Genomic DNA, 143,875 nt, shown 5'->3' with positions numbered 1-143,875 from the left:
TAGAAGGTTTAAATTACACCTGACTCTCTTGGTGCTCGTAGCTGAGATTATGTTGCACCTTGCACACGCAAGATTTATGATGAGGAAGAAGAGGGAATGTTATTTCCCATCCTGGGGAACAAAGAAAAAAACATATAAATCTTTCTGCACTTAGTTGACTCCAAGAACAACAAGATCCATGTAGCTGTAAGGAAGGAAACCCGATCAACTTAATAAGTTCTCATGGTGAAATTTCAGTGTAAAATAAAACCTGTAAAATACATATTTGCACCATTCTGCGGTTTCATGCGAGGCATACCGTATACTAGAGATTGAAACGCTTGAAGTTAATGATTACCGCTTAACAGTCACCACATCAAAAGCCAACAATACAGCTCAGAAATCAAAGACTCTTTCCGAGATGTTTGGATCTGGCTTGTGAAATGAAAACGTTGCGTCGGTCACGTTTAACCAGAATTAGAAAATATATTAAAACTTCACCCTTCTGTCTGTGTCTGTTGTTCACCTCTTTATTTGAGTTGTTTCCTCTGTCTGGTCTGTTGTACGATTTTTTGTTGCAAGGGGTTGATTAGGCAGTAGACTCTGATCCTTGGCCACCAGTCTAATTTTACACTGCGTGTCTGGAGGAAAGAGACAACACTGCACTACCTTCCCTGCAAACGTCATATTATTTCTACAGATTAAAGCCAATGCACATGTCAGATTTGTGCATATCAGAAAAGTCACAAAAGCTGTGAAAGCATCCCTGCAAGGATTGGATCACATTTATATATGCATCAAAATATCCATTTGAAAACCTGCACAGACGCAGTACGTGCACCAGATAATGTATTACTAAATGTAGTTCTGAGTCATAAAGCACATTGAAATTATAGTATTTAATGTAGGCTAGCATGTTATGAGGACACAATAAAAAGAAGGGATTGTATTTTTAAAATGCAATGTGAGCTTATGATATCCTCTAACCAGCAAACTTACTTAATTTACTTTGCAAAGTGTCAATGAAAAAACTAATCTACCATAATTAAGTGCTAGAAGTGTGTCTTTTAACAACAGTCCTGAGAATTGATTAAAGCAGCTCAACATGGATAATCGTCGTGGCATACTTTTTGACTCATTATATAATCCCGTTCTGTTTCTCATATGACGTGTCAGTTGAAATACCGGCCATTGTTTTCTCAAGAATGTCAGATAGAGATGCTTAGATAAACTGCTGTGAGTAAACTACCTGTAAATACAAGGTTAGCATTTTGTTTCTCTGACATGTGAATAGAATTTAAAGGTGGTTTCTGCTAGCGTTTGTTGTCAGTTACTCCAAACCCAGAAGATTAAAAACATCCCGTCGGAGCTACTCCCAAGTGTGACAGTAACACTAAACATTCTTGAGTTTCTGGGTAAACTCCGAGCCTTGAGACTCATCCTCGTAACATTTTACTGGTCATGGTTCGAAGAGCGTGAAACTGGGATGGTCTTCAATTATCAGTGCTGATAAACTGTGATGATGTCCTGTAAATTACCTCTGCAAAGCTGCAGTAATGCTGGCATCAAAACTGCAATAGGAAGACAGGCCTGTAGCTGATCGTTGTTGTGATCAGTTAAGTTGTTTCAAATACTTATGTTTATATAATTGAATGAAGTCAATAAGTAATAGTGCCCCCAACTGCTGCCTAAGCAAAAACCTGTAGTGTTCCCGTACGTGTCAGGAGTATTGGAACAGCTGAGACGCATTTTTTCTGATGACCACGTCTCGGTGGCTTTTAAACGCTCGGCCAAAAATTAGTCCACCACGAGGATAGGGTCCTCCGACACAAACAGAGTAATATAGTGTATGTTGTTAAGTTCCAGGAGGATTGCCTGATTGATGATGTATACCAAACAACCTCTGGCTAAGCGGACAACACACAAGAGCTACTTCGTCAGGCCAGTCTATTTACACCTACAGGCCAGTGGACCCTCCTTCAGTGATGAGGATGTACACATCCTGGATGGGGAGGAGCGGGGTGTGAGCGCGGAGTCAAGGAGGCCATTTACGTGAAAAGAGAAAGACCATCTCTGAATCGAGGAGGGGGCCTAAGGGTACATCTTTAGCCATGTTACAATGCTGTGATTGCAGCCGTTCCCCAACTCTCTGTGAATGGGACTCATGGCCATTGATCAGTGGTTGTTGATCAATGGTCATAGAATTTGCATATTAATCATCAAGAACTGACCTCACAGCCCATTTTTCATTCAGGGGGCTTGTTTCAGTTATTGTGCAAATGCACTGTTTATGAGGTTGGAGAAACCTGCAGTCAGCTGAGACTGAAGAAGTCACTTGGATGAGTGATGAAACGTTTCTCTCACTGAAAATGTCCAGATGAACAGAATCAACTGTTGGGATTTATTTACCTGGATGATTGAACGTGCATCAAGACAGCAAGTCATAGTGGTCCACATTCATTTATTCTTTTTTTTCTTGATGTACAGCAGTGCCTGCTGCCTCAGCTTCATTACCCAGACAAGCACTGTGTTTGTGTAGGTGTGTGTGTGTTAGAGAGAGAGAGAGAGAAAGCGAGAGATCCTAGAAGTTTTATTTGTAATGAGTACAGATCAAGTTTTACAGGTGTAACAGGTCCGACAGGTGACTACTAAGTTGAGGTTTTCCATCTGTAACGCCCCCATAAGAGCTTTCTTTATACTATCTGTCAACATTGCCATTAAATCTGAAGTGATCACATTGCCAGACGGTGTGAGGCTTTGTCTTCTACGCTGAAACTTGATTATGTTGGACGTGCTGCAGTATATTCTCAGGTTACAGGGTAATGATCAGGAAATGGAGCTCTGTAGCTGGGAAAATGCTGTTGTTTGTTATTTGTCAATCACACATAATATTCACACCCATTGTCTCACTGCCAAAGCTGATGGGATGCTTTGTGCATTTGTAAAGTTGGTGCATTGTTGTCAAGTACCAGTCTTTGGTTGCTGGCAGCATATCCTTGTGGGAAATAATAATTTGGATACATTTACTACTTTGAATCACAATAAAAAGACACTAAATGAGACTTTGATTTTATAGGAGTCTGCAGGGTTTTACTGTGTTTCTCACAACAAAGCACAAACTGAAAATGAGCATGAATATAAATGAAGATTTATGATTTTGAAAGCACAAATAAAACCCGGAGAATTTACGTTTACCGAAAAGTTGTATAATATTTAATTGAAAAACATGAGTATGTTTTCAATAAATGTAATGCAATACACTTCAAATTTCTCTACCGATTTGTTTTCTATCTCATATTTCTGCAAATTATGGAAAGATTGCTTTACGTGCAAAAAGATCCCCCAGTTTAAGACCAGGAGGACAGCACAAACGGAACCTGTGAAGGTAAAATCTGTATCAAAATGCTGATCCGTCTGCTGTGGTGACCCACTGGGAACGGTGGAAAGTACCAAGCATTTCAAAATGTGGAAATTCTTTTTTTTTTTTGCATCACCTTTATCAACACTGTAAGCATTTGGAAAGTGCTCAGAGCATTTACTGGAGCCTTAAAAAGTGAAATATTTTTCATTCATTTTTAATGTAGGTATAGATTTGAGAAGCTCACCAGCTTAAGGCTTCTTATCATTTGTTTCAGTTGCTTGATAATTCTGGACTGCAATTGGGCCAGTTAAGCCAGTTTAGACTTCAGTTAAGCCAGTTTAGACTGACTACAGATCTGTGCTGGTGCATGCTCAGAATGTGGCTGGATCTCTTTTGTTGCCTTCCTAGAAAATGAAATCATCTGCATGGCAGCACATGTTGCCCCGTGTGCCACACATCATCACAGATGCTGGTTTTTGAGCCGTGCCCTGCTTGTCGCTCACATACAGAATTCATTCTTTTGTCCAACTATCGAAGCTTTTCATTTGAGTATTACCTGTTAGCAGGAAAACCAAATTACCTGGGAGATCGATACTTTTATCAAATGTGTGGGGGAAATAATTTGCACAACATCACAGCTGAAACATGCCCCGGGTCACTGCTCAAATAAACACGTGAATCCAGTGCCAGCAGCATTCACGTGTTAAGTTGCATTCGCCAAAGAGGAAGGTTATTCAGTTACAAATCGAACACATTGCTCTGGGGTTTCCAAGCTTTCATAAATGATACGCTGTTCTTAAGCAAATGCACCCACATCCCAAAAATGCATCACGTTCACAAGTGGTCACGTAGACTTGTTGTGCAAACTGAACAGTGCAAAATAAATCCTCAAGGGTTACAATTATTATTTCTTGAGACTTCCTTTTACTGCGGCTTCGTGATATTTGCCCCATAAAACGAACGCCATAAAAACACAGCGTCGATGCTGTTTTTCATGTAGTGCACTCAAAAGGAAATAGAGCCTCCTGCTGTGTTTACCTTAGAGTCACTTATCAACCAAGGATTAAATGTTTACTGACATGGGCAAGGAAACCTGGGGTGAATAATTAGCCAGAAGTGGGCTGCTGATGGGAAGATGTGCCACGTGGTTGACACACTTTTCAGTTTGCTTCTGTCATTGAGGCAGCTTCATGACCAAAATGGCAGTGTGTGTGTGTGTGTGTGTGTGTGTGTGTGTGTGTGTGTGTGTGTGTGTGTGTGTGTGTGTGTGTGTGTGTTTGTTTTGTCTTTACAGGAACCTTAAGGAAGTAACAGCAGTTTTTGTTGAGTTTTCTTCTTATGATTGCTCACTTATGTTGAAAATGGTGCAATAGATACCCTATTACACAAAAATCAGATTCCCATTGTGGTAATTATCTTTAGCCTATGGGAGTGTCTGTCTTAGCTGGGGTAAGACTCCCAACACGTATGTGGTTCACATTTGAGTATACTTCCTAGTTCTTGAAATGACTGATAAGTAAAACTTTATCTGTGGCTACAAACCTGAAGGAACTGAAAAAAGAAAAAAAAGTCAACAAAAGGAGTCAAAAGAGTGAGTCATAAACGAATTCTTCCTTAAGGGAAACCTGTTCACATTTATTAACTTCCTGTTAATAATAGGTATAACTATACTTCCAAGAATCAAAGGTGGAAAAGCTGCAGTCTGGGAATGCAACTGATATTGGGGAGAGGTGCAGCTTCACTTTTGTTCTTAAATAAAGAGTCATGTGAGAAGAACTATTTCACTAAGTTAATAAAAAAGAGTGAATAAAAGTAAACAATATTAATTAGATTACGATTAGATAAATACAGTACTTTGCAAAAATCTTGAGCTATTCCTCCTTTCTTTATATTTTCCTAATAAAACATCAAATAGGAGAAGCAATTTTTGTAAATACAGATTTTAAGGGGAAAACGGAGTTATGTAATTGTAAGAGCTCTTCTTTGGATGTTGGTTGTTCCTTTTGGTTCCTGTTAAAATGATCCCACATTGCTTTAATAATGCTGAGGCTTCAGCCTTTTCTTATCGTTGTCCTTCCTTAAGAATGGCTTCCTGACAGCCAGCCTTCCACTGAGACATTCCCGATGAGTCTTTAGTGAACAGTGGATGGATCAACTGAAGGGCCAGATCTCAAGTCTCGTGTCAGGTCTTTTCTTCTGTCTGCTGTAGATCATTTTTTGTTTATTAGTTTGTTTGTTTTTACAGCTGCCATTTCTGTTGTGCCAGGTCTTTGGCTAATACCTCTTTGGGAATCAACTTGTTGGCACCAAAATATATTTTTATGTCTGTTGAATGGTTTTACATTTAGTATTTTTCACAGATTCAGCTTAAGAAATAGGGCCAAATTGTATGTTTTGATCAAAGGCTGCTTAAAATTGGCCATCAGCTAAATTAGCCACTGAACACAACCCTGGTTCATCTCTTGAGTTAAGACCCTTTTTATGCTTGAATGATTCAAATGTCAGTGTTAAGTGGTTCAATAGGCAAAAAAACACACCTCTGAAAATGGTTGGTTATGAGGACTGGATTGAAAACAAGCGTACCTTCAGAAACCCCGGAGAACATCTACTCAAGAGCACTTGTAAAAAAATATAGAATAATTTTTTTGACTTTTTTGAAGCAAAATATAAAGGCATGAGGGTTTGTTTGTTTTTTTTAACTTTTGCACACGTCTGACTTTAAATTGGATTTTAATCGTTGACTTGCAAGTTTATAGATGGCCTAGATCTTTTTTTTATTTAGTTTCCCTTTAACCTCTTCTGTACCTGTTTTCTGCAGAAAATCTTGCAGTCAGGGAATCATGATTCCTTACATTATTACACAGACAAAATAGCTAGATGACAAAAGAAAAAGAAAACAATGTGTTCCTCATAAATCAAACAAGCAGATGCACTGAGTAATTATCCAAAGTTAATCTTATGAAAAAAGAGACAATACTAGATAAAATGCTGTGATTCAATCCACGTGAGAAAGGTGAAGCTTGGCTCTAATAATGCCCACATCGTCTCAGACCTATCAGAAGAGCCACAGACCATAAAATGTTAGTTTGTCATGTCTGGGACATTGCATCATCTCTCTCAACCACTTGCATCCACTCCATTCATTTGCTGTCTGAAACGAGGCATTTTAGCTCCGGCTGCCCCTCACACATTTTGGTTTGAACAGCACGTGGTACATAGTCAGAGCTGTGTGCCAGAGACGACTATATGAGGGACTTCTGCTCTTACTGTAATCATACATGGAGTTCCACAGGGCTCAAAGCAATTCTGTTTACATTATACATGCTTCCCTTACGCAGTATCATTAGAAGGCCTGGGATACAATTTCACTGCTATGCAGATGATACCAAGCTTTATTTGTGAATGAAGCCACATAACATACGCCGATCTAGGTGACCTGTAGGAATGTCTTTAAGAGATAAAGACCTGGATGACCTCTAATTTCCTAATTCTAAATTTGGATCAAACTGAGGTTATTGTACGTTGTCCTAAAAATCTTAGAAACATGGTATCCAACCCAATGCTTACTCTAGATGGTATTACCATTGCCTCCTGTGAGGAGTCTTTGAGTCATTTTTGACAAGGATATGTCCTTCACTCCATATAAAACAAATATGCAGGACTGTTTTTTTTTTCATTTGCACAATATTTCTAAAACTAGGAATGATGCTGAAATACTACTTGTGAAATGATCAGGACCCGCACAGCGTTTGAGTCTCAGTCGTAGCACCTTTATTTTAAAACAGTGTTTTCCACTGCTTTGACACCTTATGCTCAAACGGGAAGCCAGCTTTCCAGCTCCTTCCACACTAAAAAGGGTGAGAGTTCATTAGTTGCAGTCCCTCTCATCTGTCCTCCGACCTCCCGGCACCACCCTGTGAGCTTACTGTACCACCCTTCCACTGCAGCAGAGCTAGGGACCGCATCCCCGTCACACAACTTTATAAATGTAAATGGCCTGCATTTGTACTTTATAAATGTTTATAAATGTATTATTTCTAGGCTGGACCATTGCAGTGCATTATTATCAGGCTGTCCTAAAACTCCCTGAAAAGCTTTCAGCTGATCCAAAATGTTGCAGCGTGACTGGTGACAGAGAATAAAATGAGAGAGCAAATTTCTCTTGAGTTTCCTTCATTGAATCCCTGTTAAATCCAGAATTGAATTTGAAATCCTTCTCCTCACATACAAGGTCTTGAATAATAAAGCCCCAGCTTATCTTAAAGACCTCATAGTACTATATTACCCCAATAGAGAACTTTACTCAGACTGCTGGTATTTAAAAGTAGAATGTGAGATCCCTCTTCAGGGGAACCAGCTCCCAGTTTGGACACCCCTCTCTACTTATAACCCATAAGAGCCCAGAGACATTTTTATTGTCAGGGAAACTAAGTCAATGTTGAAACTTTAACAGGAACTTTCTTCAATATGTAAAGGGGCACCTATTTCACCGTGGGTTCTTAGAAGTTAATATTAAGCTTCAAACTTTAGTTAGGACTGGGTCAGGCAACCCTGAATCCTCCCTTAGATATGCTGCAATAGGTCAAGGCAGCTGGGGGCTTCCCATGATGCACTGTATATTTAATCAGTCATTAAAAGAGACTGTGATCTGAGAAGTACAAGCCCATATGGTTGCCCTTTTTGTTTTTTTGCACTCAGAATCTTTTGACACCCAAATTTGTCAAACACACGAGAAACGAACAAACATCGGTGCACATTCAATTTTATTGACCTATTTCATGCAGGATATAAGGTACATAGTGAAGCAGCAGCACATTCATACAAGAGGCTACTTCAAAAACAAACAAAAATGAAAAAAAAAAACCTACAAAAACAACACATCATGGCAGGAGACCCACAAGCCACCCCTCCCTGTTTCCCCGACAGCTTGTTTACCACGCCCATGACGTTTCAGTGCAGTCATTCAAAAGGCCTTTGCGTCAGCATTCAGTCTGTTCACTGATGCGTGCCTTGCTGCTCCTTTTTTTTTTTGCAAAAGCTGCTTCACATGTATTAGTTTTTCAAATCTGTCAAGCACAAGCACTGCAGTGAATAAAGAGGAAATAATCATTTAACCATATTCACAATCTATTACAATATTTTTGAACCCACAGCTGATTTGATTGATTTCTACATGTTAAAACAGCCATAAAGCCCCTGTACATTTACAACCGCTTCAAGGCCACCGAAATTTCCCCAAAACACTCTTCAAAGCTAGAAAACAAACAAAGGTCACATACGTAGACTTACTTACTGCTCCTCATAATGCTTCACTGAAGCTACATTAGTCTTATACTTACACTGAAATATTCAATGAACAAGTTACATTTGCTTCTTATAAACACATAATGAGTCTAAAAGGTTTGCAGAAACAAGTGAGTATCATTAAGAATACAACTTATTGTAGGATTTGTAATGTATAGCACTGGTGCCGTGGTTTCCTTAACGGCTGTGAATGGACTTGGGCTGAATCTGGAGCCGAGCCTTGGTGGCCAGGGCTGCCTTGCGCGTCATGGTGGTGCAGCGGGTCAGGATCTCCTCTGTTTTGGGTCGGGGAGGTACCCTGGGGACGACTGAGGCGTTGCTGCTGCCTTTGGACTTGACAGACCCAGAACTCTCTGAGCCGCTGTTGAAGCTGACGCCGTCTAAGAGGCTGGGATCGGGGCTGCTGCGCGAGCTGTCGGGCTGTTGCGTGGCTGCAGGGTGGTCTGCGTGGCTCTGCGCCTCCTCCCTCAGACTGGAGGACGAGTCACTGCTTGAGGAGAACTCAGAGAGAATGGAATCAGAGCTGATTTGGCTCATGATGCTCGGGTGACTGTTTGAGGCTGGGGCTTCCCTCTCCTCCTCCCCCTGAGGCCAGGGATCGGAGAGGACATCAAGAGATCGAGCCTTGTGGAGACGTGCTGGCTCAAACATTTGTCTGGAGGGGCCAGCAGAATTCTGGTGTAGGTCATCTTCTTCGTGGATACTGGGAGGGTAGGGAGCCTGGCGATCCCTGCTGGCTGTTGCCAGATTCAGAGAGGAGCTATGCAGCCTGTTGTGCAGCCCATAAAGGCCGGCCCTAGGGTTGTTGTATGGCTTCAGGTACATGGTTGGGATGTAGCCTACTCTGCCATTGAATCTGTAGAGAACAAAACATGATGTAATTCAAACCTGTTAAAAATAATTAAATTGTCTACAAACTGCTATACTATTAAATGTGGACTTTCTAGTTTTCTAAGTAGAAGATGATAAGTTTATCATTTGCAAACAGACAAGACCGACATACCTAATGAGCCACCAGCCGTTGTCAGACTTCCTCAGCACCTCAACCACAGAGCCAATGGGCACGGAGATCTCATCAACCTTCTTAGACGTGTAACTTCTCACAGCACAGTACAGAGCACCTAAAAGTCACAGGCAAGAGAAAAAAAGCTTGAGCAACAAAGCAGAGCTGAAAAGTGGTCAAATAAGTCGCCTAAAATGCAAAAACAGCATCTAGATTTTTATTAAAAGGAAACATGCACTGATGAAAATGGCTGAAGACAGCTCTCTAGTGTTGGCTATTTGTAACAACAAGGCAAAGCTTCATCAGCACATATGTGGAACCTGCTCACAGGCATGCTCATTTATGTTGTAAATGTGTATCCAGTGCACTCTTTGAAGTCAAACTTTCCAGCGCAACACAAGTACACACCTCTCAGTTGAAGCTCATCTTCATCGTCATCGTCGTCGCCTTCCGACAGCTCCAGATACGGAGCGGGAAACCAAGCCAGGCGCTTATCTTCATTCTCCACAAGCCACCAGCCTGGAGATGAATTAAAAAAATTAGCATGAGACTCTCTTGTTTAGTAGAAAGATAAGAGTCTCTTCAATAAAAATGCATAAATTTGAAAGCACTGACCTGCAGGGTCTTTGATCAGGACGTCCAGCTTCTCGTCCTTGGCCACCTTGAACGGGCGGTTCTTGGTGTCCTTTGTCTCATAGGCAGCCACGCAGTGGTATGTCTGGGTCACAAAAGGGTTAGTGATGCTGCCTCCATGGTGAAAGTGGTGGGCAGATCTGCCTCCTCCTCCACCTGACTCGTCATTCTGATCATCAGAAAGCAGCATCATGACACTGTATAGAAGAAAATTTATGTTACCAAAAATGGTCAAAGCTCTTATCTGCCCCTCACAGTTTCCCACTGGGCTGGGAGCATACCTGTTCTTGGTGTAGTCTGGCTGCAGGTCATGGTCTTTGGGGGTGAAGAAGCGGGTGACCTCGATGCTCCGGGTCACGCTTTGGTCGCACTTCAGCAGTTTTTCGAGGTAGCTTTCCAAGAACTTCATCCGTCGGACTGACTTCTTGGAGCCTTTCCTTTGCACGCTGCTCTTCCTGGCCTTCCCTGGAAAGAAGATGAGACAAAAACAAAAAAAACCTATCAAGACATGATTCGCAGAAGAGCAAAGTTAAAAAAAAAAAAAAAAGAGCTAAATGACAGCTCCACTAGTGTTTTACTCAAATTCTGAGAGACTGAGCTGCTAAATTAACCCAGGTTTGGAGACATGCTTAACTAACTTTACTCAAACCTTCCTCTAGTTGGAAGAGGGCTTCTGAATTTCATCCGATTAACTCAACACACATCAACAACAGCAGGTGAATCAGTCTCACCTGTGAACTTTGGGATCATTCTGTCGTCTTTCCGGAAAGGGTTCAGATTAGGAAATCTCCTTTTTAGTTGTTTCTGTTGAAAATTTAAAAAAAAATTAATTAAATACACATTTAGCCTCAATTATTTTAAAAGATCCGATACAAAGCAGCCAAGATCAGTCCCAATAGTAATAAATATAATAATAATAAGAAGAAGAAGAACAGATGAGCTTATATATTTTTTTTTGTTCCTTACATGAAATTCCTTGAAATCCAGGAATGATCTGTAGATAATAATTTCATTCTGGTCAGACCAGAGCACAGACAGCATGAACATCTGTGAAGGGGGATTAAAAAATCAAAATCAGCCCAAACTGTCAATTTTTACCCGTTTATTCATTTTATTGTATTTTTAAAGCTAATGTCTGGTCTTAGCTCACCTTGAGTTTCGGTGCGTCCCTGTGAACACCTCCAATGATGCGGGCGCTGAAAACAAAGCGATGTTCGTCAGCCATCGTTTGGCACTTCACGTCTCAGCTCAAAGGATGAGTAGCTGCTTCTTTTCTGACCTCAGGTATGCCGGTAAACCTCCCTCCGCTATTCTGTCTGCAAGGAGAGCCAACTGCTGCTTAATATACAGTCAAGGGGCGGGGGCGGGGGCGGGGCGGGGGCGTGGTCTGAGAGGAAGGATGCCAGCATCCCAGCGCGTGAACAGAAACAGCTGTAAGAATCACAAACGGTGTAGGAGAATGCAGTGGAACCGGAAGCCCAAATGGAGTACGTGGTGCATGAAATGGGAATGAAAAGAAAGTCAAAACAGCCACTAAAAAAAGCCACTATTATGTGTTTATTTTTATTTTATTAAAAAAAAAACGAGATAAGTGAAGAGTGGGTGCATATACCGTAAAGGCATGATACAAATAGCTCACATATTTGACCCTTGAAGCAGGTTTATTGACAATATTATGATTATTATTACATTTCCAGCTGCTCCGCTCCCGTCTTCCTTAGTCTTCCTGGAATCCTTTACATCCTCAGCTCTCATAATTACAACATTTTTGCACGTGCAGCCGCTTCACGTTTATCACCTGGCAGTAATATCCCCTTATCAGTAACAAGTGCAGAGAGCTGCAGGGCTAGGTGTGTGTGTGTGTCTGTTGAGGCTGACTGAACAGGTAAAGGTGTGTGTGTGTGTGTGTGTGTGTGTGTGTGTGTGTGTGTGTGTGTGTGTGTGTGTGTGTGTGTGTTGTGGGGAACAGGTGTTTCTTCAAAGTGAAGATAGCATGAAAGGGCCAGAGTCAGAGGGGGTTACCCCGACCAGTCTTGAGACAGTGCAGTACTGGTATGAAGCAATGCCAATCCTTTGTCTCAAACACACACACACACACACACACACACACACACACACACACACACACACGCACTGCTTTATGATCTGAAAGGTCAGGACTGTCCAGCTTTGTGAGTGACCTGTGAGGATGTCAGCACCTGAGGGTAAAGCCACATTGGGATTTTCAACAATAAGTGTAAACAACCGTGACTCGGATTTTTTCTTGTCTTTCTTTTTTTTTCTTTCATTTTTTTTGGACTACTCAACCAAGTGCAGGCAATCGGATCCAGGAATTGAGACACGTGTGCAAATGTGTACAAATGAAGGATGTTTGCACAGGAAATCAAGCACACATGCTCGCACCCAAAAACACACATTAATGCACACTATCACCTAACTGCACCCACAAATCACGTGCACATTGGTTCTTCTCACCTGTCAGTCGAATAGGCAGCACTTTTTTTTATCTATTTATATTAAAGGCCTGTTTGCTTTCTTAAAGGTTTCTCAGGTATTTCACTTGATTTGAATGCCAAAAAAAGCACCAGTGAAGCCATGTGTGTGTGAGCTGTGCGCTTTAATACGGTTTTTGTAGTGTTTGCATAGCTGTGCTAATGCAGTGGAGCAGGTTAGTGTGTTGCCCTGTGTGACAGCTTTAAAACATGAATGTAATAATCAAAACAGAAAGAAAGAAAAAGGAATGCACATTTGAGCTCCGTTCAGCTTTTGAGCATCACGCCCTGCTACTGGGCGCTGTGACCATTTGCTATGTTCTATTTTTCTTTATGCACTCTCTGTTTTTATGTTGGCCTTTCTAAAGCTATATAATCTGTTAAACAATATGCTAAACAGTAGACAGAAGAAAGCTAAGAGAGAGAAGAAAGCTAAAGGCAATGACCTCCAAAGGCTGGTCGCAGAATTGCAAAAACAAGAGACTGCATGAAAAAGAGAAAGCTAGGCTCATGTTTGCTTTCTTATTCACATAAATGAGGCATTATGAGCAACAGCAGGACTTCCCTAAAGTGGAATGCAGCACCATTATTGCGGTGAACAAGGAAAAATGTTTGTGTAAGAAAACGGCCTATGATTGAACAATAGCTCTTTGACTGAGGATGACATAAAGCGATCACCTATTTTCTTTGGAAGCTCCCACTTATCTGGAGGCTTCTAGAAAAACTTCCCACTTTTAATGCATTCCTCAGGACAGAGGCAGAGGTTAGTCATCACCTAATAATACCCATCGGCTTACAGGTGAGGAGTATTTTTGCAAGAGTCAGTTCATAGTTCAGCAGTGCCATCATCGTCATTATCAGCAATTATCGGTGTGCCGGGATTTTGAAAATGAGACGAACAGCCCATTCTCAGGAAAAGTGCTTTTTTTTTAGCCAGAATTTTCCACACAGTGTCACACATCAGCATTTCCTATGAATTCGATTGGCGTCACAATCCTCTTTTTGTTTGGTTTTACTCTAAAACAGAGAATTGAAAGGAGAGAGCAAATAACCAGGTGCACGGCGCATACCTTTTGCTTTCCCCTAAGTTACTGGAAGACGTTTATCACCATGGTTTTTATGTGTGTGTGTTTTTAACCTGAGACATTCTTTCAATTTCAAACCTGTCAAATGTATCTTCACTTTAGTTTCAGATAGTTTCCAGAGCGAAACATCTTATTTCAGTTTAGTTTTTATTGTTTGAAAATTATTTGTTTTGGTTTAGCTTTTATTAGTTTTTTAGGTTTGATATGTCAGATGCAAGATTTAAGAAAATTGATACAGGTATTACAGTATAAAAACAAAGAACTTTTCTGTAGAAGTTTCATAAAATCTCAAGAAACATGTCCATCAAGGCGAGTTAAAATGAAAATTCCCCCCAAAACTAACAAACACTGAATTAAGCACATTACCTCTTTATTTTTATTTCCTTTTAGTTCACAAAATCATTTCAGTTGGTTTAAATTTTCCTCAAAAGTCCATTTTTTTATTTTTATTTTTATGTTGTTTTTGTTCACCTCTCGTTTCAGCTTAGTTTCCATTAACTACAGTACTGTAATAAAATGCAGCACAAACTGAAATGCATGAAGAAATGCATCACCTGTCACACAGACAGGAAACAAAGTGTGGACGTGCCAGTTGTCATGCTTTTATGACTTGCAGCACAACCGCTAACAAACACTGCCAAATTCTTCAAGCAGAATAAACATGTCAGCAGAGCGAGGCATAAGAATGCAAACGCAACCTCAGGAAACAGCTCGACCTAGACATGCAACTTAATGTGAAAGCTGCTTAATGAAGAGCCTGAAACATGTTCGTGATGTGCAGCAGATGCTTTGTCGCTTACATTCAACATAAGAAGGCAGAGTTGGTTCATAAAAGCTTTTGGAAGTTCCTTACAATTGTTAATAGAGGAAGCTGCGCTGGAAGGAAACCCGTTACTGTAATTATATAGCCACTGCCGAGAAGTCACAGGTACGCCCACATAAGGCATTGTACGTAACATATGCTCTTAGGATAATGACTCCTCAAATGTAAGGCAATGCTGGCACTACCCTTGTAACTCACAGCTCCCGTATTATATCTGTCTGCATCTGTCTCCAGGCTGAGTCATTTGTGAACGCAAATTCCTCTGTTACAGCAACACATTAATCAACAGCCCCACCTTGTTTTTGTTTGACAGGCCGAAGGCTAAAACCTTCTTGTCTCAGGAGGAGTTATTTTAAACCACTTTTATCTCCATCGTTGTAGGCGTTTGGTTTAAGCTGAGAGTGCAGATGCTCTATTTATGGTGCATTTATGTCCCTCTGCTAAAAGGAGATCATGCTTACTTGCAAAGCTGCTGCTCTGAATGCAAAAGAGTAACACAGAAATCCATGATATATTAATACATCATGCAGTTTGCCTACAGACATTTCATTTGAACATTTCATTTGTAAACTTTTAACCATTGTGAGCTCATAAAGGTGACAGGCAATAAAAAAAAAGTCCTTCTTTAGTTATTGTTAAAGACACCTCCGCTAATCTGGATTGTCAGTGCAAGTAGAGACATTATAACATAATCGGGCTTGTGTCACTTGTGGTTGTGCAAAGCAAAAATCATCACTTGTCGTTTTATGAGGATGGCAACATTGCCTCGTATTGTTGACCCAGATGCTGATAATCACAGATGATTGAGCGCTTGGGTGTGGCTGTTGGTTTGAATGAAAAAAGAAGAAAAAGTCCAGTTACTTAGACAAAGTTTGGGTTCAAAGCCACAGATTGGAACTTTTGTGGATTAGTATGAAACTGTCCAGACGATGCTCACATTCCTGCCCTAAGACAGTTTTTTAAAATGCCAGGTAGGTCCAATCAGAGATGTCCTGGACTCTTAACTATACAGAGGAGTGACACTTTTCATAATCATCGTTATCTTCTCTTGCTGCCAACTTTAAGGCAGACTTTATGTCTGAGTGAGTGGGAAAAATCTAAGAATAATAAGCCAGTGTCACTGGCTCACATCCACCTACAGCATTTTTTGTTCCTGTCTTTGTAGGCGCTTCTTTTCCTAGAGTCACAACCACAATTGCGCAATACCAAGTCATTCAATATTTAGTTTAACAATACGCACAATCCTAAAGCCACTTCTTATCTCTGCATACATCACCTTTAACTTTTTACCCATTCAGTGTTTGCTTTTTCCTCACATTTTTAATGGTCTTTTTTAAAGATTTTCTGAGAAAAGAGACTTAACCCTACTGCTTTAAACCAGTGAGGCCTTCCAGAAACAATAAAATCTGAACCTGTTGCTCCCCATGACAATGTCAGCTGCTAATAAACAACCAGCCACACTTTAAATCATGTCACTATGTACAAAAGGTGGCAAAAATGTGTAATGTGCAACCCGATTTGCAGAATTTTATTACTGAAAAACTTATGAACATATGGATATGGGATGTTTGGCTTCTTTGCCCCCCCCCCCCCCCGGAAGTCACTGCATTGGATGAAACATATGGGAACATGAACCTGAAACACTAAATCACCAACCCTGAGTCCTCCTGACTATCTGCGATACTGTGGGGGAGCATACACGTTTTGGAGCAGCATTTCAAATCAAATCAAATCACTTTTATTGTCACATCACATGTGCGAGCTTCACAAGCAACAGAGGTGTGCAAAAAATACAATAACATAAAACAAGCAAAATATAAGAATGGCTAAATCTGAGAGTAATAAATATATGTACAATATAAGAGTGTATGCATTACTGGATGTGTATACTAAAAATGTTTTTCTATGTGTGTGTGTGTGTGTGTGTGTGTGTGTGTGTGTGTGTGTGTATACATGTTTTACAAATTAAATAGAGTAAACAATAAATAAAATATATAAAATATACAGCTACCTTTCAAATGCTGCTTTCTTATCAGAGAAGGCCTTGATTCATTTATCCAGCAAAGACAATACCAGGCTATAATTTTGCATTTAGTGCAGCATAATAGAAAACTGTGGGCGTTAAAAAGAATGCCTTGGATGATGACCAACTGCGAAACATTCAGCCAATTACGAAATAGTTAATATAACACAGGAGGCTTGTTGTAACATGTCTCAAAAACAAAACCGCATTGTTAATTGATTTAAATTAGAGAGAATATGCTGCAAAATAGAACGACTATGGAAGAAAACCAAACTTGACGCACACAGGCTCCATCTTCGAGATCTCATGCTCTCCTTAAATGACACAGTGAAAACTGTTAGTTCAGAATATTTTTCTAGAGTCATAACAAAAAACAAGAGAAATCCCAAGTTTCTTTTTGACAAAATTAGTGCTATTGTCTCCCCAGATGTGGTACCTTTAGATGTACACTCTAAAGTAGATAGTAACAAACTCCTCCGATTTTTTGTTGATAAAATTAAAAACATCAGTGCTAAAATCTCCCCAAAGCTTTCTTGTTCTCCGAGTCAGGCACTAACTTTGTACTCCTGGTCGACTTTTACAACTGTAACATATGATGAAATATCAGCCCCGGTGGACAAAATGAAGCCATCCTCAAGCCCCTCAGACATTATCCCCACTAAGCTTTTTATTAATGCCTTTGACACCAATGGTCCTTGGGTTGTGAACCTTTTTAATGTTTCTCTTCAGACTGGGGTGTTCCCCAGCTTTTTTAAACATGCCACTGTGGAACCAAGGCTCAAAAAACCCAACCTGGACCCAACACGACTTCAAAATTTAAGACCTATGTCCAAACTCCCATTTATGTCAAAAATCCTTGAGAAGGCAGTAGCTGTCCACCTTACGGCATACTTGGAGAAATATAACATCCATGACCGTTTTCAATCTGGGTTCCGTAAATTGCACTCCACTGAGACAGCACTACTGAAAGTTACTAATGATATTATGATGTCAGCAGACTCCGGAGAATACAGTCCTAGTCTTGTTAGCTTTACCTCAGCCTTTGATACAGTCAACCATACCATCCTGATAAACAGACAGAGACCTGGTTGGGATGTCTGGCTCTGTTCTAGACTGGTTTTCATCTTATATATCTGAAAGGAGTTTTAGTGTGTCTGCAAACCAGATCATGTCGGAATCTACAGAGTTGTTGTGTGGAGCTCCTCAGGGCTCTGTGCTGGGACCTATTCTGTTTTTAATATACATTCTTCCTTTAAGCCAGATAATACAGCAGTTTCCTGAAGTATCGTATCATCTTTTTGCTGACGATATTCAGCTATATTATTCTTTTAAGCCTGCTGAAGCTCATAAGCTCTCCAATCTGATTGACTGTTTAACCAACATTAAACAATGGTTGAACAGTAATTGCTTACAGCTAAACCCAGCCAAAACAGAAACTTTGATTATTGCACCAGGCAGTGCAATACCTGATATTAAACAGCAACTGGGTGACTTAGGTTCCTCACAGAAACATAACCTTAGAAACCTGGGAGTTATTTTTGATGAAGCTTTTTCTTTGGAGGGACATTTAAATCAGACAGTAAGAACCTGCTTTTTTCACTTGAGGAACATTTCTAAACATAGATCCATCGTGTCAACAAGTGAACTCGAGATGATAATACACGCTTTTATCTCTACAAGACTCGACTACTGTAACAGCCTGTTTACTTGTCTAAACATGAAAGGGCTAGCCTGCCTACAGGTTGTTCAAAACTCTGCAGCGAGGCTACTGACCCGCTCGAACAAGGGTGCTCATATGACCCATCCATCCATCCATCTTCATCCGCTTTATCCGGGGCCGGGTCGCGGGGGCAGCAGCCTAAGCAAAGAGGCCCAGACCTCCCTCTCCCCAGCCACCTCCTCCAGCTTATCCGGGGGAATACCAAGGCGTTCCCAGGCCAGCCGAGAGATATAATCTCTCCAGCGTGTCCTGGGTCTGCCCCGGGGCCTCCTCCCGGTGGGACATGCCTGGAACACCTCACCCAGGAGGCGCCCAGGGGGCATCCTTATCAGATGCCCGAACCACCTCAGCTGGCTCCTTTCGATGTGGAGCAGCAGCTGCTCTACTCAGAGCCCCTCCCGGATGGCCGAACTTCTCACCCTATCTCTAAGGGAGAGGCCAGCCACCCTTCGGAGGGAGCTCATTTCTGCCGCTTGTATCCGCGATCTCGTTCTTTCGGTCACTACCCACAGCTCGTGGCCATAGGTGAGGGTAGGGACGTAGATCGACCGGTAAATTGAGAGCTTCGCTTTTACACTCAGCTCCCTCTTCACCACGACGGACCGGTGCAGCGTCCGCATTACTGCAGCTGCAGCCCCAATCCGTCTGTCGATCTCCGGCTCCCTTCTCCCATCACTCGCGAACAAGACCCCGAGATACTTGAACTCCTCCACTTGGGGCAGGAACTCATCCCCGACCCGGAGTGGGCACTCCACCCTTTTCCGGCTGAGAACCATGGCCTCAGATTTGGAGGTGCTGATCCTCATTCCCGCTGCTTCACACTCGGCTGCGAACCGTTCCAGTGCGAGCTGAAGGCCCTCACCCGATGAAGCCAACAGAACCACATCATCTGCAAAAATCAGAGATGAGATTCTGAGGCCACCAAAGCGAAAGCCCTCCGCCACTTGGCTGTGCCTAGAAATCCTGTCCATAAAAATTATGAACAGAACCGGAGACAAAGGGCAGCCCTGGCGGAGCCCATCACCCACCGGGAACGAGTCCGACTTATTGCTGGCAATGCGAACCAAGCTCTTGCAACGGTTGTATAGGGATCGAATGGCCCGTAGCAATGGGCCAGACACCCCATATTCCCGCAACACCTCCCACAGGACACCCCGAGGGACACGGTCGAATGCCTTCTCCAAGTCCACAAAACACATGTAGACTGGTTGGGCAAACTCCCATGCACCCTCAAGTATCCTACTGCGGTAAAGTGAGCCGTCATTTGTGAGCCGCGGTCAAGCCAGCCGCCTCCTATCCGCCGCATAAATTTCCTTGCGCTTTTACACCAGTCTTTACGGTAGCGCCTTTTCGCTTTATGTGCCGATTGAAAGACTAGACTCGCGCACACACGCACGCGCGTGAACAGTCACACGCACGCGCGCACACAAATTACAATGGAACAGCTCAATACAGCCATCGTGACAGTCTGGTTGCATATTCAAAAATTCATTAAAAATCATTCTTAAAAGTTGATGCCAAGCTTTCAACACAATCCTCTTCTCGGACACCTACTTTACCTCTGGGCCAGTTTTTACCCAGATTTACTGTAATATTACTCAGAAATCACAGTAAACTCATATTCAGTGCAATACAGTCAATGCACTACAATTATGTTTATTTCAAAAATTCATTAAAAATCATCCTGAATAGTTGATGTCCAACTTTCAACAAATCCCCCCTCTGGGACACCTACTGTACCTGTGTGCCAAGTTTCAGCCAGATTTACTGTAGAATTCCTCAGAAATTAATGGAAACATTTATTCAATCTAATACAGCCAATGCACTACAATTGTGTCAATTTTCAAAAATTCATTAAAAATCATCCTGAGTAGTTGATGTCCAACTTTCAACACATCCCCCCTCAGGGACACCTACTGTACCTGTGTGCCAAGTTTCATCCAGATTTACTGTAGAATTCCTCAGAAATTAATGGAAACATTTATTCAATCTAATACAGTCAGTACAATAGAATTATGTCAATTTTCAAAAATTCATTAAAAACCATCCTGATTAGTTGATGTCCAACTTTCAACACATCCCTTCTCTAGGACACCTACTGTACCTGTGTGCCAATTTTCATCCAGATTTACTGTAGAATTCCTCAGAAATTAAAGGAAACTTATATTCAATTCAATACAGTCAATACAATAGAATTATGTCAATTTTCAAAAATTCATTAAAAATCATCCTGAGTAGTTGATGTACAACTTTCAACAAATCCCCCCTCTGGGACACCTACTGTACCTGTGTGCCAAGTTTCAGCCAGATTTACTGTAGAATTCCTCAGAAATTAATGGAAACATTTATTCAATCTAATACAGCCAATACACTACAATTGTGTCAATTTTCAAAAATTCATTAAAAATCATCCTGAGTAGTTGATGTCCAACTTTCAACACATTCCTCCTCAGGGACACCTACTGTACCTGTGTGCCAAGTTTCATCCAGATTCACTGTAAAATTCCTCAGAAATTAAAGGACATTTATATGCAATTCAATACAGCCAATACACTACAATTATGGAAATTTCAAAAATTCATTAAAAATCATCCATAATAGTTGAGGTCCAACTTTCAACACTTTCTTACTCTGGGCGTCCTACCGTACCTCTGGGCCAAGTTACATCTCAATTCACTGTAATCTTTATCAAAAATTGAAAGAACAATTATATGTCAATGCTGGATGTGTGTCCTTTCAAAGTGACACTAAAGAACAGAACTCAGGCACATCAGGGAATAATCCAAATTTATTAAACAAAAACAACATACAAAATATCTCTAACCCATACTACATAACCTAAAAAGAAACAAAGGGACACTTAGAAGCACAAGGAAACAATACTGAAAGGGCAAGAGACACAGTCCAAACATAATCCACAACTAAAATGCCAAAAGAACAAGTCATCCCACATAGCAGACGGGTCTTGCCTGGATCTGGTGTCAAGCCGGCACTGCTGGCTGACTTCTGGCATGGTAAGATGGCACTGTTTATGTGATGGCATGCCACATTTGGCCTGATTGGGTGAATGTGACATGTTGTATAGAGCACTTTGAGTAATATGGGTGAGTAAAAAAGTGCTGTATAAGAATCAGTCCATTCACTGTCTGAACAGAGTTTCGTCATGTTACTTTTGCACTATTATGTTCCAGCACATGTTGTTATTACATGGCTTACATGGCTAAGGTACACATTAGGCTGACATCTGGGGCCAGAGCTGAAACTGTTCTGGGCCAGCACAGGGCCAGCAGTGTGTCTGCAACTGGCCTTGTGCTGGCTCATGTGTGGGCCACCTCTGGTAAACCAGATCTGGGCCACCATAGGGCCGTCATTCTTTGCGGTACGCAGGCCATGTGTAAGCACATTGTGTGGGACAGATCCAGGCCATACCAATTTTGCTATGTGGGAGGAATTATGTAAAAATAGAAACATCATAAAAATGAAAATGAACATAAAGTAAAATGTACTGAAAAGAACATCAGTATGGCCATCATTATTTGCTTGGAAAGTCTAAAGTTCCATGGCTTTGAACAGCCAGAGAACGCAATGCCCAGCTTACAATGACTAAAAGTAACTTCTTTTAACATTCTGTCATTCTGCTTCTATATCAAAAATCCACTAAAAAATAGTCATTTGAAAAAAAATATTCGCCACTTTTCATCAGTTTGGGTTCCTCTGTTTATAGCAATTTTTAGAAAAGAACCCAATACCTTTGTCACTATACAGTTGTACAGTGAGATACAGAGCATCTCCTACTCATTGCAAACATGCTGGGAGGGTGGCTCTATCCGCCTTAGTGCAGCTGCTGTACCATACTGTGATGCAGTAAGTTAGTAGGCTCTCAATGGGCGAGTGGTGGAAGGGTGAGCTGTAGTCCACAAAGAGCATTCTGGCGTAGCTCTGCCGCTGTTCTAGGTGACTCAGCACCGAGTGGAGGGTGATGGCATCTTCTGTGAATCTGTTTGCACGGTATGCAAACTGGTGGGGGTCGAATTCTGGGGGGAGGTAATCCTTGGTGTGCTGAAGGACTAGTCTCTCAAAGCATTTCATGATTACCGGTGTGAGGGCCACAGGGCAATAATAGTTCAGGCTGGTGATGGGAGACTTCTTTGGTACTGGGATGATTGTGGCTGATTTTAGACAGGATGGGATCGCTGCTTCATCCAGTGAGAGGTTGAAGATTCTGGTGGAGATGAGGGTGAGCTGGTGGGCACATGGTCTTAGCACTTTACCACTTATTCCGTCTGGACGCCTTCCTGGGGTTCACTGCTAGGAACACTCATCTGACATCGTGCTCCGTTACAGTGAATGGAGCGGTGCAGGAACCAGGTGAGGATGAGGATGGGAGCAGGGCTGAGGCAGATGAATGCTGCTGTTGTGGTGTTTCAAAGCGGGCAAAGAAGCTGTTTATGTCCTCTGCTAGCTGCACACTCAGGTTTTCTGTTTTCACAGTTCTGCCTCTGTGGTTTATGATGTCTATTATTCCATGCCATGTGTTGTTGCTGGACAGGTGGGACCCCTTTTCAGGTCAGCTCGAGCAGACCTGTACAGAGCTCTGTCAACAGACCTACAGGGAGTGCAGAATTATTAGGCAAGTGTAGCACTTGGTAAAGTGTAAAGCTAAAATATGTCCAAAACATTGCATAAATCTGTTGGTATTTGTGTTATTCAACTATATGTTTGGATTTTTGGCTGCTACATGTTTTTCCACCAGTAGGGGGCAGTCACGAAAAAAGAAAAACTATGTTCGAAAAAGGAAAAGAAGAAGAGTGTATTTTTGGGCTCTGTATGTGAAAGCCACGGTTCTGAAGTACCCAAATAAACTCGGTTCTGCTGTTTACACCAAGTTGTCCTGGAGTGGTGTAACATTTTGGAGGTCCCACCGAGATAGTTTTTGGGACTACTTCACACAGAGGAACACAGTAAAGGAGCGTGACAGAGCAAAGGAGCTAATGCTAACGGATTGCGACAGTCTAGCTAATGCCACGGAAACTGTGTTTTCTCCGGTCGGATACACTGAGAGAGTTTTACTCGTCTTAGTTATCTTTCAAGCATGTCTGTGAACCGTGAAGATTTTTTGTTGGAATTGGAGCAGAAGTTATGTGGACTTTCTTTGGAAGAACTGCTCAGAGTATGTGTATGTGAACTATGTAATATTACAGAAAAGGGCAGCAAAGAAATACAAAGCAGAGCTCTCGTTAAGCTTATTAGCCAGTTTTGTGAACGAGAAGAGCTTTTACAGCGAGAGGATGAAGGCATGCCGGTGCTTCTGGAGCTAAATGATGTGCTGGTTTTGCTGGTGGAGGCGCGGTCAGCGGCTGTCGGCGCAGGAGCGGTGGTCCGGTCTTCATCTTCAGACAGAGCGGAGATGACGGTGGAGGCTGTGCACGAGGAGCAACTGGCAGCGGCGCGGGCACCTCCGGAGCAGCGGACAGGGCCGATGACATCGCTAGAGCATCAGGCGGCTCAAGGGACATCAGCGGAGCAGCAGGTGGCCATGAGGACGTCGCTGGACGGCGAAACACAGCGCAAGGGGAGAGACTGTATTGGCAACAGCTGCTGTAATGTTTCATCAGGTGGATTCAGAAAAGACTTCAGGATAAGTGGACATGTGGGTGAGTCTACAGCTAAAGACACGCTGAGTTTCAGTAGCTTAGAGCACCAGATGGAAAGCGGCTTAAAAACGGGCTACTCTGAAGCTGAGATTGTGGAGGCTGTCATACGTGCCATCAGTCCTGGGTTAAAACTAAGGAGCTATTTGGAAGGGAAAGAAGATCTCACATTGACCAGCCTGAGACAAGTTCTAAAAGCCCATTATGCAGAAACGGATGCAACAGTACTGTACCAGCAATTAACCAAAGCTACACAGGGGGCAAATGAAACACCACTTGAGTTCCTGATTAGAGTGCTGGATTTGCGTCAAAAAATCCTTTTCGCATCTGAGCGCACCCAGTCTAGCCTAAAGTATAACAAAGAACTTGTTCAAAGTCAATGTTTTCAGTCCATTAGAACGGGTCTTCTAAATGACAATGTCAGAGCAGAAATGAGAGCATATTTGCAGGATGAAAACTGTAGCGATGAACTCTTATTAATGAAAATGCAAACAGCCCAGTACAATGAAAGCGAGAGAGCGTTAAAGGCAAAAGCCCACAGGTCATTTAGAACAGGACTAAATGTAGTTGAGCAGAATGTAGCGCTTACTGATCCCCGCACAAGCCAGCCTGACACAAAACCGGCTAAAACCCTCAAAGATAACTCCTTATTTGCAAAAATTGAGGAAAGTAACTCAGCAATTAGGGAACTCACAGGACAGGTAGCTTCACTAGTGCAAACTGTCCAACGAGATAGAAGTGGTGATGGTGGTAGACAAGTCAGGGCGTACAGAAAGGCAGCTCAGAGACCAAAAAGGCGATGCTCTGCATGTCAACAAGAAAACAGGGACTGTGACCATTGTTTCAAATGTGGCAGTGACTCTCACTGGGCAAAGGGATGTAAAGTAAGGGGAGCTCAGAAGCAGGAAAACTGGGCGGGGCTGTGACTGCGGGACAAGCCACAGCTTTACCACCAATGTCCCAATGTGATAACATTCCCAAGGCCCAAAGCTTATCCCTAGCATCACCAACTGACTCAGGAAATCCTAAAATTAGGAACCAACCCCCAAACGTGTTAAATTTAAGTACCAAAAAAAGAAAAGTAGCACAGCTCGTGGGCAGAAAGTGTCTAGTATGGTGTAGAATGAATAACTGCAAAACACAGGCACTGTGGGACACGGGAGCCCAAGTTTCAATAATGAGTTCATGCTGGAAATCAGACAATTTACCTCACTTAGAAGTTCACCCCATCAGCGATTTACTAAGTAAGGATGAACTTTTAGACTTGAGAGCTGTAAATGGATCTGAAGTCCCTTTCCAGGGTTGGGTAGAAGTTAGCCTTAGCCTTTGTGATTCGAGAGGAAAAGCTGTAGCTCAGAATGAGGTTCGGGTTCCAATCCTAGTAAGTCAGGATGTGATGCAAAAACCAATAATAGGGTTTAATGCTATTGAGGAACTGATAAAAAAAGACACTACTCAGTCCAGTGAAAGCTTGTCTTTACTCAGAAACTCTCTAAGAGTAGGATCAAGCAAAGCAGAAGCACTGTTGAACCTTATCCACACCACCAGTAGCGAGATAGTTACTTATCCTATCAGATCAGGACGCAAAGCTATCCGGTTGTTCAGTGATGACGCGACGAATCGTACTTCTGGGTCTAAAGTAGTCTGCGTTTAATATGGCATTTGTGTTGTTAACATGTTTAATGTTATGTATTTTCTTCTATTTGATCTCAAAAAGCTCCTAAAACAGTCAGTGATCACTGTTGACCTCCCTCGGCTTTTATTACCGCTAATCATTTATTTAAGCTCAGTTTTTACCTTAGGCTGTAACTACAGCCCAGCCCATACAGCAGTATATGAATGACTAACCTCGTATTGTGGATGGATTATCTCAGTTGTTCTCCTGGCTGAAGTTTGGTCCTTTTACAGCATCCTGCTGTGCGATTACATTTGTTCCTGACCACCGAGAACACTCACGGTAACTTTTATCGAGTGGGAAAAAAGTTAGCTTGTTTATATTATGCTAACATAGCTGTGTCGCTAGCGATCACGTAGCACATCATTATATACCAGCTAGCCCAACTTCAGTAACCCTACAAACGTCACTGCTGTTTAGTTTTCTGTCTTCATTTATGCTGGAAGTGATAGCAGAGCTGTACGTTTTAATTTGTTTCCAAAACCCCGCAGTCAGGACATGCTATATTGTATTTAGATAGAAGCTAGCGAGCTAACTCCCTGCTAACTTCTAATTCTGTTAAATGTCATAAATTCTGTTTTCATGGATGCCTGGATGTTAAACACAATTGTTACACCTGGTAGAGCAGAACGCTGATCATTTTAATAAAGATGAAAGACTTTAGACAGTTTTTCAACTCTCAGTAATGCCATAGTGATCGTTTGATATATGGACCTGCAGCGGAGTTTAGACCCAGACACGGCTAGTGACGTCAGACTGAACAACCGGATTGTCGTACCGAGTGGACAAATGTACGGCGTTAGTTGTTCCATCAAAACAGACCTAAAGGTAAAAAGTGAAATGCTTTTTGAGCCAGATGAAAACTTGTCTTTAGATGAGGGTCTGAAATCTAACTGCCAGTTGCTGTCTATATCAGGCAGTACCCGCAAAGTCAATATCTATGTTACTAATGCTACCAAACATGACATTGTGCTGCCACCTAAAACCCTTCTAGGTAACATAGAGAGGGTAACACATAGTTATCCTGTAAATCTCAAGGAAGCTCAGATAGGCTCGATTGTAGAAAAAGACAATCAGAACCCACCTAGCTCAGCAGAAGAGCCTTGGGAACCACCTGTCAATTTGGGCCACCTTAACACAGAACAACAGGCAGTTGTCTTGGAAATGTTAAGGGAGGAGTCAGGCGCATTTGCTAAACACAAAGAGGAAGTTGGTTACATAAAAAATTTAAAAATGGATATCAAACTCACTGATCAGATTCCTGTAGCCAAATCCTATAATGCGGTCCCACGTGCTCTCTATGATGAAGTAAAAAGTCACATTCAGGACTTGTTAAAAAAAGACTTTATTCACAAATCAACCTCACCATATGCCTCTCCAATAGTGTGTGTGAGGAGGCGGGATGGAGGCCTGAGACTGTGTGTTGATTATAGGGGCCTCAATAAAAAGACCATTCCAGACAGACACCCTATTCCACGAATACAGGAAATCCTTGATGGACTTGGCGGCAATAGGTGGTTTAGTGTGCTTGACCAAGGCAAAGCGTACTATCAAGGTGAAATCAGCGAAGACTCAAAAAAAATATACCGCCTTCACAACACCCTGGGGGCTGTATGAATGGAATAGAATCCCATTTGGACTCACCAATGCACCTGCAGCTTTCCAGCGGAGCATGGAGGAAAGTTTGGAAGGCTTGAGGGACAAAATATGCACTCCATATTTAGATGATGTTTTGGTGTACAGTCAAACATTTGAACAGCATATTGAAGATTTGAGATCAGTTCTCAAACGTCAGCGGGCTTGGGGAGTAAAACTAAGACCTGATAAATGTGACTTGTTTAAAAATGAGGTCCGCTATGTGGGCAAAATCATTTCAGCAGACGGCTACAAAATGGATGACAAAGAGGTACAAGCAGTACGAGCTTTGAAGGACAACCCACCAACAAACATTAAAGAGCTGAGAAAGCTTTTAGGATTTTTAGGATACTACCGAAGCTATGTACAAGATTTTTCAAGACATGCAAAGTGCCTATATGATTTACTCTCAGTTGACCACACCCAAACACCAGCGCGGTCAGCCAAGGCGGGGCATGCTGCACCCACCCAAAAAATCATATGGAGTGACAGCCACCAAAAAGCACTAGACTATTTGGTGGATGTTTTGACTAATCCACCTGTGATGGCTTATCCTAAGTTTGAGGAACCCTTCATTCTGCACATCGATGCTTCAGAAGAAGGCCTTGGTGCAGTTTTGTATCAGAGGCAGGACAGTAAATTAAGAGTCATTGGATATGGGTCAAGAACATTAACACAAGCTGAGAGGAACTACAGGTGGCACTCAGGGAAACTTGAGTTTTTGGCACTAAAATGGGCTGTGACTGAGCGCTTTAGAGACTATTTGTTCTATGCTCCCTCAGTGACAGTGTACAGTGATAACAACCCTTTAACCTATGTTTTAGGCACAGCTAAACTGAATGCAACAGGGCACAGATGGGTTTCCGAGCTGGCTGATTTTAACATAACACTGAAATACCGACCCGGAAAAAGTAACGTTGATGCAGACTTTTTGTCCAGAACACCTTCTAGTATGGATTCATACATGTCAGAATGTACTGAGCTGTGTTCGCCTGAAGTGTTAAGCGCAGTACTGAATGCCATTGAAACACAGGAAGACAAACAACTGGATTGGATATCAGCCATAACATGCAATCCAGAAGTAAACAAAATACTTACAGAAAATCTGCCAGATGTGAGGATCACAACGCAGGAGCTATTGCAAGCTCAAAAGCAGGACCCTGCCATAGCTTATGTTCTTAACTTAAAGAGTACTGGTGCGAGTCTTGACAAGACATCAGCGCTCAAAACCCCTACAGGAAAACAGCTACTACACGAGTGGAAAAAGCTGTTTATCTCAGATGACGGGTTGCTGATACGAAAGACTGTGACTTACACTCAGATTGTGATTCCGGAATCGCACAAAGAACTGGTGTACAAACACCTTCACTGCGAAATGGGTCACTTGGGGGTGGACCGTGTGATGAATTTGGCAAGGAGTAGGTTTTATTGGCCGAATATGTACAAAGATATTGAGTTTTTCATCACACAGGTGTGCAAATGTAATATTCAGAAAAAACCTACAGTTCAGTGTAGGGCCCCCATGTGTCACGTGCCGGCTACTGCACCCTTTGAAATGGTTTCAATAGACTATGTCCATCTCGAAAAGAGCAGGGGAGGGTATGAGTATATTTTAGTGTTACAGGACAACTTCACCAAGTTTGCTCAAGCCTACCCTACACGCAACAAATCTGGCAAAACAGCAGCAGACAAAATTTTTAATGACTTTTCCTTGAAATTTGGTTTTCCTGGTAAATTACATCACGATCAAGGCAGAGAATTTGAAAACCATTTATTCAAACAGCTGCAGAAGTACACAGGAATAGCCAATTCAAAGACCACACCCTACCATCCACAGGGGAACCCAGTGGAAAGGTTTAATCGCACCTTGCTGTCAATGCTCCGGACCCTGGATGAGGAAAAGAAAGGAAACTGGAGTGACTATGTAAACAAAGTTGTGCATGCCTATAATTGCACAACTAGTGACTCGACAGGGTACTCGCCCTTTTATTTACTCTTTGGTAGACATCCACGTCTCCCTATTGATGTAATTTTTGGACTGAGTGAGACGAACAAATGCAAATCATATGAGGATTATGCTCACAAATGGCAACAACAAATGAAAGAAGCATATGACATTGCATCCAGAAACATTAAAAAGACTCTGGCAAGAGGGAAATCACATTATGACCTGAAGAGACAAAGTGCTGTACTCTCACCTGGGGACAGGGTACTTGTCAGGAACATGTCAGAGAGGGGAGGCCCGGGAAAGTTACGCTCCTATTGGGAGGATCAAGTTCACATAGTGATCTCTCAAAAGGGGGAAAACAGCCCTGTTTATGAGGTTAAGCCGGAGCGTGGTGCTGGGCGAGGCCGTATCCTCCACCGCAACATGTTAATGCCCTGTAATGCATTACCGCTTCCCACAATAACAAGAACTGAACGAAGCCACACTACACAGACACAAAAACAAAGAGACCTACAAGACGCATCGAACCATATAGAGAGCTCAGATGATGAAGAACAGTATTGGTCTCAGAGAGTGAGGCACCACCACTGTCAGCCTCAAGGGGATTTAATGGTGTCTGCACCTGCTACTGAACTGGACCAGGACCTTCAGCGAAAGAGCACGGAGCTTAGAGTGGATGCTGAAGAGTTTCAAGTAGAAATGGTGAATGGACAAGGTAACGCTGAACATGACACCTCAGCATCATCAGACACTGTTGCTTCGCCAGGTCAGCCCAGTGAAATGAACCCAGAACTGTCGGAACCGCAGCCGAGAAGATCTCAGAGGGAGAGATGTCCACGGAAAATATTGACTTATGATGCGTTTGGCCAACCAGTTCAAAGAGCAATTGGTCACAGTGTTAACCCATTGTATGCCAGTGCAGCAGCACCGCCATTCTATGACCAGTTTGGAGTACCTTGGGCAGCTCTACAGATGCCTTACTATGCAGCTTATGTGCCAGTTAGTTATTATTGAACTGTGAAAGAGTTTTTTTGAATTTAAATGATGTTACTTTTCAAAAATGTATGGGGACTTACAAGGCCTTACCAATATGGTGACACAAGTATTTGATACTTTTGGGATGGTAGCGTAAGACATTGGATCGTTATGTTTGATGAGGTTAATTGTGATTAAATGGTTACTATCTAAGTTGATAAGCTCCGGAGCACGTGATAAAGTGATAGTAATGTCTTAGAGGGTAATAATTGTATGTGGACTGCTGGAAACAACTCAGCATTGTTATAAGCCGATGCTTATCTGGTAAGAGAGTAACATGTGATTCTGTCACCTGAGGTCCAATAGTGCATCATGAAAGTGATCTTAAAGCACTGCTAAATCCTATTCCGACTTACGCCATCTCTACGTTGTCACAAGGAAAAGAGAAGTATAGTTGTTTATTTTTGTTTCTTATTGTCATGTTTCCTCAATGTTGGGACAACATTTATTTAGCAGGGGAGGAATGTAGCACTTGGTAAAGTGTAAAGCTAAAATATGTCCAAAACATTGCATAAATCTGTTGGTATTTGTGTTATTCAACTATATGTTTGGATTTTTGGCTGCTACATGTTTTTCCACCAGTAGGGGGCAGTCACGAAAAAAGAAAAACTATGTTCGAAAAAGGAAAAGAAGAAGAGTGTATTTTTGGGCTCTGTATGTGAAAGCCACGGTTCTGAAGTACCCAAATAAACTCGGTTCTGCTGTTTACACCAAGTTGTCCTGGAGTGGTGTAACACAAGTTGTATTTTTGAGGAATAATTTTATTATTGAACAACAACCATGTTCTCAATGAACCCAAAAAACTCATTAATATCAAAGCTGAATGTTTTTGGAAGTAGTTTTTAGTTTGTTTTTAGTTTTAGTTATTTTAGAGGGATATCTGTGTGTGCAGGTGACTATTACTGTGCATAATTATTAGGCAACTTAACAAAAAACAAATATATACCCATTTCAATTATTTATTTTTACCAGTGAAACCAATATAACATCTCCACATTCACAAATATACATCTCAGAATCAGAATCGTGTTTATTGGCCAAGTATATGTGCAGACACATACAGGGAATTTGGTTCTGGTAGATGGTGGCTCTCAAGCACAGCAATGTAAATCTCTCTCTCTCACTCACACACACACACACACACACACACACACACACACGTGTCTATATATACACATTACACATACATACACAAAGCTATGTAAACCAACTATAAATAACGAATCTAAACTTATATACATAAAATACAGAAATGAATGAGGTGGAATGAATACTACAAAATGTACATAAGGTGCAGTTGCAGTCTGGCAGTGGGAGCAGTGTGACAGGTCAACTGTTAAGAAGGGAGATGGCGAGGGGAAAGAAACTGTTCCTGTGTCGGGTGGTCCTGGTCTGCAGGCTTCTGTACCGTCTGCCAGAGGGCAGCAGATCAAAAAGTCTGTGTGCAGGGTGTGAGGGGTCTGCGATGATTTTTCCCTGCCCGTTTCCTGGTTCTTGAGAGGTACAGATCCTGGATGGAGGGCAGGGGGGGGCGCTGATGATCCTTTCTGCTGCCCGTACAGTCCGCTGCAGTCTGCTCCTGTCCTGTTTAGTGGCTGCTCCATACCAGACTGTGATGGAGGAGCACAGGACAGACTCAATGACCGCAGTGTAGAACTGGATCAGCAGCTCCTGTGGAAGACTGTACTTCCCCAGTTGTCTCAGGAAGTACATCCTCTGCTGGGTCTTTTTGAGGATGGAGTTGATGTTGGTCTCCCACTTCAGGTCCTGGGAGATGGTTGTACCCAGGAACTTGAAGATCTTCACAGTCGACACAGGGCTGTCTGATATGGTGAGGGGGAGCAGAGTTGAGGGATGTCTCCTGAAGTCCACTGTCATCTCTACAGTCTTAAGAGTGTTCAGCTCCAGATTGTGCTGACTGCACCAGAGTACCAGCCGCTCAACTTCCTGCCGGTATGCAGACTCATCACCATCTTGAATGAGGCCAATGACAGTGGTGTCATCTGCAAACTTTAGGAGTTTGACAGCAGAGTTATTGGAGGTGCAGTCGTTAGTGTAGAGGGAGAACAGTAGTGGTGAGAGGACACATCCTTGAGGGGCACCAATACTGAGGGACCGGGTTTCAGAGGTGATCTCCCCCAGCCTCACTTGTTGCTTTCTGTCTGTCAGGAAGCTGGTGATCCACTGACAGGTAGCTGGTGACACGCTGAGCTGGGAGAGTTTGGAGGAAAGAAGTTCAGGCACAATGGTGTTAAAAGCTGAACTAAAGTCCACAAACAGGACCCTGGCATAAGTTCCCGGGCGGTCAAGGTGTTGCAGGATGTAATGCAGCCCCATGTTCACTGCATCATCCACTGACCTGTTTGCCCGGTAGGCAAACTGCAGAGGGTCCAGCTGGTGGCCTGTAATGTCTTTCAGATGGGCTAACACCAGTCGTTCGAAGGATTTCATGACCACAGACGTCAAGGCGACAGGTCTGTAGTCATCCAGTCCTGTGATGGTGGGTTTCTTGGGAACAGGGATGATGGTGGAGCGTTTGAAGCAGGAGGGAACTTCACACAGCTCCAGGGATCTGTTGAAGATGCGAGTAAAGATGGGAGCCAGCTGTTCAGCACAGGTTTTGAGGCAGGAGGGTGAGACGCCATCTGGTCCGGGGGCTTTCCTGGGCTTCTGTTTCTGGAATAGTCGGCTCACATCCTGAGTGTGTATTCTTAGTTTCAGGGAGGAGGAAAGGGGGGTGAGAGGTGTGGTGGAGGTCGTTGAGTCTGGGATGGAGAGGGTGGTGGTGGTCGTTGAGTCTGGATTGGGGAGGGTGGGGGTGGTCGTTGAGTCTTGATTGGGGAGGGGCAGGGTGAAGGGGGGAGAGGTGGAAGGTGTGTTGGGGGTCAATGTCTGAAGCAATGTCCCTGGGGAGGGGAGGGTGGGGCGTGGGAGTCTGTCCGTCTCAAACCTGCAATAGAAAGTGTTTAACTCGTTGGCCAGGTCTTTGTTTGCTTCAATAGTGGGTGGGGGGCGTCTGTAGCTGGTGATTTCCTGCAGGCCCCTCCACACTGATGCAGGGTCGTTGGCTGAGAGCCGTTCTTCCAGCTTCTGGGAGTAGATCCTTTTAGCTGCTTTGATCTCCTTGGTCAGTGTGTTCCTGGCTTGCTTGTACAGGACCCTGTCACCACTTCTGTAGGCGTCCTCCTTGGCCTTGCGAAGATGTTGGAGTTTAGGAGTGAACCATGGTTTATTGTTGTTGTATGTGCAAAAGGTCTTTGTTGGCACACACACGTCTTCACAGAAACTGATGTATGATGTCACAGTGTCCGTGAGCTCATCTAGGTTCTCAGATGCAGCTTCAAAAACAGTCCAATCAGTGCAGTCGAAACAGTCCTGCAGTTCCTGCTTTGCTGTGTTAGTCCACTTCTTCACAGTTTTGACTACAGGCTTGGCACGTTTGAGTTTTTGCCTATAAACTGGAATAAGATGGACCATGCAGTGATCAGAATGTCCCAAAGCTGCCCGGGGCACAGAGCGATAGGCATCTTTTAGAGTGGTGTAGCAGTGATCCAGTATGATGTTGTCCCTGGTGGGGCAGACTATATGCTGTCTGTATTTAGGGAGTTCGTGGTTTAGGTTTGCTCTGTTAAAATCCCCAAGAATAATTGTAAAGGAATCCGGGAATTTCCTCTCCAGGGTAGTAATCTGGTCAGCCAGCTTGCACAGTGCGTTGTTCGCGTTGGCCTGTGGAGGGATGTAAACTCCGACCAGCATGAAGGAAGAAAACTCCCGCGGTGAATAAAAAGGTTTACAGTTGATGAGAAAACTTTCCAAGTGTGGGCTGCAGTGTTTCTGTAACACTGTGACATCAGTACACCAACCTTCATTAATGTAGAAGCAGACTCCACCACCCTTTGTTTTCCCTGAGAGCTCTGTTTCGCGGTCCGCCCGGTGAAGTTGGAAGCCCGGCAGATTTAAGACAGCGTCTGGGACTCGCTCACTGAGCCAGGTTTCAGTGAAGCAGAGGGCAGCAGAGCGTGCAAAGTCCTTGTTAGTCCGGTTTAAGAGCAGTAATTCGTCGACTTTGTTTGGAAGAGAGCGGAGATTCGCGAGGTGAATGGAGGGGAGTGCCGTGCGGAATTCCTCGCCGACATTCAAAAAAACAACAACAACAAATCAGTGACCAATATAGCCACCTTTCTTTGCAAGGACATTCAAAAGCCTGCCATCCATGGATTCTGTCAGTGTTTTGATCTGTTCACCATCAACATTGCGTGCAGCAGCAACCACAGCCTCCCAGACACTGTTCAGAGAGGTGTACTGTTTTACCTCCTTGTAAATCTCACATTTGATGATGGACCACAGGTTCTCAATGGGGTTCAGATCAGGTGAACAAGGTGGCCATGTCATTAGTTTTTCTTCTTTTATACCCTTTCTTGCCAGCCACGCTGTGGAGTACTTGGACGCGTGTGATGGAGCATTGTCCTGCATGAAAATCATGTTTTTCTTGAAGGATGCAGACTTCTTCCTGTACCACTGCTTGAAGAAGGTGTCTTCGAGAAACTGGCAGTAGGACTGGGAGTTGAGCTTGACTCCATCCTCAACCCGAAAAGGCCCCACAAGCTCATCTTTAATGATACCAGCCCAAACCAGTACTCCACCTCCACCTTGCTGGCGTCTGAGTCAGACTGGAGCTCTCTGCCCTTTACCAATCCAGCCACGGGCCCATCCATCTGGCCCATCAAGACTCACTCTCATTTCATCAGTCCATAAAACCTTAGAAAAACCAGTCTTGAGATATTTCTTGGCCCAGTCTTGACGTTTCAGCTTGTGTGTCTTGTTCAGTGGTGGTCGTCTTTCAGCCTTTCTTGCACTGAACATAAGTTCCCTGCAATTTCTGAAGAATATTACAGTAAATCTGGCTGAAACTTGGCCCAGACGTACAGCAGGTTTCCCGGAGGAGGGATGTGTTGAAAGTTGGACCTCAACTACTCAGGATGATTTTTAATGAATTTCTGAAATTTCCATAATTGTAGTGTATTGGCTGTATTGAATTGCATATAAATGTCCATTAATTTCTGAGTAATTTTACAGTGAATCTGGCTGAAACTTGGCACACAGGTACAGTAGGTGTCCTAGAGAAGGAATCTGTTGAAAGTTGTACATCAACTACTCAGGATGATTTTTAATGAATTTTTGAAAAATGACATAATTCTATTGTACTGACTGTATTAGATTGAATAAATGTTTCCATTAATTTCTGAGGAAATCTACAGTAAATCTGGATGAAACTTGGCACACAGGTACAGTAGGTGTCCTAGAGGAGGGATGTGTTGAAAGTTGGACATCAACTACTCAGGATGATTTTTAATGAATTTTTGAAAAATGACATAATTCTATTGTACTGACTGTATTAGATTGAATAAATGTCTCCATTAATTTCTGAGGAATTCTACAGTAAATCTGGCTGAAACTTGGCACACAGGTACAGTAGGTGTCCCAGAGAAGGAATCTGTTGAAAGTTGGACATCAACTACTCAGGATGATTTTTAATGAATTTTTGAAAATTGACACAATTGTAGTGCATTGGCTGTATTAGATTGAATAAATGTTTCCATTAATTTCTGAGGAATTCTACAGTAAATCTGGATGAAACTTGGCACACAGGTACAGTAGGTGTCCCAGAGGGGGGATGTGTTGAAAGTTGGACATCAACTACTCAGGATGATTTTTAATGAATTTTTGAAAATTGACACAATTGTAGTGCATTGGCTGTATTGCATTGAATACAAGTACCCTTTAATTTCTGAGGAATTCTACAGTAAATCTGGGTGAAACCTGGCACACAGGTACAGTAGGTGTCCCAGAGGGGGGATGTGTTGAAAGTTGGACCTCAACTACTCAGGATGATTTTTAATGAATTTCTGACATTTCCATAATTGTATTGACTGTATCGGGCTGCTACATTGTAATTTGTGCGCGCGCGGGTATAGTCTTTCAATCGGCACATAAAGCGAAAAGGCGCTACCGTAAAGACTGGTGTAAAAGCGCAAGGAAATTTATGCGGCGGATAGGAGGCGGCTGGCTTGACCGCGGCTCACAAATGACGGCTCACTTTACCGCGGTAGTATCCTGGAGAGGATAAAGAGCTGGTCCAGTGTTCCGCGACCAGGACGAAAACCGCATTGTTCCTCCTGTATCCGAGGTTCGACTAACGCACGAACTCTCCTTTCCAGCACCCTGGCATAGACTTTCCCAGGGAGGCTGAGGAGTGTGATCCCCCTGTAGTTGGAACACACCCTCCGGTCCCCCTTCTTAAAGATGGGGACCACCACCCCGGTCTGCCAGTCCACAGGTACTGCCCCTGATCTCCACGCAACATTGCAGAGGCGTGTCAACCAGGACAGCCCTACAACGTCCAGAGCCTTCAGGAACTCGGGGCGGACCTCATCAACACCAGGGGCTCTGCCACCAAGGAGTTGTTTAACTGCCTCATATGACCCCTGGTTTAAAGTTGCTCCACTGCCTACCAATCAGATTCAGGTGCGATTTTAAAATTTTAATTAGACCAGGGTTTTTATGATGTATTTTATGATTGTATTATGTGTTTACCTTGTAAAGCACTTTGTGACATATGTCTGTGAAAGGTGCTATATAAATAAACTTTACTTACTTAAATATATTCTGCATATTCTGATAAGTTGCATTAAAAAAAAGCTTCTGGGAAGCCAGAAATGTAGCTTTCACAATGCTAAGTGGCCTGTTGGACAAACCAAAATACTCTGCTCGATGAAATGAGTAGAGAAAGTGTGAAAGGAATAAAAAATGTGAAAGTGACCCAGCTCCACTCCTTCAGGGAAAGAATTCTGCACAACACATGCCATAAAACAAATACTTTGATCGCATATTGCAAAACTAGAATGGGAATGTTATTTGGTAACAAATCCCTGCCACTATTCTCGGAATTCTCAGGCACGCAAACCGCCCACATAGGTCAGGGTTCCCAGCCCTGTCCACCCTCAGATGGTATGCAGTCTTGGTACCAGACAAAGGATCTACAGAGCAGACCAAGATCGTAAGTCACAATTATTCCAGCTAGCAACAGGGATAAAGAAGTTTTTTGGGTTTTTTTTGCTTCCAAACAACCAGGCATTCATATACATTTTTTAAAAATGCACTTAAGTGGCAATTCTTGAGGCTTGTTTCCTCATTTTGGATCCAGTTCTTGTACCTAACCTCTTTTTTTTTCATTTAAAATCAATCAAGCATAGAAAAGTCACCTACCTAACTCAGGGGATGAGCCAGTTTTAAATTGTACATTAAGGCACTTTGTTAAAGCAGGCTGTCACAAAAACACATCCATCCATCCATCCATGCATCCATCCACCCTATCAAAAAATCTGAGAATGCACATTTTGTCCTTTAGTTGATTCTGTGCAAAAAAATTGGAAAAAAATTTGGCAAAGATAATATAGAGTGACAGCTATAACCTCGTATTTTATAGTATTTTTGCACCATCAAATAAAATAATTCCTTGTTGTCTATCTTGGCACAGTTCTGCTTAAAAAAACTGGGATGTAGCATGACTAAAAAGCTATCTAAACTATCTACAGCAGAAAACAGTGTCCGAATGTCCTTAAAAGGGGGGGGGGGGAATCCACTAAAGACCTGGAACTTTTTATTAATGAATCTAAAGAAGAATTAGCAGGTATCGCGTCTTACAGTGACTGCAATAAATGCGAAAACAGCAAAATCAAGCTACCAAACTTCAAATAGGTCCTTTTATTTGGCACTGGTTATGGAAATTTTAATAATCTGTTTTTTTGACCTTGTTACGTAATTAACAGTGGTTTCCATTGTAGTGACTAACTGCAAAACGGTGTCATTGGTATTAGGAAATGTTTTCTTACAACAAGATATTCATTGGCTGATTTGGCTGATCTACAGCTTTGTCCATTGCTGGTGATGCTTAAGGCGAAGGAGCAGCAATATCTGTACCGGCTGCATAATAAATCACAGATGGGAGGTAACGAATGTCATGCCGTGGAAGAAGAAGCAAAAAAACTGGATCACCTGAGGTTATGAAAACAAAAAAGGTCCTAGCTTCCGGATGACAAGAATTGGAACATTGCCAAAAAATGTAACATTGTCTACATTATTCTGAAAAACTGAAAGTTCAAAGCAGTGTGTTGTTTGGCAGTAGTCTGTAAGTATCCAAGGGCAATAATTAAAAGGTAATAATACATTTTTTTTATTGCTTTTTGCCTATTGACATGTAACAGTGATCGTATTCAGCATTTCTTTTGCATGGCTTTTAGCACCATCCAGTGGTAGCTGTAATTAACAGGATGGGAGAGGAGTCGAGCTGGTGGTAAGGCGGTGAATACAGGGAAGGGTCTCTGAGGAAGCTTTGTTTGTGCTCGTGTGTTGATAGAGGAAGCATCACAGTACAACAATCCTTTGAATCTGTGCTCAAAACACCACAAAAATGGCTTCATCTGTATTGTCAGTTGCATTAACATGTTAGTTTATCCATTTTTGGGGCTTGAGTGCCTCTGATGGTGGTGGTCATTTGTATTATAAATATTTGACTGTTGTAATAACACTTATCTTTTTTCATATTTTTGCTTCTGTTGACAGTTTGACAAGTGTTCGTATTTTTCTCATCTATTCTTTGAAGGATGCAATGCTGAAGAATATGTTTAAATCAGGTGCACTACATTACCTGTAACAACAACTGTAGCGAAAGCAAATCTTTTAGATTGATGATACTACTCATTATTTTATTTACTCTTAGGGGAACCTAAAACATGGTGTTGGGGGATAACACTACAAAGTGCTGATAGGTTAGCTATCTTTCACCATTTCTAGTTTATTCCAATGAACACCTGCTTCTCACTGCAGTCACGTAGTGAAAATGATTTTGTTTATTCTGGGATGCTGCGGCCTCTAAACTAAAGAGAGGATAAACTGGAAAATGCAGTCCAGCCTGAGCTTAACACAACTACTCAGTTTCCCCATTTCTTAACCATCCGTAAGGCTTTCCTCTGTGTACTAACTGGATTGCTACATTGCAAGAATTCAGGCCAGCAGACAAGAAAAACAAACAATAATAATAATGAAAGGTGGGTAAATGTTAGCTAACAAATATATGTAATTAAAGCAGCTGCTTGATTCTCCTTAGGCGAGTAGAGCGTCTCTTTCTTACTTTTCAAACAATACTTTCTTTTTCAATAAAGGATGTGTGTTTGTGTCTCAGTCGGCTGAAAGCTGGTTTCTTTGCTGGGAAAATAAGAAATGAATACAGAAATGCATTCAAACATTTGCAAACATACAAGGAACAACATGGTGTGAACTCACTGAGACAGGTTTTCTGGTACTTTCTTTACTAATCTTGAGGAACAGTTCTCCAGGCTTTGTGTTCTTCATCCAGATGATCTCACACCGTTTCACAAATGTTGAAGTACAGACTCTGAGGAGGCCCATCCACAACCCACAGTGTTTGTTCTATTGTGTGTTTTTCTATCCAAGCATGATTATACTGTGGAAAAGTTTGGGATCATTGTCACGCAAAAATCTATCATTCCTCCGTTTTTCCTACCTGCTTTCCTTTCATTGAGGCTTCTTCCACTGAGACCATTTCTGATGAGGTTTCGGTAGATGAAACAAAGGATCAAATGGATCTCTCAGATCCTGCGTCAGGTCTTTGCTGGATTGTTTTTTCCTGTTACTTACAGACATGACATTCAGATACTTTTCATCATCTGCAGATCTTTTTTAGTCCTGCAACTTCTTATTTTGTCCTCTACTTGCCCAGCTTAGTCAGATTTCTCACAGACACAATTTACACCATGCTGAGAAGTTTGTAGCTTTTTGTGAATCCTTTTGTTGGTGCAAAAATACGGTTTCCTCTCTGCCAAACTGTGTTTTAAATTCACATATTTATATCGATTCAACTAAAGAAATGTGACCAAAATGTGTTTTTTTAACAGACTGCCAGTAACAAAGTGTTTAAAGATTTAAAGTTGTCAACTGTTAAATTAACTGTGTTCGACACAACACTGGTTGATCCCTTGACTTAAGTGCCTTCTTTGTGCTTATGATTCATAGGCCAGTGGCTAAACGAACAAAAACAACCTTCTCTTAAAAATGGTTGTTTTTGCAGCCAAGCAGCAAACGTCCCAAAAAAACCCTTTAAAAGACCTTTGCAAGTGCGTCAAGACCTTTGCACAATGCTTCAAAACAAAGTCAGGGTCGATAAATCCTCAGGAAGGCTGCAACAAGTGTTTAGCGACACTAGAGGGCACCAGAGGGCAAGATGATCTTCCAGTTTATCACACCTTTCATCAGAGTTTGAAATGAACACGTACCACAACTTATTGTAAAGAGGTCAAACACATAAGACAGAACAAAGGGTGTTTTGAAATTGTTTTTTTTAAATCCATATTCCACTCTTTATAGTCACACCACCAATCAAATCCAATGTTAGTCTCAAACAAACACGTTTTGTTATAATACAACTCTAATAAGCTTTAAAAAGATGGCACCATCAAATAGAAGGGGAACATGATTAGGCAGGAGAGTGTTGTCACATATATTTATAACAAAAATATTTCCTTTTAATTAAGATAGTTCTTTTTCATATACTCTAAGGATAGAATCAAATTTTCCCTCTCACATATCAGGGCCTTACTTTTGGGGAGTGCTATCTTGAAAGTGTTGCATAGTTGAGGAGACAAATGTAGGGTGGTGGGGGGGGGTCTTAATTTAAAACGACACATGGGGAGTAAAAAGCTTTTCGTTTGATGCAGAGTGCAGGATAAAAAAATACTCTTCTGAATACTGTTATGGGATTGTACTGGCTCTAAAGCCTTCATGTAATAAAGAAAATGAAAAGTGTGAAACCTGCGGCCTTGAAGCTTGTGTACTGGGATGTAAGTGTAGAACGCTAACTGCAAGCATTTTAGTAACAAAAACAAAACCTGTGCAAACATAACTCAAAAGAATAAGATCCACAGCAATCCTATGTGATGATCTCCCAAGCGGTTTTATAAACACAGGGGAAAAGCTTGTGTCTCTCAGATTGTATCCATTTTTAAAAAAGAAAGAAAGAAAAAGTGCCGCTCAGTGACCATCATTCAGAGTAAAACAACATATACTCTTGGCAGGCAAACAAAGAACCAGCTTAGCTTAAAAATACTGACTTTCTAGCTTATGAGCTTATTAAAGCTCCAATTGTAAAACCTGATAAACCTAACCTTCTGTGTTGGCTTTCCTCCACCGACATGGTGATTTACTTCTTTAGAGATTGTGTTTATAAGAACAGAGTCCTGCAAGGAATCCTTGTCCGACGGTCGCCGAACCCGTTTATTCTGCTCATTCCAAGTGAATGAAAGCTGGATACGTTTCGATTTGCAAAATAAGAAGGGGAATTCCCAACTCAGCTTAAAGTGTCTCGAGATATTGTGCCAAGCATTTTTAAAGCCAGACATTAAAAGAAATGAAGAAAGGGGCACACTATATGAACCGCACCCAGTCTTTGCTGCTGGTTCTGACTTTACAAGCTCCAACCAGGGAGCACACCTGCACTTTCTTCCTTTCCAGCATTTCCATGCGTACATTCATTTGTCCCTTATATCCTGTATACTCATCTTCGTCTGTCCACCCACTGGTTGAGAACATGTAAAAGTTTGTACTGCTCCAAGTCCAAATCCCTAGTAGCGTCTGCAGACCTCTGCTTTGCTTTTAAGTCTTAGTCCAACAAAAGAAAGATCCACAACGCCGACCAGGGTCACCGGAACTCGTAGATTGCTGCACTGTGCTCGGGAACATGGGTGAGGTTCAAAGACTGGTACCTGGTAGGAGATTGTATATGTCAGCATGTATATACATCAGCACTATGTGAGAAATACAGACATAAGAGTGAGAAGGCACATTTTTGTAGGTACAGGCTACAGAGCAGTGCTGCACTTCTGCGAATGCAATATTACAGCCAGACCTATATCAATCACCTATCTGATACTGGCTGGTCGCAAATATATTGGTATTGGCTTCAATTCTGTATAATATGAGGCAATATGAACATTTTTGCATAGGTACAACATACAGAAAGACTAAGGCAATGGTGCCAACAACCACACCTCAAAGACTTGGATGTTAGTTTAATTGGTGGCTGTAAATTGACTGTAGGTGTGAATTTCGTGAGATAAAAATGGCTTGGAGACTATTTTGAACAGCAACAGTTAAACTGCTACCACAGAATGCACAAAAACACTAGAGATGGAGTAAAAGTGGGGCTAAGTTTGCTTATAACCAGGCAGCATAACCACATAAATTAAACAGACCAAACTGCGGGTTGGACTGTTCTGCTTTGTTGTCAGAGATTTACAGTTAACAAACAGTCAGGTGAGTAAACAACACTGAGACACTTAAGATTGACAACGTGCGGCACGGGTGAAAAGCTGTCTGTGTGTGTAAGCTGTGTGTGTGTGTCACAAAGTATGTGTGTTGCAAGTCAATTTCTAAGAATAATATAATGCAAGTCAACTTCTGCGGATATGTATTTCTGTACTGGTCTCTTGTCAGTGTCACAGCTTCCTGTTTCAACAGAAAACTGAACAGAAAACAGAAATATGTGTAACATAACTTTTGAAGCATAAGCAAGTAAAACAATTAAAAACTCCCTAACATTTGTGTATATAAAATTACACATTTTAAACTAGAGCTGTCTGCTAATTATCTGAGGAGCCACAATTAAGAAAACTTGAGAGAAGCTGACTGAATGAGTTTTCCCCAACCAGATTTTCAGCCAGTCTAGGATAAAGCAACTTTTCAGAGGTGAGCCAGCTGGTTAAAGCTCCTAATACAAGTCAACCTTGAATCACAATAACTTTTAGTGTGCTGCATCACCATTCGGAGCTCCTGTGGTAGTAGTAGCCCTCAATTGTTGCTGTGGATTTCTGGAAGCAGATGTAGTAGAATCCCGCAAAGGAAGCGCCGCTGATGTCCTTAATTGTGTGGTCAGGGACTAAAAACTGTTCCTAAGGCAGGCAGGTGAGAAAAACCAACAGAAATATAAGAGGCAACCTACTGCAGAATATAGTTAAGTTCACTGTTCGGTAATCGTACCTTCCACCTCATGAAAATATAGTCAGAGTTCTTCAGATCCTCGTAGTCAAAATCGTCAGAGTTGAATGTCTTTGCATACTGGTAGAAGGCCTGGAACTTGCCCTGGACACAAAAAATGTTTACAGGATAGGTCAGAATAAATCAGTCTGATGGAGAATAATTTTTGTAATTTACAAATAAAAGCGGTTTCACCATACCCAGTGCTTACGATCCACATCCTCATCTGCATCCCATTTCCGAGTTAGAAATGGCCGTTTCCTACTGATGATCTCTCCAGCAAAGAAAGTGGTCAGTGTTGGATATTCCTAAAACAACAACGAGAAGCAACTGAAGACACGTCTGGTCACTTCTACTCTTTGTAATTAAAAAGAAAGTAACATTAAATGATAACAAACACATCGGTCTACTTAATGTTCAATTATATAAAAGACACTTCAATTCTAAAACACTACAGAAAGTGATCATTTAGAGACTGTCAAATAAGAGGTATGTGTAATAAGCCAACACAATGTCACAGCTAGTTCACCACTGCATTCATACAGTGGGAATGTTCTGGATGCTCTGTACAGCAGGAACACAAAGACGTGAGCTGTTACCTAGTAATTACTTCTGTAATTCACTCGACCCGCTCCAGTTCGCATACAGAGCTAACAGATCAACTGAAGATGCCATTGCTACAACGCTCCACACCACCATCTCTCACCTGGAAGTGCAGGGCCGTTACGCCAGGCTGCTCTTTGTTGACTTTAGCTCTGCTTTCAATACGATACTCCCGGACAGACCAATAGTTAAACTGCTGGAAATTGGACTTCCTTCCACCACCTGCCGCTGGATCAGAGCCTTCCTCTCAGACCGTGTACAGAGAGTTAGAGTGGGGCCTCATCTTTCCTCAGCCCTCAGCCTCAACACCGGCTCTCCATAAGGCTGTGTACTGAGTCCCCTACTGTACACTCTGTACACACATTACTGTGTTAGTTCCCACCCAGACAACACAGTCATCAAGTTTGCAGATGATACCACCGTGGTGGGGCTCATCTCAGGGGGAGATGAGACGGCGTACAGAGCTGAAGTTCAGAGGCTGTCAGATTGGTGTGTAGATAACAACCTGGACCTCAATACCACCAAGACAAAAGAACTGGTAGTTGACTTCAGAAGGAGGAAGTCCGAGCTGCAGCCTGTCAGCATCAACGGGGAGTGCGTGGAAAGGGTCTCCAGTTTCAAGTTTCTGGGTGTGCACATAGACACAGACCTCCAATGGAGCTCTAACACCTCTGCGGTCTTAAAGAAGGCCCAACAGCGTCTCCACTTTCTGAGAATCCTCAGAAAAATGGAGCTGAAGAAGGAGCTGCTGACCGTCTTCTACCGCTGCTCCACTGAAAGTGTGCTGACATATTGCATCAGTGTGTGGTTCTCCAGCTGCACCACAGCACACAGAAAGGGACTCCAGAGGATCATCAATATGGCCCAAAAAATCATTGGACATTCTCTTCCCTCCCTGAAGGACCTGTACAGCACTCGCTGTCTCAGGAGGGCACGCAGCATCCTACGGGACTGCACACACCCAGGACACCGGGTGTTTAAGATGCTGCCGTCTGGCAGGAGGTTCAGGCTGCTGAGGTCCCGAACAAATAGACTCATGGACAGCTTTTACAACAGGGCAATAGCCCTGATCAATGTAAATGGCTGACCTGACTGGCTACCTCCCTGGACTTTTTTAGGGGGGAGGTAACAATGTTTAAAACAATAACAATAATAATATTTATATTTATAACAAGGTGCAATAATAATTAATGTGCAATAATAACAGTGTGCAATACACATACACTTATTCTTCTTTTTTATACTAAGTTAATATACTGTGTTGTGTTGTTTGTTGCGTTGTGATGTGTCATATCGTGTCGTGTTGTGTTATATGTAGTGCCGAGTCCTAGGGCTGCCACAAACGATTATTTTGATAGTCGACTAGTCACCGATTATTTTTGCGATTAGTCGACTAATCAGATCATCCATTGGACATACAGCTTATTGCACCAGCAGCATCTGCTCTTATATAACTATCATTAGCTTACAGCTTTAAGTGTTTAAAGTATGTGCTAACTAAAAATAAAGACAAGATGATAGTTTATTAAATTTTAATGAAATCTGCAGATTGTTGTGGTTTAATAAACTCCTTGCTATCTAAAATATAACAGGACACCGGAGTAAATTCTTGAGCATCTCACACTTCTGATAATCAGCTGTCTGCTTGATGTTTATTCAGCTGTGTAAAAACTTTAATCTCAGCCAAACCGATTTACTCAGGAACAAATAAAATACTAAAAAAAAGCCAAACAATAACATTTTGAAGTTATCTAAGTGACTTATATATATATTTAACCTGAGTAGCGAAAGACGGCGGTGGGTTTGAAAACGATTTGCCGGGAGTCCGGTGTTCTCACGGCTCTAGTTAGCCTAGCCTAGCCTCCGGCTAGCTATCGAGCTAGTGGGTAACAGACATCTCTGAAAACGTCGGAGCACTTTTGAAAATATGTGGTGTCTTGATAAACTGAGCAGATATTTGAGGTTTACACAGCTACATTCTTGCCTGAAAATATGTTAAACATTTATTTTGTGACCCAGAAAGAATAATAAGAGTAAAACCAACTAGCTGCCACCATTGTTGGAAACTGAGCTGGGCCGCGCTATGAATTCTGGGACACAGCTTCTTCTTCTTCGGGGTTTAACGGCAGTTGGCATCCTTGTACATGCAGTGCTGCCATCTTCTGTTTCAGTCTGTTATTACACTCTTAAATCCTGCTACTTATTCCTGCGTCTTTCAGGATCTTACAAAGCTTCAAACGACACGTCGACTATTAAATCAGTCGTCGACGATTTTGATAGTCGACGTAATCGTGACTAGTCGACTAATCGTGGCAGCCCTAGTGCCGGCGTAGGACAGTTTTCCAATTTCATTGTACTACTGTACTATGTATGACTGTGCAATGACAATAAAGAGTTATCTTATCTTAATAACCGAGGACACTAATTATAGCATGTATTGCGTTAGCTGTAATTTACTCTGTGAAATAGATTTTAACACACCTCCTGCAGAGATAGTGTTATGGCCATTTTGCCAGTGTGCTGATAACATCTTATTCACACCATCTTTAAACGTTGCTATTAAGGCATGATTAGTAGTATAACATCCACCAATCAGAAGAAAGTTGAATTAAAATGACAAGGAAGAAGCAGAGGATGAACTAAAAGCCTAAATATAAGTTTTCAGGAAGTCATTTAACTTAACTACAGTCTTGTTTTGACTGTTTGTTTTCTTCTGGTTACGTGTGGCCATTCGAGTTCAACCTGTGATAAACGTTGCCTTTCCCGACACCTAGTGCACACAGCCTCAACACAAACTCAAACTGCCTGTTTGTGAGCTCAAAATGTAGCCTACTGAATAACACATGTTGGGTGTCTTATATCTTCTCTACCATTGCCATGAATCTGTCTGTGGCCGATCCCGACTACCCGCTCATTTCTGTAGGTATTAAGGTGTTCTGACTTTAAGCCGTTAACAAATTAAAACCTACAGGATTTCAAGAACCTGTGTGACAATCTCAAAACTACTTTTAAGTATTAAGCTAACAACATTTTTTTATTGATGAGACATGCATATTAGAACAATGTGTTCTCGACAGGCCAATCAAAAAGGAGTTGCACGGCCACAATAACTGGTGCGATCTGCCTCAGGGGAGGGTGCAGTCACTGATTCAACTATTTCAAAGAGCACTCAAAGAAAAGGTTCAATAGTTGAAATTAAACTAGAAATGTATATTTTATAGTGACCAGCAAATGAATTAGTAGATGTTTAATGGAAAGTGTGGACAGTATGTGCAAGAAAAACCTTTAAAAAAATGCAAAAAGCCTTCAAGAAGTTAGCCCTTCTACTCCTTTTGCTAAACAGCTGTACTTACGTTTCCCACTGTTTTAACATCAATTGATACTTTGGTTGAAAAGCCCAATACTCTTTGTGTTGTCTTATGTTATTGCCTTTTTCTCTTGGCACTGTTAGACATGTTTGCTACTACAAAAATAGTCACAACAATTTCCATGACAGCTGTGGCCAGACATGGTATAAATTATTTATGCTCATGCTTTAATGAAGGGAATCACCTCTCTCACCTCTGTTAGTCCTTTTATCTTCAGGTAGCCACATAAGTAGGAATCCTCCATGGTCACATGCTTTAAAAAGAAAGCAAGACATACAATAAACTACATCACATTGACATCAGTTCAGATCAAGTTATGGTTTTACAAAGCCAATGCTAAATATTTAATTTCTAACAGCAACCTCAAATACAAATAATTTTCTACTGAGGTAAATGTTTGTGTAGGCCTTTACACCAATTCTGAATGTCCTTATTAGTATTTATAGTAATAAATTACTTCAGCTGCATTAAAACATTGACAACAAATTTAAAATGTTTGTTTGTATTCAGTCGTGGGCACTGCTACGGGACAGGACAGGCTGATTTTAACACCTGTCAATCATCATGCCGCCCGTTTGACAGATGACCAAATGCCTCTGACATCTCGACTGAATAACGAAATAGCCGCTTCACTGCCCCACCTGTAAAACAACCTCCACGTCATAAGAGTTTCCTTTGCTTTTCTGGTGGCCTCTGAATTTGGAACCGCTGTACAGGAGCGAAGTGACAACACCGGGCTGCTGCGTGTTTATCGGGGGCGGCGGGATAAGTGAGGCCGAGGATGTGAAGGCCGCGGCGGTGGAGTCGCTGAGGTATCCAGCGGGGACAGGCATGGCTCCCGCTTCGCTGACCGGGCACCGACCACGGGCAATTGCCGTCGAGGAGAGGTACTCTGTCGGCGTCTACGAGGAGGTGGCAGAGAGCCGAAGAGGTCCAACAACATTCAAATTCCACTTAATTCCGCTACAGTTCAGTTTACCAGCAACCAAGCTCCCAAAGAAGTGGACTTCGACGCGGTGTTTTAGCGAGAAGTATCCGCCGCTCTCATTGGTCAACTGAGTCTGGCTTTCGAACATCTTCGAAGCTCATTGGTTCGACATGCGGAAGGTTTCGTGGAAATATTTGGGTGTAGTTTTCCAACTGTTGTGTAAGGATGTGTAGCGCACGTATAGAAGCGCTTTTTAAACTACATTTCCCAAAGAAACTAGAAGCCTCTACGCTGCTGTCAAGCGCCGAAGGTCACACGCGTGTTTTTGAACACAAGAGATGCTTAAGAATTGAGCAGCTGATAAATGGATTAAAAATAAGACTTGATGCTAATAGGAAACTATGCGTGCAGTGCTAACTCTTGTTAAATGAGGACGTTTCGGACACAGACATCTCGCAGGTGTGTTTTCTTCTCAGTCAGCCTTACTTAAAAGCATCACATCTTCACATACTTTCCGCTATGCTTAGGTGTATAGTTAGACTTCAGAGTCAGGTTGGGAATGCTTTTTCTCTCAGTAAAGTGTGCCCGAGAAATCAGTACTACGAATGTGTTGCGAGATACTCCGCAGCCACAGCAGGTAAGAGCAATAACCACATTGAATGAAAGCTCCCGTCATCTACAGAAGATTTGTGTCATTTCACCCTGATGTGGCGTTTTTCTGTTCACCAGAAAGGAAGAGATTTTATCAAGATGTCAGCATATCTCAAAGTGAAGGTATCTGTAGTTTTGTCATTAGTAATCCAGTCAAGTGTAGTATTGTAGTAGCAGGTTTTCCTGCCCCATCTTTATGATTGTGTCATTCTGGATATCTTTTGAAAAATATCTCTATATAGGTGGTTTATATGAGATAAACCTGGACCAAAGGAAGCTGAAAACTCCAGGAGGGAAGCTGTTCACGGTGCCAAATGAAGCCTTGGCCATCGCTGTTGCAACTGAGTGGGATGCTCAAAGGGACACACTCAAGTTCTACACTATGCACTTGGTAAAGCATTTGACATGGAGTTGTAGCAAAGTACTGGTGGCACCTACGTTACATAAAATAATGTTCAGAGAAAAGGAAAATTTGAGAGGAGTTTTATGATTTGATAGGTCATATTTATAAAAGGAATGTTACCCAGATCTTCCAACAACTTGCAGGACGTGTACCTTTAAAATAACTTTGCCATGATATTTATACAAAAATTTCACTGTAATATTAAGTTTGGGAAACTCTTTCCTCAGACTACCCTGTGCAACACGGCTCTCGACAATCCCACCCAACGCAGCAAAGAACAAATGATCACCGCTGCTCTCAAGTTTCTGGAGACTGACACCATCTGGTATGGCACTTGTTTATTTCTATTTATTTTAGGTTTAATTTTCTGAAACTTCAAACATAAACTCATATGCGAATGCATGTATATACATCTACATAGTCCGTATATCCTGTGAACGCCCATGTGCATTCAGAGATCCACGTATGCATCTGAGAATTATTTAAATTTGAATTTATACAAAATAAGACAGGAAATGAACTATTGTATGGTATTAATATCCAGTAACACTTATATTCGCCTTTTTCACCTTGGGAAAAAAATGTCCCTTTGCAGAGTGCTATGATACTTTAAGAACAGTTTGATTTGCACTACAGTTAATTGTTGTTTCTTTATAGCTTTAAATATGTATGCTTTCCTGATCATAATTATGATGGTATTCAGGTATTTTCCTTAAACAGCGTCACTTAAATCACAATTAAAGCCAACATTGTGTTGAAAGACAAATATGAAACATTCTACAATTTGACTTAAAAAGAAAATTATTTTGTTACAGTAGCAGAATAAATGGATAGCTAACTCCTGTACCTGCTTATAAAATCTACTTGTGTTACACTGTTAAATATCACATTTTTAAAGCATTTTCCTCATAGGAGCCACTCATTTGTTCATTTTATTAATAAAAAATCAGTGTTTTAACACCTATAAAGAGACATTGACACACTGTAGACAAACTTAGCTGGTTATTTTCTGAGTTGATGTTTTTTATGTTGCTTAGTTGCCACCAATTGATTGGAGTTATTGTGACTTTAATGTTGTAGGATTTATGTTTTGTGTAGTTACAGAGTAGATGAGCCCCATGGTTTAGTCGAGCTGCAGAGGAATGAATGGGACCCTGTGCTGCAGTGGATTGAAAAAAGGTAAGAACAGCTTTAGCTCTTGTTGTACATGCTGCAGTTTTGAAGGTAAAATATTCGTGTTCTTTTCGGGGTATCCTTTCTTTTCCTAATAACAATAATTAGGTGTAAAAGGCCTCATCTGTGGTGTTCACATTGCTGTACTTAATACTTAATTCAAAATAGTTAAAGAAAATCTTGTGTATGTTCTCCTTATTTTAATAGTGATTTTTGTAGAAATACAGGCATATAAAGAATTTGTGTAATATTATTAACAGAATGTTACACAGATGATGTTGTGCAATAACATAAGCCTTATAATGAGCAGCGTATCTGATACACATCAGTTCAGTTGTATTTATATAGCTCAATTTGTAACAGTTACCATAAGACACTGTTGTAAGATAAAGACCTTGCAATATTAGAAAGAAACCCCAATAATCATGCCCATTGACCAAGCCCTTGGCGACCGTGGGAAGGAAAAACTCAGTTTAACAGGAAAAAACCTCCTGCAGAACCAGGCTCAGGGTGGAGCAGCCATCTGTCATGTCACTACTCTGGCTGTGATATTCAGCAACTGAATGACTTTTCAAGGAACTTTTAAGGCAACCTTATGATAATAATGAGTACAGTATCAATAATAAATAATAATAAATTTGTTGGGATGTTTCTAATTTTAGGAATATTGCACAAATAAATGAAGTCATTCCTACATTTTTGTTTAATGTGCTCACTGAAGCACATGCTGTGATCAACAATGACTTCAAGATTCTTCATAGTGTTACCGAAGGCCAAGTTAAAACCATCTCAAGTAAATATCTGGTTACATGTAATGCTTCTAGGACAAAGTAAAAAAAACAAAAAAAAAAACCACTTCAGTTTTGTCTGAATTTAGGAGGAAATTAGAGTTTGTAATGTAGTAGTTACTTCTTGTCTGTAGTTTAACTACTTGACCTGTATCACTAGGGATGGGTATCGTTTAGGTTTTATCCGATACCAGTACCAAACCGGTACTTTTGAAACGGTGCCGGTGCTTAAACGGTGCTCGAACCGGTGCTTAAAGAATGGGGAACACAAAATTGGTCCAAAAACCTCTCATGTTCAGCTGGGTTTTTTTGTAAAAAGGTAACAATGTTAGCCTTTTCTGCAGCTATAGGGCATATATGGCATCACTCTTGGCTGGAAGCAGTGCTTAATCAATGGAAAGGGTGAAGGGAGTATCTGCCATCAAACAAGAAGACAGCTGCATGTAACTACAATGGTATTTGCTAGTTCACCTTACGTGCATTAATGTAATAACGTGGTTAGCATACTCAACGTAAATTACACACAAACAACATTAAGCTACTCACGCAGAGAAGAACGGCTGCTGCGGCCATCATCATCCATCACCATTTCTGCTACACTGGCAGGGCTAGGGGCCAGGACTCTCCTCTTCGGGTTTTTGGGGGATGTTGCTAACTCCGGGTCCGATAACAGACACCACACCCGCAGTAGATGTGCTCGGTGTGAGGTCTCGCAGCAAGCTATCAAATACGGCACATTTCTTGGCTTTTAACGTTGCCAGGTGTTTCATCAAATTCGAGGTGTTGCCTCCTTTGCACAGTATCACTGTATCACCTTAAAGCACTTGTTGCAGGCTGCTGAGTTTGCATCTTTTGCTGTGAAGTACAGCCAGACTTTTGACCGCTTCGCCTTGGTCATTTTTAATCTGTAGCTCTGCTCTAAAAGAACGTACGTACCTGGGCCCGCCTACTACGCTTGCAAAGGTAAAATGATTGGCTAGAATCTAAAGTGTATGACATCTCAGGGGAAAAAAGCACCGAAATAAAGCACCGAAATGCTTTTCGGTCTGGTTACTACCGTTTATGTCAGAACCGGTGCCATTATACCGGTACCCATCCCTATGTATCACCTGCATAGATAAATGAATTACTTGCTGTGGGGAGTAAATAAGTAAAGTAATGCAAAAAAGTCAACAGCAATTTCTAGTAATTATTTATTTATTTGAATACCAACCTGAACAATGGCCAGATTTGTTTCATGTTTCTTGACAGGTCTGGACTGTAGCCTGGCCAGTTTAACCAGTTTACAATCTTGCTACGGAGCCAGGCTGTTAGGGATTTCTGTGTTTCATTCATAACAAGCTGAATGAGCTTCTATTATCCATTTGGTCAGATTACAGAGTGTTTAGTGCTGTGATTTCTGGGAACTTTAAGCCATTTCATGTTGTTCTTTAGCCTTGTGCCATATATGCGGGTATTCCTTCTCTTCTAAGCAGAAAGTTATGCGTGAGAATGTGATATCTTTAGATACTGTAAATCTTTTAAATATGCTATATAACTGAGAAGAAATCCTGAGGTAGGTTGGCATGTTCGTCTGCTCTCTTATCTCCCAATGGCGCACCACACCAGATGTTAATTTGACACAGATCTTAAATGGATGCTGTGATGACACAATACTCCCATTTGTCTGGTGTTGGGAGTGACACTAGGAGTATGTTAAGTGTCTCCTTCTGGTCTTGAAGCGGCATGTAAGGCAAATGTGTTAACCACTAGAAAAATTACAACATGTTAAAAGTAGAAATTTGAAAATGAGTGCTGTTTTTATTTTTTTTTATTTTTTAAAGAACAATATTTTTTTACTCATGTTCAACACTTGATACTTTGTATTTGTTGTATATTTCAGTTAAATCTAAGGAGAAGTGATTCATATTTTACATTCTTTCCAACTTTTTAGCTTTTTCACCAAAGTGCTGATGAGCTTATGCTATGATGACGTCTCCATCTGTTCGTCTCTACAGTCATCTGCTCACAGTTCACAAGAATCACTATTCCTCCCAGAGTGCTTGTTAGCATTTAATTGCTTGTAATGTTCATAAAATGAGTTTTGTCATCTGCAAATGCCCTTCTTCTTCTTCTATTTCTTCTTCTTCTTCTTTTTTCAAAAATGTAGTCTTCTGAGCATGCTCAGGCCACAAAATCATTGCAGTTATGTTTTAAAATGATAAATTATAAAAAACAAGCCTGATGATTGAAAACAAGAACTAATAGGATGCCATTTGGCAAATTTCAGATGCTCAATTTGGGATTTCTCCAGTGTAACCTTCATGCACAGTGCTTACAGTTTCGCTAAAATCTCACTCCTGATGTGCTGAACAATATCCAGTTCGAACCATTTAGCGAAGCTGTTAACTTAATATTAAAGAAAGGACTACATGAAACACCACATGATGTAATAGCTTGAAATATTGCTTAGTTGTGCACCACTTGTATCTTTTTAGGTGGTGCTGATCATGATCTTGTTGGTCATGATCAGAGAGGGAGTTGGTCCTGTTGGCTGACTCCACTCGAAGGTGTGGCTGGAACCTTTATAACACCATAAAGTCAGCATTATGATTAAATCTATGACATGCTGATATTTAATCATGTTTTTTTGTGGCCATAGTTACTACTGACCATGTAGTCATGGTACTCTTGAGCTCAAACACACACATTTGGTGCAGAATGAGACAAATTTTCCCTGGATATGACTTTTAAAATCTCATTAGTTTGTGCAATAAAACCAACCAGTGATACAGAAACAGCATCACTTTCTCACACATTACACTGACCTATGACATGCGATGGCGCGTGAGCTTGATGAGCTCCTACATCATCGACGTTCTCGTTTTGAAAGTGCTTTACTAATTTTTATTTTCCCCACAACTTCGCTGCAGATATAACGTCACTATTGGCTCCTCAGCCAGTATTTTGGGCCCTGAGATTCCAGAGGCAACCAAAGACACCTTACGGCAACATCTCAAGTCTCACAACTTCTGGTCTCTGACAGGTAACACAGACCTATATGCTTTTTTTGTTTTGTTTTGTTTTTTCACTCTTTTGACCTTGTTTTAGATGGGATTTGCCTGTATCTAACATGTTTTGCTTGTTTGGTAACTGTAATGGCACAGCTGATGATGAGGAAGGGAAATGCTGTTTGAAGTGGAGATGGTGTGATGTTTAAATCACATGGTTTGGTTGATATGTGATTTGACTAAATTTTACATGCGTGTTGTTGTTCCTGTGCAGGACTTGAATATGTGATCACCCAGCTCAAGTCTATTGTATTGTCACTGGGCATGATTGACAGGCACCTGAGCGTGGAGCAGGCGGTGTTGCTCTCCAGACTGGAGGAGGAATACCAGGTAGGGAATTGCTGAGTCATATGCTTTTTTTTTAATATTACTTGCATGAGGATTTTTGCCTTTTTCAGTCAGTTTATGTATTGGCTTAACTGAGGAGTTGGACAAAACTGGTTTTGTACCGGATTTGTCATTACGAGAAGCTTCTAAGATTTGTTGTTTTAGCTTTACTGACGCTCTTACATGACACCTACCCTGGCAGTATATAATGTATAAAACGTGAAAGTTTTGCTTGTTTTTTTGCAAATGTCTTGATTTATGATGCTCTTCTGGCCAACACTCTTAACATATTCTCTATTTAATCCTATTAACGTATTTCTTTCTTTCTTTTTCTCCCCCCCCCCCCCCTTCACAGATTCGACGCTGGGGAAACGTGGAGTGGGCCCATGACTACGACATGTATGAGCTGAGGGCACGGACTGCTGCTGGTGCCCTTTTTGTTCACCTCACATCCGAGAGTTCGACTGTCAAACATAAACTTCTGCAGGACTGAAAAGGATTAGGATCAACTACTGAGAACATCCCCAGCACCTATGTTGTATAAATGTCTCTGCATTCACAAAAAGGCTGCATATTCTGTCTGTTCTGTTTAGCAGTGACAGCTGCTCTGTTGTGATCTGTTATGCAGTCATCTCACTCCAGTAAAACATGCTGGCTCTCCTTTTTGCAGTGTTTACATGTAGCAGCTGCCAAGTGTGACACCCTTCACAGAGTTTCCAGTGGGTTCTCAATCACCCGTGACATTTTGGACAGTGACACATTGCCTCAGAAGAATAGTGAAGGTTTTTGTTGTCTCTGTGGCAGTGGAGCAATAATTCTGCATTTGATTTTGTTTTGTTTTTTTTGCTTTCTTTGAGCCACAATGTCATTACTGGAAAGCAGATATGCTCATCTTAACTGCACACTATTCAGTCTGTACTGACTGCACTGTGTGCTGTCTGGCTCTGGCAATTACATGTGAAAAATATAAACTTCATTAAATTCTGAATTCTAATTATTTTTTGCTAATGAATTAACTATGTTCTGTATGTCACGGTGTTTTTCTTTGCTGGTGAAGTGTAAAACTGAAAATGTAGAGAGAACGCCTTTATTAGTAAAGCTTCTCTGCAAAGAGCAGTCTTCACAGGAATTGTTGTTATTACAGTTGATATAAATCAAGGAATGACATCATGCTTGTGGATATGATTCATATTCTTTTTTTCACAAAACATTTTCCCTTATGTCATATTTATCTGATAATGCACTTTATATAACACTTTTATAGTGATAAAGATAACTAAAGACAAATATTTTCTATAGTTAACTAATAAGCATCATCATAATAAATTAAAATAAATATATAGATATATTTTTTTAAAAATACCAGGAATGGGTAAAAACGTAAAATAACTATTCAAAGTTCGCATTAACCAACAGAAGAGCTAATGCTACTTCCATAAGATATCAGTTTGGTTTATAAAGGGAATTAAAGGTTCCCTTTATTTACAATCGCCCAACTCTCATAATGGTTGTTCTTGCTGTCCAATCACACTGGAGCATAGGATTTTTTCACCCAATTACGTTGATGCGTAGGCGGGACTTGCTGGACGTTTCCTCAAGTATCATCGTTATCAACCCATGGACTGACTTGTTTGTTGTCGAGCAAGATGGAGTTCATTTTGGGAAATCCTTACACTACGCCAGTGGGACATTGCATTGGTACGCAAATAATTATTTAGGGGAGGACATTGTGGAGAGATGTATGTGTATATCTTAGAGAGGTGTCTATTTTATGTAATAGTCATTTACGGGTTTGCTACCTTTAGCATGCTAATGTCCCTGAATGAGTTCTCTACAGCTGGAAAGCCACCGTTAGCCGCCTAGCTAACTATTACAACATTTGCTGTCACTGTGTAAGCTCTCTCGTTAACAAATTTAATGTGTGCTTTGTGCCATTACGCCATTACCTGTGTCGCACAAGCCGTTTACGTGTGCATCTGTAATAATGACAAGCAGCTAAGTTAGCTAACAGCTAGCCAACAGCCATCGTCATATATTCGGGGCGCAGTTTTTAAGACGTTATTAAGATGATTTCCTTATGTAAGTACGTGTGTGTGTGTTTTAGAGAGAGCCACTGATGGATCCCTACAAAGTGAAGACTGGACTCTCAACATGGAAATATGTGACATCATCAATGAAACAGAGGATGGGTGAGTACCTTGTGAAAATCAATGAATAACCACATAGGTGTTGATTAAATTCTGTTTAAACTGTGCACTGGTTTGGTTTTACCGTTTTACCGGCCTGTGATTTTTACATTGTGGAGTGCTGCAAACACGATCAAGTACTTCATCTTTTCCCCTTTTCTCTACCATCGAATCATAAGTGAGCCAGTCTAGCCCTGGCTGCATGAGGAAGATTTATGCGAGGCCTCACTTCTTATCTCTGTGCTTCATTAACCTTGTACAGAACGTGTGCAACTGGTGTGTGAAGTCCACGTTTGATCAGTGGATTGCACTTAAGATTAGGTGGCTCTAACCTACAGAAGTGTACTGTAATAAGAAGTCTGTTTGTCTTTTGTCTATGAGGAATGCAATGGGTGTAACACATCCACTTATGCAAGGCGTGTTTGCTCTGTTGGAAGTAGAGACAAAGTTAATAATTTACTTCTTTGATGCTGTAGCTGTTCTGCTCTAAGAATTATTGGCTCATGCTTCTGATATTCAACTTTCTAATGTTTGTCACAGTATCTGACATCTTGTCAGTGCCACTGAAAATGGCAGCTAAAGCTTTAATTTATCAGCTTATTAGAAATCATGTGTCCTTCCCTGTGGGACATGTTTTCGTAGTCCATTTAAAAGCACACCAGGCAGGCATGCTATAATGTGGTATTTTTGTGTGTTTAATGTGGGTTTTGACTTGTGTCTGTATGTGTGTATGCAGGCCAAAGGATGCCATTAGAGCAATGAAGAAAAGACTAAATGGCAATCGGAACTATAGGGAAGTAATGCTGGCTTTAACAGTAAGTTCACATGAGCAGGAGGAGAGCAGCTAATGTATGCTTTTTATATAATATATTAGCATATAACGTTAATATCAGTTTTCCTTATATAACAGTCAGATGAATTGGTCAAAGGTGCTTTGTTTTGGCATTTATCGGTAACATAAATAAAAGTATTATGATTGCATTTATCAGTACTAAGTTGATTGCATAACATAATTTGCATTTGCAGTTTTTAGTCCAACACATTATGTCCATTTTGTATCTTGGCTCCAAAACTTCTGAACCTCTCTGTAAGAGGAGCTATTTCAATGATGGCGTCTGTGCATCTGTCAGGTTCTGGAGACGTGTGTGAAGAACTGTGGCCATCGTTTCCACGCTTTAGTGACTAGCAGAGACTTCGTTGATGGCGTGCTTGTTAAAATTATCTCTCCCAAGAACAACCCACCTACCATTGTTCAAGATAAAGTACTCGCCCTGATTCAGGTAAGAACGGCAGAACTGAATGCACAAAGTTTGCATTCTCGTGTATTTGTTTTTTCCCCCTGTTTTTATGACAATATATAACTTCCAGAGAGAGTGCACAGTGTATGTGGAGCTCTGCACAAAGGGAAAGTAGCATGTGTATATATGGGGGAGGACCAAATTATGTTTAACCTTGTTTAAATATTGCATTTTAATAAGATGACCTAGTAAATTCCCAACAAATATTGAGATTCACCTCAGCTGTGTTATATATGTAGACACTATGTGGTAGAAACCCTTAAAGAAAACTAAATGAGCATCAAATTATTATTTAAAACATCTGTATCATAAGGGCCCAAAATTTCACAAACCACGCATCCTTAATATATTTGCTTCTGCAACGATGTACGTCACTGTGAGAGACCTAATCATTTGTGACTCAGTCGGTTTGTGGATTTTGTTGCGACTGTGGTGGCTGCCCAGGTGGTCTTTCATCCCCAGGCACAGTCTCAGGTAAGGCACACTGTCTCCAGGGCTTCAGCCAGTAGCAGCTCTAGTTACCTGTCAGAGCTCAGATAACCCAGCAAGGTTTGTGTGTGTTGCTGTTATTTCTATCAGGGATGCTGTATGACCACAGCTTAAAGCATGGAGGAGGAGCACGAGCATACAGTAGTTGTGAGAGAGAAGCTTGATGATTTCCTTTTTTTTTATTTTGTTTATTTAGTAGTCAGAGAAACCAGTTTATGACTTGAAGGTCAACTGGGAAAAATGCATGGGAAACATTTATAGCGTAACACTCCCTTCATGCAGCAGCTGGAGTGTTGTTGACATTTTCATTAGTAAGAGAGGTAAAACCCAGCTGGGCAGCAGACTGGTTATGCTGGTGCATCTCACTAACCACCTGTTTCATCTCTTAGGGATGAATGTGTGCACTTTGGAGTTGATAAAAGTTGACAAGTGTGGACATTTCATAGCTTTTACAAGTTTAAAGTCAAAAGCTCTATGATCATTTTGGTAACCTGCATTTCTTTCGGGCTGTTGTGTTGTCTTGTATTTAAGCTGTTGTAATGGCTCGAGCCCAATTTACCCTCTGGTAAGAGCGAAGCCAAACGCTTTGTAGTTTGTTCGCCGAATGTATTCAGGGAAGACAAACAAATATCATCAGAGAACAGACTCCTTTTACTGTCTGTGCATCATTTGCTTTGTTTGCCTTTTCAGCCTTCCCTTTTATCCATTGTTTAAATTTCTTTTTTTTTCAGTCGGTCACGCTCATTTCTCTTTTCTTTTAACTCTTTTTACTCTCTGTTATCTTTATCCAGGCGTGGGCCGATGCATTCAGGAGCAGTCCTGACCTCACGGGTGTGGTTCAAATCTACGAGGAGCTAAAGAGAAAAGGCATCGAGTTCCCAACATCAGAGCTGGAGACGCTGTCACCTATACATACACCTCAGCGTGTAGGAGAGCTCATGCTTGGCAGCCTAGTTTGCTAAAGTTTCTTTGCCAGAACTATTTGGTGTGGTTATGTTCCCAGGTAACATGTTGCCTAATGATATGTTTGTTATCACCTTCTCTGTTGTTTCTAGTCAGCCACTGCTCCGGAGGGTGACTCTACCTTACACAAGCACAGCAGCACTACTCAGCCCACACAACACTCTGTGCCACCAGTCTACACCACCCCTCAAGTCCCCAACATTCATGCCTCCGGAGCCATTAATCCCACACCTGAACAGGTACAGTGGTAATCCTATGACCACATTTTCTACAACCGTCCTACAAAACAACGATATTCTACGGTTTTCCTTTTAATATCCGCTCTCAAGTGTACACCATGAAGATTCCAAGAATCTGCCCAACTAACGATCTTTCTGTAATTTTGAATTGCCTCACCTCCAGTTTTCAAGGTCATCTTCTTATGCACCTCTGGACTGGTTTCAGTGCAGGTGATAAATATAGAGTACTTCCTAGAAGTCCTTTTGTGTCCCTTTGACTTTAAGCCTCTGCTGTGTCGCAGTGGTCATCCTTAAACTTGATTGTCAATCACATGGAGGTATATCTGGTGAGTGATGAGTCATGAGTATGTGTGTATCCAAAGGTCCCCCCACCCAACTTGAAAGCACGTTCACCATCATTGCTGTTCAGCCTGTTTCAGCTGAAGGTTACTATGCAAGGAATTCCCAGTTTACAATCTAATGAATGTCAGAAAAACAAGCACGTGTGCTGCCCTTCAAATGAAAACCACTCACTCTTGAAACAGAGGTTGGTGTTTGCTTTCAAAGCCCAAGAGTGAACAGTGGAAGCAGAGTGCAGAAAGCAGTCCAAATGTGCACAAAGAGATGATCTTGAAGGGGACACACCTTTATACTTTCGCAATTATCATTCTCTGGTGGTTTTCCTCGCTACCACAGTAATACTTGTTTTAAATTAAAATGTATGGAAATAATATAAAATTGACTTTTACTTAAGGTAATTTATGCTTTACTTTTTTAGTTTTTTGTTTTGTTTTTTTAAATCACCCAGTTTCCAAGTGCTAGCATTTAGGCTAACTTGCACTATTATCATGTAGATTTCCCGGCTACGCAGTGAGTTGGACATTGTTCGTGGAAACACTAAAGTGATGTCAGAGATGCTGACAGAAATGGTGCCAGGACAGGAGGATGCTTCAGACTACGAGTTGCTACAGGCAAGACACCACTTACATTTTTATTTGTGTGTTATGTGAGTATCTGTAAATTAACAAATGTAAAAACTTTATTTATTTAATTTTTTTTTTTTTTAGGCCGGCATGTACAAATGCGACTCAAAAGCAGACTGGGATCCGTTTGCATACGTGTGTTTTTGTAAGCATTTGTATTGTGTACATTTGTTTTGTGTAGGAGCTCAACAGGACTTGTAGAGCTATGCAGCAGAGAATAGTGGAGCTCATCTCCTGTGTTTCTAATGAGGCAGTAACGGAGGAGCTGCTGCATGTCAATGACGACCTCAACAACATTTTCCTCCGCTATGAAAGGTTAGAAAACGCAGGCAAACATGTTGCGCAAATGCAGGTGTAAACTTGTCTTTGGGTGCAAGAACGTGCACGTAGCCAAACTTGTTTTTGCCCTCTCAGCACAAATTGAGTTTGGTAAACTACAGGTGTTTTGTTCCTTCCTTTCATGCTATCTCTTTGTTGCTTTTAGGTATGAGAGGTTCAGGTCTGGAAGGTCCTCAGCTCAGGGTGTAAACAATGGGGTGAGTCAGCTCATAGTGTGATCACATCATACTTAAAATTCCTGGAGTTCCTCTCCGAATGTTTTGAGCTAATTTGCACTGTTTATTTTGGACATCCACACCTTTCAGTGTCTGCAGTGTGGATGTGCATGTTAACATTATCAGTCAGGCTTTCCTGTGCCGTCTTTATATGTCAAAACGTGTCAGCTGTTTACCAGATGTACATGCCTAATTAAATGGAAACCCAACAAAGACCCATGCAGTTGGTTTCACAATAAAATATAGAGACATCTTTGAAGACGTTTATATTTAGTTTAGATTTTCTGTTCTCATTCGAGTGTCAGATTGCATTTCTACACTATAGTTCAAGCAGACCTGCTGTATTTAAGTTCTGCGGAGTAAGTGAAACAAAGACCATGATTATACAGCAGAGAATGCAAATTTAATTGCTGTTGCGCTGGAGCTGGGCTGCTTGTATTTTATTCATTGCACATTACAATAAAACAAGCAGCCCAGTCATTGCTTTGCAAGACGCAAAGCAGTATGTTCCAGAACAATTTCTAACAGCAGTGTGTTGTTTATTTAAAGCTTGCATGTGTCTATAAATTACTGCCTTGCTGTGTTTCAAACCTATCAGTAAAAAAAAAACCAAAAAAAACCAAAACCTGTTTAAATAGCAAATTTATTTTCTGCTGCTTCCTTAACTTAATATGCCATCGATCACATGACTGGACCTGCTTATAGTAGAATGTAGGGTTGGGCAAGTATTGACACGATTGCACATTACGTTTAGAAACATCATCGATTTGTTCAGTTAAAACATTAAAAATATATCAAAGTGAATTAATAGACGTTATAAATGAACTGAATTAAACATAGAGCGAGTTTAGGCTTTTAAGGAGGGACACAAACAGTTGTAAAGGTGCATTTTTGGGGCACAGTGAGTTAGAACACTATTGTGAAACAGAATAATAGTTTATTTTTCATTAATTATAATCAATGGGATTCAAAATGAGAGCAGTGTGAGGCTGTAAACCGCTGCCAAAGCTGGAAATTTCCTGCATAGAAGAAATAATTGAATTTGGATTTGTTTATGTTTTCTGGAGAATTTCACATGATGTGACTTGAAATATCAAGTTGTTAAAAAGTCCTTTTGAATTTCCTGGATCCTGATTTATCCCAAACCTTTATTACACCCTCTAACTTCCACGCAAATCCTACTACAGTAACTAACTGACAGATCTGATAACGTAATATTTTGTGCTTAAAAAAAGGGAATCTTCTGTTGGAGAAGTATCACCACCTTAGTGGGTTTCAGATCGTTTAGGCATGATATATCTGCCACAGCTATCATGCCTTTACAGTCTGTCCATACACGGGCATGTTAATGGTATTCACTGTGTCTTCCTTTTCTGTTCTTTTCTGTTCTTCTGTTACTTTGGCTAGCTGAAACAGGCAAGTATGAAAATATTGTCACCCCCCCCTTTAAATGATCAGTCACCCAACTGTGACATTCAATACATGACTAAAGAACATGGGGCCAGCATTCAGTGGTACCTTTTTAACCATATGGTATGTTTTCAGTCTGCAGCCAATGATATGTGAAACCTGGAGGCAGGCTGACAGCGACATGAGCTTAAGATGGCACCTAAATGAATGTATGCCCTAGAATCACTGTCATGTTGGCTTTCCGTCATCTCAGACCGTCAGGGTTTGAGATCTGCAAATTGGTCTTAACAGAGAAAGTTTCACAGAGCCCAAAGATTCAGTCTACCCTCCTCCCTGCCCGCTGTATTTCTGCCTTCTTAAGGGGGTTGTTTTCATCACTCTACGTTAATGATAAATGGCCTGATTGGCATTTTTCCTATATGAAGTGGAATTGAAGCATAACTATTTCTCTAGAATAAAACTGTATTGTTTTACCCCCTTAAGAAACTGTTTTGCAGAAATTGAGTTGATTTGCTGCTGCCCCAAGTCAGACATTTTTCATGCTCTCCTGAAGCTAAACACTTTCGTTTTTTTTTCTCCACATTTGTTCTGTTAAACTAAAAAGCTAAGTACTGAATAACCCTGCCTTTAATAGCCTCCCCCCCCCAAAAAATTATTTTGCTCCTCATATACGAAAAATCATAAATCCTTTGATTTTTACCTGAAACTGTTTCATCATTTCTCCTTCATCCAGGTCCTCAGTGAGGCTACAGAAGACAACCTGATAGATCTCGGCCCAGGCTCCCCTGCTGTGGTGAGCAATATGCCAAATGCAGCCCCAACCAGCTTGCCTCCCACTGTCACAGCCCCTGCAGGAAGGCCCTCCTCCCCAGCTACTCTGGCCTCCCGATTGGCTGGTCTCGGTATGCACTAAATCCCTCGAAACAGTCAATAGTTACATTTTTAGCTACAGCATTACACTGTATATTCAAATACAAATCTGTTCAGAACATATTGCTAAATTCATGTCAGGTAGTCATATGGGCTTGGATTGGAGCAGAACTCAGAAACTTAATTTCCAAGTTAGCGATTGGTAGGTAGGTGGTTCAGCATCTAAAGCTTGAAGTATTGGGGGGGGTGTCTGGATCTGTTAGAGTTAATGTTGTTCTTCAGATAAGTGCTGTTGATTAACAAACTCCCAGTTCTCTTGTAATAATTTACACAACCAAATACAGGCCAGCCTCCGAACAAAGAACAGGTAAAGGCATCAGTCTAAGGGCGATCGTGGCTCAAGGGCTGGCAGTTCGTCTTGTAATCGGAAGGTTGCCGGTTCGAGCCCCGGCTCGGACAGTCTCGGTCGTTGTGTCCTTGGGCAAGACACTTAACCCGTTGCCTACTGGTGGTGGTCAGAGGGCCCAGCAGCCTCGCCTCTGTCAGTGCGCCCCAGGGCAGCTGTGGCTACAATGTAGCTTTGTGTGAATGACTGAATGTAGTGTAAAGCGCTTTGGGGTCCTTAGGGACTAAGTAAAGCGCTATACAAATACAGGCCATTTACCATATAGTTATTTTTCTCATGTTGTGACACTGTGGGTGCAGTGGGTACCATACCCAGGGTTCCTTCAGGTAGGTGTGCAGAGAACTTCAAGCTGTCTCAGTAATCTCTCTCTGGAAAGACTTGCAGCTCACCACAATGTTAACAGTGTAATTCAAGGAAAAGCCCATTGTGTAAACCACTATAATATGGAGCCATTAGCAGTGAAATTCAGTAACTCACAAAATTCGAGTTATCACTAATGTACCATATAACTCTTGTTCACCGTCAGTTGTTTTCCTGTACCTGCTGCTGTCAGCGCCACCACTCAGTCATGTGGGTGTCACTGAAGGCATCACTGCTGAGTCCACACACTCTGCTCTCCTATCTGCCTCAAAACAGGGGCAACTTTCTCCTTTTATATCTTCTGCAGCTTTTACTGTGTATACAAGCTAAAGCTTAATTTCTCCCATAGCACAAAGGGATCTGTGTGGTCTGATGCGATGGTACATGCACACACAGAACAGACAGTTTGATGTAAGACTGTCAAAAATAAATCAACAGATAACTTTAGTTCTCGATTGTTTGGATCCAAACTGTTCTTAAAATTAATCTCAGTAGAAACAACCTTTTTCTCTTTACTTTTATTTTTGTAAAGTCTGATTCTCTTCTGTGCAGTTTGTTAGCTTGATGTTAAGGTGGTTTGTTTGTTTGTTTTGCCTCTTCCAGACATGGGAGCAGACAGTGTGAGCAGTACTCTGAGCTCCCTGTCCAGCTGTAAGCCTCCACCTGCCCAGGATGACTTTGATGTGTTTGCTCAAACCAGAACCGGAACCATGTCAGAGCCACAGAAGGTGTAAGAATCCAATGAGGAGTGGCAAATTTAGTTTGGCATTTAACCTACTTCCTTTTTATTTCTGTTAAAAGTGGGCAAATAACATTTGCTTGTATGTGTTTTGTCTCAGTACTGCATCAGAAAACACCCAGGCCGCTGAAGGCCTTCCTCCCACTCTGGATGTTCTACAGACAGCTGCTGGAGGGGTGAGTCTCAGTGACAATTTGGGTCTTAATTCAAAGTCGGTGTTGTCATAGTCTGTCGGAGAATTTTGATACTGAATATTTGTGTTTGTGCGCTTTCTGACCCTGACATGCTTTTCCATCCTTGCACTGTTGCTGCTAGATGCGACTAATCCCTTGATTAAAAAAAATAAATAAATTGAGAAATACAGTTTCTTTGTTTATTTACATCTTACAGCTTAACAGAGAGGGTTTGAACACTGGAGCTGTGCATCGTCTTCTTAATTTCTTTGATAAAATCAATAATTTTTTAAGCGGTGCGTAGGGAGATGGATCTTGTCTTTCATGCAGTACTAACTAGAGTTGTAAGTTGTTTTCAGCTTTGTCATCTTCTGAGAAAAAGGAAGGAAATGCTATGCTAGCTGTATTAATAGCTATGCTATAGAGCTTCCAGTTTGATTTTATTATTATTATTTTGTTATTTATTTTATGATGGGGTTTTTTTGGCCATGGCGTCTCTGCACCGCGGCTTGCTTTATTCATTTTCACCAGCATGGCTCTGTCTTCCCAGCTTAACCTGCACTTAGATTTGTTTTTGTATGACTTGCGCACTCATAGCTTTATCACAAACACTGATTTTGGTTTATTCATTTGTTTTTCTCACAACTGTATTAAGCTGCATTTGAGTTACCACTGACGTTTACTTAAGTCATTTTCTGTTGTGTTTGGGGCGGGATTTCATTTCTGTTTTTGTTCTGGCCACCTGTGGCGGTCTCGATGCTGCCCCCATAGGTTGTCGGAGGCCAGTCCTCTGTCATGGATGACATAGAGGAGTGGCTGAGTACTGACGTGGTGAGCCCATCATGATTTTTTTTTTTTTTTTTTTTTTTGGTTCATTTATGCTTGCTTCTTTACTTTTTTCACTCTGTCGTATCCCTTTTTAAAAATTTCATACTGGCTTTTGAAGCCTGAAATTAACACATTTACTCGATGGTGTTTTCCTGACTGATCAATCACATTTTAATTTAGTTCACTGAAATTTTACTAACAGTGTTGTGTGAGGGGCGACTGATATAATTATGGGAGACTGTGGCAAAATGGCATGAGGTCTTGAATGCAAATAATGTATGCAACATTTTGTTTATTTTGAGCTAAAGTGGACCTATTATGCATTTTCTTTTCTTCAGCATTGTTACTACACTTAAGTAGCTTTGCATTAGTTACAGTCACAAAATCCTTATTTAGCTTGGACTGGCTTACAGATATCTCCTTAGTTCATCTACTGTCCCTGAGAGCCCATCACCTGGCAGTGTGGCAGTTCAGAAAAAAAAACCTGATATAAAAACAGTTTCTCATCTTTAAAGCAAAAGTCATGCTGTAATAAACATACTGCAGTCAACCCAGAGCCTTTTCCACCTTACTGAAGGTCCATTAGTGACATAAAAGGCTGCTTAGATATAAGCTCAAACTGTTTTGAAAGCTAAAATAGCCACACTAACAATACTGTTTAACTGCCTGAACAGTGATTTAAGCTACGTTGTATATGCCCAATTCAAATATTATTTAAAGTTTGGGCAACGATGAGGAAACAAAACCACAAACTTTGAGTCTAGCCGGTTGAAAACGTTTGTCAGGCCCATCAGGTGTTTGGAGGGTGCTGAGCTCAAAGCTTTTTCTTTGCTTCAGATGACTATATGAGGAAAACTGAATTTGTTATAGTGCAATCTGAAGCGTGAGCATTTGGCTCCAAGGATGACCTGTTTGTATGTTAACCTCATGATTTAAAAAACTTTTGCTATGCTATATATGACAATCCATCAGAATAGGTCTGCTTTAGCCAAAACATCTTAACTGCCAGAGCTGTTATAGAGTGATATTATTTATTTATCTAATCTGGGCGAGTGTTTGTGACCCAGAATGAGTAATAATGCATTCCAAGACTTTAGTGCTTATTTTGTGCAAATTTGTGCTTATGTTGCACAAATTTATCAGATTGTGTGCCGAGTGTTTTGGTTGGGGAGCAATGAGAGTGTATTAGAACTTCTAATATTACCGTCACAACCTTTGGTCCGTGCTAATGATGGGTAAGTGGCTCTTGTTATGAGTGAAATTTGACGGGTAAGTCAGTTTTGGGGTTTTGTGTTTTGTTTGTTTCTTAATGTGGTTTGAATCAGATTATTGGTCAAGGGGTCATAATTTGGCTTTTGGTTTGCAGTGGGTAATGTTTGTCACAGCGTGACATGGTGGGTTTTTCTTTTTCAACAGAAGGGAGATGAAGGTGAGGAAGGCGTCACAAGTGAAGGTACGACACTGTGATTCTTCTCTTCTAACACTTCCAGCTCCCCCAGCTGTATTTTGAACACATTTTATTTAATAAAAAAAAAAAAAATTTGTCTCTGCCCCCAGAATTTGACAAGTTCCTTGAGGAGAGAGCCAAAGCTGTTGAGAGGGTCCCCAGCCTACCGTCGCCCCCGAGTGGTAACCCAGGAGCAGTGCAAGGAACCCCTAGCCGCAAAAAGCCAGAAAGACCTGAGGACACTTTGTTTGCCGCGTAGACCTCCCAGCTTTGACCTCCGATTTCCCCTCCAGCCTTAGACCCGACCAGCTATGCAGCTTCACCTTAGGAGAGACCGACCTGACACTGAATCACACCCACCTCTGCTAACGATTGATCGCAGCGCTACTCGACCCACACTACAGGAAATTGCACATGAAATCAGTAGAATTATGTTAAGGCTCTCCGTTAATTTCTCACGCAAAGGGAAAAGAAAAAATCCTATTTTCATACGCCAAAATGAGATGGATCCCACTCGATGAGCAGTGTTAGAGACGGTGAGGCAGCAGGTCCCCCCCCCCACCCCTCTTTGGTGTAAATCATCTCCTTCAGCCTGGTGTGGACTGCAGATGTAGATTTGTATAAAAAAAAAAAAAGGGGGCAAAAAAAGAATCCTTGTCATAAGTAGGAATTCGTTTCCTATCCAGTCCCTCAACTCAAGACAAAGTTTGTACTGTTAAAGAAACCGCTGCAGAAACATTATGGATGTTGTTGCAGACTTATCCCCCTTAATTGCAGAAGCACTGATCATACCTACGAGGCTCTGGTTTTGGTGTTTGTATCGGTCCCTTTGCAAGTCTGTCTTAAGTTGAATTGTATATCTGTAAATGACAAATGTCGGGTTTATTAGTTGTGTGTATATTTTAGCTTACACAAGTATGTAAGAGATGGTAATTTAATGTAGTTTTTTGTTTGTTTTTTGAAAAAGGATATATGTTGCCCTTGCTTTGACAGTAGGGATGTACCTCACTGGGCTGAGCTTTTTCAAGAGAAGGGACAAAAATTGTACACATGTGATTATTTACAAAAGCTAAAAGAGACGAGGGTTAAGAAGGGATGTCGTTTTTTGCGGATTGGCGTCGTGGCGCACCGTACCCAGATACGTGTAGTCTTACCTTGCCTTCTCATTCCCCGTGACAGACGTATGTGCAGTTTTTCGGTGATTTGCTGGTCACAACAGATTTATTGAGATTATTTTGCTGAGATTCATTAGCCTGAAAGCTGCTATAGTTTTGTAAACTAAAGTTTAATTTTGATGGATTCTTATGGTAGTGTCATGGAGTTGTGGATGGGAGTGGTTTTCTGATGAGTGCTGTTTAAGGTGCACGCTCGGAGCTGAAGAGACGTTTGCTGTCGTTCAGGAGTTTTTACTCGCTGTAGGTTTTAACTGCGTTTTGAGGGAAGATTGTGCTGTATGCGTTTTAATTTTAATAAGTTGGAGCTTAGAGGACCAAGTTTGTGATCTCATTTGGGATGTGGACGGAAGAATGTCCTAATAATTGTGTTCTTGTGTTTCATTAATTTTTAAAATCGAGGGTTTTTTCTTTTTTCTAAATTCACAGATGTCCTAAAGAATAAAAACAGAAGCAGTTTGCACATGATTTTTGTGCATTTCTCCTTTTTATTTCTTAACGCTGCCATCTTTAAAGGCCTGACCTTTCAAGCGTGATTTGTTTTTTCAGAAATGAGCTCGCTGCAGACGTCAGGCTACAAATTAGACTTTTTGCTCTCGACAATAACAAATGCAACATTAATCACAATCGTAACAAGTGTGCACTTTGATGGCCGCGTTTCAACTCGTACTGTAAATCAGCTGAATCTTAGCCTAATTTAATTAATGAGCATATGAATAATTTATTCAGCACTACTTCTTTTCCTTTGTTTTGTTTTTTTTTGTTTTTTTTTCTTAAAGATCAGTATTTTAAATCACTTTATTGTGAAAATTTTAAACGGGAAATGAGCTGTGTTAAGGGATGAGATGGGAAATTGTGCATGTTTTAGTGTTTCTGGCTTCTGTTTATGTAGTTAAGTTTGTTTTTTTTTCTTGGATTGTTTTATACGTTGTTGCTGGCTTGTGTATTTAATTTGTCATGATTGGGTTTATTGGGTATGTGGATATCCTCGGCGGCTGGAAGTGGAGGATGGTAAACACATGGAGGTGTTTTATCACTGGTCTGTAGCCGTTAAAGAATTACACTACTTGTCTCATTTTGTTTCATGAAGGATACATATTGAATAGATTTTATGTATTGACCAGCACATGGGGGGGGGGAGAAACTGACACAAAGTAACTTAGTTTGGACACTTTGAACAAAGCATCATCATTGCACATTTTGAAAGGGAAGCTTCCTTTCTTCCTCCTTTATGTCTCCTTGTTTTAGTGTTATGTGTCTGTTGTGTGACGCTGAAACATTTTAATCACAGTTAATTTTTTTTTTTTTTTTTTTTTTTTTTTTTTAAACTAAGAAAGCTCCAAATGTGAGCTCAATGAATACATGTTATTCTCCTGTTTGGTTTTTTTCAGTGTGAGCTCTGTCAGTGATTTGTAACTGAACCCCAGCGTACTGATAACGTTGCCAGAGAGTCATCTCAGACCTGCTTTGCAGAAGAACAACGTGTTTCTTAGTCACTGGAATATACGAAAAGCAATGCCGATAATGGAGGCTGCGCTGTACGACTGCTAATTTTCCTCAGTTGCCTCATTTCTCTTTGTGTTGTTTGACTTATGCATGATCTCTAATAAAAGATTAGCAGTGTGATCTGCTGTGTGGTTTTTGTGTCTGCTGAAAATCCAGCACCTCAATCTCTTCCTAGAGTGCAATGGGCCCCACACTAATGGGGCTTTACCGCTGTTCATAGGGAATCCCCTCATCCCAAAACATGGCCCCTCATATTCTGCTTCAGTCACTGGAGCATTTCCTGGTCAAGAAACAAGGGTGTGTCTGTCACACAGTACACTGAAATATACAGGACGTCTTTGTAGCATTTTTACAGTGAGTGGCTAACTTAACAGTGGATTTCTCTCAGAGGCAAATGGATGTTTTTGTGTTGGAGACCTCTGGCTACACTTCACGACAAATTCACTGAAAAAATGTGGAAGACAGATATTCTAATATGGTGTAAATCGGTTATTTTTGCCAGTAGCACATACATGTGTTGGTCTCAGATGGTCATTTGTTTTGTGTGGAGGCATGTCACTACTTTGATTATGTATTTGACTGCCTTTCGAATACAAACTTAGAGTTAATTATACCACATTCACTTACATTTTTTTCCCCACATGCGTTGCCGAGGCTCTGTGTGCACAGCCACTGGGTCGGAAAGCTGAACTGAGGATCCAGTTTTCTTGGACTTAGCTGGCATTCAAATCTCCACAGACGGTTAGCTAGCACACCCTGGTGGCTGCACCGTGGAACCTCATGGCACACATGCTTGAGGTCAGGGCACAGGCAAAACCACTAAACGTCCACTTACCAAGAAAACAAACGCAAACGGTGGTCTGTTTAGCCGTATAAATTGCAGGAAGTGCTGACACAGTGCTGTGGCACGTTGTAGTTCCACTGCACGTTACAACAGTCTATCACAAACATGGTTATATGATAGCTCAGTCATTTTGCCAGCTTTATTTTAGTCCTCTTGGACCGTCAGCTCAGCAGCACTTTTGCTTTATGCCTAACTCTGGTCCCTGCAGTGATGTTGTGTAAAGTTTATCTTGAGGACAAATTCAAAATAATGAACAACCTGTGTACTCTAGGTTCAGAATATATTGTATTCCAGTAAGCTGGTATTAATCCATTTTCTCTGTACGGTTTTGTGTTTTGTTTCATAGACACTACATTAACAGTAGTGTCTATGATATATGATGTCATTTTCCACATTCTCAAATCCCATTAAAACAAATGGTAAATGGCCTGTATTTATATAGCGCTTTACTAGTCCCTAAGGACCCCAAAGCGCTTTACATATCCAGTCATCCACCCATTCACACACACTGGTGATGGCAAGCTACATTGTAGCCACAGCCACCCTGGGGCACACTGACAGAGGCGAGGCTGCCGGACACTGGCGCCACCGGGCCCTCTGACCACCACCAGTAGGCAACGGGTGAAGTGTCTCGCCCAAGGACACAACGACCGAGACTGTCCAAGCCGGGGCTCGAACCGACAACCTTCCGATTACAAGGCGAACTCCCAACTCTTGAGCCACGATCGCCCACGAAAGTTAATACTTGTCTACAGCTATTAAAAAACATTACAAACTACATTGTTGCTCCTTCATTATCTGAAAAAGTCTGTCCCAGATGCTGCTGCCTTAACAGTCATTAGAGACTACTGCTGCTGAATATGGGCTCCGTAAATGCACAATTTACTCCCACTACAGTAACATTTCCTTAAAACTACAATGCCTAGCTTCTTTCTTAATTATCTTGCCTTTGCTAAAAATGACAAACATCATCTATTTTTAAATGTCTTTAAATGCTTTCATTTAATGTTTATATGTATATATATGTATGTATGTATATATATATATATATATGAAAAAAAAAGATTTAAGTCTAATTTAGCATGTTAAGGGCTGATGTTTGGGACAGCAAATTTAAAATAAAAAAGAGAGAAACATGCGTATTTGGAAAGGTTACCAGGAGAAATTAATCTTTTGAGCATTTTACCAAAAGACTTTGGAAACCAAAGTGGAAATGTTTGGCCATAATGCACAACACCACATTGGATTAAATTGCCTGATATTGACTGTCCAGCATGGTGATAGAATGGCCACATGACCCGGACACCTTGCCACATAGAGTTGACCATGAACTCCTCTGTATGCTATAGTATTGTAGAATCAGATGTGAGGCCATCTGTCCAACAGCTAAAGCTCGGCTGAAACTGGATCATGCAATAGCATGGTCAAAATTCAGACCCCAACCTGTATGAAATTTTGCATTGGGGCATTTACAGAGCTGTGCATGAATAAATACCTGCAGACCTCAATGAACTGAAGCAATGTTGTAAAGAAGAGTGGGCCAAAAATCCTCCATAGAGATGTGAGAGACTGCTAAAAGTCAAATCATGCAATCATCATGCATTCTGCATTTTAGCTCAGTTCTTGTGAAATAGATAATGATCCAGTGTAATATGCCATGTGTTGTTGTTCATGTGAGTTTCTGTTTAAATGTAAAACCTCATAAGAACCAGATGAAGTTTTTTGTTATGTCCTCATACATAAAACCTACCTAGCATACTTGGGTGCAATGCAATGCACCTACTTATTAGTGCTACAAAACAAGCGTATAAATCGGAAGAATTTAACTCATCAAAAAGCTTCCAAAGGGACCAGCAGCACTGTGGCTCAGCAACTGGAATAAGCAGAGGTGAGGCCTTGCAGACAGCAATCGGCAAAGAGCTCCCCGTGTAGGGGAGAGCGGGGTAAGTTGTCACACGGGTAAGTTGTCACACTGTTCATAACTCCAACACTAGAGGCTCTATCTCAAAAATGAAATAGCCACTTTGTGTGACTTCTTCTTCTATAGTCAACCTCCTGTTCACATGTAGTCAAGACTGCTCTAATCTGAGGTGAGCACATCTTTTTTATTTTTTTGACCTAAAAGGAAAAATAAATCACTTTAAATTTTCTTCAGTACAACTTTGTTAGGTATAGATGTTACAGATTATTATTTTACACAAAATAGAGGAGACATTAACGTGTCTTTTGATACTTCAGCTGATGTGCTATGTTGAGCTAACCCTGACATTTAGCCAAAATTAGCATAAATGTCAGTTTGGGGCAAGTTGTCTCATTAACTTTGGGGCAAGTCGTCACATGTGACAACTTGCCCCAGTACAAATAAATGCTCCAAAAAATTGTGATATTGTAATTCATTTGTATTTGTAATAAGGTTTTTGAAGAAAGGAAGGAGAGGCAGGAATTAAGGAAGGAAGGAAGAAAGTAAGATGGTTCGAAATTATCAACGAAAGACAGAGCGTGGCAGAACACCACCTGACATTATGTTAAAGGCAGTCAGGCAGGTAAAGATGCAGAACAAATCAATCACAAGTACAGCAAAGGATTTTGACATAAATTACCGCACTGCAATTACTGACAGCGGACTACCAACTCCAGAGGACATCCAGCCATATCCAAAAGCTGGCCGCCGAAAACCATCCAGCAAAGGAAGAAAACGATGCAAATCAGCAATTCTAACCGACACGCCAGTGAAGCAGCAACTAGAAAAAGAAAAGAATAAGGCTGAATCTAGCAAAAAGCTGTTTCAAAAGAGGGACGCGAGGGGGGAAAACATCTGGACCTATGAAGAACAACGCAGCTAAAAGAAGAAAAATAATTCAAGAGTCATCATCAGATGATGAAGAGTGCTTCTGCCTTGTCTGTGTGGAGCCATTTTCAAACAGTCGTCCAAAAGAGACCTGGGTAAAATGCGTGAAATGCAACAAATGGGCCCATGATGCTTGCACCTCAGGCCAGGCAATTTATGTGTGCCAGAATTGTGACTATGAAGTTGAGTCTGATTAATCAGAAATAGGGCATCTGTTTTGTTCAGAGGATAAACATGTTAAGTAAAGCAAGTTATTTGCAGCATTCCATTCAGTTATGATGGATTTATGTGCAAGCCAGAGAACATTTGAGTTTAAAGTTCAAACTAAAGTTTTCTTTCTACTTAATGTTTTGATTAAAATGTGTATTGGATTGAAATAATTGTTTTTTTCCAAATTCTCTTGGCATAATTGTTCAAATTTCCAGTTTTGGTTTGAATTTAACAATTAAAATCAATAATCATAATTAAGTATTTGTGTTCATATTTTAAGATAATCTAGTGTGACAACTTACCTGCCGATGGGGCAAATTGTCACAAGTGCACATTCTCCATTCAACAGTCTACAACTCCGTAATGAGATAAGATATGAAAATGTAATGAATACATCATATGTGCCCGAGACTTCCGTCTTTCATTTGGTGAAACATTTATTACGTTGTGATGTATGGTGCTCAGTAAAAGTTAGTCAGTGTGAAGAGTGTGACAACTTACCCCGCTCTCCCCTACTGGCACACTTACAGCAGACACACCCCTAACTTGAAACCCTGACAAAAATCTGAGAAAGCGATTAAAGACACCCGGTGGTTATTTAACAGGGGCGGGGTGGATTAGGTATAGAAACCAAAGATATTTTTATGCAGCCTGAAATCAGACGTTTAAGCCTGTGGGGATTGACTTACTTTTGGAGCCAGCCACAAGTGACACTTAAAGTAACTGCAGCTTTGGCCACTTTATCATTGCTTCTCTTTTTTTTTTAATTTTAGCACAAGAGATCGGTGTTTGGAGTGCTAAAAATAACAGCTTTAAATAGTACCTTAGTTAGGTTTAAAGTGTTGCTAAACCGCTGTATCTGAACACATTGTTCTCGGCTATGTCAAAATGCGCCCTGTTCTTTTTTATTTGTGCAATTTGTGCATATTTGTGCCTCCAACCAAACCTTTAACCCCCGCTGTCCCCAAAACTTCACTTAACTTGGCATGCATGCCACATGAGAACTGACATATTTAAACAGATATCTGGAAGATTCATGGCTTGCATTTTCATTAAAATGTCAAGCCCTTTACTACATTAAATTGCCTATTTTCCATTTTCTTTCCAAAAACCCTCCCGGTCACTTCCAGTCCTCCCACTTCTGCTGTATTCCTAGAAGGGGCATGCAGCCGAAATATAAACACGTCTCCCAACTGCAGCTGATTGACACGATATGTTGATTTTCTCATTGCTGACACTCACTTGAAGACATTTGAAAATAATAGCATATTCCAGTCTTAAAGCAGCTCTGCACACGTCACGAAACGACAAAAGGCAGAGGTGTGTGTATGTGCAGGTCCTCGGGCTATTTCACTGCTTTTCATTAGTTAGTATACCCTAATATGTCTTGGAAGTGTTTGCCCCACAATTCATTTGCACTTCTGCAACCATAGCTCAAGGAGAGTTTAGACAGTATGGTGCAAAATGCATTTAGATCAAAACACCTAAATTCATCTCCAATCCCATAATTCCCACCACAGCCTCAGTGAAATCCAGTCGCTGCGAACACTCAAGATTAAATGACCTATTTGTGTTTATAATTCACTTGTTACTGATGTTGCAGACCAGTGGTTTCCCAATTTCCTCTACCTGCAGTTCCACTGTTTCTCGCCCTCAGCTGCTCATTTCACCTGGCAGTACGGGCATAATGAAGTTTCAAACAAAATCGTACTTTGTAAATGGAAAATATTGTGGAATTAATTATAAATGACTGGTGCAAAATATTAAAAAGACTGAATGAGGCAAAGAGACGGATTCAGATATTATTATTTAATAGAGGCCATTCATTGGGACACCGCGCCAGTAGCTACACTTTCATATATTCACTGACAACATAATATGTGCATTGACTTTTCGGGCCTCACTGGTGCCTTTCTCTTTCCTCAGACTCCCTTAGCCTTGAAGCACTTTATGCTAAGTTAATTTACCCAAATATATCCGCGGCATCACGGCAGCCGCCTCAACATCAACAACTTTGTTAATGGAAACTTGCTGATCCATAAACGTTTGTGCCGCCACAGACTTTTTGCTGGGGGGCAGCTCACGTATGAATGTTAAAAACCATACAGATCGATGAGGGGCATTTGCAAAAGAGGCATAAGGTGTGTTTAATTATAACTGCGTCAGGGGTTTGTGGGTGTGCGCATGCTGCTGGGGGTGGTGTTGCCGTTTAAGCTTCAGAAGCAAGGGGGGTCTGGTATTTAAATAGGGTCACTCTTGGGCCTCACCTTGCAAGTGTTATGCTATATTAAATGCCACTCATGTTAAGTGTGTTGAAACCCTCCTTTGATGTAGTCAAGACATAATATAAAGGTTAAATTGAAAAATGTCCCCTTCCACAGCGCAGGAACATGCCATGATTGATCTCTCTTGTATAGGAAAGAAATGTTAGGCAGACCTGTTTAGTTAGGCCTCCTTTAAGTGTATGAATACAATATGCTGTAATAAGTGAGTGGATTAGAATTTAAGTGTCAGTCAATCAGGATTTCAAAAGGTCAGTGAAAACAGAATTTGCAAAATGCAGGCTGAAATTAGGTTTAAAATAACTGAATTCCAGCAGAACAGGCTTACTTGACAGCAGACACTTATCATAGTTGGGAAACCTTAGCTATTACTAATTACATTAGCAATGGTGCTAATCTAGTGCTTGTTTTTAACCCTTAAAAAAACATTTAAAAAATGCATATTAAATGTAAGCAGGTTTTGAGTGTACATACAGATAAACTGACCAATTAAAATGGACAGAAATCGGTGTCACGGATGCCAACAATCTACACAATGACTATCCAATGATCATCCTGTCTCCTGATAGGGTGTAGCATGTTAGCACGCTAACATTTAGCCTACTTAGCAACATAAAACTACGGAATACAATTATTATTTAGTGGGTATCAAAGCAATAAATGGAATATAAAATCAAGTTAAGTTTTTTTTAAATAGTATATGAATCAAATTTAAGTGTATGAAATTGGGTATTTGTAATCTGGATTTGTTTAGAACACAAAGGATCCTGAAGCTAAAGCTAATTTGAGTCTAGCACTTACTTATTTACACCTATATGTCTTTCCGTGGTTATACTAAGGCCTGTCTGTAACTAAAAGAAAGACATTTTTTAGAGAGTTCACACGAGATTTTTTGAAAAAAAAGAGAAAAAAAAGAAAAGAAAAGATGCTCAAAAATAAATGTTTTTTTAATCAATATAAAATTAATTTGAAAAATGTTAACATTTCAACCAGAAATGTAATATACTTATTATTATGTTTTTACATGGATGTTAGAGCTTCTCTGATCAGATCAGTTTTTATGTAGAAAATAATAAGATAATTTATTAATTGAAGGTATTAAAAAATACCTATATTAATAAACAAAATATTTCAAAATATTTTGGGGATTAGTATTATTATCATTATTGTTATTTTCTTTTTGGGTAGGGATTTCAGATTGAGCTGGGGTGTAAATAGAGAAAAACAAATTGTGTAAGCCACATTAAAGGGTGTAAAAAAAAAGGGAAACGCTTCAAAGAACAAACCATACAATTTTGGGTTTTTTTCCCCCTTTATATCAACTTTTGATCTGAACATAATCCAATAATTTCCTTTGTCTGATCCACTTTAAAGCAGTTTTACACACATCATAATTGTGCTCACAATTTCTGTGTATATACAGACAGACAAAAATCTATAAATGGTAAATGGCCTGTATTTGTATAATGCTTTACTAGTCCCTAAGGACCCCAAAGTGCTTTACACATCCAGTCATCCACCCATTCACACACACATTCACACACTATAAACCTAGTCTATGTCAGCACTAGACACCACAGACAGTATAATGATAATATCCTTTGCTGAAAGTTCAAAGTTAATCTCTTGGATGAATTCCCACATGTATTCTTAGACTTTTCGTTTAGATTCCACCACACAATACTGTACCTCCTTATTTTGTTTCTGCATTTACATTTTCAAGTAAAATTCCTCTTGGAATTCCTGTCCTCAGATGTCCTTGTACTTCCCAGTTTTAGACACAGACCGTGATGAAATAAGTTTAATGTCTGCTTCCCTCTCCTCTTACAGAGTCCAGAAGTGCAGGTTCAGGTGCTGTGGCTCCAGAACGTGTATTGGCGGCCCTGGGGGCCCTATATGCACGGGGCCATGGGAGGATCTAAGCCCAGACAGGGGCGGATCTGGAGTGGATAGGATGTAGTCAATGCTGAACTTGATCTCTGACTCTGGTTTCCCTTGCTGGGTGGGGTTAGGGATAAGGTGGTTATGTTGGGGACCGGGTCTTGGTCTCTCGGGGTTTAATGGGCAGAGGGTGGATTCGGGCTCAGGACGTCGAGCTGAGGGCGTGTGCTGGTTGCTGTGGCTCTCCAAAGAGTGGAAAGGGCTTTCTCTGGAATCACGGAGGCCAATTTTCATGTTTCTCCGGCGTCTGCGACGGCGAAAGTTGCCGTTTTCAAACAAATCGAGCATGGATTCACAGCCAGTGGCAAAAGTCCAGAAGTTTCCCTTTCCCTTCTCATTGCCCTCAGTCCGAGGAACCTGTGGAAAATAAGACAAAATATGTCCTTATTTACTATAATAATAATAATAATTATTATAATGATAATTGCAAAAGTAATTCTGCTGCTGTAATAGAAGGAACACATCTTCTGTCCTTTATCAGGAAAGTAAAAAATATGTATACGGAAGCTTCTTAATCATGACAACAGAATTGAATAGAACTAAAACCAATGATGCAAATAACTGATGATTTCTTTCTTGAAAAAGCCTGATGGAAACTAAAAATCTGTGTGTGAGATGCACCATTTTTAGTTCTCCCTGCACGCTGTGCTGTAGGTCCTTACCTTGATGAAACAGCTGTTGAGAGACAGGTTGTGTCTGATGGAGTTCTGCCAGGCTCTCTGGTTGGATCGGTAGTAGGGGAATCTCCTCATGATGAACTCATAGATGCCGGACAGAGTGACCCGTTGGTCGGGGCTCTGCTGGATAGCCATGGCTATCAGAGCGATGTAGCTGACACACAAACACACACGCAAACTTTCATTAGGTGAAACATAGTAAGACGAAAAGAGGCAATCAAATGGGGAGAAGAAAAAATATTGACAATATTTTGTCAATATGTAAAAAAAAAAATTCAATATATTCAATATTTTATCTTTGATATTTTATCTTTCATATTTTATCTTTGATTTTGATTTCATTTATTTTACAAAGATCAGAAAGTACATAGATCTTCTACTTGACCCTTTTTAGCAATGATTCTGTTAAAACAACAGTAATTTATATTGGAGAATAATAGTACTGTAAGCACCAATCATAGAAGGCTGTGAGCTCAACAAGACAAAATATAGTTTGTTTTTTCAGCGGTGCTGAAAAATAAATTTAAAAAATCCCCAAAAAAGAAGTCTGGTTTATTTTTCTGAGAAACATTTTGAGTATTATAATGAACTTCACTTTAAAGTTGCAGTTCTAGTTAAATTAAACCAGGTTATCATCAGTTTTGTGTCAGATTCGTAGCACTGGGGAAATAAAAACAACAACAAAAAAACACAAGGCATTTTTCTAAGTAGCATTTTGTCTAACGACCTATTATTAAACTGCTTTTCTATGACTTTACATTGTAAAGAGAGACAAAAAGTCCCACTGGAAAACTGAACTGGACCTAAATGTAAAATATGTCTTTTTGTGTGTATGATTGTGTGTATAATGACTAATACACAAAAAATGGGGGAAAAGAAAAAGATTTATTAATAACCCTCCATACCTGTATGCCGGTCTGCACATTTTCTTCTCTTCGTCCGTGCTGGAAGAAGGGTATCCGTCACCATCGTAGTTGAAACAGTTGAAGGGGTAGTGAGAGTTGTCAAACATATCTACACTTTGACAAGTTTGACGTGTAATCCGAGGTGTTTGGCTCCTCTGAGTGTCCTGGCCAAGGCCCAGCAGCAACACCCTGTCCTGCTGCTCTGCTCTGCCACCATGCTCTGCTCAGCCGGCTGACACTCACTCCGAGCCCTGCTGATGATGGCTGCCTCCAGCCCCCCCCCCCTCCCTCTTTCCCTCCCCTCCTGGTCCCAGCTGCTCTCCAGGAACTGCTGCTGATCTCGAAACTCGCAGCCTCCTCTTACGAGGTCTTTGAACCCTTGCGACCCTCCGTTGTAACACCAGTATTTTCGGCAACCTCTTGAAAAGAACGCTTTTCCCCACCTTTCTTGTTTTTATTTTTGGGTCAGGGCCTGTTTCTAAGCCAGTCCCCTACCTCTGATCGCCGTTTGTTTACACACTCTGCTTTAAGTGGTGGGTGTAGCACTCAAAATCTATGCAAACTCAGATGTAAATCATGCACCTGACTACACTGCAACAGTGTTGCTACAACACAGAGTAGTAGTTGACTTTTCAGAATAATGACTGGAGACTTGAAAGCACATGAAAGAGAATTATAGCTAAGGAGTTATAATATATACTATCTAAACTATATATTATACAGCAGAATGTTTCTCTGTATCAAAACTTGCACTCTACCTTTACCCCTAACCTCCACTCAGTTGTCCTGCATCTGGACACAGCCAGAGATGATGGATGCCCTGCAGGGTATTAAAATCTTTCAAATTTACACTCCCAGATTTTTCCTTGTAATCTCCAGCCCCATCTGACACAGACAAGCGGCATCTTGCGGCTCATTTTGGAGCAATGATACATATTCTCCATCACTTATTAGCAGACCAGTGTGTAAAATAAAGTTTAAATGTAACTCACTTCCAATCATGTAGGACAAATCGACAGCTCCTGGTTGGGGAACTAGTAAAGTGCAACTTTAGGTTTTCAGGTGAGCTTGGCTGTGTTTACTCACTCCTGCGCGCTCACGCAGAGCCGCCACGTTACAGTGAGAATAACGTTGCTGTGAGCGAGACTCAGAAGAGACCGTCAGCTGTCACTGCAGCTTGACAAGTCTTGCGACTCGTGCACAATCATATAAAATCAGTGCAACCTTCTGCTAAGCTCTTGCTGTGCTGATGCAGTCCACCCAGCCTCTCGCTGTACCCGGAGAGAACATACACAGGACAGACTGCTCCTCTCCCCCCTCCCCACCTTCAGCAGGATTCTGGGTGGTCTGCAGGGCTCGAAGGCCGCCTTCATGTTTTATTTTGCTTCTTTTTATAGCTTAATCTCTCCAAATGTACTTAAAAAAGCAAAGCCCAAATCAACAAACAAAATCCTTTGCATCTTTGTTTTCTTTTTCTCTCCGTTAACTCTTTAGGGTGCATGTGTGTGTCCACTCTGGCAGACTTTTTAGCCAACAACGGGAAGTATTGTAGATGCTATCTATAATGTTCTTTAATGGCCATAAATTGTTTCCGTGTCTTTAAAACAGGGAGATGTGTATTCTGAAGGGCTCTTAACGGGGCAATTGGAGCTCTCCTGTGGGGCGACAGAGGCCGGGAAAACAGCCCCAAGGTCCGCCAAGCCTCTGTGTGTGGCCTTTCTGCTGTTGGAGTCACATATAGGTACGCTGGTGCGTACGCACAGACGTTAAAGCAGTGCTTGTGTTTATTTCTGCCGGCTGATCGAGCAGCTGAAAGGTCAAAACCGTGCTTAATTTTCTTGGAAAAAAACGTTGTTCTTTAGTCTTCATCCACAAAAGGATTCACAGTTTTGAAGTGAAGGTAAAAGCAAGATTAACCCTTGACGGTCAGTGTAAGGTGCTGAGCAGCAGATGCCAAGGCGGCACCTTTGTCTCATTAACAAATGTCCTTAAGCAAGTAAAGATATTGCTCTAAAACCTTTTTAATGTCCCCTCGTGTTTTTTTTTTAATTGTATGACTGATTTGAGCTCATTCAGGAGTAGAGCCAAGAAGAAAACGCAGAGCAGTTCAAACATGGCTGTAAACAGGACCGACGGAAGAAAAGGGGCGCAGAGGAGGAGAAGGAGAGGTCACAGTATCAGGCTGGTTTGAACTGAGATCTGATAAGCACCTCGTGGCTCGCTCCCATGACTAGGCTTCCTCTGGCGTCCTGTCTGCGGCCGGCCGCGGTGATTACGGCCCTCAGTAGTTCTCCTCTGGTCACTCTCTGTCCCTCTGATGGTTGTCTCAGATGCAGCTTCCTCCATTCATCACTCTGTCTGCCTCGTTCTGCGTATCTGCGTGTGCGTGCATGCATTTATGTAAACCAACCGAAGAGCCTTTCCGGGGGCTGTTCTGTGAGGAAAGGTTATCAAAACACAACCGTGCACTGGGAACTGTAAACATGGTTATGCACAGATCTGAGGCTGAGGGCCATTTTCTTTTGCACTGCACTGTGCAGCCATCCTCACTGCCACCACCTGACAAATTACACTGGATGATGTGGAGCTCTTCAGTATCACAGGGGTGCCGATTTTCCCCTTTTTAATCTGGCTTTTAACTGTATTTTCAGAAGTATTAGAGCTTGTCTTACTGATGAATACCTGCAAAGCAACAGTTAAACCCCTGTTTTTTCTACAATAGGAAATTCAGTTTTTTACATTGAGTTTACAGTAAAATAAATCTTACACATGTATTTATGTTTTTTACAATTTAAGCTCAAAGAGTCATGTTGATAGATTTCATTCATTAAATAGAGCAGCATTTCTTTTGTGTAGTAAAACTGAGATGCGCTGCTGAAATTGCACCTCTTATTTATATTGAGACGTTTCAGGGATGAAATATACAACTACACTTGTTTACACTCACAGAACTGTGTTTTTATTGGTCTGACCCACTTAAGTGTTTGTGGCACTTGATGTAAAATGAGTTTTACATCTCTGATCAAGAGGAACTGCAATTTACCCACTTCTGCCTTGGCTTCAAATAAATTTACTAACTTTCACAGGTCTCGCAAGTTTGGGGAAATGTTTGGGGCATTTTCAGGTAAAGTACCAACCAAGGAACATTTGCACATTTGTAACGAGTTCTGAAGATTTTTAAATGTTGTTGAAGCACATTATGTGTTTCGTGTAACATGAAAAGGAACAGAAATTACTCCCACAAAACCAAAGGATCCACATTAAAGTTGAACGGGCCAAATCTAATCCAATATCCTATCCTAACTATCCTGAGGACTGAAGGTCAGAAGAAAAAGAGAGAGCTCAGAAAGCTGCGAGGCACTGAGACGGATGAGGAGGTTCACTCTTCTTCTCGAGCTGAGTCAAAATGATCTGGCTCACTAAAAAGAGACGGAAGAGTGCTTTCATATGATTTGTTTAATGACATTTCACATTACGTTGCTTGCTTTGCTTTAGAGAATGAAAAAGACACATTGTTACTGTCAGGAAGAAGTGTGTACGGAGGAAAAAAAGACTCAAATTATGCTGATTTTGTTTTATTGCACTTTTACCATGATGCAAAGAAATTCAAGATAAAATCCACAGAAACGATGAGCGGAATAAAAACAAAAAGAAAGGAAAAAAAAAGAAGCATTTTCACTTCAAGGACACCATCTAAGGTTCTCCGTTGATCCACCCATACATCCATACACACTGTACCGCCCTGACACAGGACTATGGAAACTTAATAAAAACCCCTTATGGAACAGATGGAGTCAGCACACATATGTAGACCTCTGTGTCTTATCTATAGCTCGTACCCAGGAGGAGCTTAACCCTTTCTGCTATGAATCCAGACATTCAAGTATTTCTATCATTGCACAGGCACTAGATTTTTCCTAATGTAATATATTAAACTTTCAGCCAGTGACTGAATCATCGACATCAACAGTTAAGCTATGTGCTGCTGGTAATGAATGAAATATACATCCTGAAAAATAATCTCTCCACAACAGCAACATCTGGACATCAAATATATATTACAAAGAAACATTAGTGTCACATTTGGCTTTTGGTACCATAACTCTAACCGCATTTCTGTTGCGCTGAAGGCAATAAAGTTGGGGGAACAAAAAAAAATTGTAAATGCTGTAAACACAGGTGGCGATGTGTGGTGCCTGTAAAATGGGACTGCCAGTACCCGGCAGCTGGCCACCCTTTTCCCACGTGCTCAGGTTGCCCTCTTGTGGACAAATTAAGGAAATTCAGCTTTAGGACAAAGAAAAAAGGAAAAATATGTTACTGATTAGTATTCATTTTGAACAATAAATAATAAATACTCTCTTAAGGACATGTAACATTTATGGGCAATAATTCATGGGCTAATCCAGGAGTAAACCTGTACTCCACTCCAGTCGAATATTTTTCATCGTCCAACTATGAGATGCTGAAACGGCTCAGCAGGAATAAAGTTAAAAAATAAAAATCGCAGCAAATCAATATCATTTTCATAATGACGATAACAGGAAGTCCCCTTCTACCTCTTCCAGCCACCCTGATTGATTAACCATAATGCTTGCAATATTCAACAGCAGGTAGAAACACATAATTCAGCATGTGAAGAGGAGGGGGCCGGATTCTTTTACGAGTCCCTCGGAATTCACTGAATTCAAAAAAACAGGTCCTGAACCAGAAAGGCGAGAGAAGGCGTCCTTTGCAAGACTTTAGCGGTTTGGTTGGTCGGCGGGGTCGGCTGTGGTGGTACACTAAACTCAGGGTTGGATTTTTCAAAGGAGTCTAGGTGGTGGGTTCGGTTCTGCTAAGCCCCGGATCGGTCCAGAAATCTTCAGCATGTCTCGGGCATCAGTACAGTTACAAGTTATTGCACTGTTCTTTTTTTCAGTGCTATCCAGCAGGCGTCCTCTTCTGCGCAGCCTATTACCTCGGGCAGGTGGGCTTTCCTGTAAGTTCAGCAGAATTTAAGCCCTCGGAGAAATTAAGCACAGATGGAGTTCATCTGCGTTACAGGATTCCAGTTCAGTTTAAAGGTAGACTGGGTTTGGTCCGTCCAGCCTCAAATCTCCAGGTAGTCAGTCCAAGTCCTGCCGCCAAGCGCCCCCCGCGGCAGCTACCTCCTTCTCGGGCCGTTGTGGGCGTGGTCTGTCCCTTGGTATCCCTGGAGGTCGTCCTCCACCACGTAGCTGTATCCCTCCTTTTCGATGCAATCTGACAGCACATTTAGCACCTGGTGACGAGAAAACGCCAAGCTTTTAGTACACGGTGAGCTTTTTTGTAACCACTACGTACTGACTAGCTTTTCCAAGAACAAGAGCACAGTGACACCACTCTCAGACCTCTGTGGTACTGCTGATGACTCGTCAAAGAGCCGAGACTTCCAGTTCGTGATCTCTTATTGTTTATGAATGAAAAGAAACGAGGGAAAATCTGGGATTAAGAATTTGAGACTGCATTTAAGCAAATGTGTTCCTCTTTTGTCCTCCAAACACACTTTCTACTGGTCAATGACTCCCGGAAATCAAAGTCTTCAGTCACTTCTAGCTGCTGAAAAACATTAAGTAATTATCAAATGAATGTGTTTACTGACTGTTTATAGTTTCAATTTATTACATTCAATAGACAATCCCAAGCAAACTGCTTTATGAGTGTGAAGCACTGACCTGGCGCAGTCGTCGGTCCATGGCGTCCAGATGTGGCTGGATGAGGATGGGAGAGAGGCGGTCCCTCACCAGGGACTCTGCCATGAGCACAGACAGCTTGTATTCTTCCTTAGCCAGCAGCTGCAGTCGCAAGTGGGTAGACTTCCTTACCCTGCAGAAAGAGAACAGCCGGGGGAAAAAAGAGTCAGCGCTGCCACACGCTTTACATCTCTGCCTCTGCTCAGCAACACTCACACCAAAATACAACAACACCCCACGTGCACCTTTACTAGCCTCATGCAGATTATAATTTTTAAATAGGTTTTTTTTCCTTCTATATTACACTATCCTTCCAGAACTATCAAAAATGAAGACCTCACCTGCAGCACTGGTTCAGTGGCACCAGGATGGACAGCTCATCATGCGAGTGTTTTCCAAAGCTGGGATGGAAAAGCATAAATAAGTGTGCAAAATGGGATGTGGTTCCAGATTTCTGTGCATCATGTCCACAACACCTGAGCATTCTTTTTTTGTTTCACTTATTTGGTTTAATTTGAATGGCCAGAAAAAATTAAACATAGCCTGTTACGATTTTCCTTAATTTATGTGTATACTGTTGCAATGGTGGATGCTCACATTTCATATACGAGCAAGTTTTAAATATGAAATCAAGTCTTATGAGCCAAAAGACGAAACTTCAAAGCGATATAAATTTTTTCAGCTTACGACAGTTTTTTTAAATTACATTTTTTGTTTTTTATGATGTCATTGAGAGCTGATATCCCTTATTCCTTATCTCAGATATACAGCGCTGTTTGTGGAGCTCCAGAGATGCTAACAGTTAATTATGCAAAGCTGCTCTAGTAGAGTCCAGAACTGAAATCATGGTGTCATAAATTAGTATAAGGACTTTAAACATCCATCCATTTTCTTCTCCTTATTCAGGGCCAGATCGCAGGGGGCCACAGCTTAAGCAACGAAGCTCAGGGCGTCCTCCCGATAGGACATGCCCGATACACCTCACTCTAGAGGCAGTCAGGAGACATCATTGTTAGATAGCCAAACCACCTCGACCGGCCTACTGTGAGACCCTCTCAAATGACTGCACAACCTCAAACTAAGCGAGAGTTCAGCTGCCCTTTGGAGCACGCTCATTTATGACGCTTGTATCTGTGATCTCATTATTTCGGTCACTACCCAAAGCTCGTGATCATAGGTGAGGGTAGGAATGTAGATTAACCAATAAACTGACAGCTTTGCTTTTACGCTCTGCTCTCTCTTCACCACGATGCACCAGCGCAGCGTCTGCATCACTGCAGCCAAGCCCTCCTTCATGAACAAGACCCCACGATACTTAAACTCCTCTATTTAGAGCAACAACTCATCCCTGACCCGCAGCGGGCACTCACCCATTCTAAACTAAAGCTGCACTGACTCACCCTCTGCCATTGTCTAGATGGATGATGAAGGTCTCATTTCCAAACTTTTCAAATGTCTCATAATGGTGGCGATCCATGTTTCCTGTTAAGAAAGAGGAAAACAAAAAACAAATCAGCTAGTGGATGTTATGATATATGAGTAATATACCTGCTTATAAGGCTACATACTGTATAAAAGTACAAAAAAATAAAAACCACTGATGGCAGTAGAGTCGTGGATGATAACGTTCGCTCGACTGAACACTAAACAATCCGACTTTTCGGTGTTGGTAGAAAACTGATTCTCGTCTTATGTCAGACACTCACCCATGAGGAAGTCAAAGATGGTCATGTCCATAATGTCCAGCAGTCGTGTGCCGCTGTCATAAGGTGGAGTCTGTTTGACCTCCTCACAGTAGTCTGGGTCCACCTCCCATCTGAAGAAACGTTTAATACTTTTAATTTTTTTGCATCTGATTTGGAAAAATTTCCCTTTTATGCTATGTACTTTTAGATCTAAGCGTTTTTTTCCTGCGTCGTAATAAGATTGAAATTAATGCTGTATAGCCAGCATTGACCTCTTGCACAGCTCTTACGAATTCATGCTGCTGGTAACTGTCAGTGACTTCAATAAACACCTCCTGATGCAGTGAATCGCTCAGTATTTTCTTCTACTGAACGCGTGCGAATGCAAGAGTGTCTGAACACGGGATCGACGTCTTACTCTGCCTTCTTCCGTTTGTGGTACGAGCGTCTCCATGGGTTCCTCCAGGTCTTGCGTTTGGCAAGGGCCAGATCCGGGAGGAAGGCGGCCAGAGATCCTTCTATCTGGTCAGGTTTACCACACAGAGCGTGCTCAGTGGAGCAGTAGTAGGAACACTCTCCATAGAAGCACACATTGTTGGCTAAAAGTCAGAAAAATAAAAGCAAACACATTCATACACTAATACTCTGATCAGCCACTCAGTGCTAAATACTTAAAGAGTCACTGCACTCTTCTTCTCTTTTTGTCAGTCGGTCCACATATATTTAAAGACCATTTTCCACCCGATCGAAATTACCTGGGGATGCTCGCTGACCTGTATTAATTGCTGAGATTGTCAGTAATTTTAATCCAGTGACAATTTTGCTCGTGTATAATATGTAAAGCTGCATTGCTAATTAACTGTCGTGCTTTGGCACAAGGTAAAGTCCCCTGATAATACTAATCCCATGCAAATGAATATCACAGCAATTCAGGCCAAAAGACTTGCTCTACATTATGATCAAGGAGGTGCTTGATTTTTGCTGTGCTTTTGCATTTTTTGAGGGGGGATGTTAAAAAATCTTTCAAGGTGTTCTTCTGACATCAACAATTCAGATCATCAGCAGCAGACGTTTGGGAAACTGCACATGGACACGAGCGGTTTTTGGAAGAGAAGCTAAAAATAATCTAGATGTGTACCTGGTGAAATGAAGAAGGTCCTCCAGAGCTTTTTATCTCGTGTAACATCGCGGATCTCTTTTGTCATGTTAGCTAGTCGGCCGGCTACAGGAGGGACACGACGGAAGTCCAAGATCCTACAGGATGGAGACAAATACTCAGGGTCATTTGACTTCAGTGGCAGCCCACCAAAAAAGTATGAAAGCGATGAGTGCACGCGTCCAAACAAAAGATGCATTAACCGTGGTTATTTGGATCTGGACCGTTCGTCAACAGTGTTGGTAGTTGCAGTAATTGCAACAAGACACAGGTCATTATTTTAACCTAATGTTTCACTCTATGCATGGACTATAATAATATAAGCAACAACTGAGTCATAATTGAGTAAAATCTAAAAGCACAAATGTGATTTAGTTAGTTCAACTTTTACTGTCAAACATCAACCTAGAGGCCAGAATAGGGCTGCCAAAGGATACCAGATGACCCCTCCCTTCATTGTCCTTTGAAAATCTGCAGTGTATTGAACTTCTATGTGTGAACAGCAGCAACAGGGACCAGCTGTTTGTAATGCAGAAAAGCTTTTTCACACCAAATGGGAGGTGAACTTACAATCCCTCACTTAGAGGAATCACTACTTCATCCGTTATGCCACTGGAGCGAAATACCTGTACTGTCATAGAGAAACCTTATGTGATTGAACCTCACTACCAGAAGGGGGCACTGTGACACAAGTACCAGACAGTTAAGTCACATGCTGGTAAACCTCCCTGTGGTTTTCATGTGGCTGTGGTCCTACATTAAGCTATTTTTTAACTTCAGTGCAGCTTTTTATTGCCTTAATATGCTGAGAGATATAAGTTTCCAGTGCATTCTAATCTATTTCTGGGTTTGTGTTTTTGCATCATTTGACTGGAAACCAGCCCAGATGCGCATTTGAGAAAGGTTTAATATGGCGTGAATGTCTTCCTGCATGTATGCAGCCACCCAACTACAGCACCAGCATGGGCTCTTTAAAAATTGATACCTCTGACAACACCTAATGGCCAAAGCCCGAGGGCAGGGAGACACGAGGAGACAGACTGATTAAATGAAATGAAGGCGCGGGAATGAGAGAAGAGAGATGCAGCGATATGGGAGAACAAGCCCATCATACAAATGATGCCATCAAGTGTGTTGGCGGGTGCAGTGACACAGACACGTGCAGTCTCTTTCCTGCTCTCTGTCAAAGAGACAGAAGGACACAGGATGCGGTGTTGTACGGTGCTGTTTGGCCTGCTGGGCCTGGGCTTGCTGCCATGCTAAAGGGAACAGCTAGTGCTGGCTTCTGCCTCTTTTATCGCTCACACACATTTTCTTCCATCTTCGTCCCCTCTGATAAGCCCAATTCCCACAGTGCCCATTTCAAACTTGCGTTATATTTAGTTTGGGTTTAAGAGAACCTGCTAGAGCCATGAAATGAACAACAGTGGGAATCGCTGCTTCCCATATTCCCAGCTGAGAAAATGTATAAGACCCAAGTGGGTCTCGTGAGATTGGGGCTTATATGGTTTAATATTTTAAGGTCACATTTGGCCTTGTATGACTTTAAATCTGCTGACTACCTAATGCAGCACTTCCCAGTTAAATCCAATCACATTATTAATGATGCCTAAAGCAGTTTAGCCCATATAGGAAAAGTCATTGTCAATGTTGGTGTGTGTATGCGTGTGCGCGGCTGTGCTAGTGATGCTTTAAAAGTGCCTGTGCGTGTGTGTGTGTGTCTGTGGGCCCCCCTGGGAGGCAGTGTAGCCTCAGCCTCTGCACCAGCAGCAGCAGCTGCAGCTCTCTGGACAGGCTCTAATTTAGAACAGACAAAATAAGGAAAAAAATTAAGCGCTGCTTTTGGCAAACCCTGCCTGGCTTATATTTAGAATGGCACAGGGCCTTTCGTGCCTTTGGTTTCCTCTTCTTCCCCTTAACCCACACATATGCTGGAGCATATTTTCATGTGTGTATGTGGAGAGGAGGACCAGATGTGAAGCAGACTGGTGAAGAACGCCACTTCTAATGCAATTCCAGATGAACTGTGTCATTGTGCCTAAAGGAAAAGCAGATTCACCATCACGGCCTTCTATGGCCCTATTGTGTGTAGACGTGTGTGTGTTTGTGTGTAGGTGCGCAAGACCTCGGTATCATCTCGTGTCAGCACAGAGGAGCACCAGGATTCAGACTACAACACAAGCCCTCTGCTCGTAATAGCAAACAGCCACAGTGACGTCAGCACGACTTTAACAGCAACGCACTAAAACTCATTGCTCTCGCTCGTCGATCAGAGGCCCTCGCGAGGATTTCTCTTTTCATTAAAGTCTCTCCAGCAGCCGGGTGGGCCGTAAAGTACTAGCCTGGTAAAGGCAGTGAAGTCAGAGAGCTTGGTTGTTAGTTAAGCAAGGAGGCTGTAGTCATTGTTCAGTCAGATGCTAGCTGCAGGAGTTCAGCATTCATCCGTTATGACTCATGGCCTCTCGGAGCTCACAGCTTCTGCTGGATGGGTCAAACTCGCACAATTCACTGTGTTTGGGTGAAAAAAAAAAGAGTTTCTGAGGGACAGGAAGCAAATGTGAAAATAAGTGCAGAAGAATATGGAAGGTTTTCATCCACACGGCGTAAAGACTATGTGTTGCTATACTTGGGGTGACTTCAATCGGCTATATTCTTTTTCCTCATTCAAACCTTTAAAAACAGGTAGAATGGCAACATTTTGATCTTTCTATCCTGTGATATTGTAATAACCAGATTATGCTAATCGAGCAATTATGTAAGAGAATTCACGCATTAATTAGCAAGGCTTCGTACGAAATATGGAGAATATTCACACGAGCACACGTGTCTTAAAGCGTTACTGTAAGACACCGGTACACGGATCTGGTGTTCCTCCCAGGCGGTTAATGAGCTGACACGAGGACAGGCAAAAAAGAAATAGCAATCAGGGAGGAACAAAGCCCTGCAGGATGTTGGCCCTCGCGGGTGGAAAAAATACTTGGGAGGTTAGTGTAAATTTAAGAACATGAGCTTTTTTTCTCCCCTCCTTATTAAGTCTGAAGTGTTTGTAGCAACAGGGCTGTTTCTGGGTGTTATGGTGCTCAAGGCCAGACACCCACTGCTGCCCCTGAAGGAAGAGGCCTTTTCACAGCTAATTCTTTAACGTTGTTTCAGTTAAATTGAGCTTTTGCCTTCTGGTTTGTGCCAAGCTGCATCTTTCCTTGTTTTAGCCACGTTCCAAACATGTTGGACCCAGGAAGCTGAATAAAAGTGTATTTTTATTGTGTTTCCTTTTGCTTTTTATAATGTGTTTTAATGAAGACGTTTATACATTTTACAAATAAAAATCTGCAACTCTGAATCCCTCTGCACTTTAATAAAGTTAAAGGCCTTACATTTGCTTTGCATGTCAGAATTTTTAAGCTAGCCACAGTACCGTTGCTCACAAACAAGACTGTATGTTACCCAATAAATTGCCCTTGCAAAAACAAAACAGTCTGCTTTTGAGTTCACACCAACTCTAATGTCAAAAACCAACAAATTACAAATCAAAAATGTTGTGATGTTGTCGATGAGGTGACTGCCTCATCGACACATGTTTAGGTTCAATCTGAATTCATCAGCTGGGTTATGGAAAAAGAAAAAGATGCCATTGTTTTACATTTTAAAAGTAAATAGGTAAGTTGGAATTTCACTGTTTGAATTGCTTTATGGTTTTATTCACTTTAAAAAAAAAACAGATATCTTGCCTGTTTTTTTAAGGTTTTAACTGAAATGACTGGTTGGGCATGTCAATCTAGTGACAGTGATCTGTGCCTGTACAGGCACATAAAATTCAGAATAAAACATTTACATTGAAAAGGTCTATCTTCTCCTTTATGGTGATGTGTAGCTCGCCTGCGGCTGATAATCTTGTCCTTTGCAGCAAGGTACGGAAAAGCTAAAATCTTTTGATCTTCTGCTTTATATGAGGGACTGGTGGTTTTCAAAAAGTCTCAGAGTATTGTGCCAAGCTAGTGTTCACCTACTTGTCCAGATGAAAGGCTGCAATTTCAGCATTGTGTCTTTCAAAGTCAGAAAAATAGAAGAAATCTGGCGGCGTTTCCTGCTCCCGGGTCTGCCTGCAGGAACACAAGAAAGAAAAAAAGCACAGTTAGCTGAGGGGTTACACACACACACACACACACACACACACACACACACACACACACACACACACACACACACACACACACACACACACACACACACACACACACATATCTTATGCATAACCAGCAACCTGCAGCGATTTGACACTACGCATCAAGCTATGCATGCATTTCACTGTTCTCAATGATTAATTAGCATGGATACAGAAAGAATCGAGCTGCAGGCAATCAAAATGACCAGAATTCAGTGTCACAGTCTTTGACGGGTGCACTGAACATTAACCCATAACGCATTTCCACAGATGTCTCACTCCACAGCAGCCCAGTCAGTGATAATCCGCCCAGGCTTTACACCTGTACAGCTAATACTACAAACACCATTTGTGAGTAATAACATAGGCACAATAAACCAGTGTCCTTGCCTCACAAAAAGACCCTCGTCAGAGTTACCCAGGGTGTTTTGTGGGGCAGCGAGAAGGCGGGGACAACTCAAGGTCAAAGACTTTCTACTGAAGCATCCGCTCCTGTTCTCACCCTGTACCTATTTCTGTCCAGCTCTGATCCTTCCCTCTCTTAAAAAAACTGCATTCCATACACATTCTGCCTTAAAGCTCTTACTGGAGGGAAAAGAGGCTCTTAAAGGCTTAAATCCAAGAGCTGATGGAACATGGGCCAGGATGGAGAAGGACAGGCTGGATGGCTGCGGTAAAAATAAGAGGGGGAACGGGGGTCAAAGGAAGCAGAGGTGAAAAGAATTCCTGAGAAGATGCTGCTTATAGAAAATATGTAAATATATATAAAGAATGCAAAGAGAGCCATGAAACTTTCTTCTTTTATACACTCTGCCTTCTCTTTGGTATTTTTTTTGTTATTGACAACAGTAAATACTTTCCAGGAAGGCAGCTGAGTGTAATGATTTGGACTGCAGCCTCTGCCATTTCTACTTCAGCTAGTTGAGGGAGGATAAGAATGGAAACTATCTTGGCAACTTCTCTTTCTCTCCTTCGCTCTCTATTCCCTCTGGATGGCTCTCTCTGTTTATTTCACTCAAAATCCTCTATCTCACCTCCTCTGCTTCACTGCTCTCCCTCAGAACTGTTTTCTCTAGTTTCGTGTGTGTGTGTGTGTGTGTGTGTGTGCGCGCATTCACGGCTTAATACTTTCTATCTGTCTGCATCTCTCTTTTTCTCTCTCCAGTCCATCCGTCACTCCCTTCCTCAGCTGGCTGGCTGATTGTAGCTCCACAGCTGCGTGGCTGACATATGCACCAGTCATTAACTAACCCAACATGGAGCCCAGAAACACTCTCATCCACTAAACCCTCCCCACACCAATTTCCTCTCCTTCTTTATCTTTCTTGTTCTGTCTTTCTAAAATCTATCCCCATCCTCAATCTCCCCTGCGAACATTTGACAGGCAGCCTCGTGCAGATGGGTGGCCAAGTTTGACTGCAGCAAGCAGAAAAGTTTGAGAGTGAATCCTGCGTCAAAACTGCCCAAAATACAAGAATATTGCTTTTTAAAAAGACGTTCGGCTTGTGTTTTCGCATTAGACGACTACGTTCAGCATCTAAAGTTAACATAAGCAGTCAGTTATTCCTCCTTTAACATTCTTCAGTCTTTGCTTCCTCACTCTCTGCCTCTCTTTTACTCTCGGCCTCACTCCCGAGCGGTCATTGAGACTCTGCCAGTAAAGGCCAACCGCTGTCTCTTGATTGTATCGCTCTCTCCTTCTGGATAGCCTCGCTTCAGGGACACAGCTCTCGCTCCACACGAAGGAAAAAAATGAAATGATGAAGGCGGAAAGCAGCGTCTATTTACCCCCAACGCTGCTCAGCAGCTCTGCGACACAAAAAAATATCATTCACGCCGACACATTAAGCAGCTACTTTATCAACAGCGGCGTAAAGTCAGGTGCTGAATCTATTGTTTGCCAAAACGACAGGGGGACCGGCCTCCAATGAATAAATGAATTTTGGAGACTAAAATGTGAAGAGGTAATGTTTACATGCACGCAGTTGGTCAGCAAAGCTTGGCATACAGAAGCAAAGGAAACAGGAAGGAACAACAACCAGTGCAATGCATCCACCTACCAAAAGTAAAGCTCACTAACAAAAACTATCTTTTTATTTACAACTGAACAACATAAAAGCTTTTTAAATGTACTTCAAGCGCTGCCTTGTTGTCCAAGTTCATTAACCAAAGAAAACCTATAACACTGGCACACTTGTAACTCAGTTAAACTGATGGCAAAACCCAAGCATGCATTTTCTATAAGAGGGATTCCAAACACATTGCTCTTTTACAATTTTATATTTCTTTTTGAATTTAAGGGTTTGTTTTGAGAGTTTTATATTATCTGAGGTGAAGCTGATAAATCCTTATTAGCTGTACTGGGCCAACCTGTATTCAAGTGGGTGGAAAACTGACCATTCAAGGCTGGCTGACGTGATAATCACCTGTTTAAAATGTATCAAAGTTTACAGTTATCAGTTAGTTGCATGTTTGCTTTAGGTGACAGGCGGATGCACCTCCACTATATTGAGTCAGTACCAGACCATTCTCACCATGTTTGCGGTGCTGTTTAGTCTTTTTAATGGAATTACACGACAAATGTATCTATCTGTGCATGCAGTTGCCCTAGCAACCTCGTCAAGAAGCCTGTGCTCCAATTTTGGCAAGTAGATATTTATTCATATAATACTAAATGCTGATTAGAAGACGGGTATAGACGCACCTTGCAAACCATATTCTCTTGTCTTGGCCGATATTATCAGCTGATATTACAGAACTGTCGATATATTGGTATCACCAAATATAATTATTTGAAAATGAATATAATTTCATATTTCAGTTTTTAGCAGATAAAGGCAAATGGCTTAATTAAGAATTGAGGTGCGGTATGGGGAAGGCTAAGCAGACTGAAAAAAAGTAACCTGCAACACTTTTATTCTTAGCTGCACTGCCACATTATCTTAGTAAGGACTTGTAAATAACCACAAATAACAAGTGTAAGGGAAAAGAAAAAATATATCGGCTGATATATCAGATTTTTCAAATCCCCAAATACCTAGGCTCTAGTTTGGATGTAATCCTCTTTGGCTCCAAAGTTAACAAGATGGCGATGCCCAAAATCATAAACATTTTGAATGTTATGGGCACATTGTGATAAGATGAGAAAGCAGTAGATAAAATACCCCTTTAGAAGGAACGAAAGCTGATCCCCAGCCCTGTTTGGGAGACTGTTGTGTAGTTTAAAACAAAGATAATGTAAAAGAAAAAATACTACAAGGAAACGTGTGTTACTGTAGCCCTAACTTGCCAGTGTTTCATGACTGTGCTGACCATACAGGAGCGTAGTCATGGAGATTTCTTGGAGGATAAGAATGAACAAACATTCTAGTGCGATGATTCATGGCCACTCAGCCTTAAAGAAACTCACTAAAATACTTCACGTAGTCGTGCTACACTCCTCTCTCTGTATAGGGGAAGAAACCACAATAAGGTGCTTTATTCGTGAGTGCTCCACAGACCCAACAATAAAGCTTGTCCAAGGTGCATATGCTTGAATCACTGCTGTTCTCTATGATGGTGCGAATAAGAATATAAGAGCCCAGCAGTATATGTTTATACTTGAGACAAATATCTCTGCCTGTGGCCTGGCTTGATATGTGGCTTCACTGATGCTCTCCTCTCACTGAATGCCAGCCAGGAAGCAGGAAGGCTGGATAATTACCACAGTCCACAACCAATTCAAATGTCAATAAAGTTATTTAGAGCATGTCATTTTGCCCCCCCTCTGCCCCGCCGCCGAGTGAGAGCGGGAGGAAAAAGGGTAAAGAGAGGAAGAAGTGAAGGAAGGACGCGAAATAAATTGCGACGAAAGGTTAAACAGGCAGATTAGCAGTGATGACACGGAGGACGAGCTACGGTACGTCTCTCAGGTACCTTTGAACTCACAAATACGCAGTTTTGTATTATGTAACATTGTGTTTGAGTCGTGGAACACAAGCACCTGTGTTCTGGAAAATCTGCGCGCGTCCTGATCAAACAAACCATTAAGGGCACGTTACGAGGGAAGCGTTCCATCAAAGCATGGTAGAGGAAACATACATAAATGCATGACCACATAATAAAGTCTATAAATGTTTGAGTACACAGTATGCACTGAGTTCAAAGGAAACTGTGAGGAGGGCAGAGATGTCGGCTGCTCGAAAGCTACTCGCCCTTTTCATTTTGGACTGCCTGCTCGAGCCCAACCTTTAAAATATTTACAAATCCACGGCGGACTCGTGCTGAACGAATCGTAGATATCTACAGCATGCATTTCTTCTCCTCCTCAGCAAGAGAAAAGTAACAGTATATTTAGAACTAGCTGTCTTTCTACACCAAACATCAGCTCCTTTATCATCACAAGCAGGTGAGATGCACTGAGCCGAGCATGCCCACTGTGACCCTGGCCCTGCTGTAAACACATAGTTTACACTGAGTAGCCAGACAGTTTCTTGGCTCTGCTCCGAGGGGCCCCCGGCAGCCACCGGGGCAGCGAAAGTCTATTAGCAAACACACAGCAGTGTGAAAACATAAAGGTGAATGAAAGCGCTGCATCTGGAAAATCTACCTGTGCATACAGGACATAGTTGACCTGTGAAACACCAGCGAGACACAGAGAATGGGGGGAAAAGGTGTTTCCATTTGACCTGCTATTGACATCAAGTCACAGTATTTTAATAAGATCTGCAAATAAAAATCTAATCATTAGATTTAATGATCAGTTGAAGCTGAAATAAACACACCGAGTAACCTTGTAGTGATACACTATGACTATTTTATTGTACCCTTATGAGAATTTATTCTTCAGTAAATTTCCCTAAGGGTACAATAAAGTATATAGTATCGTATCATATTAGATCTCCTGCCCTGTGTAAAATTATCTCCGACCAGCCACTATTGCAAATTGTCTGAATGGCCACATAAGTGAGCTATTACAGGATTCCCTAAATTTCCCATGGTACAACTCAATACCAGCTCTCTTTTTAAAAGTTCTTCTGCGTGGTTAGTAACACGCAACAACCTCAGGGGTTTAATAATAAAGCCAGCATGAAGGCCCAAAACTGCAGTTCCTTAAATGGCCACTTGAGGCAGGCTGACATTAAAAGCAAGTCAGTCATAGTAGATTCACGTGGTAAAATAGCCATCTTGACAGTAGATATAAACATACAGTTGTCAAAGTTCATGAGAGTACACTAACAAAATTAATGTGTATGGTGTATTCAAAAGGAAAGGGGAAAGCCACATACAACAAACTTGCATCTGAAAAAAACCACCAGCCTTATGTAACAATATCCTTTGGACAGTTGGGATGAAAGAGGAGATGGCTGGCTTTAATGTGCAGTGATAGAAAAACCAAACACAGCATAGCAGAACAAAGACCTCATACCTGCTGCGAAGCACGGTGGTGCAGGGATTTTAGCTTGTTTTGCTCTGTATACTTAAGTATACAGTGGTCCCTCGCTATGATGCGGTTCACCTTTCGTGGTCTTGCTGTTTCTCAGGTTTGTTTTTTTTGTTTGTTTTTTTACAGCGCATTGTGTTCTGTGTCCTGATTGGCTGTAGACCACTGTCAATCAATCTTGTGCCGTGTCTTCTGTACAGTACAGCATGTGTTCAGCTTGTCACATTTACATAAATCTTCGATTGCTAGCAGTGTGACTCTGAAGTGCTGTACTGTATATTTGTTTTTTCTCCCCAACAAACACAACAATGTCGACGAAACATTTTGCACCGTCAAAGGCAACCACAGGTGCATTTAGTTTCATTCTATAATACAGGGAGTGCAGAATTATTAGGCAAGTTGTATTATTGAGGAATAATTTTATTATTGAACAACAACCATGTTCTCAATGAACCCAAAAAACTCATTATTATCAAAACTGAATGTTTTTGGAAGTAGTTTTTAGTTTGTTTTTAGTTTTAGCTATTTTAGGGGGATATCTGTGTGTGCAGGTGACTATTACTGTGCATAATTATTAGGCAACTTAACAAAAAACAAATATATACCCATTTCAATTATTTATTTTTACCAGTGAAACCAATATAACATCTCCACATTCACAAATATATATTTCTGACATTCAAAAACAAAACAAAAACAAATCAGCGACCAATATAGCCACCTTTCTTTGCAAGGACACTCAAAAGCCTGCCATCCATGGATTCTGTCAGTGTTTTGATCTGTTCACCATCAACATTGCGTGCAGCAGCAACCACAGCCTCCCAGACACTGTTCAGAGAGGTGTACTGTTTTCCTTCCTTGTAAATCTCACATTTGACGATGGACCACAGGTTCTCAATGGGGTTCAGATCAGGTGAACAAGGTGGCCATGTCATTAGTTTTTCTTCTTTTATACCCTTTCTTGCCAGCCACGCTGTGGAGTACTTGGACGCGTGTGATGGAGCATTGTCCTGCATGAAAATCATGTTTTTCTTGAAGGATGCAGACTTCTTCCTGTACCACTGCTTGAAGAAGGTGTCTTCCAGAAACTGGCAGTAGGACTGGGAGTTGAGCTTGACTCCATCCTCAACCCGAAAAGGCCCCACAAGCTCATCTTTGATGATACCAGCCCAAACCAGTACTCCACCTCCACCTTGCTGGCGTCTGCAAGATATCTCACTATTTGACTTTTCTGAGCCTGTCAAGTCCTTCTTTTGACCCATTTTGCCAAAGGAAAGGACGTTGCCTAATAATTCTGCACACCTGATATAGGGTGTTGATGTCATTAGACCACACCCCTTCTCATTACAGAGATGCACATCACCTAATATGCTTAATTGGTAGTAGGCTTTCGAGCCTATACAGCTTGGAGTAAGACAACATGCATGAAGAGGATGATGTGGACAAAATACTCATTTGCCTAATAATTCTGCACTCCCTGTACTAGACTTACTTTTCTATAGTAGTGAGGGGTTTTGCAGCCTTAAAACATCTGTAATAATTGTAAAAAATAAAGTTGGCTACTTCGCGGATTTCACCTATCGCGGGTTATTTTTGGAACGTAACGCCCGCGATAATCGAGGGACCACTGTACAGCAAAAATTGAGTCATGCAACAGGACAATGATCCTGAGCACAGCAGCAAATCTACAACAACTGAAATCAAGGTGTTGGAACGACTCAGTCAAGTCCACACCGCAGCCTGACTGAAAGGCTGCGGTGTGGACTTTAAGAGAGCTGTGCATAAACCAGGGGTGTCCAACTCCAGGCCTCAAGGGCCGGTATCCTGAAGGTTTGAGGTCTCACCCTGGGTCAACACACCTGAATCAAATGATTAGTTCATTACCAGGCTTCTGGAGAACTTCAAGACATGTTGAGGAGGTAATTTAGCCATTTAAATCAGCTGTGTTGGATCAAGGACACATCTAAAACCTGCAGGACACCAGTCCTTGAGGCCTGGAGTTGGACACCCCTGGCATGCCCACAAACCTCAATGAACTGAAGCAACATTGTAAAGAAGAGTGAGCCATAATTCAGAGAGCGATCAAGTCATCCAGAAAAAAATTACATCAAGTTATTGTTGCTAAAAGTGGTTAAATCATGTAGTATACTTTGGTGCATATATATAGGAAAGTATAATCCCAGCCTACCTGTTAGGCACCACCTCTGAACTAGACTTTTCAAATGCAAACTTCTGACAAAGAAATATGATTTCCTGTGCTGTTACCTGCATTAACAGCCTGTTAGATGTCTTTGTTCTATTTATAATTAGCTACGTTACAGTATTTTATTTGCATGTCAGGCTAAATTCTGTGATCCATTCATACAATCCATAGATTGTAGCAAAGCAAAGGTGCTAACCAAGCTAGCTAGCATTAGCTGACAACTGAGAAATCTATCTCGCTGTCCATGTAAGGCCTCTCAAGGCTTTAGGAAGCAAAAGCTGCAGTTTTTAGCAAGTTTATGTATAATATGCATCTTGTTTAAACTCTGTGTTCTGGAGTCTAATACAAGCTTTGAGCTCCAGAAGAAAGCAGTGTTTACCGCAGTGTATTTCATCTGCTCCTTTATCTTTGAGAAGGTAAGATGTAAAAAACCAAAAAAAAAAAACCCCAAAAAACAAAATTTACTCTCTTAACTATTTGTTCACTTTTGCGTTTTCAAAATTTTAAAAAAAGGTTCTCCTTTCTCAGAATGTTCCCTCGTTGAGTTTTTCCCCTTGCTCACAATCAAAATCCTTTTTAAGACATCAGCAATGCATCTCAGTGGCTTAAACGCATTCATTATGGAGAAAAATTCAAATGTGGTGACAGTCAAAATTATGCACAAAGCCGTTCACTGTGAATTCCTTCCACACAAATCACAATATATGCTTTTTTTTCATTTGCATTTCATGTTTTTCATGGTCCAACTGCTCACTTTTGAGCAATTCTTGCTTGTGCTGCAGTATTGTTTCATCTGCAGCTGAGCTGAATTATGGAAACAAAACATCCCCAACATATCGTTTCATCTGACTTTACAACCGGAGTGAATATCCTATCCAAGGTGATGTGTAATAACCCGGGTGTCACCATGTCATGGTGCGTTTGGATATAGACCGGAGAGGATATTTTCTGTTGTTTCAAAGTCAAGCGGCCAATCGATCACCATAAGCCCGCAGCTATGGTCGCAGGCCAAAGCATAAAGAGAAAAAAAGCAGACAGGAGTAAAAAGATATGCTGCAAAATATAAAAAGACAAGGGCATCTTCCAGCCCCAGCGGGTTCCCACCAAAGGGCTGACTCCACACACTTGTCACACATCATCTGTCAAACCCACGGGCATGGCGGGGAGAGCGCAAGATCGCGTGCACAAAAACGTATACGCTCGTACGTACACATCTGCACAAACAGAGCGTTAACAGGCATACACACACATTCATAGAAAGAAGACGTAGCAGCTTAAATGATTTTCTAAACCCCGAGAGGGAGGAGCTGAACGCCAAGGCAGCAGGTAAGCTTTAAATGCATAAGAGGGTAAGATAGCGAATACCATTTATGGGTCAAAAAATACCATCAGAACCACGCGGAGATTGGGGATGAGAGGAGGCGGTGCATTGTTTTATCTCAAGCATAACACGTGTGAAAGCTGACCTTTCGCGCAATGACATTTGATAAATTGAGAAAAAAGGCTTTTACCAGCATATGAGACAGGCGCACCTGCGTGTTTGTATCTGACGATACGTGTTGCTGTTTACTGGCCTTTGCTGCTATAACCCTCTGCTGTAATCTTATGTCTGAGCACAGGTTTTACCGCACAAATGGGAAGATGTGACATCTTATTTTGTATGAGTAAGTGCTCCGCTCTGTGGGTGGTGCACTGAGAGGACATTTTGTGTGTGTGAAAGAAAGAAAGCTAGAATGCAAGAAAGAAAGAAAGATGGCAAGGGAGGAAGGAAGGAAGGAAGGAAAATGACAGAAAAGGGTGCAAGACAAGGAATGGAAGGCAATGGAAAGAAGGAGAAAAGAAAGAAATGAAGGAAGGAAGGAAGTGGAGGGGAGAAAGAAGGAAAAGTTGCAAAACATTTTCTGTTTTTATATTTCCTTATATTTTAGGGAAGGTGACAGAAGGAAATGAAACCAATGGAAAGGAAAAGGCAGGAAAAAGGTGCAACACATTTGTCTCTTAATTTCCTTATAGTTTAATGGGGAAAAGAGGACTGAAGGAAAGAGAAGAGGAGGAAAAGAAAAGAAATGAAGGAAGGAAGAAAGAAAGGAAAAGGGAAAAAAGCCTTTTCATGTGACGTTAATGTGTTTTTTCTTTGAAATTCAAAATCATGATTTGACCTGCTGCACCTCGGTGCGCTCTCTTCTTTTAAAAGCATTTCAGGGCACCTCTTGAGTGAAAGGCCTTAATACTCCCATCACTGCTGAGCCCAACAGAAACGCCGCCTGTTTTTTTTCACACTGGCAATTACAAAATTTTAAAAATGAGCGTTTATAAAGACACAAACTGATGTGAGTTGAAAAAAAAAATCAGCATCAACCTTCAACACCTCGTAAAGTCCGAGCGTAGCAGCCATAATGAGTCAGGTAGTAAAAATTTCACTCAAGGATTTTTAACTAGCACACCGCAAACACTCAAGGGCTCTCTAAATAACCTTCACAGACCAATCCAGGTGCGTGTGTGTGCGTGTTTAACTTGTGTGTCACAGTTTCTAAGTGTGATAGCTGTCATGGCTCCCCAGGCACTGCAGTGCTCTTCATCCTCCACCTCCTCCTCCTTCTATACTCCTTTACCCCTTCAGATCCCAGGCCTGACATACAGAAAGACAGCTGCTTCCTTCTGGCAAAGCTCACTCTACCCCTCTCTCTCCGTAACACATTAACACACGCACACACACACACACACACACACACACACACACACACAGAGGAAGGTGTGTAAACACATTTTTGAGGGGTGTAGGTAGAATGAACTACAAATAGGCACATATAGGCTTCACAGAATAGGACACACACACCCTTACGCACCCACTGCGTAAGTGATGAAAGTATTGAGATAGCATGATGACAACTAGGTTAGCACACGCAAACAGTGCAAAAATCACTGTTACAGCTTGAGCTATTCCCTGTGGAAAACAGCTATGCGTGCGTGTTAAATGCATTCTCAACGTGTGTGCATGAAGCTAATGTCAATATAATGATTTATGCAATAAAACTGATTTTAAAAGAATCTGTATTCAGCTGCGAATTGAGCTTCTGTGTCCTCCGGGGCCAGCACCATGTAAATGCAGTCATCCTGAATAAATAGCCAACGCCTTTAGAACACAACAGCTTTTTTTTCCTCCTTTTTTTCCCGGTGCCACTTCAAAGAGGCCTGTGCTTAAGCAAAGAATAGCCCTAAATGAAAATCACTGAGCAAAATACAGCTATTAGAGGTTTATTGCGTGGCATGACACCATGAAGTCTGTTAGCTGTGAGAGGAGAAGGAGGAGGAGGAGTAGGAGGGAGACGCTGAAAGAAGGATGTTCAACTAGATTGTTATTGAGAGGCTTTTTTAGACTATGGCAAGAGACAAGGGACAGAAAAAGGTGAAACGTGCGCGCCATTAATTTTAAGACTTCTACTGGGATTATCTTCGCATTAATCCGTCATGGTAAGTGTGGATATTGTGCAAATATTCCATCCAGATAAACTGGCCATAAAGATGAAGTCGTCATTTCAGCATAACCCGAGAGAGATACTCACCACTCCCTCTGAGCAGGCATCATCTCCTTATCTGTGCAGGATACAGCAACAGCACACATCCTAATACAGCACCAGCGTTTAGCTCAACACCTCTACTTATCTATCGCTTTCTTCATTAGAGACAAAAAAACATGCCTTTCTCTTTTTGTATGTCAGAGGAGGAAGAAAAAGTAATATTTATGGAATGGCTGTGGATAGAAAACTGCCTGGGAGACACTTCCAGGAGTTGTCCTTTCAGTGCTGCAGTATTCCTTGGAAATAAACAGTCGGTTCTTACTTGGTTTTGAATGCGCCAAAGCCAGCAGGAAATCAGCAAGGGCTCCGACTTAATTAAATTGGCTTCGATTAAAAATTGAGTGAAATTCAATTAAGTATTGCAAAAACGTCTAATGCTTTTTCCTTCCACCTGGAAGCTGGAGTCAGAGGACTTAATCATAAAGAGTGAAAAGGAGGATGGATGGATGGATAAATTCTCTCCTTATGAAATCCTGCTCTCTATGTGAGAAACATAACATGAAGGCATAGTAAACATTCACAAGATCTGATTTTCAAACACAAATGCAAACATGCTTCAGTGGATTCCCTTATAAACCATATAAGAGCAAGACTGAACTGTTTTTAATTTCCATTTCTAAAGCAGGGTTGGATAATGTGTGTGTGTGTGTGTGTGTGTGTGTGTGTGTGTGTGTGTGTGTGTGTGTCTGCAAGTGGGAAGGAGAGATGATGAATTTCCCTGTACGGCATAAAAGATGATCCTTAATCTGCCGCATTCATTCAGCTTTCAAAGGAACAACATCAGTGAAGCGCTGCCACCATCAGTTGGCTCACACGGCGCTGCGTGAATGAGTAACATGCAGGGCCACATATTGACCGAATAATCACATTATGTTACACAACTGTACAGACTGCGAATATATCCGTGCCTTTGAAATGTGACACTTTACAGCGAGGATATGCTACGACATTTGTGGAGGAAATAAACGAGTGCAGCTTTTGTGATTCGCACAGTTGGAATCAGTGGGAGATTTCCACCCTTGCTTTTATTTTTTCAGTAAACCTTAGGTTTCTGATGTACTCTGTCTCTATTTCTAAGGTTCTTCGAGTTCTGGTACTCCAGGTACTTTCAAGGAAACACAAGTGTTGCAAGCCTGGCGGGCTAATGCGTCTAAGTGCCCCCCCACTAAGCGTAAGCATCAGGGAATTATAACTTGCAAGTATTAAGTTACCTAATGTATCTTTATTAGCCTACTGTTACAGTTAATTATTATTACACATATAAAACAGCTTGAAAGACAGTTAAATTTCAACCTAACTCGAACACAACAAACAGCCTAACTGTGCTATTTCCACTGAAGGATACTAAAAAACCCCAACAAACTAAAGGGAAAGCGTACCACCTGCCATTTCTGGGGTTTCAATTAAAAATGATATGGTCTTAATGATATAAATCCAATCTGAGACAAATAACAATACATGTTATATTATACTGTGCCATAATTCATTTAACAAAACTGAGCCAAAATGGAGAAGCAGTTGCAGAAAACTAGACTTCGACTGGACCATCTTTTTTCCCAAGTCATTCTGTTGTAGATTTGTTGCTTTGATTGGGATCACAGTCCTGTTGCATGACCCAGTTCACACCAAGCTTTAGCTGTCAGACAGATGCTCTCACATTTTACTTGAGGATACTTGGATATATGAAGGAGTTAATGGCTGAAGCAAAAAAAGAGTCAAAATCATCATCCCTCCGCCACCGTGCTTGACAGCTGACACGAGGCATTTACGCTAATATGCTATCTCTAATCGTGGCGCTGTGATTTAGCGCCAGACATCTCCACTTTGGTCTCGTCTGTCCAAAGCTCGCTGTTCCAGAAGTCTTGTGCTTTGGTCACATGTAACTCTGCAAACCTGAACTGTGCTGAAATATTCTTTTTAGAGAGAAGAGGCTTTCTCCTGGCAGTCCTTTCAAACAAGCCATACTTGTTCAGCCCTCTTCAAATTGTACTGTCATGAACTTTAACGTTTAGCATGCTAACTGAAGCCTTTTTGTAGTTGCTCAAACATTGCACTCTCTGACCTTGGGAGGAATTTGCTAAAATATCAGCTCCTGGGAAGACCTGGAACTGTTTTGAATGTTTTCCATATGTGAATATCTTCCTCACTGTCGACTTCAAATTCTTTGCAAATGCTCTCATAACTCTTCGCAGGTTGATGACCACTAGCAGGTGCTTCTCTAAAATTATTGCTGATGTCTTTTTTCCTTTGCTTTGTACTAAGACACACCTGAATGCTCTAGACCTACAGCTGCTAAAGCCTCTGCTTTTATAGAGGTCCTCAAACTTGCTGATGATCAATTAATCAAATGCATTTGATTATCAGCACCTGGCTGCTACTTCTACTCTTATTTCCTGTGGAAGCAAGAAGGGTGAAAGAGTTTTTCACACACTGCTTCTGCATTCTAGCTTCTTCTTCTTCTTCTTTAAAGAAGTAAGTAAAATAATAAGTGCTGTTGTCCAGGTGAAGCTCTTTATTGTGTCCTGATATGTAAAAAAAATTAGAACTGACAGATGGTGTACTTTCCTTTCATAATAACTATCTAAAATCTGTGATTCTTCTGCTACACACTTTTGGTTATAAAAGGCAGAAACACTTATTTATTGAGTGTGAACATCAAAGGATGACAGTTCAATCTCAAGCACTGGGATTATATCTGCTGTTAGTCTGACCTCGAGTCTGATCAGCTGCTATAACATTTGTACATCTCATACGTAGCACAATAAACAACCCGGACTCAAGTCCGATAAGGAATCCCATTCACTCACCCGTGTCTGTAATTTTTGCATATTTAACTTCATTCATATTTAACATCATTTAACTTCACTTGACGTGGCAATTTGTAAAAAATAACCTCCATTCAGAATAAAAATCTCCACTGGATGATTAGAAGACAGGCTCGGCTAAGACTGATTGCCGTGGCCTTTCCAGAGCTATTCTGGCTCTGCTGAGTGCGTGCCTTCCACTCACTATTGATCTATCGACCCACAGTCCAGTAAAACCTTGCTCAGACCAAAAGGTGAATCGGACACACACACACACACTACAGGCACGACCAAGCGTGCATATACACTCACACAGACACAGACTAACAGGCATGTTGATTTTTGATGACAAGATTGATGTAGCCTCTCTGAATTATGCTCACGTCAACAATAGTCACTCCAGCTCGCTCACTGTTTGCGATTCTTTAGTGTGTGGCGGCGGCGGTTAGGTGCCATTGACCAGCCTTTGTAAGCTTTTGTCACAGTGATGCAATCACCACAATGCAATTGGAATTGAGCAGCTCAGTAAATAGGGTTAGCAAGGTAAGAAAAGGATCAGTATTGTCTGCTGTAATAAGATGCAGGTGGATGCACTGGAGGTGCAACAGAACACATTGCCATATATATAAAAAATTAAAAGTCAGTGCAAAGAGTGCAGAAAATAAATACTGCATGAATAAGGGAAGGAGTCTCACTACTGAGAGGAGTTTAATCCGAAAGTAAAAGGAGTCGCTCTCTTAAGTTTCAAGTCTTTCTGCAAACCATTGTGACTATGTGAGTGGCCCTCTCGGCTCAGCACTTGAGCCCATGCTCACTCACCCACACTGAACTTTTCTCTCCGGCGTGCAGCAACAAACGCTGGCGACTGCAGCTTGTGTGTAAGTACATAAAGAGCAGCTCCTTTACAGCTCTGTCATGGCCACTCTTTCTCTCCCTTTGTGTGTGTAACCCCACACACACACTCCACCCCACCTCACCCTGTGCACTCAAGTGTGCAGAGGGAAGCTTGCTTTTTACAGCTCTACATTTACAGCGCAAATATGGCAGGCCCACATGCCAGTGCTGTACACAGTGCTTGGTCACGCGCGTTTACTTCCTAAGGCGTTCTTTTGATACTCTCACCATCAATGCAAAGCAGCACTTAAATGACAGCAGCTATCAAGTTTATTTCTCATACATGCAATCTACAGAATATCTAAGACATTAGGTTAACACCGTATACACCTATCAGGCATAGCATTCTGACCACTGACAGGTGATGTGAATACCTCTGATTATCTCTTCATCATGGCACCTGTTAGTGGGTGGGTTTGTTAGGGAGGAAGTGAACATTTTGTTCTCAAGGTTCACGGGTTAGAAGTGGGAAAAATGGGAAAACACAGGGATTTAAATGAGTTCGATAAAGGCCAAATTGTTATGGCTCCAAAACTGCAGCTCTTATGGGGTGTTCCCAATCTGCACTGGTCTATATCTATAAAAGGTGTCAGCAGCAGGGCCCCATCCATCCATCCATTCTTTCGCTTCCGCTTCTCCTTTTCAGGGTCACGGGGGGTGCTGGAGCCTATCCCAGCTGTCATAGGGCGAGAGGCGGGGTACACCCTGGACAGGTCGCCAGTCTGTCGCAGGGCTAACACACAGGGACAGACAACCATTCGCGCTCACATTCACACCTAATGGCAATTTGGATTTTCCAATTAACCTATCCCCACAAGCTGCATGTCTTTGGACGGTGGGAGGAAGCCGGAGTACCCGGAGGGAACCCACACAAACATGGGGAGAACATGCAAACTCCACACAGAAAGACCCCGGCCTGATGTTGGAATTGAACATCAGGCCCATGTGGCTATATTCACTCTCACTGAAATCACTGAGATCTAAAAGCAGAAAACTGCCTGAAACCAAATATGTAAAGCAATCTGACACCTGAGCTTTTGGCTTTTATGGATTAATGAGACATGGACTCACCTCATTATTTGAAGCTTTGGCCTTGAAACAGCACACATATGACAGACATTCACCTTTAATAACACTAATAACACGTTTTATAATGAATACCCAGACACCAGTTTAGTCTCTAGGAAGAAGATTTAAAATAATATTGAACTACTTATTGATGTTTAACATTTATAACTGATCAACTGAAAAAATAATAAGCTGATGTGTTCATTGCATCTGTAATAAGAAAGAAAATCTTTGTCTAATGGTGCAATCACATGAAATATAATATGAAATCATTTAGAATAAACAAAGCGGGGAACAGAAGCACTGTGAAATTCTTTGAAACGCCTGATATGAAACCCAAACCAATTGCCTGATTTCCCTCCTGAACAACAATTACCGCTAATTATCAGCTTCTCTGCTCTTCTCCGCCTCTGCCCTTAGCACTCAAGGCACGTAACACATATCCATCCTCTCACTTCTTAGGCCATTCTTCTTCTGTTCCATCTCCCGCTCCCTTTCGCGCAAACAGCCTTCATCTGCCTGTAACCAAAACAGACGAAGCCGGGGTGTCGCCGGGCCCTGATGGGACAGCGTGAGCTCTGGCACTTTTCATTATTCATGCCCGCCTTCTTCCTCGTCGCAGTTTCCCTTCTTCCTCCCTCAATCCCCCTCATCCGCCCTTTTGCTCTCACAGCGTGCAACGGATTTATTAGAAGATTACCAAGAAGGCCCGACGTTACTGCGCTTCCATCCCAACAGACCCGAAGGATGGGGGAGAGGGGGTGGATACTGGGAGAGGGGTGGGACAAAAGCCAGAGGAAGGGAACAAGAGGCAACACAACAGCAATACTCGTGAGAGGAGATGTTCTTTCTTTAAAACGCATATTTTATAATCGGTGCCCGCAACAACAGACAGTTTTAATGTGGCTTCACTGAAACTGTCTTTTAAACCGCATGCATTGTTTCATGCTCTAAGGACTTGCATGTATACTCAGCATCTAGTTCCTGTATCAATCGTCAAACGTTTTTCTTTTTGTTTCTGTCTGTTGCGTTTTATAAATTGACACACACACTTAGACACACACATACATGTACATAAATGTGCATGTGCACATACTCCCAGAGGTGATTGTGTCACAGAGTGTGCAGGTGCACAAATGTATAAATGTGCCTTTTTGCATTTGCAAATATGTCTACCAACTCGTTTATGTCTATGCAAACACATTTTAATGACATACACGGCCACAACACGTTATTTTGTGTCATTTGTTGTATTAGAAGCAGAGCATGAAGCCCCAACAATGAAAAATAAATACAGAAAACGGGGCTCTCCTAAGCTCATCAAGCGCCTCTCAGAGCTGATAGACTTCGGCTTACAGCACCAGCGGTAGCTGCTGCTAGAGGCTACAGTGCAGAGAACAAAGCCAAGGCTCTGTGAAACATCACACAGGCCGGCGCCATCCAAACCCCCGAAGAACCTCTCCATCGCAAAGTTCATTGTGCTGCAGACTTATCAGGCCATTCCTGAATAGGACCCACTAATAGAATTATGTGGAGGGAATGAAAAGAGAGGAGAATGGCAGCAATGTTTCAGTTGAGAGGGGATTCATTTCCAAAGGAGGCGACGCTCTCATGGACATGTGTTGCAGATGTTGTCACGGTCAGTAACGCCAAAGCTGACACGGAATGAACTCTCGGGTGCAGAGTAAAATAAACCCAGAGAAGTTACATCTACTTCTCGGTTTGGGTAGCAGGCAACAGACAGAAAAAGAGGGAGAGATGAGACCTGCAGGCAAGACTGTTTCCAGTGAGGTCTGATGCTGAGCGAGCAGGTGGAAAAATAGAATCTCAAGTCTCTCTCTCTCACACACACACACACACACACACACACACACACACACACACACACACACACACACACACACACACACGAGCTGATGTGGTTGATCAATGCTACTGCACAGCAGAAAGTCTCACTCTGGAGTCAAATCAGCACTTTTTTATGTCTATAACACACGTTGGTGTCTCATTGTAATTATTTTGTAATAAAGTGCACGAGGTTATTAAAAATTAATTCACAGTGCTGAATGAATTCCCCAAGAGCTCACTGAAAATCAACATGGCTCCTCAAAATAACGACTTCTACTGTAGCAGGAAAATTGGCGGTTCAGAGGTCATTGCTGAGTCCCTGCTACACAGTGCAAGCTGGCTCCTTTTATAAAGCCTGCTCTGTGATTCGCTCTCGGGTTTTCATTCATCTGTCATGCACGCTGAGAAGATTTCTCGCAAGCATCAATAATTTGGGCAAATGAGGCAAATTACCAAGTGTCAATTAGAGGGGGGACAGCGTGCTTTTCTCAATTGCAGTCATAATTTCAGTCTGATAAGATGGGTACATTTTCAAATAAAAAATTAAGTCTAGTCCATTTTCAAAATTCGCTGCTTTTTTCCCCCAAAAAATTGATTGAACCATTTTCATTTAAATTTTGTCATTTCTTTGAAATTGAATCATTTAGAGATAACTGCAGTAGTTTATATGCAACCCCGTGTTTCCATGTGCCAGCAGAGGTTGCCTGCTGCACTTGTGTTACTCGAGCTGACAGGCAAATGGCTGTATAAGCAACGGAAATTGTGAAGAGGACGGATCATCACATGTCTGTGCTTTGTGCACATGATCAGGCTTTATATGACTCACCGGTGCTCTTGGGCACATGAATATGGTAAATTGAAAATTTGGTTATCCAAATATGCCAATGGCCAGAGCGTCCGTGAAGGCTAATCTCATTGGAGAAGGCCTCGGCGAGCAGAAGGAGAGTGCAACATTTGTTGAGCTGATACATTACGTTGTAAATTGAAGCAAAGAGTTTTTGTTTGTTGGAGCAAAAATTTAGTTCATCTATTATTTGACTAATTGTTTTGGTCCAGAAACTATGGTGGCCCTGAGAGATCAAACACACTCCAACTTACGGAAACACCAGCAAACACAACGCAGATGTTTTTCTGGCTTTTTCCAGCGTTGTTTTAGACGAGTTCGTCAGACTAACTGGTGCATTGAGTCAGAGCCAGAGTTATTACAGTTTTGTATTTTCTAATTCTCTTTTTCATTTTGTTTTTGAGCTTTATTGTCGTTTCGTTTCGGTTCATTTTCAGAGCGGGGCTGAGGATTTCAATCTGCTTTTTATATTTTGAAAATATTAACTTTTCATTCGTTTCAGTCGTTTTAGTTATAATACGGAGGGCATTTGTCAGGGGCAAGATTTCAGAAGTTGAGAACAAATATTAAAAAAAACAACACTTTATTAAAGTAGTTGACTCACGGTCATGCAAACACTCATGCATATGCACCTAAGCCTCCTCGGGCTTGTTGGCTTGAAAACCTTAACCTAATTGAGAAAGACTAAAACCACAAACATTTTCTCCTTATTTTCAATTTTAGCTGAATATAAATGTACTGTGCAGAAGTCTTAAGTTATCCTTCATTTCCTTTTATTTTGCTTTCAATGAGCCATTTAGTAATTTTCCAGTAATAGTTTTCCAGGCTTTCTGAAGGTCATCAGATTTCTGACTCATTTTCAGTCCAGTCCTTGTACCTGATTTTCAGATGTTTTTTTCCCTTTGTTTGTTAAGCCACTTAAAAACTGACCTACAGTATGAATCCTTCAATCTCAAAAACAGTACCTACCTCCAGTGATGTATCTAGCAGCAAAGCAACTTTAAAATGGATCTTTTAGCACTTACTAGCAGCCTGTCACAAAACTCACAATTTGTTCCCATTTCTTTAGTTGAATCTAAAAAGATAACACCGTTTGACGGGCATAAAAACAACCTTTTTGTATCACTGCAAATTTGGCACATCTCAGCAAGGTGTGCAGCGTGTTCTTAAAAAATTAACTGGACAAGTTCAGGACAAAAGTAGAAGCGGCATGCCGAAAAAAAAAAGAAAAAAAATCTACAATCTACAGCAGATGAACGGTATCTGAAAGTCACGGCATCCGACCTGAGAGATGAATCTGGACCTTCAGTTGATCCATCTACTGTTCACTGAAGCGTCAGGAGAAATGGTCTCAGCAGAAAGGTGACTGCCAAGAAGTCATTCTTAAAGAAGGGAAACAGGGAGACATGGCTGAGGTACGTATAATTACACTAGAACTGGACTGAAAATATGTGGCGACCTGTCTCATACAGTGTTTCAACAAATATGTGCAAAACATGGTGGAGGCTCTATCACGGAACGAAAGGCCGCCAACATTCAAGGAAGGGTTTTGGAGTATGGACCTACCTACTCAACCAGAAAGCTTGCCTGCAGCCAAATATTGACTTTTAAGCTCGTTAGAATTCTCTATTTTACTTTGGTGCTGGATCAAGACTTTTGCACAGTCCTATATGTAGAGTACTGTTGTTGGTCAGACAGTCCAAAAAACAGCCAAGACACATGCCGAGCAGCAGCCCTCTCCAAAAGAAAAAATAATCCTATAACCTCGCTTTTGTCCAAACCTGAACATTTTGTGCAGTATGTATACCTCCCAACGTTACTGTGTGATCCAAATGGCAGCATAAGTGCTGGCCCGGATACACGTAGATGCCATCAGATTGCCTCTCATTGGGGATGAAGTCATCCTCCTCTTCTCTTCTCGTCTTTCATGTTTGCTACATTAGTGACAAGAGAGTAATCAAAGCAGCCATTAATGCCTGGCCATTTCCTCTGCCCTTGCCACGCAGGCCCACGGGGCGTGATATGCTTCCACTGGACTGGAGAAAAGACTACAGAGTGTGTGGGTGTGTGTAGGAGTGGGGGGTGAGTGGGTGCAGCTAAAACCACCACCCTAATGGATTTTCCTCATTTCCTGTGGCTTTAGTCTTAAAAGAACGAGGAAAAAAAAACATCTGAGATGCTGCTGGTGGTAAGACTTGTGATTTGTTAATGGTTCAAATTTAGAGATAAAGGGGGGGGGGGGGGGGGGTCTATGTTTTAATCAATTAACAATTAACCAAATTCAGAAACATTTAGAGAAACAGGCAAGTCAGTCTCACAGCATGGTTATGGGTTTTTAATGGGGAATGCTGGAGGATAATTAAACCCTCTTTGTGAAGTTTCCGTCTTAAATGACCACTAAATAAAAAGTAACACCGGTTAAAACTACAAATATAAATCTTTGTTTAATGACTTCAAATAATGTTTTTCTGTTCACTATTCAAGAACAACAAAACAGCTGCTTCACTGTGTACACGAGACACATTTTGATTTTCCCATCTAACTCTTGATAAGAGTCCGAAACATCGTTTTCCGACCTTGCTGCATAGAAAATAGCACGGCCAGCTGCTTATGGAGTAACATTATTAACTAAATCAGCGGTCCCCAACCTTTTTTGCGCCACGGACCGGTTTGATGTCAGGCAATATTTTCACTGGTGGATAAATACAACAAAATAAAATGATCCAACCAAGACAAAAACGGTGGTATTTTGCAAATATATTAATAAAGGGTAATTCACTGTGTAATTGTTTAACTTCATTAGCAGCGTCCTCCTGAAATGCGCCAACAACAGAGAGTAACATCCTCCTCTCTGCCCCTTAATGCTCTCTGGTCGCTATGGTAACGTGTAAATATTTCTTTCAAAATAAGACGCGGAACCACAACACGGGAAAAGACCGAGTTAACGATAAAAGCCCTGAAAACCATAAATTTCACACCTGAGCCTCAACTCTCGCGGCCCGGTAACAAACGACTCACGAACCGGTACCGGTACCAGCTGATTTATTTCTTAGGAAAAATTTGGGAACTATATAATGTCAAGCACGTGACTACTTTCAATAAAAGATGTCACCAAATCTTGTCGTGGCTCGTCCCCTTCTGAGAAGCCGAATTAGGCGTGAGGAGACAAACAGTTCATTCTGTCTACCTCCCAAGTCGTTTCTATCTCTGTCTCCTTCTCTCACTACTTCCAGCACACAGCGCACTACAAACAACCAACAAGGTTTTTTTTAATCATGTGCCTGCTGTGCACTATTTAATTTAACTCTGCCTCGACTTGTGAGTTTCTTTAATCAATTCTAGCTTAAAATTATCCACCATCCACCACTGTGCCAGTTCCTGACATTAAAGCTCTGTCTCTGTCCCAACACTCTGCAAACTATGCGAGTAATTAGTAATGCAGCCCCCTCCAAATTCTTTCATGTCTGAATTGAAATTTATTGCTGAGACAATTAGTGTAATTATACTGTTTGCCGCCTGCTTAAGAAGGTGGTGGCATGCCACTGTAGCAGGATCCAACTTGTGCGCTTATGTGCGTGTCTCCTCTTTGACTAATGTGTTGTTGCAAAATCATAAACATGGGAAAATGCACACTGACTTGATTTAGCAACATGCAACATGGTAGCTGACTAGCACGTGTGATTTATGGCACCCAAATCTCTGTTGATCACAGCTCACACCTCATACCTAAAGCAATACGTGGTCGACAGGAATAGAAGAGCTGAGCGCTTAAGCAAGTTCTTTTCTGTAGTTCCTGGCAAAAAAAACAAAACAAAACAAAAACAGGGGCAGCAAGGGATTGGGAGTCTGAGAGCAACGAACCTCTGTGAAACAGCAGAGCAGAACACTGACTAAGAAGGGAGAGGCAGAAAGCCAAGGAAGTGGGTTAGCAGGGAAAGATGGTAAAAGAAAGAAAAGTAATTAAAAAAATGGGTGTTGGGAAAAAGCATAAATAGGTATGGCACAAATCAAGGGATTTGGGAAAAGTTTTATTTATTTATTTTTAAATGAAAGACAGAGAGAACGGGGATCAAGGTCTGAGTGGCTGCAGCCAGGGCCTGTGGTGCCCTGAAATCCCAGGGCTGTGTCTGGTAAATTGGTGGGTGGGGTACATGGTGGCTGTTGATAAGCAGATAGAAAACAGTGCTCAGTGCCTATAAATACATAATAAATACACATAGGAAAACCCTGGAGCCATGGGACTAGCATGGCAAGGGTGCACAGGGAGGGAAGATGGACTCCCTACATAAAGATGTGGAGCACTGCTGCAGAGACGTTCAGTGAAAAACACAGAGATGGATACAGAAATATAGAAGAGGGTGAGAAACAGTGAAAGGGAACAAATTAGATGGAACGAGGAAATTATCCTGGAGAAACTGATGGGATCTCACTAACACGAGTCATGTTGTTCTGTTTCATAAGACCAGAAAACAAAAAGAGGATGCATCTTACTCCTTCAACCTGTCAGGTTTCAACTTGTTTTTGCCATTGTGCCACCATTAAATCCTCACAGATACAAAAGGAAACCGCAGAAATGAAAAATGGTGGAAAGCAACAAAACTGAGCTCGTAAAGCATTTATAGGGGCCGTCTGAGAGGCTTTATGAGCAGAGGAAAACAAGTTTTTGCAAAAAGGAGGAACAATATATGACAGATTCAGATTTTCCAGAGATGTGAAAGCTGGGAGGGTAAGTGGGTCAGGAAACTCACAGGAGAGGAGCAGAGGGGCAGCAAATACGGCACACTGAGCCGTTTCCTTCCAGCTGAATCACTCATATTATATCAGGAGAAAATGAGAGGACGGAGGTGTTGTTGGAGGGAGGGAAAGCAGGGCTCGCCTCTCGCTTTCAGTTCTCCCAAGACCAGAGATTGATGGGTGTGGCTGGAGGAAAGAGGAGTGATGGTTAAAAGAAGTGACGGGAAGAAAAAAAGGGACAGAGAAAAACAGGAAACAGCCTGGGGAGGGTTAGATACGAAGCAGAAGAGAGGCGAATGAGGAAATAAAACTGAAAAAGCTGGAAGAGGAATGAAGAGGTAAAGGAGAAATGCCTAAAAGGTGCTGTCAGAGTCCAGGTGTGGAACATCACGCTTACTGATTTTAGCATACCAAAGATATTAAAGGACAAAGTTAATGATATTAGTCATTTAAATATTAAATAAAAATTAGTAATAAAAAACAATTAATTCCGTCTTTAAACATTAGGCTACATGGATGAAGTCGCTGTTTTCCTTCCTCCTCCTTTCTCATCAATCGATCAATCAGTTTATTCATATTGCACTTTTCACAGGATAAAATCCACAAAATGCTTCACAGTAATATAAAAACAGAAATACATAAAATACATCAAAAATCAAACATACAGAACAAATCTAATTAAAAGACAATCTAAATAAATGAGTCTTAAGCTGCTTTTTAAAAGAATAAATACGATCAAGGCAACGTAATGATGGAGGGAGAGCATTCCACAACCTGGGGGCCACCGCTCTAAAAGATCTATCACCTCTGGTCTTAAAACGGGTTCGTGGGACTACCAACAGCCTTTGATTAGATGATCTCAGGCTGCGAGAGGGAGCGTGGGGTTCTAAAGATCTGAAATGTAGGCAGGGGCATCACAATTCAAAGCTTTAAAAGTCAGTACTAAGATTTTAAAATGAATTCTGAAATGTACTGGAAGCCAGTGTAATGAACGTAACACTGGTGTAATGGGCTCTCTTTTTCGTGTTTTAGTTAAAATCCTTGCAGCAGCATTCTGGACTAACTGGAGACGGTCAAGATTCCTTTTGCTCAAACAAAGAAAAAGGCTGTTACAATAATCTAAGCGAGATGAAATAAAAGCATGAATAACCATTTCTAACTCAGATTTAGACAGCAAAGTTCGCAGTTTGGAGATGTTTCTTAGCTGAAAAAGGCAGTTCCTAATTAACTGGCGAGAGTGTTGTTCTAGGGACATGGTAGAATCAAACATCACACCGAGGTACCTGAGGCTCGGGTGAACAGATGAGCCAAGAGAACCAAGATGCTGTTTGATTAGAGATATCTGGTTGTCGGGGGAAATAATTAATGTTTCTGACTTCTCAGAGTTCAACAGTAGTTGTCACCAAGCCACTGTTCAATGGAAGCAAAACATTTATTAAAGAGGACAGTTTATGGACTTCCATCGGCTTAAAAGAGCAATAGAGCTTAATATCATCAGCATAGAAGTGATAAGACACCTCAGGGAACTGCCTAATTATAAGTCCTACATATACAAAAGAAAAAGAAGAGGACCCAGAACTGAACCCTGCGGTACCCCACATGTCAGATCCTAGAATGTGACATAAACTGATTTGCAAAAACACTAAAAGATCTGTTGGAGAGGTACGACTGAAACCACTTCAAAGCCAGACCGGACACACTGACTACGTCCCAGAGCCTGTTAATCAGGATGGTATGTCAATGGTGTCAAAGGCAGATGTCAAGTCCAACAAAACCATGACTGAGGATGCTCCGGAGTCAGCTGACATCATAATGTCACTAGAGACTTTAAGTAATGCGGTTTCTGTTGAGTGACTTTTACGGAAATCCGACTGAAATTTGTCATACATTTCATGTTTTTCTAAAAAAGTGGAAAGTTGATCTGCAACTACTTTTTCCAGAACTTTCGACAATAATGGAAGCTTAGAGATAGGCCTATAATTCTTCAGCTGAGCTGGATCCAAACTGCTCTTTTTTAATATCGGCTCAACAACAGCATGCTTATAGAACCTAGGGACCACAGAGAGGCATTGCATATCTCTACAATAGAGGGGCCAGTGGCAGAGAGAGCATTTTTAAACAGCCCAGCAGGTAGAATGTCATTTGCACAAGTGGTAATTTTCATTTTATCCAGCAGGAGTGAAAGGTCATGTATGTTCATTGGGTTAAAAACTGACAGTAAATGAGGGGGAGGTGGCCCAGAGACACAAACAATATAGTGAGACACTCACTAGTTGCACTCCATATGACAAGAAAAGCAAACAGTGGATGGAAATGACCGTTGTGGTTACCTGGTGGGAAATTAGGACGAGAAAGATCAAGCCAAGATGTTAGAAAGTTGTGCAGGCTCCACGTTCTGATCGGTTCCAAGATTAAGTTGCTTTTTTTTACTGTTAAACTAAAGCCTTAAGCATTTATTTTACATTTTTACTGCTTAAAGCGCTTTGGGTGACTTGAAAAGCGCTATATAAATCCAATCCATTATTATTATTATTATTATTACATTTGCCTTACTCTATGTCACTATGATTGCACTATAATGCTGCTGCTGCTGGCAACTTGCTTCAGTAGATTCACACTTCAAATTAGGAAGTGTGTCATCAGTGATAGCAGCTCATTGGAAAAGGATGGAAAAAGCCCTTCCCTTACATACACTTAAAAAAGCATGCGCTCTGCGAGCCACAAGCATCAATAAAACATTACTTTTTTCAGTATTTTCTTTCTTTTAGATTATCAGAAATATCATTATCACAAATCTTCGTGAAATATTGTATATATATTATAATTTTGAGGCTATATCACCCACTCCTACTTGGGAGCCACTTGTGGGGAGCATGTCTGTTTTCATGGTAATCAATTGAAAATGAGCAAAGCAACCAACTGACAGACCGGCGTTGCTTGGAGCAACATGGCTAACATTAGGAAAAGGCACTCAGTGTTAAAACCTCTTATTAGTTTTAGCTGAACCTTTGGGGTGCATTAGATTTAGTTCTGCGTCTCCTACATTTAAATCCTATTATTAAGAGATCTCCAGAATCATGTATGGATAGGAGGAATGACTACAACAACCAAAAACAATTGGGAACACTGTCACAAATGGACCAGATAGACAGTTTCTTTATGAGTTAGGCTTACATATAAAATGTAAAACTATCTTCTAGATTCACAAAGAGAAAAGGAAAAAAGCTGAAAAGTGAAGAAGCCAAACTGGCCACTGAGACACAAACTGCCACTCAGTTCCTCGTGTACCGTCACGCATTTTCCTACAAGAGCACCGAGCAGCAAATCTTCATGTAACATGCCAATTTTTTTTCCTTCTTTCTTCAGCCTCGAGAAAAACTGGCTTCAAATACAGCAAGCTAACAGTAACTAATGATGTACACAGCATGACAGATGCATGCACGTTTAATTCAGCGTATAAAAAATACATGGGGGGGAAAAAAAAGGAATCTGTGTATATTTGCATATTTAATGTGAAGCCTTTTCTTACATCTGCTGCACTTAACTGCAGCTTTTTCCATTTACTGCACAGCTGAATAAAGGAGTGTATATTCAGTGAGAGCGCAAACAAACTGCTTTTAATGTTTCCTTACACACTATGAAAGATGCGAAAGCCTCTCTTCAGACTGACTGATAAATTACGAGTTACACTCTTACATTTAGAGGAGGGAGTGTTGCGTGCTGCATGTTTAAGCGGTCTCCCTGCTTGAGTTGTTCATTGACAGTGAAGTAGGGGAGGACATGTAGAATTAAAGGTGAAAACCCTGCCTCGATTTAGACTCTAGGCTATGATTTTACCGGACCATTACTTTGAATGATGAGTCAGCCACGCCCCCTCTGAAGTTAGCTCGTGCGTGGGCAAGAACTGAAACTCCAAAGCTCATATTTGAATTGGCACTAGGCAAACACCGTAAATGCCCCCACCGCTACCACCACCCCTTGCCACTACCACCTCCCCCCTCCTCCATAGCCCTACACTGAGTTAAGCGAACACACAGCACATCATCACAGTTGGTAGAGAAGCACCATCGCTCGCAGCACACTAATCCGTGCAATTTTGCCAAGCTGCTTTCTCCTCGCAGGGCCTAACAATGCTGAAGTCACTTTTCCTGCCTCTCCCTCTCTTTTTCTTTTTTTTCTTTTTTGCAAACAACAACAAATCATAATCCTTTGGTGAGCTCAGCCATATGGTCTTTTCTTTATCCTTTCTTTATCCACACCCCACTGACATTAATAATCTGTGTGGCTGGGGAGATGGTATGGGGCCAAAACACTCCCAACATTCAAATAATCCCTCTGTCATTTTTTTGTACTTCTTTTGGCTGAAAAAAACATTTGCTTTGAAACTGATGGGTTGATGTATCGTGATTCTCCTGCAAATGATGAGGACACAAAAAAACTGTCAGACTGTAAATCATTCACTGCTCAACTTCTAAATATATTTACGTTTTATAGCAACTGAGTTGTAAAGGGCAACAGAAAAACACTGACAACCTGAGAGGACTTGCCAATAAATCTATAGTGCTTCGTAGCTTTACAGTAATTTCAGCTCTTTGTTTAGCTGACTGCTGCAGGCGGCGGTTGTTTTCACAAAAATCTTTAAAATCAATTTGTGCTTTAACTGTTCAACACCAGCACAGTGAACAACTAGCTGGTGAACACAGTGGGGCCTTTAGTTATTAAAGAGATATATGTTTCCTCCAAACCAGCGCTAAAAGTAGAGGAAATGATGGACTTGGGTGACCAAGAACTACATTTGTGCAAATGCAGACTGTAACACTTTGCAAACATTTTGTTAGCCAAAGGAGATTTAGCCGTTCTGTATACACATGTATATTGACTCCCTCTCCGTATTTAAGACACAGCTCAAAACACATCTGTTTAAACTGGCTTATTCGCTTTAATGCTGATTTTATCTGTTGTCACGCTCTGTTTTGTAATTTTAACTTATTTTATGTATTTTATGACTATTGTTGCTTTTATTAATTGTGTTTTTTGTAAGGTGACCTTGGGTTTCTGAAAGGCGCCCTCAAATAAAATGTATTATTATTATTATTATTACATGCATGCAAAGCTGCAACCTAAGGCCCCAATCGCACAGGGCTAGAGACCAGTCAGTCACCCACAGCCACCAGTCTCTATGGAAAAAAAGTGTATTCTTTGACTGGTTGGTGAATGGTAAATGGAGGTTTCTACCAGTAAAACTTGCACCAAGAAACTCTTTGCGAGCTCCAGTCAATAGCAGGTTCCCAGTAGTTAGCATGGCAGACAGTGACTTGTCTTGCTAAGCAGCAGTCAAACTGATAGCTAAAAACATTTTTATTCAAAGTTAAATTTGTGTTGTTTGTAATGTGCTGTTTGCAGTGGTAAACTTTCAGTTTGAAAGCTAATATTCTCTATTGCAAATTTCAAGCTTCACTACAGCTTAGAGAGTTAATTAAAGTTAGTTAGTTAAAGTTTTTCTTGACAACTCAACTGCATCTTTTATGCAAACTACAGGCAACAGTGACACTGTGTTGGTGAGGAAACAATCACAATGAAGTATGCAGCGCAACCAGTTTTGTTACCAGTTTCACTTGGCAGCTGCCAGCAACTTGAATCAACCACTCGACAACCGGGAAATACTTATTTTTCCTTAGCAACCAGTGGCTGCCAGGTATTCTCTGACTAATCTTTAGGCCTGTGTGACTGAGGCCTAAGCAGAAGTTCCAAAAAACTGCAATTCACTGAATGACCACTTCAGGCTCCCATCAAAATGTTTGAGTAAAGATTTTGTTTATAATTCAGCAGGTAAAATTTGACTAAGGCTTAAAATTTACATTATAAGAGATGTGGCAGATTTGACTGGAAGGCGGTCGCCAATGCAAATACAGCCATCTGCTAGGCCTTCACTCATTTGGTTGCACAGCTCATTCAAGAAGTCTTCCATTGCAATCAGTTTTTGCGAGTGAAATTGTGTTATTGTATCTGTTGTATCCATGTAGCCATACAATGCAGCTTGCAAGCATCAGCCAGCAACAACAACTCCACACTTTTGTCTAAATATCTTCAAAAATAAAAGATATGGGCATGGTCATAAAAATAAATTTAAGGCATCAAAATGTGAGTCTGCATACCAGCCGGTCATGTAACTGTGGCTGCATCCGTCTTTTAAAATCTATGCTTGGTCCCTCCAGCACTAATGCAGGCAAGCAAGTCTTTCTTCCAGTAGATTTGTCTATTTTCTGAATGAGAAGCCTCCAAAGTCACATTACCGCACTTGTTGTCACTTTGTCAAATTATGTAACGATTGTCTTTGTTGTTTTTATTTCAGCAGAGAGCGCTAACATGCCAAGAGGGCCCCTATAAACTGTAATGAAACTGAAGTGTGGCCAGTAAAAAAACAAAAAAAGAGCAACTGAGAATATTATTGTGCCACTAAATCAGCACATCCCAGTGGAACAAATTACATGCTGTCATCACTTGTAAATTATGATCAGTTCTTAGACATCCATTCCTAAAAGGTGGAGAGAAAGACTCACAGTTCAGTATAGTTTTTTTCTCATTGCGATTCATGTTAGGCATCTATTCATGTTGAGACACGGGTGCTGTGTTTGACTTTTTAATCTTCCCATCTGAGACTGGCTGCTTCACTTGTTTCGAGTACCCACCCTGGATTTTTCTCCCCTCTACACAGGATGTCCACGGCTAAAACTTGGGGGAATATGCAGATATTGAATTGTGAGAGCAAAACTTTCTACTTTAATCGAGCTCGTGCGGTACGCAGCGGTGTGGCACAGATGTTTAATCTACATCTATACCTTAGCAAGTGCACTGACAGCTGTCCTCTTTCCCTCTGTAAACTTAGCTGCCACTCCGCTGGTTGCTAATTACGTATCACAACATGCCCTCGTAACACCATGCTCCTGAATGCTTCCCTTAGAGGGTGACTCTTCAGGGGGAGAGAAGGCCTAATTAGACCAAGTGTCCAAGAACTGACACAGATGGCTCTATATGGTGAGCTCAAGAAATGAGATAAATGCTGCAAAAAAACAAACAAAAAAACAGCCAAGGACCTTGCAGTGCTATAATTAAACCTGACAATCAGGAATGCTGAAAAGCAATGGTTGATCATGGTATTTTACCTCCTGCTTCATTACAGTCTAAAGGTGTTTTTTCCTGACACTAACTGCAGCTTACAAAAGGGATCAGTTCCTGCTGCCAGGACAGTGTGATGAGACAATGAGCTTTAATGGCTATTGAAGGCAAGAAAAAAAAAAGAAGGAAGATCACAGAAGAGGCCTTGAGCTCTGCTGCAAACCAGAGCGGAGCTCCAACAAACGATAAAACGTTGGAAACTTTGCTAAAACCAGAGCTGTCCTGCACCATGGCAGGAGAACAGATTAGGTTTGTTTCCCCCCTTCAGAATAAGTCCAGAAATAAAGACTCCTTCTCCTTTAATTAAAACGACTAGCAACGCTTTCACCAGTACCTTGGCTTTGTTCATCCTGAGCACACAGGCTCAACTAACTGGACCGAGGCATGCCGTGCCGCTCCTTAGAAGCGAAACTGCATCTAGGCCTATCGCTGTAAACAGTCCAAATGTGCAAAGACCAAATTGCGAGATGAGCTGAGCAAAAGGAAAAAAAACTGCAAGGACTGATCCTCAGACTCAAGCGTTTTCTCCACACGCTCCTACGCTGGTATAAACAGCACAGCAAGTAAATTAGTCCACGATTCTTGGCTGGAGTTAAAGGGACTGAAGTTAAGATTTATTTAAAGTCGCCCTTCTGCCAGAATTTCTGTCTTGACAAGATGACAGCTTTCTAAAACTCTGTCCAGTAAAAAATGAGATGTGAGGAAGTGTGACTTTTGTTTACAGGTCCTGCTTGATTTGTATCTTGCGTCCGGAAAGCAAACGAACAACGAATACAAGCGTGGAAGCTTTAACGTGGATTGGCCCACGGAAAGAGAAGCAAAATCAAACAAACAAAATCAAAGGTGCGAAAAGCTTCTCTGAAGTTTATGCTTTGCAGTCCCAGATTGTAAAAGCGCGTACTCGACTTTCTACCCAAGTCGAGTACACAATACCAAACACAGGACACATGACACTGACTCTCAGAAGACATTAAGGGCTCATTTCCAGCCACCCTCTGTGCCTCTGCTTCCAGCATCTGGCTCGCAGTAATAGCACCGTGGAGGGGCCGGACTCAGGCCAGATGAATCAATGCCTGCTGCCATTGTCACATCAGCTGCTGAGGTGTACTGTGTCCAGACAGAGACAGAGTAAAGCCTGCCTCTGAGTGACAGTCCCTTCAAAGCAAAGAGACAAGATGACAGATGGTATCAAAGCCTGCTTTCCCATAGAAATACAGAGCAGGATCAGGTTTTCTGAGGAGTTTATGCCCGAGTAATTAACTGCTTTTTTCTTCAATGAGTTTATCAGTGATGAACCGCAATTGTGACAGTCGAAAAAAACTTGCTTTTGAGACCGCAGAAAAATGGCAGCGCAGCACGCATTTAAAATGCATGTCTGTGCGTGAGCATGTGCAGCTCTGGCGATTGCTCGAACACACATACACACGCACACAAAAGCACACAGATGGCAGAGGAATTTAGCCGAGGCTTTGATATGCAGATTGGATGCTGGCTTGTCATCTCTGCTGGCTGCAACACTGTGTTATCGTTTCTTCAGCACAACATTAAGGCTGATAACATTTACCTGAAGGGGGCAGTTGACTGATAATATCGTCAAGACATTCCTGCTCCTGGAAGGCCTGGGCAAACACTACGTGGAACAGTATCGTAGAAGAGCCATGCTGTATGCACAGGGGCATGAGTAAAAACATACACACACAAACACACACAGACGCACACGGATCAGCACAAAAAGACAAAGAAATAGGAGCACACTTTTCTCCTTCTTGTCTCCTAGGCACCGACAGTATGAGTACTGTGACAGCTGGGACGCCTTCATGTCCAAAGTCATCAGAGGTGGCAGTAAAACTGTGACACACACATACACAGACACACAGTGAGATTTCAATTGCAGCGACAGCAATGTATAGTGTGGAAGATGGGAGAAGAATGGATGCTGATGCTGGGACTGCTGAAAATTAACTGTAAATTACATAAAAGGAGTGAATGCCAGCGTCTAACAGACATGTCAATAGAATATGTTAGTGGAGGATAAAAAAAGTATCTCAGGCTCACTAATACCTACATTCTACATAAATCATGACGCCTGATTACTGTAGGTGGCAGAATGCCAGCAGTACATTAGTAGATTATTACAGTGGGACACTTGCTCATGTGCAGCTTCCTGCATCCCCGCTAGACCGTAGATTAGTTGCGTAAGCTTCTGCTGCTGAGTACTCATAGCAGGGTTGGCTATAGTGTAGCCTCTATGCTGTCTATGACATTGGCCCAAATTAAGAGATTATTTCAGAGGAGAGAGAGTTTATCCTTTAATTTTAATTATAGGGAATTTCACAGCAGATAAACTGAGTAATTAAATAGATTTAGTGGCATTATTTTTTTCTAAACTTCTTTTTATCACTGTTATTTTTTTCTTTTTGGGTTGATAAAACCAAAATATTTAAGGTGATTACTGATTACTCTCTACTTAAAGGTATGGGATTACTTATACAGTATCTACTATGTGCGTCTTCTATAGTCTGTACTTTTCCATTAGTATTAATATACGTGGTATACATAGAGTGGAAGTTCCAGGTTTGCAGTAGCAAATTACAGAGATTAGCTAAAATATTATGGATGCTATGATAATGAGTTCTTTTACAGCCTCTTACTGCCTCTAGGAAGTGGGTAAGTGGCAGCCAGGTGCTGTTAATCAAATGCAATTTAATAATTGATCAGCAAGTGACCACATCTGTAAAAGAAGTGGGTGTTGGTGGTTGCTGGTCTGAAGGACTCAGCTGTGTGTGTTACCACAATGCCACAGTTTTTCCAGGACTGGACGTCTCAACAAGATGTGAAGCACGGTGGTGGAGGGATGATGATTTGGGCTTGTTTAGCAGCCACAGCACCTGGATGCTTTGCAGTTTTTACGTCAACAATGAACTCCAAAGTATTCTAGAAATGTGAGGCCCTGTATGACAGCTAAAGCCTGGCCAGCACAATGAACCCAAGCACAGCTGCCAATCTACAACAGAATCGATGGAAAAGAAAAGGATCGGGGCATATCTCAAAAAAACTAAAGCAATGCTGCAGAGAAGAGCGGGTCAAAATTCCCCCTCAAAGACGTACAAGACTTCTAAAGTCACACAGAAAATGATTACTTCATGTTAGTGCTGCTGAAGGTGCTTTTACAAGTTACTGGCTCATAGGCTGTACTTAGTCATATGAAAAGGAAGTTTTTCACAGCACTCTATGCAGTCATGTGAACATTTTCTTTTTCATATGACTGCATTTCATTCGTTCAGCTGTTGTGTTTAATTTACCATTAATGTCATCGTAAGTGGTAACTATAACCTTAGATTTGGTGAAGGCCAAAGTTGTTCCTGTTCCTATTCTTCCCGGGGTTAGGGGTAAGGTTAGGGTTAGGGTTGGCACTCAAAGAGTTAATGTTTATCAGAAGGGTTGTGAGGGTGAGTTGCTGAGTTAATCATTCATACTGTGGTAGGACAGGGACAGGAATATGAAGACTGCTGCTCTGCTCATTGTAAAAAAAAAGTACATTTCAATCTGCCAAGCTGATATTTATCAAGAATTCCAGACAAAATGAAATATGATTGCATTTAATTAGCAGTAACTGCGGTATGTAATTTGAGAAGGTATAGTTAGATTACTTGTACCTGCTGCACTGGCTTTGTGTAATTAAAATGAAAAAACAAGTGACTGAAAACTAAGTCAGTTAACTGGAAATATTTTAGATGACTTAATAAGCATTCCAATGTAACTGTAATCAAACTGCTGGTATACTTTCTGCTGACTGAAATAAACTGGGGAAGTGGGACCGGTGTACAGATTTTGGAGGGTTATTCATCAATAAGAATAAAAGCTGAAGGGGATGATTTTTCCCATGGAGTTAATTTTGTAGCCTCAATGAGCCAATAATGTTGAATAAAAAGCTCTTAACGTAAGCTATTGCTTTGCTTATATGCTTATATAAAGGAAGGGAAACTGAGTACATTCTTAGTGTTTCAGGGGTTATAAAAATAAAATAAAAAGCAGTGATTTACTGGAACCAGGCCGCAGCTGAACAGCACAGTGTGCATCACTGCCCCGCGGCACTACCTTGTCCAATATCGATCATTTCAGCCACGCTTCACTCTAGCAACAAAAAAAATCAAAAGTTCAAACATTTTTTTTTCAGGGCGTTCTGTCGACTGCCTCGTCTCAGACTACATCTGTTTTGTGATCGGCACTGTACTAATGCACCCAATCTTCTCCCTTCCCCTTATTCACCTCGGGACAACTGCAGGTGAGTTATAACCTGGCATCCCTGGCAACACTGAAGAAGAGTGAGATTATATTTGTAAGACTCCATGGCATCAGGGTGAATTACACCAAATTAGTTTTAGTCAGATTATTCCCATCTCGCTACATGTAGCAGTCAGACTAACACATTTAGTGGAAAACACAGAGCAGCTGCGTGATCCTGGCACACAAGCAGCCCACAGTGTGTCACGGTCTCAGTGGGGAAGACAGAAAGGGGGTCAGATTACTAAGCCTAAGGGTTTCATTTGATCGTATGAATCAGTCCGCTGCAGCGTACACTCAGCTACTGCAAATTTCTTCTACAGCACATGCAGAAGACTGGTGTGTGCGTTGTCCCTGCTTTGCTGGCGCGAGCACCTCTTTTAAATTGAGCACTCGTACACACTTTAATTTCAGCTTCGGCAAAGGCTGCACAATAATACCCTGGTGAAACAATTATAGCACTGGGGAAACAGTCAAAATATTAGCCAGAGAGAGAGAGAGAGACAGAGAGAGAGCAGCGAAAGGCAGCGAGTGCTGCTAAATCACACATCGCACTGTGGCTATAATTTTAGATTAATTATTTAACAATCAAACAGAACCAGCGGTAACGCACAAAATGAATAGGCCTCAGATATTTCATAAGGGCGGTCATTGCTTTTACAAGCGTTTATAATATTCTGCTAATATTCAGGAAGGCACGCGTGCCGCGATGCATTTACAGTAAAGCTCGGATTCTGAATACGCTTGAAGCTTGAATGTGTTATATAGGAAGCTGCCTGTGATCATAGAGCAGTAGAGATATGCAAGTGCTGATCACTTCTCCCGTGATATTCCCATTGTTGGTCATTTGTGCTCTCAAGCGTTATTTTTAGATGTATGTAAATTAAAAGTGTGTATTACGTGGAAATTCTGTACACTCACAGTTTCACTGCAGCACTCTGTATGTTACAGGGTTTAATTGCTATATATGCTGCATGCATTTCTTTTGCGCTACTGTACAAATATCTTATGCACAGTTAACTGCGGGCGCCAAAATATTGCGTTGCACCATTTCCAGACACGTTTCCCAGCAGTTTGGGGGTTAACGTGGAACTTTCAGCCCTGATGTTGCTTCTGTGCTGCTATGAATTTCCTCTGTTTCCAAACAGAGCTGCACTCATCATCCGCGCTCTGAATGACTTGTCCTCAGGCGCTTCATCCCTTTATTTCCTGACTCAAAGTCAAAGCACAGGCACAGAAGACCTTGTGAATACAATATCATACAGTAAACAAGAGCGCATGTACAAACAACCAAAAACCCGACTATAAGTCAAAATATATATAACAAAAATTGAGGGACAAATACAGAGCTTGGTCCGCGGAGGCGTTGTGTTTGCTTGGCACTGTCACAGTTTGAATACATGCTGGAACAATCGCTGAACTGTCCTGCTCCTTTTTTTCAGTCTTTGGTCATTTGCCTCTTTCAAGGACAAATCTGGGCAGCTTGCAGGACAAGGATAATAAGGACACATGCCCTTATTAAACAAAGCTCCTTCTATTTTATTCTTCCACCCTCCACAGCTTACGCACCTTGATGACACATCCTCCCCGCACACACGGGCAATTTCTCACTAATATTTCACATTTAACACAGACGTTTCCTGCGCGCTGTTATTTTGCGCTGCGGTCAATATGTTATCGACACAAACGAGGTGACGTGTGGCATCAGTCTCTTGTGTCCCCGGCGTGTCAATCAAAAATTACTCACGGACCCCGACTCGAGACAGATATAGATCTCTCGATGAGGAGGAGCAGCGGAAAGAGCGGATATCTCTTCGAGGAACACTGGAATTGATTTGCGTGCGACTGAGCCAACAGCCGGGCTGATTGACAAGCGATACAATTAAGTGGAAGCAAGAAGGAACGGAAGACCATCATTATATCAATCATCAGTCCTTCCCCCGCATCCCTTCGTCGATCATCTGCACTCATCATCTAATGGGCTTTGTGTGCTCTGAGACTAATTTCAGTGTAAATATTACAGTCACGTCTTTGCCGTTGACACTAGCACAAAGTCATGGTGACAGAAAGACAAAAGATAGGGGGAAAACACAAGAAGAGATGAAGATAAATAGAACAGAAGTGCTTGCTTTTGTTACCTAGTGCCTCAGGTTCAAAGTACAATCAAGCCCAGCAACAGTTGAACACACAAGTACTTGTACCAAAGGTCGCCCAGTCCATAGAGTATAACCTGCATACCTCTTTTTTAACTTCCACTAACAAGTACATGGACATTTGTGACAGGAAAAGGCATTATATGTATTACTGTTATTTGAACTTGAACGTAAGCTTTTGAAGGTACAAAATGTGTCATTGCTGGAGGGTTACTCCCAGTGAGACTGTTACCTTTTAAATGGACAATTTTTTGTTTTTTTGCCACCATGTACTACCAGTTCAGTCAACTGCAGTCTTTTTTTGCAGTTTCTGACCAGAACAGCTGTGATTAGTGATCCTTTGGAACTAATGTGAGATATTACAGAGCAGGACTTCACAGCTGCCAGTCCATCAAAGACAGAAAAAAAAGTGTTAAATTATCAGGGAACACAGGCATCCCGAGTGGTTTTTGGATTCATACAAACCCGGGTTGAACATGAAGTTAAAAAAATAAATCACAGTTTTCTGCTACCTGTTGGTGAGCCCCAAGGGCCTATCTGAGCTTGTCTTTGATGTAATACTGCTGCAGAAGCTGAAAATGTGATTTGTATACATGGTAATGGTAAATAGCAAAAGTCAGTTTTTGCAGTGTTTTGATCAAACGTGTCGATGGGAGGCTTTTCTGATATTAAAGTATCCTACGTTTCACGCAAAGGTGAGCTGAGCTAGGTTTGAGCATGGATGGATGGTTTGATGGTAAAAATGGACGATATCAAAGTTTACTGTAGTATTAAGTATAGCTCACAGTTACCATTCATTATTATTAGCTCAAAGCAGCTCATTTTGCCATTTAGACTATTTTTCAAGATTCTAGATCCTTTAAATATCACGTAATCCTACTCAAACAGGTCAGCTACACTTAACATACTAGCATTGTTTGGCTTGTTCGTGCTGTTGGCTGTGAATTGAAAACAATATAATGTTTTTATAGGTGCATAAATGCTAAAAGCAAATCATTTTATCCTGTTGCTATGTAGTTGCTTGGCAACGTGATGATTTCTAATACAGATTTAGAACCTTCAGGGGCCTAAAATGTACCTGTGTGCCACACTTTGGTTAAAAGATGTCATTTCATATATAAAACGACAGTGCAAAATGACTCAACCAGTCCTGGTGGAGAGGTTATCATCTCATATGCAGAAGCTTTTGTGGATGACTCTACCACAGTGCCACAGAAATGCAGTCCATTGTTTTGTTCAAGGCCAGCACGGCTGTAAAACATAAATAATAATAATAATAATGATGATGATAATAACAATAATAATAATAATAATTAAAAGAAAAAACAGCTCAGTGGTTACTGGTTGATGTTAACTGTTAGACAACTTGGCACAATCTCCACAAACCTCCAACTTACAAGTGCAAAAGACACACCAAAAGTCTGTCTTTGTACCTCTTTGGAGGTTTGAATTTTATGTGTTTGAGGTCATTTTTCATCTATTTGCAGGTACCTCCATCATCTAATGATCATTTTGTGTTTCTTTGCTGTCATTTAGCATCTGTTTGTGCTCAAATGCATCTTTTTAAGGCTTTTTTGCTTTTGCTGATGTTTTTCATCTAGAAATGGTTTGCAGTAATTGTTGGAATGGTTTTGCATATAATACAAAACCAGTGTGACTATGTCTCATTTTGCTTTGTTCTACCTGTGAGGTGTTTATTCTTGGTTTTAAAAATTCTGATTTTAAAAACCACTTTACAGGAACCCTACAACATAACATACGATATAACCTTATGTGCTCCTCCTGGGAGCTGTAACTACACGTCGGTTTGAGGAATGCGATTAGCCTGTTCAGCACCCTCGATTCCTCCTGTACATTTCCAGCTACTTTTTTTGCTTCAGTTTTTTTAATTTATCAGTGAGAGAAAAACAATCAGATCTCGGGATGAGAAATAATAATCATAGGTTCAATATAAGGACTCGCAAATTTCCTGAAATGAGATGTTAAGAATATTGGAATGGGGAATGTCCAAAAAAGCAGAAAAACTCGAGTCATAATTATATGTGCACCCCAAAACATTACCACAACAAAAGGGAGGGAATAAAGTCCTAGCATGTTATTTTTTCCTATCAGCTTCCATTGCATGTAAAACAACAGGACATAACGCACTAATTAACACATAAAGCACCAGGACAAGCATAAATGTAGGCAATTGCCTACGATGTAATCACTTACATAGGCTACACTGTAGACTCTAGAAAGATTCCCTATGAGTCTCAGGACCACAGGACCAGCTTTTGGCTCCTTATCCAACTTGAAAAGTTTTTTTTCTTTCTTTTTTTGCCGCACTAAAGGCAGAAATTGTGAAATTGCTGTAAATCAATGTTCTTTCAGTCCAGACCACAGACATAACGAAAGCAGAGGATGACAAAGATGATAATTGAGCTTACTCATCCAGCTGAATGGTGCTCAGGTTACAATGCAGTTGTTGTTACAGACATTGCACAAAGATGTTTTCATCTGTCTGCTTAAGCAACACAGGGCTGGGCATCAGCTGGGATTTTAGCCACATCCCGTGAAGCCTCTTCGATCCTCCAAGAGAGCACAGACTTAACAAATATTGCAAAATAACCCTGGAGTTAGATTAGACTAGTTAAGACTGGGTTTATTTCATGTCTGGAAAGCTGGACCACAGACAGCAGATTTAATGGTCTGATTCATCCCTATTGCATCAGTACAGACAGATACTGTAGGCCACTTTGTGGTGACCCAGTACAGCAAGAAGCTAAATAAATATCTGCCACATTCAAGTACACACTGAGGCGTACTTTGCTTCTCCAAATGCATAAAGAAATACTGACCGTGGCATCTGATATTGACTCTAACTGAGGGGAAAAACAGGGGAAAGAATACCTAAAGGATCGATACAGAAGGCCTGTTAATGGATTTCTGCATTTCTGCTGTTCAGTAAAGAGAGAAAAACACACGGCAGACAGTGTTGCATGCACAGAGGAGGAGAATGATGGAGAATACTAAAAGTGAGAAAGAGACAGAAGAGCTGATAACCATATAGAGAGGAGGAGCGAGAGTGCAGTTTTACACAGATATGGATGGTTGGAGGGTCGATCGTTACCCCATACACTGCATGCATGCCTGCCTGCCTTTCGCTGCCTGATTGCCTGGCACACATTTGCATTAGAGCTGAGAGGAGTCGAGCAGAAGCGCGCAGCCAGAGAAGTCTTTGATCTCTCAGCCTCTGTCTCTTTGATGCACCGTGTGGAAACACACCAGCAGATTTGGGAACGACGGGATGATGTTGAGTGTTAAGTGGATGTGTGTGTGGGGTTTTTTTGAGTGTCTGTGTGTGTCATGTGTGATCTCTGTGAGGGAAATGGTGTACATAGCTGGAATGACTGTGCAAATCTGTCAAGAACTTGATTGCAGCCCAAATGAGCACACACACACACACACACGTACATGTCTGCATGGGTTGCCCTATTTTGTTAAGGACAAGTGCATTCAAGTTGGAGGAAATGAAATAGCTCCCCTTTGTTCCTGCCGTTCTTCAGGATTATCAAACATCACAGCGGCTCCGACAGCCACGAGTGTCAAGCAGCAGATTTACATCCAACACCATCGGCCCGTGCTTTTCTCGGAAAATGTCATTTCACATTTTGCGCCTGGGTTCAAATTCGAGGCAGTGCACCGAGATAATCTGTGGATTTGGACTCCGTGCATGTATTGACAACGCTCTCTCCCCACGTCTCTTCATCTGTCTCTCCTTCCTACCCCCTGTCTTCCCCAATCCGCCCCACCTCACCTCCCTAGACTCTCTCTCATCCTTTGCCTCCTCTCTCCTCATTCTTATCTCTGCTTTTCCCCCGCCTGTCAAGGATGATTTCAGGCTTGTTGCGTCTGGCCTGACTTTGTGGGGTGCGACCGAAACAGTAATTACAACAGTCTCTGAATAGCTTTTCCTCCCTCCCTCCTACCTATCATCCGCGGGCTTAACCCCGCTCTCCAAACTGACATGCAGGGGCCAGAAAAACAGCCCGCGTAGAGAACCATTAACCCACAATTAAATCACAATCACAACAGCAAAGGACGGGTGACATTTAAATCCATCAATTGATGTGGAATTAGGAGCACTCTTCACAAGATGCATTCTCTTCTAAATATGATGGTGCAGACAAAGGAAAAGTGAATTAATAAAATATTTCACAGTATGTGGGCCAAAGGGGGCAGCTGGGAACCACTGGGTAGACATTTACAGGTTAGGCCAAAGGGGTTTAAAATTGTCTGCACAGGTAAATACAGGTTACTGTAGTTCACTGATTCACAAGTGGAATAAGATTAAAAACAGAAATGAGGCAAAGAACAGAGGCTTTGTGGCTGAACCATAAGGCTCACAGGAATTGTGGCACCACTTCACATGGGCATGAAAGCCCATCGCCTTCAGTTTTATGATAGAAATATAAATATCTTCACATATAACCTGTTGGGTAGGTCCAAGCTTACAGTTTGGAGGTTAATGATGTCATTTTTAGCATGTTAGCTGACTTTTTCTACAAAAGAACCTAAGGAATAAATCTATGGACAGTACTGCTTCAAGACCGGCCTTGCTCTCAAGAACCAGTGAAGACGGAAAAGTGGCAGCTTATAACTTTATCACCACCCTTAAACTTGCTACTGGTATTAGTCTTGGAACAAATTGAAAAAAAGTTCTGACCTAATGAAGAAAGAAGGTTATCAAAGTAATTAAAGCTCATCATCAAAGAGAGGGGAGTGTCTGTACCCGCTTCATGGAGAAGGTAATGTGCACTTCAGTCCAAGAAGAAAAGAAGATGTCATGCAAACATCCAAAATATCCATCACGCTTTCTCTTACACGAATCATGACAGTAGGTTCTGTGGCAATTCAGTTAGTAGTTAGTACAAAAAAATTGACCTGCTGGTGTACTTTAGTGTGGATTTGTCATCTGGGAGCCATGGATGTTAGTAGTAGTCTTAGTATTTACAATTGCCAAAGTTTGATCAAAAGGTGAACCAACCAACATTGCCACCCCTACAGCCATGATCCCGATCCCTACCTCGATCTTGCCAACAATCACCAACAATCTATTAAGATGAAATAGTCTAGACAGGCAAATATCAGCAACAATACATTTCTACTGGATTATGATAAGCTGGATCAACGGTGTCTGCTTACATGTGGATCACATGCTGAGAACAAGATAGGGGCATTTAGCTCGAGTAGATGGTGCGATAATATCTGGACACGGAAAACTAATCAGATGGAATCAGTAACAAAATGTCTCAGGCTGAGAGCCGAAGGCCTCCAACATGGCCACTGAAGAATGTGATGTGTCATCCTAAAGCTGCGAGAGGTGAAATGCCTATTCAACATTTGGCTCTGACACAGCAGAATGATGTCGGCCTTCAATCTAATATCAAGGTTGTGCTGAAATGAAAGCAATTTGATATTGCCAGAAAGGAGAATGAGGAAATGAGATTGATGTTGTGAGGAGAATGGGTAGGTGGTGAGATGCGGAAAAAAAGGAAGTGAGCCAAGGCAGAAAGCTGCACAGTTCGTGTTTTATGCTGAAATGGCACTCAAGCTTTAATACCATATGAAGAAGGTCGTTTTTTTGTTTGGTTTTTATTTTCTTAAAGAGAGCAGGGTCAACGCTGCTTCATGTGTGGTCGAGCAGGAGAAATGTAAGGTTAGCAGGAACGCACATCTCAAAATGAGAAAAAAAACTTACTTCATGGGTTTGAATAGTGCCTGTCCGTAGTTCTGGAAGGTCATGATGAGCTTCAGCTGAGTGCCTCCAGATTTCATTGCTGTTGGAGTCAAACAGACAAGGTCGCTATTAACTTCAACTGATATTAGCTACACATGTTTTGCGGGTATGTTGAAGAAATGAGTCCTGCCCTGAGATAAACTGACCCACTGTATATCGGTTTTAGTTAAATCAAAAATTTCTCCCATTAAATTTCTGAATCATACCTTCTTGCTACTGTTTCTAAGTTTCTTTCTAAAATTTATAGCCCACATATTATTTATTAATGTTGTTTGCACTACTTTCTCGCACAATCTCACTCTTACTTTTTACTCTTTTTTTAACTTAACTTCACTTTTATTTTTTATTTTGGTTTTTAATAATCATTGTTGTGTATAAATAATTTTTTTTCAGGTATCTCACAGTATAAAAGCGCTCATTAAATGCCTGTGACACTTTCACTAAACTATATTGTTTATTTATTGTAGACTACACTATTTTGAATGATCTACTCTGCTGCCATAACATAAAAATTAACCTCAGTAAAGTATCTTTCTATACTGACTAGCTAATATCTCGCTTGACTAGCTAGATACTAGCTAGTGGTGTTAGCTACTTTTGCTAGCTAAGCCGCAAAATTTTAACTTAAGCTAGGTATAGTTTTTAGCTCAGCTAATTCAGTAAGCTTGCATATCACAATGAATAAATACATAAATAGAATAAGTCATAGCCAGTGTTCAACTTTTGCCCATTCCAAGTTTGCAGCATAGCTAATTTCCATTTGATTATACTGTACTTGTTTTGAACTCTGGCTCTAAGAAAATTTAAATCAAGTCTGTGCTCACTGTTTTCAAAGTTTACTGAAAAACGTTCTCCCTAAAGCAGCACAGTCAAAGATTAGTCTGCTCATTATAGGAAACTGTTTTAATGTCTTTTACACTGCCTTATGTTTTAAAGAGAGAATTTACCATTGTAGGGGGAAAAACTCAATATCACTCTCTTGTCTAAATATTAAGACTAAGCTATTTACACATCAACAAAGCTAGTAATGAGGGCTCACCTAAACACACCTTCATACAGCACTTTATACACTTGAAGCACATATACCTCACAAATGAACCTAACATACATGCCTTTGATTTACCAAAGGAAACACAACAAAAGAGAACATGCAAACAAAGACCCCAGCCGGGGTTCAAACCAGGAACTTTCTTGCTGCGATACAACAGTGTTATCCACTTTGCCAGCATGTCTCTCTTTATGCTTTAGAACCAAATGTCATCTTTTTAAATGCATATAGTAAACTTGCATTTAAAAACACTTGTCACCTAACTTTATTTAGTCATTTCAGACATAGTAACACTAGCCATACATGTGTATTAATGCAATTCCTTAACAGCAACAGACTTTGCACCCTTTGTTCTCATACATCATAAATTTGAAGTATGTTCTGCTTACATTTAGCAAACCTGTAGATGGATTAGGCATGATCTTGTTTTAAATGGGAATGATTTGATTTACACTTGAGCGACATCTCACAGCACAGCAGAAACATCAATCTCCTCTGCTATTTAAGTGAAGAGCCCCGCTGCATATGTAAGCTCATACACGAGTGGTGGCAATGTGTCTTTTCTAAGCCAGTTATGTTTGTGTGTTTGAACTCCAAAAAGACAGAGAGCTGATGTCACAGTGTTTGTTTGATGGCAAAGGATAGCGAGAGGGTGAAGGACACCCAGTGCGCATCCAGCGCTCGTTGCTCCTCTGCTGTTTACTCCCTCCCCAGTATTCTCCTGGGGGTCTGTCCCTCTGTTGCTGTTTCTGTGTGTGTGTGTGTGTGTGTGTGTGTGTGTGTGTGTGTGTGTGTGTGTGTGTGTGTGTGTGTGTGTGTGTGTGTGTTTTTATTCATCCTTCCATCTTTCATGTTCTCTCCCTTTTTGAACACGATAATGCAGTCTAAAGGCCCTCATGGGACTAGCTGGTGCCAGAATGACAGCAGAAAACCAAACTGAAATTCACCAAAAAAGAAAGGGAGCAGAGATGACAGAGTGCCCGTTATTTCCTACACACTGATCGACTGGAGGCTGTTTTTCGGTGGCGCGTTGCCAGAGAACGACCTCCTCTATCAATGTGTTCATTTATGTTTACATACATGAATCATGACGACAAGCAGACTGTTTACAGAAAAATAGAGGCAGAAAGATCAGTGTCCATCTGCCCCCCCACCTGCTGCTGTGCAAAGCTGTGTGTGTGTGCTTATGCAGACATTTGGGATATCTCAAATAATGGATACCCCTGACTGTAGTCGCTAGGAACTCATGCATGCAAGGGGCCATGAAAATAATGTTTCAGCTTCCACTCTCAGCGAGCAAACCGTATTCACCGAGCCTGCCGTGTTGCAAAGCGTTTACCTGTGTCTCTGCTCGGGCTGTGAGCTTACAGGTTCATCCTATCAGCTTCGATATTGTCCTCTTTTCCATGCTCGGTCTTCATATAATACATCTAAGATCTCCTATGCCGAATTTGAGATAATAGATGACTACTGTTGGCTTCTATTGGTAGCCTGCCTGAGGCCTGTGCTAAGACTCTGTAATTACTGAGCCACCATGTATTCAGCTGGCAAGAGATGCTGAGAACTGCTTCCGCTATCCACCCAGGCCGACAGACAGAAAGCAAGAGGAAGAAAAATCTGAGAAAATTAGAGAGCGTCTTGACTAGAACAACAGAAAAGAAGGATATTCCTCTGCTAGTTATGCTGCATGAAGGCTAGTTTCATAAGTATACAGCATCCCCAACAATTTTTTAATCTTTGCTGCAGACCACTTAGATTTTAGTCACTGGCAGAAAAACCTGAAATCTGGGAATCTACCTTTTTTCAGCGAGCTAATGATAGGAGACCTTAGGTCAACAAGCACTCTTGGAATGAGGAAGCTAGACTGAGCCAAGCAGGAACAAAAAACAAAAACAAAAAAAAAACAGAGAAAGAAGGTAAAAAGAAAGATTTAGGTTCAGTATAGGCAGATGACGCAACACATTATCACCTCTATCAGGTATCTACTGACACTTTCTTCAAGTATTTGGGGGTTCTCTGCCGCTTGCTAGGTTTATGGCCCACCTGCCAATCAAATAAAAAGTCGGAGTTTGATTTGATTCAAACGGCAGTGTAGCTGTGTGATTTGCATCGAGACCAGGTGTTCTCTCGGGCTTGATGTATTCCACTGCGACGCTTTTGTGGAAATACATGAGAAGAGACCGGGGTGTTATATTATACCTTCAGCCTTGTGAGGCGGGAGCGTGCGAGCTGATCGGATTCAGCGCCCACAGCTCGCTTCCATCTTCATGCACGCTTGTGTGTACAACTTTGAGATCGAGGAGCACGCTTCGCAGTCAGTTAGCAGCCCCTCCTCACAACCGCCGGCCCAACTTGGGCTGCTTACGCGAGCGTACAGAGGAAATTTGTTTTGTGCGGCTTGCTGTATTTTGGGCCTCGCCGATGAAATAATTTTAGATACAGTCGTCCCTTTTTCCGCTTCAGGTGGTGTTAAACAGTTGTTCACATAATAACTCCACCCAGTAGTGTAGAGGGAATCAGAGCTGAGCATTACAGAGCTGTCAGTTCAACAGGCTCAGCATGCAGCGACTGAAAAGTGATGATCAATAAAAGGCACTTCAGTCACAACTAGGCTTCGTTTTTATCCCAGCAAGTAGCCTTGAAGCTTTATCTGCTCCTGTAAGATTATTTTCTATCCACTGTGATCATGATTTTGGATTTCCAAAACTTAAACATGTATAATAGAAGTCCAGAGGATCATCACGCATACACTTAAATAAAAATTTCTTGCTTAAATAGAGGTTATTTAGGTTAAAGCTCTGTAAATGTTTGTGGAAAGACATCAGCATCGGTCGATGTTGGCCTTCTTAACCTGAAAGGAAAAGAGTTTTCTTGATTCTTAACATATCATTTTTTGTGCTAGCTTAACTTAGAAAGGAAGGACTTAAAAACTGTACTTATAATTTTCTCACCAGCAATATCGGCATCTATTTTGTTTGCTTATCGCCATTGGCCACACTAGTTAAGCCATTTAATAACAGGTCATTATTTTAAAATGCCAGGAAAGAGGAGAACTGTGTAAACTGTAATTAAAAATGAGACATGTTTGTGATGATTGGGTGAGCTGACCCAGTCATCACAAGCGATATCCTTATTGGATTGCACAGGTTTTAAACCATGAGCACAACAATCGGTATCTGTGTCCATCAGTAGACACCGGCCTATCAGCCAGTTCTGAAGTAAGACACCGCACTCCCTATAATCTCGTTTTAGCGGTTCACCAAATGACACCGGAAAGGTGGCTGAGCTCTTTCACCTTCAGCTGCAAAATGCACAGATTTAATCCACACACGCTGCAGTGACGCATGTCAGCCCAAAATAAGTGAGAAACGTTTTCTGCAGTGTCAACATGGTGTCTTCAGACCAAATGTAATTTTGACCCTCCATCTGTTCACTGAAGCCCACCTGCTGGTTTTTGTTTCGATCAAGCTGCCCCCCTGTGCTGACTTATATGACTCACCCACGCTGGTGATCCTCTGGGTAGCCAGGTCCTTCAGAAGAGCATCGATGACCGGGTTGTGTCTGGAGTACAGCTCGTATCGATTAATCCCAATGTGGAAGCGGAGCCAGTTGGGGTAGGAATCGGCTGTCAGTTCCCCAGTCTGGCTGAACTCGTCTATGTTGCTCTCCCCAGCCCTGGAGAGAAGAAGAGGGACAAGGAGAGAACAGAGAGGTAGAGATTGTTATTATTAGTATTCCTGTTACTTGTAATGTTATTACTTTATTATTGCACATGACTGAACTTTACTGTAATGTTCAAAGAAATTATGAAATATTTATTTGTAGGTTTTGTTGCATTAAAGTTTGGCTTTAAACACTTTACCATGCCTGATCCTCCGCTGCTTTGGGGTCAAATCTAATGTCCGTGTTGACGTTGAACAGCGTGTCCTCGTCTGTCAAAGGCGGCAACGACGTTTTATATAAAGGATGGTCATACAGAGCTGACAGCCTTGAACCTTTAGCCGGCACGTTCTTGTCAACCCCGGCGTCCTGCATGAACTGCCTCTTCCTGTCACCACGTTGTCCATGATGGTCAAGTCTCCTGAAAGCTTGGGATTTATCTCCTGCAACCGGGACCCTCTCCAGGGAGTGCAGGGAAACATTTGAGCTGGGCTCGTTGCTGAAGTCCTGGAGGATCCGCAGACTGTGTTTGTTAGGCCAACCCTGCTTGCCCCAGCTCTTTGGCTCCTCGCTCGGCGTGTGCGAGCAGGAGCAGCCGGTGCTGCCGTGCCTCTCCAGCTTTGGTAACAAGTCTATCATGATGTGCATGGAGCATGCAATTAGGAACACCATGAGGATCAAAACCCGGAATTTGCGCAGGAGAATCATCTTCATGGTCTCCCTTTTGAGTAGATGTGAGTACTTACTGCAAATGATCAGCACGCAGATGAACAGGCTGACTACATCGCTGATGATGTTTATCAGACTGGACGCCAATCTAATGAAATACACATTAAACACGTAGGACCCATCTTCGCTTGCCGTCTTGAGTAAAGGATTCAGTGTTCAGCCTTTGTATTTTCAACATCAGAGTCCTGCTTGTGGGTTTTAGGCGAGATCCCCGAAGCGCCAAACCATCCGCACGAGTCCAGGTAAAACAGGTCGAGTCGCTTCAGACCAACGGTCGATTTGCTCAAGCCTCATCCTCTTCGCACTGGCCCCGGTCTCCTTTCCTTGTCCGCCAGTAAAATTATCAGAGGGAATGCAGGCTACAAGACGAGTGAAGCAGCCGGGACAAGAAGAGAAAACGATCCGTTAAACGTCGGTGCCCGAGAGGTCCGACAGCGCGCATCGATCTCACCGACCAGCCTGCGCAAGGAAGAGTGGCCTGGGTTAGCCGGGACGTCAGCCCGGAACAGACACACGAGAAGTGCAGCTCTTCACATTTAAGTGTTGTTTCTGGGGGAAAGTCCCCGGGAAGTAGTCGACGTGTTTACTCCAATTCACCTATAAGCGATCCGGGATGCGTAATTCTGCCACATCGAGAGCCGTCAAACCACCAGAGGCGAGCCAAAGGAGTAAGGTAACAGGAGACCGAAATCTCCCTCCCTCCCGGGGCCGGGCAACCTTTAGGAGTACAGCGGGACAAGAGATCGCACCTCTTGTAGAATGTGTGAATCTGGGTGGGTGTGTTAAATATGATGATGAAGCCGAAGCTAGATCCTGCCTTTGCGCAGCGTCACAGTGCACAGATTGGCTGAGGAGAGAGAGAGAGAGAGAGAGAGGGTGAGGGAGGGAGGGAGGGAGAGCGAGAGAAGGGGGGAGGACAGTGAGACCATGTGAAGCATATAACTGGTTGTCTGTATTCCTCTTGGAATAAATCCTCATTGCACATCCCGGCTGCGCAAGAAGAGGGCGTCTTTCTCCTGGCCAATATCCAGGCTGGCTCACACGCAGCAGCAAAGTATTTTATTTTATTTATTTATTTATCTTTAAATCTGAAATTCATCTGCTGGAATCTCTCTGAAATGTCTCCTCCGAGACGGCACTCAATCCATCGATGATACATTAGACAGGCCTATTAGACCGCTCATCAGTCTGAGGATCCAGTTCCATCCTCCACTGCTGCCACTCAGCAGCAATCGCATCTTCAATAATGTTTAAAGGCTGCATGAAATGAAAACCACAAAGCACCTTTCAGCGCTGCATTCTGAAGGCAAAGAAATGACTTTGGCAGCAAAGAAAAATGAACAGGCTCCTTGCTTTCCTGCTGCCCTCACCTCAGACCTATATAGCATACCACAAAAAGCCCATTTACTAAATACTGAAATGAGAGATTCTTCTTCTCTCGGCCAAACTATTTGATCAGCTGGGTAACGTTTCATCCTTATGGCTAATTGGAGTGGCATTAAGGTCCCCCACACCCTTCCCAGTGGCTGTAAATAGGTTCAAAGAAGCAATAAACTACTATATGTCATATATGCATATGTTTATGAGTAACTAATCATGCTGTCTGTGATTACCTCTCTAGATTGGTTTATAATTAAAAAGGGCCCAGAAGACAGAGGGAGGGGGGAGGTTGTGGCAGTGGCTGCTGCACTAACACTGATTCATAAGAAATGAAAGTGGAGATGACTTAAGAAAGGCTCTGTACGGGAATTTACCCAGTGGAACAAAGCATTAGTTGTGAATGTTAATGAAGCTGCTATAGAGGCAAAATTAAAACAACAGTGTAGAGATCTCTGCTAATCTGATGTGTGTGTGTGTTTGTGTGTGTGCGTGTGTGCTGGAGATACACTGAGGAGGAAGCAGGAAGAAAGACACTAACAATGGATTTATCCACCTATCCCCGCAGCATTGTCTATTGAGTCACATATAAGATTGCTGTAATTCCCCTGGAGGACCCTAAGGCGGACTTACCCCTATATTAGTGAGTAATGGAGGGTTAACGAATATAAGATACAATGACCAGTGACATTTTGGGGGCCCCTTTAACAGTGGCTGATTCACAACAAAGCAAAAAGGTCCATCAGATTGGCCTCTGTGGTGTTTGATGTCAGTCACGGCGTCAGCGCCGAAGACAAAGTGATGCTTGTTGTCCGCCCAGATCTCGTGCCAGCCACTGCAGCCTGTGGCCCACTAGCCTGAGGTGAAACAAGCAGAGATGAATGTGTATCGATGTCAGTCAGACATGGATCGCGGCAGTCGATGGGTCAGTGGTTCTTCGCGAGGCCTGTCATGCGCAATCATGGCTGAGCCCTTCAATTGGAATCCAAAGGAATGGTTGATTCTCCCACTTTTTCATTTTGTGTTGGTGTGTAAGGGGGGGTGATGTGTCAACACATTTTTCTTTACTTATTTTTGTGCTGTCACAGGACATTAACGCTTCGGCTGTGGTAATAGAAGTGGACTGTTGTGAGATGACAATTTGCAACACCCAATTATTGGCCTCACTCTATTATTGAGCAGAAACACGAGTTTAAACACAAACGAAGCGCAGCTCAAAAACAAGAAAAAAATCAACAACATAACAATAGCCAGACAAAGACACCTAAGTTTGGGGTTTCCAGTGTCAAATTTCAGCCTTTGTCTGGAACGCCATGCCTGAAAAAAAGAAAAACAAAACTTGTTTTTGACTGGTGTGCTTTCGGTGACAACCTATGATGCAACAGACTGATTGAGAAACACCATCCACTATCACATGCCATGTGGGAACACTATCAAAAGCACCTAGACCTTGCACAGACAAGATCAGGAGAAGTAGAGG

At 41.6% G+C, this 143,875-nt stretch overlaps 6 protein-coding genes across 8 annotated transcripts; 2 read left to right on the top strand and 4 right to left on the bottom strand.

The window, feature by feature from the left end:
- Positions 1–8,085: 8,085 nt before the first annotated feature.
- noxo1b (NADPH oxidase organizer 1b) lies at positions 8,086–11,594 on the bottom strand. The gene is made up of 8 exons (XM_026177679.2): positions 11,431–11,594; positions 11,247–11,327; positions 11,012–11,084; positions 10,562–10,745; positions 10,263–10,477; positions 10,056–10,166; positions 9,648–9,765; positions 8,086–9,500 (listed from the first exon to the last, which is right to left on the bottom strand). Exons 1-8 carry the CDS (start codon positions 11,503–11,505, stop codon positions 8,822–8,824), a joined length of 1,536 nt encoding a protein of 511 aa, XP_026033464.2. The 5' UTR covers positions 11,506–11,594; the 3' UTR covers positions 8,086–8,821.
- A 29,171-nt stretch (positions 11,595–40,765) lies between these two features.
- LOC113028600 (glucose-induced degradation protein 4 homolog) lies at positions 40,766–48,478 on the bottom strand. The gene is made up of 6 exons (XM_026179018.2): positions 48,087–48,478; positions 47,639–47,698; positions 43,675–43,782; positions 43,478–43,579; positions 43,259–43,389; positions 40,766–42,204 (listed from the first exon to the last, which is right to left on the bottom strand). Exons 1-6 carry the CDS (start codon positions 48,276–48,278, stop codon positions 42,141–42,143), a joined length of 657 nt encoding a protein of 218 aa, XP_026034803.1. The 5' UTR covers positions 48,279–48,478; the 3' UTR covers positions 40,766–42,140.
- Positions 48,479–48,576: 98 nt separating this feature from the next.
- On the top strand, positions 48,577–55,935 carry atpaf2 (ATP synthase mitochondrial F1 complex assembly factor 2). 2 transcript variants are annotated; one of them, XM_026179017.2, is made up of 9 exons: positions 48,577–48,832; positions 48,949–49,010; positions 49,103–49,147; positions 49,267–49,415; positions 49,655–49,752; positions 50,526–50,606; positions 54,301–54,413; positions 54,653–54,768; positions 55,121–55,935. In XM_026179017.2, the coding sequence occupies exons 1-9, from the start codon at positions 48,801–48,803 to the stop codon at positions 55,256–55,258; spliced, it is 834 nt and encodes a 277-aa protein (XP_026034802.1). In that variant the 5' UTR covers positions 48,577–48,800; the 3' UTR covers positions 55,259–55,935. The 2 variants fall into 2 exon arrangements, with proteins under 2 accessions (XP_026034802.1, XP_026034801.1); XM_026179016.2 differs by having other exon boundaries at positions 48,751–49,010.
- Positions 55,936–56,323: 388 nt separating this feature from the next.
- tom1l2b (target of myb1 like 2 membrane trafficking protein b) lies at positions 56,324–69,329 on the top strand. 2 transcript variants are annotated; one of them, XM_026179014.2, is made up of 15 exons: positions 56,324–56,463; positions 56,870–56,954; positions 57,688–57,766; positions 58,082–58,231; positions 59,530–59,664; positions 59,794–59,940; positions 60,774–60,890; positions 61,084–61,217; positions 61,387–61,438; positions 63,600–63,768; positions 65,106–65,232; positions 65,342–65,417; positions 66,186–66,245; positions 67,659–67,695; positions 67,800–69,329. In XM_026179014.2, the coding sequence occupies exons 1-15, from the start codon at positions 56,412–56,414 to the stop codon at positions 67,946–67,948; spliced, it is 1,569 nt and encodes a 522-aa protein (XP_026034799.1). In that variant the 5' UTR covers positions 56,324–56,411; the 3' UTR covers positions 67,949–69,329. The 2 variants fall into 2 exon arrangements, with proteins under 2 accessions (XP_026034799.1, XP_080161713.1); XM_080305587.1 differs by lacking the exon at positions 66,186–66,245 and having other exon boundaries at positions 67,800–68,250.
- Positions 69,330–77,844: 8,515 nt separating this feature from the next.
- foxl3 (forkhead box L3) lies at positions 77,845–80,378 on the bottom strand. The gene is made up of 3 exons (XM_026177808.2): positions 80,075–80,378; positions 79,155–79,323; positions 77,845–78,849 (listed from the first exon to the last, which is right to left on the bottom strand). Exons 1-3 carry the CDS (start codon positions 80,179–80,181, stop codon positions 78,376–78,378), a joined length of 750 nt encoding a protein of 249 aa, XP_026033593.1. The 5' UTR covers positions 80,182–80,378; the 3' UTR covers positions 77,845–78,375.
- A 3,255-nt stretch (positions 80,379–83,633) lies between these two features.
- fam20cb (FAM20C golgi associated secretory pathway kinase b) lies at positions 83,634–141,775 on the bottom strand. Its single transcript, XM_026179012.2, has 11 exons — positions 140,492–141,775; positions 140,129–140,304; positions 135,543–135,621; positions 92,637–92,729; positions 88,612–88,727; positions 87,892–88,072; positions 87,495–87,604; positions 87,189–87,270; positions 86,130–86,189; positions 85,771–85,921; positions 83,634–85,337 (listed from the first exon to the last, which is right to left on the bottom strand). Exons 1-11 carry the CDS (start codon positions 141,001–141,003, stop codon positions 85,221–85,223), a joined length of 1,677 nt encoding a protein of 558 aa, XP_026034797.1. The 5' UTR covers positions 141,004–141,775; the 3' UTR covers positions 83,634–85,220.
- Between the last annotated feature and the right edge of the window lie 2,100 nt (positions 141,776–143,875).

This window comes from Astatotilapia calliptera, chromosome 8, assembly GCF_964374335.1.
Source record: "Astatotilapia calliptera chromosome 8, fAstCal68.1, whole genome shotgun sequence".
NCBI lineage: Eukaryota > Metazoa > Chordata > Actinopteri > Cichliformes > Cichlidae > Astatotilapia > Astatotilapia calliptera.
Note: the sequence above shows the minus strand (reverse complement) of the source record. Positions and strands in the feature narration are given on the sequence as shown.

What these genes read in the sequence shown, in the direction of transcription:
- noxo1b (XM_026177679.2), bottom strand. Translation starts at nt 11,505, where the DNA reads ATGGCTGACGAACATCGCTTTGTTTTCAGCGCCCGCATCATTGGAGGT. An exon ending in GGGACGCACCGAAACTCAAG is followed by an intron (nt 11,328 to 11,430) that starts GTGAGCTAAGAC and finishes CCCCCTTCACAG; the next exon opens with ATGTTCATGCTGTCTGTGCT. An exon ending in CCAGACTACACCAAGAACAG is followed by an intron (nt 10,478 to 10,561) that starts GTATGCTCCCAG and finishes TCTTCTATACAG; the next exon opens with TGTCATGATGCTGCTTTCTG.
- LOC113028600 (XM_026179018.2), bottom strand. Translation starts at nt 48,278, where the DNA reads ATGCCTGTCCCCGCTGGATACCTCAGCGACTCCACCGCCGCGGCCTTC. An exon ending in AGATAAAAGGACTAACAGAG is followed by an intron (nt 43,783 to 47,638) that starts GTGAGAGAGGTG and finishes TTGTTGTTTTAG; the next exon opens with GAATATCCAACACTGACCAC. An exon ending in ATATTTTCATGAGGTGGAAG is followed by an intron (nt 43,390 to 43,477) that starts GTACGATTACCG and finishes TGCCTGCCTTAG; the next exon opens with GAACAGTTTTTAGTCCCTGA.
- atpaf2 (XM_026179016.2), top strand. Translation starts at nt 48,893, where the DNA reads ATGCTTAGGTGTATAGTTAGACTTCAGAGTCAGGTTGGGAATGCTTTT. An exon ending in CTGGAGACTGACACCATCTG is followed by an intron (nt 49,753 to 50,525) that starts GTATGGCACTTG and finishes TGTTTTGTGTAG; the next exon opens with TTACAGAGTAGATGAGCCCC. An exon ending in CTGCAGTGGATTGAAAAAAG is followed by an intron (nt 50,607 to 54,300) that starts GTAAGAACAGCT and finishes ACTTCGCTGCAG; the next exon opens with ATATAACGTCACTATTGGCT.
- tom1l2b (XM_026179014.2), top strand. Translation starts at nt 56,412, where the DNA reads ATGGAGTTCATTTTGGGAAATCCTTACACTACGCCAGTGGGACATTGC. An exon ending in GCCAGTGGGACATTGCATTG is followed by an intron (nt 56,464 to 56,869) that starts GTACGCAAATAA and finishes TGTGTGTTTTAG; the next exon opens with AGAGAGCCACTGATGGATCC. An exon ending in TTAATCCCACACCTGAACAG is followed by an intron (nt 59,941 to 60,773) that starts GTACAGTGGTAA and finishes ATTATCATGTAG; the next exon opens with ATTTCCCGGCTACGCAGTGA.
- foxl3 (XM_026177808.2), bottom strand. Translation starts at nt 80,181, where the DNA reads ATGTTTGACAACTCTCACTACCCCTTCAACTGTTTCAACTACGATGGT. An exon ending in ATGTGCAGACCGGCATACAG is followed by an intron (nt 79,324 to 80,074) that starts GTATGGAGGGTT and finishes TTTGTGTGTCAG; the next exon opens with CTACATCGCTCTGATAGCCA. An exon ending in TCAACAGCTGTTTCATCAAG is followed by an intron (nt 78,850 to 79,154) that starts GTAAGGACCTAC and finishes TATTTTCCACAG; the next exon opens with GTTCCTCGGACTGAGGGCAA.
- fam20cb (XM_026179012.2), bottom strand. Translation starts at nt 141,003, where the DNA reads ATGAAGATGATTCTCCTGCGCAAATTCCGGGTTTTGATCCTCATGGTG. An exon ending in CATCTTTGACTTCCTCATGG is followed by an intron (nt 87,271 to 87,494) that starts GTGAGTGTCTGA and finishes CTTTCTTAACAG; the next exon opens with GAAACATGGATCGCCACCAT. An exon ending in TGGACCGACGACTGCGCCAG is followed by an intron (nt 85,338 to 85,770) that starts GTCAGTGCTTCA and finishes TCTCGTCACCAG; the next exon opens with GTGCTAAATGTGCTGTCAGA.